General features: G+C 44.8%; 2 protein-coding genes and 1 long non-coding RNA gene across 11 annotated transcripts; 2 read left to right on the top strand and 1 right to left on the bottom strand.

Moving 5' to 3' along the window:
* Positions 1–21,815: 21,815 nt before the first annotated feature.
* On the top strand, positions 21,816–58,417 carry LOC117365078 (transducin-like enhancer protein 1). 5 transcript variants are annotated; one of them, XM_033954997.1, is made up of 21 exons: positions 21,816–21,960; positions 26,384–26,532; positions 27,480–27,622; positions 32,572–32,635; positions 32,832–32,876; positions 40,675–40,737; positions 41,212–41,286; positions 43,593–43,788; positions 45,064–45,080; positions 46,312–46,416; positions 46,696–46,740; positions 47,038–47,202; positions 48,725–48,854; positions 54,727–54,911; positions 54,985–55,064; positions 55,692–55,941; positions 56,233–56,480; positions 56,671–56,818; positions 57,006–57,156; positions 57,351–57,427; positions 58,093–58,417. In XM_033954997.1, exons 2-21 carry the CDS (start codon positions 26,509–26,511, stop codon positions 58,198–58,200), a joined length of 2,319 nt encoding a protein of 772 aa, XP_033810888.1. In that variant the 5' UTR covers positions 21,816–21,960; positions 26,384–26,508; the 3' UTR covers positions 58,201–58,417. The 5 variants fall into 5 exon arrangements, with proteins under 5 accessions (XP_033810888.1, XP_033810891.1, XP_033810886.1 ...); XM_033955000.1 differs by lacking the exon at positions 21,816–21,960 and adding an exon at positions 22,428–22,622 and having other exon boundaries at positions 41,212–41,253; XM_033954995.1 differs by lacking the exon at positions 21,816–21,960 and adding an exon at positions 22,430–22,622.
* Positions 58,418–58,468: 51 nt separating this feature from the next.
* Positions 58,469–136,876, bottom strand: TLE2 (TLE family member 2, transcriptional corepressor). 5 transcript variants are annotated; one of them, XM_033955002.1, is made up of 20 exons: positions 136,361–136,876; positions 135,918–136,015; positions 131,239–131,302; positions 125,329–125,373; positions 121,720–121,782; positions 121,221–121,295; positions 119,544–119,694; positions 108,431–108,447; positions 99,220–99,315; positions 98,349–98,393; positions 90,151–90,291; positions 84,097–84,238; positions 68,050–68,210; positions 67,577–67,644; positions 66,814–67,063; positions 64,802–65,049; positions 60,978–61,125; positions 60,671–60,821; positions 60,400–60,476; positions 58,469–60,196 (listed from the first exon to the last, which is right to left on the bottom strand). In XM_033955002.1, the coding sequence occupies exons 1-20, from the start codon at positions 136,382–136,384 to the stop codon at positions 60,089–60,091; spliced, it is 2,172 nt and encodes a 723-aa protein (XP_033810893.1). In that variant the 5' UTR covers positions 136,385–136,876; the 3' UTR covers positions 58,469–60,088. The 5 variants fall into 5 exon arrangements, with proteins under 5 accessions (XP_033810893.1, XP_033810894.1, XP_033810892.1 ...); XM_033955001.1 differs by having other exon boundaries at positions 58,472–60,196; positions 119,544–119,697; positions 136,361–136,875; XM_033955003.1 differs by lacking the exon at positions 125,329–125,373 and having other exon boundaries at positions 58,470–60,196; positions 119,544–119,697.
* On the top strand, positions 89,923–98,435 carry LOC117365081. Its single transcript, XR_004540347.1, has 2 exons — positions 89,923–90,047; positions 98,325–98,435. It is a non-coding gene; the product is annotated as an uncharacterized LOC117365081 (long non-coding RNA).
* Positions 136,877–143,316: the final 6,440 nt, after the last annotated feature.

Here is a 143,316-nt window from a genome sequence, read left to right as displayed (position 1 = left end):
CATTAGGGCTAGCCTGAAAACCCAATTGGCCTGGTGTTCCTCCAGGACAGGGTTGGGAACCACTGCTCTAGAATATCACCAAAATCTGACCTTCTCTGAGCACACTACCAAAGCCCTTACCCACACCCTCATCACCTTGCGCTTGGATTGCTGTAACTCGCTACTCTCAGGCCTACCGCTTAGCCATCTCGCTTCCCTCCAATCCATGCAGAATTCGGCTGCATGACTCATATTCCGTGAGAGCCACTATACTCACGTTAGCCCGCTCCTAAAGTCACTTCATTGGCTTCCAATCCATTTCCAAACACAATTCAAACTCCTCTTGCTGGCCTACAAATGCACTCACTCAGCTGCCCCTCACTATCTCTCTTCACTTTTCTCCCCCTATGTTCCCCCTGCAAGCTCTGCTCAGCTGGTAAGTCCCTCCTATCTGTGCCTGTCTCTTCCTCTGCCAACTCCATACTCCTTCCCTTCTGTCTAACTATACTGTATGCTTGGTACAAGCTGCCCGAATCCCTATGGCAGGCTCCGTCTCTGGCAGTCTTCAAGGTCCAGTTAAAAGCCCACCTCTTCGAGAGTGCTTTCAACTCCTAACTTCTCTCATCTCACCCATCCCCAACCCTATATCATGTTTCAAGTTTTATTAGTGCTTGATAAATCGCTTATTGAATATCTAAGCGATGTACAATTCAAATAAAATAGAAAGACAAATACAATGACTTTAAATAAAAACATACTGGGTTAACATACATGAATCGTGAGGATTGGGGGGGAAAGTTACAATATGTTTGTAGAAGAAAAAATACATTAAAGGGAAAATAACTCAAGGAAGGAGAAATAAAAAAAATTGTAGGATGTCAAGCCTAGGGACAAAAAATTCTAAGTCTGGGGGTCATATATTAAAAGCATCCTTGAAAAAATAAGTTTTTAAAGCTCTTTTAAAAGAAAAGAGCTTTATGTCATGTCTGTCTGTCCAAGTTAGATTGTAAGCTCTTCCGAGCAGGGACCGTCTATTAAATGTCAAAATATACAGCACTGCAAATGCCTTTCAATGCTATATAAGTGATAGTGATAGTAGTAGTAGTAGTTATATACTCTCTATGTGTGGTTGTAAACATTTACAATTTGTTATCCACTTAAGACAGTGGCATAGTAAGGGGGGGTGCAAGTGGGGCGGTCTGCCCCGGGCACGGTTTTCCTCAGGGCGCTGGCACCCCTCCTCCTCTCTGCCCCCCTTCCCACTCCTCCCCCTTCTGCGCGCATGTGCTGCTGCCCCTTCCCCGTACCTTTTTAACTTTGCTGCGAGCAGCAATGAACTTGCTGCCCGCATCGGCTTCGGCGCTTTCTCTGGCATCACTTTCAGGAGGGAGTGACGTCAGAAAGAGCGCCAAAGCCACTGTGGGCAACAAGTTTGTTTGCTGCTTACGCCTAAGTTAAAAAGGTACAGGGAAGGGGCGCACAGCAAGGGGAGACGAGGAAGAGGGCAGGAGAGGGGCGCCACCGCCCCGGTCACCCTCACTACGCCTCTGCACTTACAATCAATTGATCAGATTAGTGTGAACTACAAATCATAAGAACAGAATAGAATCTCATACATAATGAAGGCAATGTGGTAACAGCAGTTAGCATAGCTGGGTTTATAAAAGATTTGCTCAAGTTTCTGGAGGAAAAGTCCATAGTCTACTATTGAGACAGACATGGGGGAAGCCACTGCTTGTCCTAGGATCGGTAGCATGGAATGTTGCTACTTTTTTGGGTTTCTGCCAGGTACTTGTGACCTGGATTGTCCACTGTTGGAAACAGGATACCGGGCTAGATGATCAATTGGTCTGCCTTGAATGGCTATTCTTATGTTTAATTTCCATTGAATTTTTGGTCTTGCAGTTTCCTGCTCAGTCAAAACTGGGACTCGGATCTTATACCATGAGTCGTCATTTGTAAATAGGGATTTTTGTCTCTCTTATTTTTATAGCTTTCTCTAGCCTAGTCATAGCAGTGAAGGTCCTTCGCTGAGAATCAATGACAGTAACTCGATATAGAATCCAGCCACTAGGGTCAGCCATTTCCAAAGGCAGATGGGTTATTTGAAAACTGTCTATTTTTCCCATACTGATGATGCTTGAGCTTGTATGTTGTCACCTGTTATTTGCTTTGACAGCAACTGCTTCCTTAGGCAACTGCCTAACTTGCCTAATGTTTGGGTCAGCTCTGGTTGGTTTTGTATGCTGTATTTTGATGTACTGGTATATGATTTGCTATGTTGCATACAGGAGCGGACTGACAGTGATCTGAGCCCCCAGGCAATAAAGATCATGGGCCCTCTACCTACTTATCAAAAGTGATTAAATTAGATCTGGATTAGAAAGAAGCCTGGTGTCATTATCATTATGGCATTTTAATCTGGTCTATATTGACCGCCCCATAGGGGGTAACTTGGCTTTTTATTCCCATTATGACATCTGAAATCTTTAGATGTCGGAGAGCTGAGGGGCTAAATATTATAGCTCTGTTTCTATAGGAGGATGGAAGGATAATTTTCAGACTGCAATAGGCAGTCCAGAGTGAACCCAGAAATTCAATGCTGGGGTCATATCCAGCAATTGACATTTAATTTTTAGTCACATAATTTTTAGTGACATTATTTTTAGTCACATTATTATTTATTTTATGTGTTTAAATTGATACACCGCCCAGATACCTAGGCAGTTCATAAGGCACTATACACAATAAAATAAACATATAAAACACATAAAAACATATAAAAACCCTCAAGTCCTGCTTCAAATTTTATGTCATAGCAGCCAAAGATAGACCTGATTTTTAGTCAAGTCTATCTGGCCTCTAGACTTAGCCAATCAGCCAATGAATATTGGCGCTTACCAGCTATGTCACGTGACATAGCTGGTGACTGGGCTAGATGCTAGCCAGGTTATTCAGCGGAAGACATAAAAACATACCGGTAGATTTTACAGCATGTGTACTTGTGAGTGCAGGGAAAATGGAAGGAGCAGGGTGAGGCGGGCCAGTCTGCAGCAAAGTGTGAATATAAGAACAGCCTTACTGGGTCAGACCAATGGTCCATCAAGCCCAGTAGTCCATTCTCATGGTGGCCAATCCAGGCCCCTAGTATCTGGCCAAAACCCAAGCAGTAGCAACTTTCCATGCTACCGATCCAGGGTAAGCAGTGGCTTCCCCCATGTCTTTCTCAATAACAGACTTTCTTAAAACCAGCTACGCTATCCACTCTTACCACAACCTCTGGCAATGCATTCCAGAGCTTAACTATTTTCTGAGTGGAAAAATATTTCCTCCTATTGGTTTTAAAAGTATTTCCCTGTAACTTAGATTGTCCCCTATTCTTTGTAATTTTTGACAGAGTGAAAAATCGATCCACTTGTACCCATTCTACCCCACTCAGAATTTTGTAGACTTCAATCATATCTCCCCTCAGCCATCTCTTTTCCAAGCTGAATAACCCTAACCTTTTTAGACTTTCCTCATACTAGAGGAGTTCCATCCCCTTTATCACCTTGGTCACTCTTCTTTGAACCTTTTCTAGTGCTGCTATATCTTTCTTGAGATAAGGAGACCAGAATTGAACGCAATACTCCAGGTGAGGTCGCACCATGGAGCGATACAGGGACAATATAACATTCTTAGTCTTGTTAACCATCCCTTTTTTAATAATTCCTGTTTACTTTTTTAGCCGCTGCCACACATTGGGCAGAAGGTTTCACCGTACTGTCTACAATGACACCCAGATCCTTTTCTTGGGCGCTAACCCCCAAGGTGGACCCTAGCGTCCGGTAACTGTGATTTGCATTATTCCTCCCAATGTACATCACTTTGAATTTGTCCACATTAAATTTCATCTGCCACTTGGATGCCCAGTCTTCCAATTTCCTAAGGTCTACCTGCAATTTTTCACAATCTGCATGTGTTTTAATAACTTTGAACATTTAGTGTCATCTGCAAATTTAATCACCTCACTCGTCATTCCAATGTCCAGATCATTTATAAATAAGTTAAATAGCACTGGTTCCAATACAGATCCCTGTGGCACTCCACTGTTTACTCACCTCCATTGAGAAAAAATGACCATTTAACCCTACCCTCTGTTTTCTATCTGATAACCGATTCCTAATCCACAAATGAACTTTGCCACCTATCCCATGACCCTTTAATTTTCTTAGGAGCCTCTTATGAGCAACTTTATCAAAAGCTTTCTGAAAATCTAGATACACTACATCAACTGGCTCACCCTTATCTACATGTTTATTCACCCCTTCAAAGAAGTCAAGCAAATTGGAGAGCCAAGATTTCCCTTAGCTGAACTCATGCTGACTCTGTCTCATTAAATCATGTTCCATAATTTTATTTTTTATAATTGTTTCCACCATTTTGCCTAGCACTAAAGTCAGGCTTACCAGTCTGTAATTTCCCGGATTTCCCCTGGAAACCTTTTTAAAAATCGGCGTAACATTGGCTATCTCCTACTGAATATTAACAATTAGCCAGTTTGCCGGTATTTAGCCAGCCAGGAGCAGTTCCTGACTAACTAAATAGTGCTGAATATAGCGCAGAATGTCTTTTCAGGTTCTTTTGCAACATCCTGTAGTGCGGAGCAAATATGCCTTTGAGTATATGCAATTAGCCCATTATTTATCTTTATTGAACAGAGGTTTCTTCTCTATGGGGATGTCAGCTAATAGGATGTCTGTTTCACAACTACACAAGGCCTTATGGGGTATCTTGCTTTCCAAAACACACATGGTATTGGCCACTAAATAGAATGAGGACATTGGTACGAGCTGATTCCTGCTGACATTAGGAAATATCAAAAATCATTCCCAGGGTGGTTATAGGGGTGATTTGGTGAGAATACACCTTTCAAATAATTACTAGAGCTTATTACTCTGGGTGTGTTGCATCAGTAACCTGCTCAAAGTATAGTAATGCTGAGGGCAGTCTCTCTTATGCTTATGTCCACAGGTTCAGCAGTTTTAGTGTAGATAGGGTTAGCATATGGCTCCAGAAAAAGGAGGACGGATTGAGACATCTGGGCTTTACTTCCATTGCTTTCAATGGAAGTAAAACCCAGATGGCTCAATCTGTCCTCCTTTTTCTGGAACCATATGTTAACCCTAATGGTGTAGGGTCCTGCAGTATTTGAATAGACTTCTGAGCAGCTCAATTCCACTTTCTCCCCTTGGTATTTTATTTGTGAAAACATCTAGTAGTGGTATCTTTGATTTGGGGAAATGTTTATGAGTGTGGTAGGGCATGAATATTTAATGTAATATTGGTTCCAAGACAAGCCATCAAGCTATTGCTATTGGAGAAATAAGTATCATTAGAAATATGTATCATTCACTGATAATATTAGAAGCCAGAGATGCTGCAGCAACGTTGAATCGGAAGAGGAAATTCTTTGCCATTAGGGATTCATATCTTTAGAATCCTTCACATCAAACACGAAGCATGGTGTTGAACAACTTAGCCCATTAACAATCAGTTTTTGAACATTACTCATGGGGGGGGGTCAGTCTGGTTGGTTATTGGTAGGGGGTCATGAGAACACAGACCACCTACTAATTTTGTTTAGAGCGGTGAGGAAGGGGGAGTTCCTAAGAAAGCAGATGTCTAAGTCTGCTGTTGTATTTGATTGATGTATGAGTGGGTTTTTTTTTAATTTTTCAAATATATTTGTACCACAAACTAGATTGGGGGTGGGCAACCTTAGTCCCCAAGAGCTACAACCCAGTCAGATTTTCAGGATTTCCATAATAAATATGCATTATATCTATTTGCATAAAATGAAAGCAATGCATGCAAATAGATCTCATGCATATTCATTGGGGAAATCCTAAAAACTTGACAGGGTTGCAGCCCTCGAGGACTAAGGTTGCCTACCTCTGAACTAGGTAGATGCTAGGGGACACTGGGCCTCTGACTGTTGTTGACCCTCAGGCATTGCACTATTATTCCAATGGTCAGCCCGCCCTGGGTGCATATTTTGCAGTGTGTTGTATTGCTGGACACAGTGGCATGAGGTGGGATAAGGAATAGAGGGTTGTGATAAGAAGTGAATTGTGAGATTTGTGTTAGAAGCTGTAAAAGTTCTGGAGAAAAGGACACTGGAATTTGTTTTCCCTCCTTCCCCTTTATTCGCAGTGATAGAAGGGATGGGTGATTATTTTTCTTCTGGTTTCTTGCTGTGAGGCACAGACAACCCCATATGTCCTCGCTCTTGCAGTTTTGCCTATGTTTCTTTTCCTGCATGTAGGACAGGTCCACACTTACTATTACCATGGATGCACACACACACCCTCCCAAGGATATTATTCATCCCCCAGGCAACCTTTTACTGTACTGCAGCACATGGGTAGTGATGGTAGTGGCTACACCTGGAGTGATGGAGCAGGAAAAAGGACTTTAAAAGCAACAAAGAACCTTTAGTTACCTTTAGCAGAGCACTTGGGCTGGTCACCCCAAAGGAGCTGCAATGTGTCTTTCTAAAATGTGGTATTCATCTCTTTTCCAGAAGCCTTTCACACACTTTCAGAGCACTGATAGTGGTGATTGAATGCCTTGGGCGTATTCAGAAAAAAATGACAGAAGCCTCTCCAGTCCAGTGATTCCAAGTAGATTTTGGGCCAGGTGTGCTCATAGTCAGCCAGCTTGGTTGATGGCTAAGATCCCCTCAATCCTGGGGGCTGTAATCACTGCCTCCACAGCCCTTGCTGGCTCAAAGAGCTGGTGTCCACAGTCAAACCCGGATCTCTAGCTTACAGTGGTATTGCTAAGGTGTCAGCCTTTTCCCAAGTGTTTGACTACAGCCTCTGTCCAGTGATGCTCTCATTATCCACATCATTCTGCTATCTGATGATCACCTGCATGGAATGAGCAGGGAGCAGCTGTGGAGGAGGAGTTGGCAACCAGCCAAAAATTTGCAGCTTTTCATTTTTAATTTTCTTACAAACGCCACAAGGAGGACTGGCCTACTGACACAGTGGAGGACCATAGTCCAACTTCCAGGCCAACCAATGCTGGGGATGCTGCAGAGACTGCGTTCATAACTGTTGGAAGAATCTGAGACATCACTTAATGCTGACCCCTAGTGGCTGGATTCCAGAATTAGACACAGTCATTGACTCTCAGCCATCACTGCCTTGACTGGGCTAGAGAACACTATAAACAGAGGAGGAAAAAAAAATCTCTGTTTACAAATGACGACTCATGGTATTAGAGTCGAGTCCCAGTTCTGACTGAGCAGAAAACTGCCAGACCAAAAATACAATTTAAAATTTAAAAAAATGTCTAAAACACATTTTGGCTGTCAGGGTGGGCACACTTCCCTGACACACATTTCAGCTATTATTTGCCATGAGATCAGTCCAGTGCCCAGCATTTGTCCTGAATATATATGCTTATAAACTGAGCTATGCAGAAAACAGCTGTTGTAGTGGCCCAGCAATATCCTTAATAACCAGACTTGTAGGCAGACAGTACCTGCCTTCTGTGGATGTGAAGAACCATCCCACTGAATTACAGTAAAAGCTGGAAAAGCATTCCTTGGCCCTTAGCCAGTGCTTCACATCTGGAAAATGAGATTCCCGCTGTGCTGTTTTCCAGTAAAACAGCAGCTTTCCCCTTGCCGTCAGATGGCAGTGTGAGAGCACTTTTGTCTTGCTGCTTGGCAGGAGAGACCTAATTTCACTATACCACAAGTGGGTTCCTGTGTTCAGTGCACCTGCCTGCACTGTAATGGCTGGTATCACCAAGTGTGCCTGGGTTGGGTGTTCATCTCTGCCTGGTTCAGATGAGCACATTGCAGAAAGAAAGTGCAGCACCCCAGCAGCACAGTAAATCAGGGATCTCAAAGTCCCTCCATGAGGGCCGCAATCCAGTCGGGTTTTCAGGATTTCCCCAATGAACATTGCCAGATGTTGCACAATCACCAAGGCTGATTCCTCACTCATCTTTGATACCTTTCAAAAGACCAACAAGAGTACTTTTGACCTAACAGGCCCCTCTCCTGCAAACAGGTCATAACAGAGCATGACCTGACATTTAAAAGTCTCAAAGATCAATCTTACCACAAGCCCTCCATGCACATATACTACACATGAACTCTTACCCTACCGAAACCAGCCACAAGAACTTCCTCAAAGCAGTGCCCTGTCTTATGAGCAAGGACTGTCTCTTCTATGTTTTGATATACAGCGCTTCATGTCTAGTGGCGCTATAGTAGAATAATCCCACAGGAGTGCCAGCAAAGAGCTCTGTCTGCCTGAATTACTCCCTTTAAGGGCTGCTGTGAATCTCTCTTCAGTACTATAGAGATACAGCACATAGGAACTTCAGTTGTTAACTGACACAGGGCGCAATGACCCTGGAATCAGCAGCAGCTCAAATTATCCTAAATTAAGAGCATAATCTCCGATTTTACACCCAGCTTCCATTTAAAGGAATAACCTCAAAACAAAGATAAATCAAAATAAAGGAAGCGATGAGAGAAAGATATCCATAGCAATGTCCACTATGGTGCCTGCAGCTGTCCTCCCCTACTCATCGCCTCATCTAGGACCATCAGAAAAGGCTGATCCAGTCTGGGTTTTATCCCATTCAATGCCTGACATTGTAGCTTTGGTTTCCCTAGGGAAAAATAGGAACTGCTAGTCAATACATTAAATAGAGGAGACCTAGGGCTTTATCAGCTTGTGCAGGTTAACCCAGGTGAGGTGGTAGTGATCTTAAGGAGGAAGGAGGGAGGATAACGGAAAGTGAACCTGGATTTTTTGCACCACAGTACAACTGCTGAAGTCACAAGGTCTCCCAGTATACCACTGAATAACTGATCTTGCTTGCTGGTATTCACTGAGGTCCAAGGCAGAAAAAGTGGGTCCCACTGGTGCAAGGCACCATGAAGCTCTGTCTAAGTGCTACCACTTACTCAAATTTGCCAAGGAGCCCTTTATTATGCTGCCTCACTTCTCACCCCAAACTGAACCCTGACTGAAGCACAACTATAACCCACAGAGAAATCTTGTGTAAGTTTTGTTGCATTTGTATACTTCTTTAGTTATTAAGCCATTTTAAGCTGATTGCCTTCATTACTGCCCACAACCATGTTGGTAAGAGTCAACAGTGACATCCCACCCGCTGGTTCCTATTGGCTGATGACATGATTGTGACATAGTTAATGTGGTCCACCATGGACCAATCAGACCAAATGGTGTGTAAAGCCACTGGTGATTTTCTGCATATCTCCATGGCTGCAGGACAGTGAGTTTAAAGATTTTCAGAAAAAGCAGTACCATGTTTAAGTGATACATGACAATTCAGTGTTATAGAAGCCCTCTATCATACTTGTCCTGGTAAAAGTCCAGAGGTAACTATACCAAGGAGTCTAGAGAAAATAGTTCCCTTATAATATGATGTACGGCCCTGGTGTATATTAAAAGGAGAGGTCACCCATGAAATACTACTGTGCAAATCTCTCATATCAGGTGGGGGCCTCTACGCCCAAACTCAGGGAACAAGGCTGATCCTTGCCAGTAGAGGTTCCTGTCAAACTCTACACTTAGGCCTAGCCAGTCAGTACAACAAGCCAACTCCTCCCTGGGCAGCTCCAAACTCTTCCCTCCTCGGTCTAAGGGACAAGATAAAGCTGATATTTTCTTGGTTTTATCCCTCAGTCTGTTTGATTATTCTTTAATAACATGGGGAAGAGGAATAGCATAGGCACATGAAGGACAGAAAGAAGAGGGTCAGACTCCCAAAGCTAACTCCTCCCCCCCCCCCACCCTATGCACACAAACACTCTATAATGCATCATGAGACAGAACCACTGGAATCAAAATCAAGCCGAAGTTATATCTGAGAGAATATGCTCACCCAGGCACTATCCCATGCATGGGACTTTCCTCCTCCACTTCCCCTCCCTTTCCATCTGGAGTGAGAGTTAAAGCTGGTCACTAATAACCCTACATGGTTAATCCTTGATTCCTCCAGGTTCTCTAAACTTTTTAAGAGCCTCCCCACCCCCTTTCTGGATCACTCTACCATCCCAGAGGAGTCCAAGAGGTGACCATCAACCATCACTGCACTCTCACAATGCCAATGGCATTCCAGGATAAGCTTCTGTCTTGAATTCACCATATTTTCCTATCCCATTGGCTCAGGTTTTTCCCACCTGGTGTGACAAGAAACAATTTTCAAACAACCCACAATATGAACCAATTTTTGCACAACACAGAATAATCCACTTATCACTTTTGCACTTCCCTGGGAAGATGATTGGGGATCGCATTGGATGGGCTACTAGGAATGGAGTACAAGGCTTCCCTCTATCAAATTGTGTCACATTCATAGTTGACTCCCTTCCTCATGCTTCTACATACCTGTAGAGAATGGCACAGTGACAGAATTCATCACCGTTCCTGTCCCCATGGATAACCATGGGAAACCATCCCCATGTCATTTTTTAAGGAGAGAGAGTAGAATCGGAGTATGAATGGGCACAACCACTGTCCCTCAAGTCTTGTATTGGTGTAGAAGGACTGAGGTTGAGATAGACACTAAAAAACGACACAGGATGGTTTCCCACGATTATGGGACGGGAATAGTGATGAATTCTGTCACCATGTCATTCTCTACATACCTGCCCCATCCAATCAATGAGCACAGGGTTCCAAACCATCCCCACTCACTGCCATTCAAAGTGTCTTCTCTTTCCCCAGACTCCAGGCGTTTTAGTTTATTTATATATTTGGTATTACTACCTTTAGTCAAAGACAAAATGTTCCCTATCACTAAAAAAAACAAACAGAAAATTAAATAAAAATAGAAGAGACCAAAAAGTTCTCCAATTACGACAATAAATCAAATTAAGAATAAATTATGTACAAAAAATATCAAATTTTTTTTTTCTGCAGACAGTTTAAGCAAATTCTAATCCCAAATCAATTTCTCCATGATCATATTCCCAAGTATTTTCCACATGCCATTTGAACAGGAAAACCAGATGTTTTTCTGCATTCTAATTTACTCTTTTTGTTTATAAACCATCAACAATGCAGGTAAATTTCAATAAAAGCACTGATAATTAAAATCCAGATAAACAATCAACATTATCAACATATAATCCATTCTTGTCTCAAGACAACCTCTGATTAAGAATTCCTTAAAAATATCAATCATATATGTGTGCATAAATACAGAAACAAAAGCACTTACTCGTGAAATATATCAAATCAATATAAAAAAACATAGAATTGGAAAAGATACATTATGGGCCAATGGGGGACTTTAAAGTACAACATCTCCCTATTTTCAAAATTGCAAAGGAAATATTCAACTGCAGCTTGTCATATGTACTCGGCCAACCTTCCCTCTTTGTCTTATCTTGGTTGGGCAGGAGGTGATAACTTCCAGCACTGCACAATAATTCACCTGGTTGTGAGCAGACCAGTTTCAGCAGCCACTACCCTTCTGATGAGTAGTAATTTTCTCCAAAAGAAAATGATATCAGAACATCCCCACCTCTGCTCTCTAAAGTTCTCTAGTTGATGATGCTGTATGGCGCAAAGATTGGTGACCCCCTTCATTCTCCTCCCCTGCACTGAGGATACCCCTTCCACTCCAGCTGGAATGGGGAAAAAGGAAGCATATTTACCCCTCCCCCTTTTTTATGAAGCTGCATTAGGCTTTTTTTATTGTTGGCCATGGCAGTATTAGCTCCGACGCTCACAGGAATTCTATCACCATGGTAGGCGATAAAAAAAGGCAAACGTGGCTTCGTAAAAGGGAGCCTAAAAGTTACCAGATCAAAATCTGGCAGAAAATCATCACCATCTCTAATATAGTTCACATTTCAATTTTAGTTTAATATACTGTAAATAAAATAAATTATCTAAGTGGTTTACAATTCAAAAAATTATGACACTTGAAATTGGGACGATGGAAATGAAAGTGTAAATGGAATTACACAGGGAAGTCAATATCAATCTATGCAGAAAAAAATAAGGGGAGGGACCCAATAGGTAGGGGAAATGTGATGAAGGGTCCACATAAAAACAGCCATACTGGGTCAGACCAATGGTCCACGTGTAGCCAATGGTGTAGCGAGGGTGAGAGACGTCCCGTCCCCTCTCCTGTTTCTCTTTTAACTTCCCTGGTACAAGTAGCATCACCAACTTGCTGCCCACGTTGGCTCTCCCTCTGACATCACTTCGTAGGCGGGGAAGACAGAGGTGACATCAGAGGGAGAGCCGAAGCTGGCGCGAGCAGCAGGATGGAGTTGCTGCTCATGCTGGGGAAGTTAAAAGAGGTACAGGGTAGGGAAGGGGTACACGAGTTCAGTAGGGGGTCATGGAAAGGAGGAGGGGTGCTGGAGCCCAGTATCCTGTTTTCACGATGGTGAATCCAAGTCACAAGTACCTGGCTAAAACCCAAATAGTAGCAATATTCCATGCTACCTATCCAGGGTAAGCACTGGCTTCCCCATGTCTCAATAGCAGATTATGGATTTTTATTCCAGGAACTTGGCCAAACCTTTTTTAAATTAGGGCAATGTGGAAAATTAGGGAAGTCTCTTCTTTTCAAAATTGCTGAGCTCTAGAATAATTTTCCTGTCCAGTTGCATGATCTGAGCTCTCTCCAATTATTCTGAAAACATCTGAAAACTTGTTTTTTTTCAAAATTGTGATCTTCGCTGCCCTCTATATTATCTCTATCCCTATTGTATTCTTTTTAATTTTCTGTAAACCGTGTTGAGCTCTATCTTTATAGAGAAGATGCAGTATATAAGCCTACGGTTTAGTTTAATTTAAACCCATCTATGTTAACCCCTGTTAACTATTCTCGGAGGGAAAATATATTTCCTCCTATTGGTTTTAAAAGTACTTCCCTAAAAGTTTATTGAGTGTCCCCTACTCTTTGTAATTTTTGACAGAGAAAAAAATCAATTCACTTGTACCCGTTCTATGCCATTCCAGATTTTGTAGACGTCAATCATTTCTTCCCCTCAGCTGTCTCTTTTCCAAACTGAAAAGCCGTAAAAAAATTTTGCATTTCCTAATAAGAGAAGAGTTTCATTCCCTTTATCATCTTAGTGAAAAGGGGAACTATTGCTGTAATAGAATAGCGAAGGGGTGAATGGGGCTAATATATGAGTTCAGGAATAAACACTTTAGAGAAAAAAGTGAACATTAAGGACAATCTTAAGAATTAATGATAACAAAACATAATAAAAATCTCAGTTCAGAGCAGTTAACAAAAGATAAAATTACTGTTTATTCACAATCAGTTATTCAAAATATTTGCTAAACAGATGTTTTCAGGCTTTTCCTAAAAGCCTGGTAAGAAATGGAAGTTGATATAATTTTTTTATCCCATATGCCTGGTATGGTAAGTCCTACCAAAAAATCATTTATACATACATCCTTTAACAGATGGAAAAATCAAAAAATCATAGATCATGCAAATTCAAAGTGATCGAGAAAGTAGCTTAAAACATGTACAACCAAACTTGAAAATCACTCTTGCCTCTTTGGACAACCAATGCAGCTTATAATACTGTGACACATGATCGGATATTTTCAGTCCAAAGATCAGGCGGACAGCCAGCATGTTTTGAATAAGCTGCGACCTTTTAGTGTTTTTCTTGCAAACTGATAAGATAGAGAATATTACAGATCTGTTCATAAATGAAGAGGGATATTATTCCAAATGATAGGAGAAATGACTGAAAAGGAAGTTCTAGCAGAGAGTGGGCGTATTTGCAGGTAGGTGCTGTTGGGAGGAACATAGAGTATGGGTCAGAGAAGAGGAGAAGACTGAAGAGGAGGACTTGGAAGTCAAGATAATGATCTTGAAAGTGATCCAGTAGAATCATATGCAGTGGTGTAGCCACAGGTAAGCCTGGGTGGGCCTAGGGCCACCCAGTAGAGGCACATCTAATGTAGCTGGTGGAGATCCCCAAGCCCCACCAGCTATAAACTCCCAAAATCTCTCCTGTCGCATGCCTTCTAGTAAGCTGTTCTTCATCGGGAGTGAGCAGTGTGACTTGATTCATGCAGGTCCCACACCATTCCTTCTGATGCAACTTCCTGTTCTCCTAGGACAAGCAGGATGAGTCAGCCACATATGGGTGTTGTCCCAACACCTCCCAATTTGCGGATAAGCTCTCCAATAGCTCAGAGAGATTTTTTTTTTTTTTCTCTGAGCACGTGCAGTGCCCGGGCCCCACTGGGCATGCCCGAGCCCTACCCATTTCTCCCTGCTTCCCCCTAATCCCCAGTCTTTAGTTTCCGCCCGTTCCCATCGGTCGGATTTTTCTACAGCTCTCCATTACAATTTTTCTACTCATCAACTTGAAGATGCCTGAATCATCTAAAGAAACAACTGGGATGCAGGAGGAGGATGAACACACTGGATCCTCATGAATTGTGCGCCCACTGATTGGATCCGGCGCTCGAGGTTTCCGTGTGGCTTGCATTGTGCGCACATGTCTCACCACGTGCACGCAAGCTAAGGAAGAGGGCACTGAGAGACTTCATGAAGAGAAGTGAGGCCCGAGAATCTTCCTCCAGCAGTCATCCTCATCGGAGCGTAGCAGCGGGGGATCCACAGACGAATCCGGTGAGGAGCCTCCAGGACATCCTGGCTCAGTCAACCCCCCCGACTGCAACTTGCCCGGTCGAGAAATTTCTCCCGGAAGACCTGCATGCTGTCGCTAGCCGCCAGCCCCTGCAGGAAGCCGATAGGAGTCTCACCAGACCGAGAGATCTCTCCAGGAGTTCCTGCATGTTGCTGCTTACAGCCAGCCTCCGCAGGGCATGAAGAGAAGTGAGGCCCGAGAATCTTCCTCCAGCAGCCATCCTCATCAGAATGCAACAGCGGGGGATCCACATGCTACAGTGGCAAGGAGCCTCCAGGATGCCCTGGCTCAGCTAATCCCCCCGCCTGCACTTGGCCCGGTAGAGAAATATCTCCCGGAGTCCCTGCATGTTGCCGCTTAGAACCAGCCTCTGCAGGGCAGCCGATAGGAGTCTCGCCAGACCGAGAGATCTCTCCAGGAATCCCTGCATGTTGCCACGCACAGCCATCCTCTGCAGGGCAGCCGATAGGAGTCTTGCATGCTGCTGCGTAAATCCACAGCCTCTGCAAGCAAAAGATCGGGGCTTTCACCCTCCAGACGGCATGCTGCCTCTTTCAGCCAGCCTCTGCAGGGAGCCGATTGGGGTTCAAAGGTAAGTCCTATCTGCTTGTTTTTGGGAAAACTTCTGATAATCTGTTGCAGCCCCGAGGGCTCTGCCCCACCCTCCTCCCAATCTGAATTTAAGGAGAAAGAATCTCCCATGCTTCTTTCCCTTGGAGGGGACCTGCAGACCTCTCCCCCTAGTAGGAGACATGCTGCCCCAGAGTTCAGCTTATAAAGGACATGCTGGGAAAAAAAAAAAAAAACAACTCGATGTTTCTTTCCCTCTTGGGGTCCTGCAGAGTCTACAATTCACACCTTTCCCACCCTGCCCCCCTCCCCCTCTCAGGTTGGGAACGAGGAGTCTGCCTTTCTCAGCAGGGTGCTGATATCTTCAGAGATGCGGCATGTCAGACCATGCCTCTCCAAGGGTGGGGGTTTGAAACTCCTCAGTCTAAAAAGCTGTTTGCTCTTCATAAAACCTAGGCAGAGTGCTTTTCCAGCTAGCATGAGGGACTCTGTACTATTCATGATTTCTATAGCACTGAAAGGCATATGCAGCGCTGTACAGTTTAATATACAATAGGCAGTACAGCAGCAGAAGCCCACTCAAGAGGCATTATCACTCCTCTTTCTCTGCCTCCAGGCACAGTGGGAAACGCAGCCAGGTGCACTGGCACAGATGAAGGGGTGCATCCTGCCCCTTCTCTGCAGGCTCTCCCCCCCTCTCAAGAAGGACAGAGAAGGGCGGTGGGGTACATGGAGCCACCCAACCAGTCAAGTGGAGCAGCACATGAACCTGCGAACCACCAGGGGTGGGACCAGCAGCCACAGTTAATCCTCCTGCTGACCCACTCCTCTCTCAGCGGACTACACTCCCCACTATGTCCCCCTTTAGAGGGAGCCATGCACAACAACATGGTGCGGTTCAGCGGCATGCCATGCACCCAAGCAACGGAGGAACAAGCTACACACCAGCCTCCAGCCACGCCCCGAGTCACCACCCACAAAAATAAATAAATATTTACTAAAAAAAAGAAAATAAAAAAATAAAAAAACCCACAAACGAGGACCCACCCCAAGTCCCTCCAGAAACTCACAGCCTTTCTCAAGATCCACGTGGGTGGACAACAAGTAACCAAGACAGAGTACTACAAGGCCTGAACTACCAGTACCAGTACTTCACGCAGGCAGTGGCGATTCCAGTCCACAAGAACCTCCTGGACTGCAGAGACAAGATTTGGCTGACTCCCTCCTCAGGGCAACCAACATCAAGGAGACTGGGATTGAAGTACCAGATCTTTCCAGCCCAGGGATTCGACAACCCACAGCAGCCATACATGGACAGTGCGGTAGCTTAAGAGAAACAGGGCAGCACGACCCTCCCCCTCCAACCCCCGTCAGGGAAGGACCTGAAAAACCCTGGTTTCCACGGGGAAAAAGACCTTCGAGGGCGCAATGCTGAGCGCACGAATTGCTGCGCTCCAGTTCCAGATGCGGCTTTATCAGGAGGCCAGTGAGAGGAAATAAATAAATAAAATAAAATAGAGACTCCAGCTCACAACTGAGCCAGTCCACACTGGCAGCAGTCTGTGCCCCAGCGCTCGCAACAGTAACATAACTGCTACGCAAACAAACACCGCCCGAGGGGCAGGGGCATCCAAGGGCAGCCCTCTCCCCAAGACAAAAACAGAACCTTGACCACCCTGCGGCCCAACAGGATCAGATTGTCTGCGAAGGCTTGGCCCAGGATCACCATCGACCAGTGGGCCCTCAGCATCATCAAGCAGGGATTCCGAATTCGTCTCCACTCCCGCCCCCCCCCCCCCCCCCGAGTGGGCGGGGCACCCTCCATCTGACGACCCAACTTTCCTGCAGCAAGGAGAGGACCTGCTTCGGCAGAATCAATAGAGGCGGTGACGAACAGAGGAGATCACCAAGGGGTTTCTACTCCAGGAACCCCCGCGTCACCATGGACAAGGACAACGCTCGTCCCTGGATCTCGGTAAGCTCAACAGATGCATACACAAGGTCCAGATGCACTCTCTGGGTACAGTCTTGGCCCTGTTACAGCCCGAGTATTGGCTAGTATCCCATTCACCCAGCCCACAGGAGGCATCGTCGCTCCTAAAGCCAAGACAGCGCCTCCAGTACAAGGTCCTGCCCCTTGGACTCTCAACGGCTCCAAGAGCGTTCACAAAGTGCGTGGCAGTGGCACATCCTCGCCTTCAAGGGGTGCGCGTCCTATCTTATCTCGACAGCTGGCAGCCCCGTCAACCACCATAACCCTCCTCCAAGAACTGGGGTTCCTCATCAACTACATGAAATCCCACCTGATACCCACCCAGGGGATATCGTTCATCTGGGCAGTCATCGACACCACGCAGACCAAGGCCATCCTACGGGACTACCAGATCGACGCCATGACATCCCTGGCCCAGTGCATCCCTGGCAGCAGCTCATCATCAGCACGCTCCGGTCTTTGTTGTGCAGCACACCAGACTACTCATGTGATCCCTGAAAGGGCACCTCAGACGTCACTGGGACCAGTGTACGCAACCTCTGACCACCCACCCACTGGAGCTCAGGGCCTTAGGGAATGCCCTCGAAACCTTCAAACAGGCAGGGCAGTCCTCACCCAAACAGAAAACCAGGTGGCCTCGCACTATATCAGCAAACAGGGAGGGACAGGGTCAACCTCGCTATGCAAGGAAGCTTGACACATGTGGGAGTTCTCCAACTCCATTCAATGCACCATCCAGGCAACTTACCTCCTGTGGGGGCAGAACGACCTGGCAGAAAGATTCAGCCACCAGCTGGATCCTGATGAGTGGTGTCTCAACCTAGCGGCGATGAAGAAGATCTTCAGCACCTGGGGCACACCGAGCATCGACCTGTTTGCAATCGAACCGAACTCAAAATACTCGACCTTCTGCGCAAAGAGATCAACCCATCGCCGTCTCAGCCCCGACGGTCTGTCTGTGAGTTGGAACACCCTAAGTCCTGCAGAAGATTCTTCAGGACAGAGCAACAGTGATCATGATTGCCCTGTTCGGGCTGCTGCAACCATGGTTCCCGTTCCGGCAAGGGATAGCGATTCACCCACCTCTTCCCGCTCCCGATCAGTGCAGTTCTCATTACCCCCTCCACCACGACCTGTGTTCCTTAGCCCTGACCGCATGGATGATGAGAGGATGAACCTACCACAAGACGTGGAGCACACTCTTATGGCAGCCAGAAGACCTTCAACAGAAAACGCTATGGGTTGAAAGGGAGAAGGTTCCGCTACCAGTGCACAGACACGCAGCGAGACCCCTACAACTGCCCCATACCGGACATCCTGCAGTACATACTGAGCTTATCTCAGGGGGACCTAAAACCCACTTCCATCAAGGTCCACCTAAGTGCAATCACGGCATACCACGCTGGCCTAGACAGCAAACCAGTGTCGAGGCATCCAGTAATCACAAAATTTCATGAAGGGACTGTCCAATCTGCACCCATTGGTCAAACCACCACCGCCCGGATGGGACCTCAACTTGGTGCCGCATCATCTCACCTCGACCCCTTCAAACCTTTGGGGGAGGCAGATCCCTTATTCCTGGCTGGGAAAACCCTGACCATCGTGTCTACCGACACACTCCCTCATGAGAACAGGGTGGTACCCAGAACCCACCCCCGATTCTTGCCGAAGGCGGCTTCAGCGTGCCTCCCGGCACTCTACATCTCCCCACAGGGAGGCACACTGCCACCTCAGCAACACCTCCTGGACTGTGTGCGGGCCCTGACTATGCAGCAGATTAGACAAGCCTCAATTGTTCGTCTCCTACGACCAAAACAGACCAGGACTTCCGGCCACCAAACGCAGGCGCGCGCGCTGCATATAAGAGTGCATCCCCTTCACCTATAGAAAAGCGCAGCATCAACCGCAGGTGGGAGCCAACGCCCACCAGCGCAGAACCATAGCCAACACAACGGCACATCTGCACCATGCACCAATAGGGGACATCTGCGATGCAGCCACTTGGTCCTCCATGCACACCTTCACCAAGCACAGGTTCCCTCCCGGGAGGGACAGCAACCACTAGCACAGCCTTGACAAACACTGATCAAGTAGGGTGTTATAAATATCGACAAACACTGTTCAAGTAGGGTGTTATAGATATTGATTAAGTAGGTCTTCCAGAACTCCTTCCTAGACTGAATGTGGAATAAGCAAGTATGAATTCTCACATGCAAGTACGATTTGTCACTGTTGACCAGTTGGTTTCTCACTGTTCATTGATTGTCATTGACCAGTTTTCGCTGTTCTGTGAGTTAAGTAGGTCTTCCAGCAATCCTGTCTAGTCTGAAGGTGGAATAGGCAAGTATGAATTCTCATATGCAAGTACGAATTGTCACTATTGACCAGTTATGAATTGTCACCGTTGACCAGTTGGTTTTCTCACTGTTCATTGATTGTCATTGACCAGTTTTCGCTGTTCTGTGAGTTAAGTAGATCTTCCAGCACTCCTGTCTAGTCTGAATGTGGAATAGGCAAGTATGAATTCTCATATGCAAGTACGAATTGTCACTGTTGACCAGTTACGAATTGTCACTGTTGACCAGTTGGTTTTCTCACTGTTCATTGATTGTCATTGACCAGTTTCGCTGTTCTGTGAGTTAAGTAGGTCTTCCAGCACTCCTGTCTAGACTGAATGTGGAATAGGCAAGTATGAATTCTCACATGCAAGTACGAGTTGTCACTTTTGACCAGTTGGTTTCTCACTGTTCATTGATTGTCATTGACCAGTTCACTGTTCTGTGAGTATTATTGCTCAGTTAACACAGCACTTTATCTAAAACCTTGTTTCCACAACTTTACCTGCTTTGCCTGATTACCCTGCCTGGCTCGGCCTCCACAGCCAGGCGAGGGATGCACAAAGCGCTAAGGCGCAGGTCCAGTCGGTACATCCCTCGGCTAGGGAGTCACCCATATGTGGCTGACTCATCCTGCTTGTCCTAGGAGAAAGTGTAGTTACTTACCTGTAACGTAGGTTCTCCGTGGACAGCAGGATAGTCAGCCACACAACCCACCCGCCTCCCCATACGGCCGACCCGGCCACAGCTAGGAACATCCTGGGGATTAGGGGGAAGCAGGGGAAAATGGGTAGGGCTCGGGCATGCCCAGTGGGGCCCGGGCACTGCACGTGCTCAGAGAAAAAAAAAAAAAAATCTCTCTGAGCTATTGGAGAGCTTATTCGCAAATTGGGAGGTGTTGGGACAACACCCATATGTGGCTGACTATCCTGCTGTCCACGGAGAACCTACATTACAGGTAAGTAACTACACTTTTCCACATAGGTGGAGTATGTCAGAGAGAAGACTGTGGGGCTGGGGCAAGCAGAGTGTATCAAGTCACGCTGTTTGCTGCCAGCAATGATTGATTCTCTAAAAGGTACACAGTGGTAGGCTTGAGACACTGTGCGGGAAAGGGGTGGCCTGAGACACTGGAGTGCCAGGGGCAGAAGCTGGATTACCCAGGCGGAAGAATGAGAGATCTGCCCACCCAACTTGGGTCCAGGCTCACCCAAAACTGGGTGTCTGGCTACGCCCCTGAGTATGAATTGTATACTTTCCCTAAACTGCCATCAGGTCATAGGAGTGGACAAAAATGTCATCTCCCATGTGCACGAGGAGTAAGAACCACAGTCTGATGGAGACTGGATAAGGCTGCATTTGACATCACTTCTTACCACAGCTGAGGCCAGAATTCAAGCATTTATTCAGCTGTCCAGGACTATGGCTGGAAATGGTTCTAGTCCTAGTGCAAAGCTGCTTCCTTATTGCTGGACCCTGCACATTCTCTTCCCTTGGAAAGTTATTGCCTTTTATCCTGGAGGGAAATGGATAGGAAATGCCCCAGCAGTGACCTTTACCCTGGGTAAAAAAAACAGTTCTGTGGAGTCTTTTCTTAGAACTTTTAATTTTGATGAGCTATAAGCAAGTTTGATATGTCTGATCTTACTTTCTCTTTGCTCTGCTGATGGAGTGAATGCCAAAGTATCTTAATCCAAGATGCTGGTATACCCGAGTGTGGGGTCTGAGGCTGCTACTGAATGCCCCTTGATTGAACCAGGCAAACGCATGGGAAATTCAGACTGAACAGCAGGAAACTGGCAGGGGGCAAGGCACGAAGAAACCCCATAGGCACCTGAGCAAACAGGAGGCACAGTTTCCTGGAGAAGCAGTCCTTCAATGTGTCTAAACTGGGGGAGGGAGGATTAAAAAGAAATGAAAAGAGCAACCCCCCCCCCCCCCCTTTCATTAGAAGTGTTGCCATGTTTGCAGAGGGCCGCCAAGAGCCTGTGTTCATTAAAAAGCATTGACAGGCTGATTACTGCTGCTGAGCCCGAGCTCCTCCAGCCCTCATTACCGGCTCAGCAACCCCTCTCCTTTCAGCAGCACCAAATTGCTTTTGCAATAAATAGCTCGTCCACGCCTGATTGGTCGCCTGCCCTGGCACCCATCCCACCGGAATACTAATCAGAGGGAGGGCAGGGGCATCTCCACTGGGCTCTGGGCCAGAGCTGCTGCACTGTTTGTCAGCAGGCAAAGCGCCTGGAGTGGCCTTGGGGGGCGTCGCAGTCAACCCTTCTCAAGGAACTTCAGCTGGAGATCGTGGGGGGGGGGAGGACCCAGGACCCAAAGCTAAGCTCCTCACTTCCAACCGTTTGAGACCAATTATTTAATATTTTTAGCTTCTTTTCATAGAGGTGAATACCACAGTATTTGGACACCCTTCAAGAGTTTGGAAATAAAAGATCCACACCTGGTATCCTTGTCTAAAATAAAGTTTAGAGTTATTTGAAAATATGCCTGTTTGAATGCAGCAATGATTATACCTGTGCATAACCGTATTGCATAATCAAAAGCGATCCTCCAGATATTTATTTCCCCACCCCCCAAAAAATAAGTGGATGCGAACGTTTCTATCAGCAGTAGCCCTTCACTTGGAGGGAGCTACAAACGCGGGCCTGCCTACAAGCCTTTACAGGGGTTTTTGTGGTTTTTTTTTTTTGGCTATTTTCCTGCTCAAACCTCCCCGGAAAATTCTTGCAGCGATGAACAAGATCCAACGAGCTCCGCTCTTTCAAGGGTTAACACAAACCCCCTACCGTGACTGACAGCTTGGACGCTCGCTCAAGCCGAGTTGTCCAATGACAGCGTTCGGCTGTTGGCCCACGTGGGGCGAGCTGCTGGTGCTACGCGTGGATTGGCGGACTGGCCCAGGCACTGCTAGCACGAGCCAGGACCCACGTGGAGCTGGCGCGCGTTCATTGATCTCTTTGCCCGCGCGGCGGTGGCGGTGGGGCTCTGGCGGTAACGGCGAGCTGGAGCCCAAGAAGCGCGTGCACCGGCGCCCGGGGCGCGCTCGGTGAGTCCCTGGCCGCTTCCTGCCCGGTAGAGCGGCGTCCGGAGCGGGTTGGCCGCCCGAGGGAGCCATTGTTTGCATGGGGTGGGGGAGGGGACCGTGGGAAATAGGGTGGGGGTAAGGCAGGGGGAGGGGTCGTGTTATAAGGAGGTAAGGCCTGGGGAGAGAAAGGTTCAAGGCACGCGAGAGGCCACTGTTATAGGGAGGGCGAAGGGTATGGCACGGAGGAGGGCCGTGTTTGTTATAGGGAGAGAGGGGAGGGTAAAGGCCTTGGGGAGGCCCGTGCTATAGAGATATAGGGAGAGAGAGGGGCAAGGCCTGGGGGGGAGGAAGATGGTATAACAGGGGCGAGGCAGGAAAAAAAAATGTATGTTATGGGAGAGGTGCCATGCTATACTATGCCATGCCATGGGGGAGGACTGTTTATAGGGAAGAAGGGGGGCTGGGGTAAAGCATAGGTTGGAGAAGACTGTTATAGGAAAGGAGGGAGAGGGGCTAAGGCTTAGGGGAGGGAGTGGGGACTATTTGTATTGAGAGGACCTGTGGAATAAGGGAAAGCTGTGTTAATGGGGTAGCCAGCATGAATGTCATGGGAGGAGAGCTGTTTTGTTGGGTTTCATGAATGGGGAAATTAATGTTTGGAAAGTAGGGTTTACTGAAAAGCTAGTTTTGGTCTGTATTACAAGTATTATTCATATATGTTTTATGGAAATGATTAAGAGTGGTGTTTGGACTGTAGATTAGTGGGCAGTAGATTTATTTTTTTTAATTAAAATACATCTCTGCAGTGTAATGTTGAAAATAGGGCAGGGTCTGTGTAAAAGTGACATGTTAGTGAGAAGTGAGTCAGTACTGAGGAAGGGTAAAAAAAACAAAACAGATGGGGAATGGGATTATTAATAGGGACTGGATAAAATGTGGACTTCACAGACCTCGTGGATCTTAACCGCACACCCTTAAAAATCTGCTCATCTTTGGGGGTGTACAGGGTCTGTGAGGTCCACAGGAATTAAAACCAAGATTTCTGCAGATCCCATGTCATGGCTGCTTTCTTTTTAAGACTGTGTGCTTTATCTCCGCAGGATCCGTGGGGCCTCCAGATAGAAGGCATTTGGGACACTGAGGTGCAGAAAAGCTGAGCACAACAAAAGGGAGAACTAGGGTGAGACTCCCATATTCAGTACCAGCAATCCCAACCACCAACAGAAAAGAAGCCAGCAAAGACAGACGTTAGAAAGTGGATTTTGCGGACCCCACAGAATTAAAAGCGGCTGTGGCATGGTGTCCGCAGGGATCGTTTTTAACTTCTGCCGACTTCACGGATCCTGCTCACCCCATGTATTCTCATCTTACCCCGCTCCAGCGGGATCCGCGAGGTCTGCAGAAGTTAAAAAATGAGGATCCCTGTGGACTCTACGCCATGGCTGCTTTTTAAGGCCATGTGCTTTTAGTTCTGTGTGGTCTGCGAGATCCTCTTTTTAACTTCTACCTTGGCTGGCTTCTTTTCTGTTGGTGTTGGGATTGTTGGTCCTGAATACTGGAGTCTCGCCCTAGTTCTGCCTTTTGTTGTGCCCAACTTTTCTTCACCCCATTATCCCAAACACCTTCCACCTGGAGCCCCCATGGATCCCGTGGAGCTAAACGCACAAACTTAAAAAGAAAGTGGCTGTGACATGGCATCCGTAAAGATCCTCTATTTAACTCCTGCGGACCTCACGGATTCCACTAACCCCCGAGATGAGCCGGTTTTTAAAGGCATGTGGTTAAGATCTGCGAGGCCCACATTTTTCCCGGTCCCTTATTAATATAGTCTAAGCTGGTAGAGCCTGCACATAGATGCGGTGGAGTAAAGTAGTTAAAATGTATTAAGATTACAGTATTCCTTTTTATTGGTACCTCGGTTTTTTGTTGTTGCTTTATTGTATTTAGTAGTTTTTTTTTATTTCTCTTCTGATCTTGACTAGGCTAGAGACTGAATTTTGGTTCAGACATGAGTTGGGATGGCAACTCGGTGGGCTTTTTGGTTTGTTTGTTTTCAAATCAATTTCTAGACTGCATAACAGTTAAGTTCTATGAGGTTAACAAAAGATTAAATGATAAAGCTAAACAACCTAAAAGTTAATGGTTAATTGCCCCAAAATCTAGAAAACATTTAAATTAGTTTGTAGTTGTTTCCTGAAATGTAAATAAGAAACAGAAACACAGGACAATACTGTAGTAACTGTTTGAAATCCTTATCCCAAGTGGCTGCTTGATAAGAGAGAATTTGCTCATGATATTTTTTAAATTTGTAGCCTGAAGTGGGTGGAAATGTGCAAAGAGCATGAGTTTTATGAGAAAACCTTTGTGTCAAAATATAGAAGGAGTTTGCCAGATATTGTGGGACTTGATCTAAAGATACTCTATAGCAGGGGTCTCAAAGTCCCTCCTTGAGGGCCACAATCCAGTGGGGTTTTCAGGAATTCCCCAATGAATATGCATGAGATCTATGTGCATGCACTGCTTTCAATGCATATTCATTGGGGAAATCCTGAAAACCCGACTGGATTGCGGCCCTCAAGGAGGGACTTTGAGATCCCTGCTCTAAAGATACAGCCCAATTTGAAGATGATACATGCCTCCGCTGGCAACTAGTGCAAATCCCGGTAGAAAGGGGTAATGTCAAATTTCTTTAGACCCAAAATGAGACTGACCACAGCATTTTGTATAATTCTTAATCTGGAAAGATTTTTTCTTTAAAGGTAGACAATATTGCAGTAATCTAGCTCAGTGATTCCCAACCCTGTCCTGGAGGAACACCAGGCCAATCGGGTTTTCAGGCTAGCCCTAATGAATATGCATGAGAGAGATTTGCATATGATGGAAGTGATAGGCATGCAAATTTGCTTCATGCATATTCATTAGGGCTAGCCTGAAAACCCAATTGGCCTGGTGTTCCTCCAGGACAGGGTTGGGAACCACTGATCTAGCTGACTTAGGACCAATGATTGGACTAACATTTTAAATGCTGGAAGATCAAAAAATGGTTTTTGCTTTGCTTTAAAGGGGGAGAATCCATGTTGAGGAAAAGGCCCCTAGGGATATTATGATGATAGTGGGATCATCTTGTTGATGTGCAGCATAGTTGTAAGAGGATTTGTGTAAAATGTGCTGGGAATAGGGTTGATGAAATAACTATATTAAAAATAGTATTAGTTGCTATCCTTATGAACAAATGATGGAAAAGTTGATGATTGGGTTTATGTAATTGCCCAGTTGAGTTTTTTTTTTTTTTTTTGTCTTGTGTGTGTGTGGTGGTGGTGGTGGGGGGGATTGTGAGCCAGTCAAAATACTGGCTAAGGGTAGGAATGGAAAGTTTCCAGGTCACCTAAAAATCATTGTTTGATGCCTGTTTTCAGTCCAATTGAACCTCTGCAGTAGTGGGACTGGAGGCTCCTTCCTGCGTGCCCATGCAGGAGAGTACAAAAAAGTATTTCAAAATCCCAAACTAGAAAAGCAAGAAAATAAATGGAGCCATGTTTGTGATGAGTTGGCACTAACCAATCTGGTCCTAGAGCAGCAGAACCTAACTAGTGATGGGGCAGCTTAGAGATGTTTTATGCAATCATGCTCCCAGTGTAGTCTTTGGTAGAATAAGTGGATCGGACATAATCTCACTCTTCTTCCTTATTAATGGCATAGTGAAGGACACGTCTTCTGGGAGGGTGACAGGAGGTATTTGTCTCATGGGCTAGCATTTCTCACAAAACTGCTGTTTCACTTAGGGACATCTCTTGTGCTGTTAATTCTGGCGAGTTTCACCAAACTCTGGATCCTGAGAGATTACCTGTGGTCGGACAATAACCAGAGACAGGAAGACTGGTTCTGAAGACTCAGTTTGGCTCTAAACATGTTCCCTCAGAGCCGCCCCCCTGTGAGTAGCAGTACGCTTCTTTGGGTGTGTAATAACACATGGTGATAATGTACAGCAATTTCTCCAACTTCCCTTAGATTTTTCTCTTCCCATTGTGAATACACTTCTCCCTCCAGATTCGCAGGGGATAGGGGCAAAACCGTACCGCAAATGGTGAAATACCACAAATATCTTCTGGTCCGGCTCTGACCCACCCCCACTTCCCTCTTGCCTTCCCCCCGTCATCCCGGCCTTACCTGGTGGTCTAGCGGGCTTTCGGGGCAGGAGCGATCTTCCTACGCTCCTGCCCCGTGCAGATCGCCAATAGGAAATAGCTACTGTGAGTTCCCGTAGTCTCTCGAGACTACGACGGAACTCCCCACAGCCATTTCCTATTGGCGATCTACACGGGGCAGGAGTGTAGGAAGATCGCTCCTGCCCCGAAAGCCTGCTAGACCACCAGGTAAAGCCAGGACGCCGGGGAGAAGGCTAAACTGTGGTTGTTTTTTCTTTTTTCCCCCTCCCCAAAAATTTGCGAATATGTGAAATCGCGATTGCTGAAACCGTGAATGGGGAGGGAAGTTTACATCCTTTTGTAATTTTTTTTGTTAAGTTGTTGAAAGTTCTTGCATGACTGCCAGTGCCACCGATTGGGATCAGAGTAAATGGAGAATGTTATGCTGATCAGTAGGACATTCTAGTGCCAACACCACAATACACACACAAGATTCAGCTGCATGCTAGTGCCCTACCAGCTGTGGCATGCACAGCCTAAGCCTGAGTTGTCTCACTACTTCTGACCCATAATTTTTTGCCTCACTCTGATCTCCCCACCCAATGTAACTATTCTACATGTCTCTGCACTGGACTCCTTTGTAGCTCCGGTATTTATTCCCCATACCTTTGGGACAGATTGATCATAGCAGAATAACTGTGACAACATTCTTTCTAAACTTCTTTCTCTACAGACTCACCTCCAGGCTCCTGCTGTTGCTTCTGCCGTAGCAGCTAGTGCTGTGTCTGCTACGCCCCAGTCCTTAAAACTCACATACCCCGAGACTCTGGACCGTATCAAAGAGGAGTTCCAGTTTCTTCAGAACCAGTATCACAGGTAAGCACTGTTGCTCAATATACTCATGCATGTGCTTTCTCTCTTGTCTTTACACTCTACTACATGAAACACAGGGCAGTGAGACTCTTTTGGTACCCCTCTAAACTAAGGCATTTATAGAGCTTCTCTTGTGGTTAAGTGGAGGGAACATTTTTTGGGGATGTTAAACCTAGATTGGTTATATGGGTAAGGGACAAGAGACTGTTCTTCCTGCATAGAAGAGGAGGAAAAGCAATGGCTGATTTAATATCTTTAAGAGAAAATGGGGAGTGGATGGCCCATTTCTCCATTTTGTTTATGGCAATTTTTGCCCTCCTTATATGTAATGTTGAAGTTGAAGAGGGCGGGGGGAAGAGCCATCACTTCAAGCTCTGCTCTATTTGGTGATATTGTGCTGGAAAGAGAATATAGATGGGACAAGAAAGGGAGGTGATGTTTTCTATGTTGTAAGAAAAATTGTGATATTCATGATTACATATGAAATCAAGCTATATTAGGAATTTCATGACTGTTGTGTTTTTCTTTTGGTCAACAATAAAAACAGTTTAAACTTAACTTTTCAGAATACTTGGATTTTGCGGGATTATGCCCCAATTATGCTAAATCTGAGGCCTTGCCATCCTTGGAGGAGTTGAAACAACTTTGGGGAGCTTCTTTTTCTCTGCAATGGGCAACAACTTTTTTTTGCTATTTGGGAATTCTTCTTCTAATTCGGATGGTGGTCTTCCCACAGTGGCTCCAAACGCTATCATTGTGATACTGGAAAAAAGATTTCTGGAGTTTATTTTTAGTACAGTCAAACGAGCATTGACTTGCACACCGAGCTCTCGGATATGGTGGCCCAGGGGTGGGTGCCCGACAACGCGTGCACCACGTGCAAGCACGTACGATGTTCGTGCTTGTATGTGACACGCGCGTTGTTGGGGCGGCAACCGGCTTGGCTTGGGAGCTGAGAGATCGTTCGCATGCTTCTACAGGATGGCAGCCAGTTTGAATCGGGAGCCGGGAGGGACGACTGAGGCATCGGCAGAAGCTGAAGGGCAGCCGCATGGGGACCCCAAGGGAAGGAAGCCACCCCGCTGAAGGGGCTGCGGCACCCACAGGCAGGTACCCACCCCTGGGCCACCATAGCAAACTTTGGTTGTGTAATGAATCTTCTGAGTTTTCATTATGGACCGGCACCTAGCATCGCCTAGTTATGTCGTAGCCCAGAAATGGGTATGTTTAGGGTGGTACCGGGCTTCTGTGTCACTAGGCAATCCACTAGCCGTGATTCAGGAAGGAACCTGGCCTACACTTCCAGCACCTAGAATTCTTGGGAGCTGCGATTCTGGAAACAGTGCCTGTCAGTTATTGACGCAAGACAGGCGCTGCTTACAGAATCTGAGCCTTATTGTCAAAATTTTGTTGGGCTGGGCACAAGCCTAAGCTTTGTTACACTTCTTTGGTTGGAAATTGGAGATAAGGAGGGTTGGGCATTCCTCACTTTGGCCTGTATAATTTGGCCTGTTTGTTGAGGCACTTGAAGGACTGGGTGATGAAAGAGCAACAATTTGCTGCGGTATAATTGGAGTCTGGTTTCTGTGCCCCCTATTGTGTGCAATTTATGCTACATATGTCTAATTGAGCCCTCCCTTTTGGCCTTCAGCATAGTGTCCTGTTCAAATCTTTGAGATATGCATGGAGGGCCTTAGTGACTCATTTGGTAGGTGACCCTTCAGAAATTGACCTGCTAACTTTAAGGGAGAACCCTACTTTTGAGCCAAGTCTTGACAACCCTATTTTTATGGATTGGGAAAAGAAAGGTCTTTTCCTGGTGGAACACCTACTGAAAGAGGATGGTGAGCTGATTTTATTTTGAGAATTTACAAGACCATTTTGGATGACGAGGGAAGAACACTTGTTTGTTGCCAACTCCAGCATTATGTATGGTCATTATCAAGGGAGAAACTTCATAAACATATAGGATAGCGGCGGAGCCGCCTTCTTAAATGTTGTGGATTTAGGTACGTCTGTATCAGCTTTGCATAAGGCATTGCACAGATATGAGAGAAGTAAGGATCTACAATCTTTAAAAGCAAGTTGGGAGGGCCAAAAAATTTGAGTCTCTGTTTATATTAGATTCAGCGCCCACCAGCTTCCCTCCCAGACGTTGCAGGCCTCACCCGAGTCTGCTGTAAGCCCTGGTGGTCCAGAGATGAGCCAGGACAGAAGGGATCTCTCCTGCCTCTTGCCTGGCCAACTCTAAAACATCCCACCTTCCTCCCATCTCCCAGACCATTAGAAAGCTTACCTTGAAAGCCCTGGTGGTCCAGCAGTGAACCGGGGCAGGAGCAATCTTCTGCGCTCTTGCCCCCATGCGAGCCTCTATTTAAAATGGCTGCAGCAAATTATCTTGAGTTGCTATGGGAGCCATTTTAGATAGTGGCTCGCACGGGGCAGGAGTGTAGGAAGATTGCTCCTGCCCTAGTTTACTGCTGAACCACTAGGGCTTTCAAGGAAGGCTTTCTAGAGATCTGGGAAAGAGAAGGGAGGTGGGATGTTTTAGAGTCAGCTGGGACAGGAGGTGGGAGGGTTCCCTTCTGTCCCAGTTCACCACTAGACCACTAGGACTTACAGCAGGCTCGGAGAAAGGCCTGCAAGGCATCAGGGAGGGAGGGAGGGAGTAGAATCAGGGTGCAGAGCCTGGCAGAGTGGGGGAGGGGAGGATGGGGGGCTGGGTGCAGAACCTAGCAGGGCATTTGAATACAAGCTTTCGGTTTATATCCAAGTTAGTATTTTTTCCCCCCTTTTTAGGAGAAAAAAAGGTTACCTCAGATTATATTCGAGTATATGCGGTAAATCGTTTGTTGTGCAGCACTGTAGTTGAAACACTGATACAGTTGGTGTTAGACGTGCCTGGATCGTTTCATGGGTTGCACAAGGGAAGAATCCTGATGTGTCGTAAGATGCGTCTCTTAGCATGAAAGTGTGTATTAAAATGTTGGACTACTAAAATAGCGGTGGCATGGAATGCAGAAACTGTGGGAGATCCAGTTATTGGTGGAGAGGCTTTATGCTTACTGTTGAAGAACTATTACCAAATCCTCAGATTTACAGGAACTACAATATAAGTTTTTGCTACAGTTATATGTGGCTCAGCGTGTGTTTCGGGCAGGAGTAGCATTGACAGCACATTGTCCTAAGTGCCATGATGAACCAGCTACCTTATATCACATATTTTGGACTTGTGTGCCTATCCAGCACTTCTGGACTAATGTGGTGGCTTACCTTTCGAGACTTTTGCATAAGTGATTACCTTGTCAAGCCGATTTTCTTTTCTTTTCTAACTTTCTCTCACTAGACATGAGAAATGCCACTAACTGCTTATTTGAGCAGTTGTTCCTTTTGGCACACAAGTGCATTTTACGCAATTGGAGTGACAGAGTGGAAGAATGATGTTTATGTCTTGTTACACATGGAACGTCTAGATGTCAAGAGGGCATCACTGGCTGCAGGGTGGCACTTTATACAGATTTGGTCACCAGTTTGGGACAATTTTCCTCCTAGAACCAGTAGCTACTTGCTGAATATGTAATTGTGTGTGTTGAGGGGGTGGAGCAAGTGGGGGGGACTGTATTGAGTATTGTATTGGCTCTTGATTGGGGCCACCTTGAAGAACAAACATGTGGCCCACTTTATTCTGTGTTTCTTTGATGTGTTGAAATACAATTATAATTTTTTGGGGGGAAAAAATGTTGGACTACTTCAGACCCTCTATCGTATTGGCAATGGAGAAATCAAGTCCATACCTTAGTCACCTGGGAGGCATGTGCAGTAGAGGGTTACCAAAAAAGGAGGAAACACTTCCTGCTTGTCTGGGAAGCTTAATTCGCTAAGCCCAAGGTATCGTAGCTTACATTTGAATACTGTGTGACCATGGTTTGCTGAACATTATTGGTTTTCTGTGTTTGCCGTAGTTTGGGAGGGGAGGTGGGAATCATTGAGATTTTCTTTTAGGAAACTGCTGAAAACTGAGTTGTTTGATAAATTTGTAAATTGGTAAATTGTATACTGATATTTTAAAATGTTTATCTTAATCTGATTTTAATGTATTTTTAAGTCAATTGTATTTTATTCACTGATTTCACAGCTCTTCTATATGTGAACTGCTTAGAACTATGTGGTGTGGTGGTATACAAAAATAAAATAATTATTATTATTATTTTGGGGGGGGAGCACAAGAGTCCAGCTCCCCTAAAGTGGTATAGATGCTTAGGCAGAGAACTTGAGCCCAAAGCTATATATGGGTACTTTTGGGGGGAAGGGGGGGAATAGGTGAATAGTGGAGGAATTTAGTGATGTTGGAAGGGGGGAGGAGAAGTAAACACTTTGAAAAGTTGTGATGATATCTTTTCTATTAGAGATGCTACTATTCTGTTTTTGTATATGCATTATATCATTGTATATAGCTTTGTATTACATTAGTCACTGATTAAAAATTGATTTCAAGTGAAAAACTGTTTAGCCTTAAGAGAAAATTGAGGTAGAAGGCTGATGGAACTGTGGTGGTTTTTATAAGTGAGGGGTATAGAATAATGGGTCTCTACCTGTGGATGGGATGAAGAGGAGGAGGGGGATGATAGAAAAGTAAGTATCTTTAGGATTTGGGGAAGGTGTCCTGACCAGTGCTCCCTCTAAGGATTGGCTGGGTGTGTGCAAATTTATTTTTTTCATGTGAGATACAAGTTCTAAAAACCAACAATTATCCAGTTTTGCAAATATTTTTTGTGAGCAATCATGTAAAATCTGTGAGCAATGATCCTTGAATGTATGAGTGATTGCTCATGTGCTCAGCTTACTACTACTACTATTATTAGAGGGAACATCGGTCCTGACTCTTTTCTTGCCTGGTGTCTTTGTGCAGACATCCCATAAATAAGTTGTTCTCACAATTAATTTTTTTATAGTTTGAAGTTAGAATGTGAAAAGTTGGCAACAGAAAAGACTGAGATCCAGAGACACTACGTTATGGTGAGTAGTAACCACCACCCTGCACTCCTCTCTAAGAAAAAGTGGAATCCCTCACCATTGCAGCATTTTCAGCCTCAATTGCTCTTGGGTGAGGGTAGCTGGCTGCTCCCAGAGTGATACAGTCTTTGCAAAGCAAGTGATGCTCCTTTCTCTCTTTTCCCCAAGGCCTATAACACTTCTGCTTTCTTTTCTACAGTATTATGAAATGTCCTACGGGCTCAATATTGAAATGCACAAACAGGTGAGTGCTTGCATTTATGGTAGACTTGGGAATGGGGGGTGGTATCCAAGTGAGAGAGTCGAGTCTAAAGACAAAAGTAGAGATTTCAGACATACCAGGGTACTTTGAGGGGGTGTATCCAGTGGCTTTCTTCTATCTTTGATTGCACCAGATGTTTTGTTTATTGTTGCAATTTTTCAATAAACATTTGCAAACAGCAAATCAACAAAAGAAACAATACAAACTAAAAAGAAAACAAAAGTACTTTTAAAGGTAACAAATTCATCAGCTCTATAAAGCCCACTACGAAGAAGGGGCTCTGACAAAGAAAGTTATTAGTCTCGTAGTTACAAACACAAGAAAAGTGTGATGCATACTACTCAGGTCTAATACAAGCGAGTGGGCCATAAAGAAAAGAACAATTAGGTTAGGAATGGATCTTAGAAATGTTACATCCTCTGGCTTCTCAAACTTCAGCAGATCTCTAAGATACATATGCCACAGGTATTTAGATGCCAATAATCTTGGGAAATTTTTAGTGTTTTTTATTTCTGGTTACATTCTCTAATGTCTTTATCTCTAAGTGTAAAGCCAGGTTATCCTTTATAAAAGTAATCCCAATTTTGAGTCATAATCAACTGTATACTCAAATTCCCAACTTGCCTTCCAGCAACTTCAACCTATCTACATGCTCACTGAACTTATTTAAAGTTTGTTTTCTGAATTCTAAGATCCCAACAAACAGTCATAAATAGTGACTTCAGTTCTAATGATCTCTTCCCAAATGTCTTCCAGAGCTGCTTTTTCTTTCTTTCTTTGAGCAGCTCTTGTTCACACAGGCCAGACACTACCTTGGGAAGGGGAAATGAAAATGCGTGAAAAAATAGCGTTGGTCATAAATCTATCCCCTTGCCTGCCTACTCACCTCTGAAGCATCTTGTGCGTGAACAATTCCATTGCTAAAATCAATACTGATAGGCAGTTCATTCTCAGAGGTCCATATTCAGGATCTTTCTCTAACATAAGAACATAAGATTCACCGCTGTTGAGTCAGACCAGTGGTCCATCGTACCCAGCAGTCCGCTCACGCAGCGGCCCTTTGGTCAAAGACCAGTGCCCTATTTGAGTCTAGCCTTACCTGTGTATGTTCTGTTCCAGCAGGAACTTATCCGACCTTTTCTTGAATCCCTGGAGGGTGTTTTCCCCTATAACAGCCTCTGGAAAAGTGTTCCAGATTTCTACCACTCTCTGGGTGAAGAAGAATTTCCTTACGTTTGTACGGAATCTATTCCCTTTTTTACTTTAGCGAGTGCCCTCTCGTTCTCTTCACCTTGGAGAGGGTGAACAATCTCTTTCTCTACTAAGTCAATTCCGTTCAATATTTTGAATGTTTCGATCATGTCCCCTCTCAGGTTCCTCTTTTCAAAAAAGAAAAGGTCCAGTTTCTCTAGCTTGTCATTGTACAGCAACTCCTCCAGTCCCTTAACCATTTTGTCGCTCTTCTCTGGACAATTTCAAGTAGTACTATGTCCTTTTTCATGTACGGCGACCAGTGTTGGGTACAGTATTCCAAGTGGGGGTGTACCATGGCCCGGTACAATGGCATGATAACCTTTTCAAATCATTCCTAGCATTCTGTATGTCCTTTATGCTGCCGCCGCACATTGCGCGGACAGTTTCATTGACTTGTCTACAGGTACTCCCAAGTCTCTTTCCTGGGGGCACTCCAAGTATAGCATCCTGTATTCGTGCATATGATTTTTGTTACCGACAAGCATCACCTTGCACTTATCCACGTTGAACCTCATTTGCCATTTCGTGGCCCATTCCTCGAGTGTGTTTGTCTCATTGTAGGTCTTTGCAATCCTTCTGTGTCCTCACTACTCTGAATAACTTTTGTATCGTCTGCAAATTTAATCACCTCACTCGTGCCAATTTCTCGGTCGTTTATAAATATGTTGAAGAGCACTCGTGATGCTTTTCCAGTCCGAGTATTGTCCATTTACCCCCACTCTGTTTCCTATCCGCCACCCAGTTTTTAATCCATGTGAGTATATTGCCCTCGATTCCATGGCTCGAAATTTTTTGAAGTAGACGTTCATGCGGGACCTTTTCGAACGCCTTCTGAAAATCTAGAAATACTATGTCGGCCGGGTCACCCTTGTCTATCTGCCTATTTACTCCCTCAAAGAAGTACAGTAAGTTTGTCAAGCAAGATCTTCCTTTGCTGAAGCCTTGCTGGCTGGTCCTCATCAGTTTGTGTCCGTCAAGGTGATCGATGATGCGGTCCTTCATCAGCGCCTCTACCATCTTTTCTGGTACTGAAGTCAGACTCACTGGTTTGTAGTTTCCCAGATCTCCCCTCAAACCTTTCTTGAAGATCGGCGTAACATTCGCCACTTTCCAGTCTTCCGGAATCATTCCTAATTTGATTGACAGATTGGCTATTAGTTGAAGTAGTTCAGCTATAACCCCTTTCAGTTCCTTGATTACCCTCGGGTGGATGCCGTCCAGTCCCGGGGATTTATCGTTTTTATGCCTATCAATCTGTCTGCAAACCTCTTCTAGACTGACCGTCAACCCTGTCAGTTTCCCGTCTTCATTTCCTGTGTATAACCTGTTGGCTTCTGGTATATTAGATATATCCTCTTCGGTAAATACAGATGCAAAAAATGTGTTCAGTTGGTCGGCAATGGCTTTGTCCTCCTTTAGTACTTCCTTTATTCGATGGTCATCTAACGGCCCTACTGCTTCCTTCGGGGTCATTTCCCCTTAATATATTGAAAGAATGGCTTAAAATTTTTTGCCTCCTTGGCTATTTTTCCTCAGTCTCTTTTGACCCCTCTTACCGCCTTATGGCACTTGCTTTGATGATGTTTGTGCTTTTTCCAGTTTTTGTCCTTTTCTATTCTTTAAACGAAGTCTTCTTGTCTCTGATCGCTTCCTTCACTGCTACAGTGAGCCATGCTGGTTTCTTGTTCTTTTTCCTCTGGAATCCTTGTTGATACGCGGTATATATAGATTTTGCACCTCGGTGGCTGTGTCCTTAAAAAGGGACCATGCTTGCTCTAGCGTATTTATACTGTTTATCTTCTTCCTAATCTTCTTCACCATGACTCATCCCTTCGTAGTTCCCTTTTCAGAAGTTCAGTGAAGTGGCAGTGGTTCTGGATCAATTTTTTTTTTGTTCCTGTGTCTAGGTTGAGGCTCATCCAAACTAAGCTGATCCTTAAACTATTATTAGCAACATAGATTTAGAAAGCCACTGTTTATCTCTGGGTATGACCTATAACGAATGGATCTACTCCTTAGAATTTTGCTAGATACCTGTGACTTGGACTTGCCTTTGCCAGAGTCAGGATGTTGGGCTTGATGGACCTTGGATCTGACCCAGTATGGTGCATCTTAAGTGCTTAAATTCATATCGTGATCCTCTCATATTAAGCTTGGTTTGAATGTAACACCTAACAATGCTAGAAATATTTATTATTTACTTACATTTCTTATATACTGCTTCTATTCGAAGCTGTTTTACATTCAAGTACTTTTAAGTATTTTTCTGTCTGCCCTGGTAGGCTCACAATCTAACTATGGTACCTGGGGCAATGGCGAATTACGTGACTCGCCCAGGGTCACAAGGAGCAGCGCAGGGATTGAACTCACAACCTAATCTAATCTAGAATTTGTGGATCGCTCTATGCCTGTAAAGGATCAAGGCAATTTACAATGTCAAGAACCTGTGCATACATGAGGAGCTACAAAGAACAAGTTATAAAAAAGATGGTGAACATTCCAGTGTACTCAGTGGGTATACAAGTGAAGGGTATGGCAGACTACTGTACATATGATTACATTAACAGGGCACATTACAGCCTGCTAATTAGAATTAACAAGAAAAAAGAATACATGCTTCATATTTCCTCAGAGAGTCGAGAGAGTTGATGCTGATCAGTCATGTGTGCTTATCATATAGAAAAGTTTTTGGCTTCCTTCTGAATTTTAGATAGCAAGTTTTCTTTCTAGTGACTAGAGGCAGGGTGTTCCATGTATTGATGGCAACAGGGAATTGAATCAAGTACAAGTGCATCTTTCTTTTGGTGAAGGGAGGATCATCTGCGATCTGTTGGTGATTCGGGTTGACGTGAAGTAGTGTTTGGAGAATGACTGAATAAGTTCCTCTGATAAGTGATCATTGTTGATGTGGAATAAGATGCAAGATGATTTGAAGGAGATTGTAGAGGCCATGGATAGCCAGTGGAGTCTCTGAGCCTGAAGATTAGTCTAACTGCTGTATTTTAGATGAACTGAAGTCTGAAAAGCTGCTCAGCGCCTATTCTCGTATATAGGGAGTTGCAGTGGTCTAGCTGAGCAAGAATGAGCATTTGGACCAGTATTGCAAAGTGGCATTCATAAAAGAAGGGTCTGATCAACTGCAGTCTTAATGCTAATGATGGTTTTATTCCAAAGATGGGAGATTTGAGGGGCATAAGAAAGAGTAATGTCCAAGATTACACTAAGGACTTTGGATGAGCTTTGTACGCTGAGTGTGGTTCCAGATGGTAGGCTAACAGAATTTGGAATTATTTAATGCGGGATATGGAACTATGTTAGGTTGGTTTTGGTAGTGGTCAGCTTGAGCTGCTTGTTGTTTGACCAGGCGAGATTTTGTTTATTCCTCCTGAGATTGATTCTGCAATGTTCGTGTCGACAGGATCAATATGCAGTAATAAAAAGATGTCATCTGCATAGGTTAGGAGTTGCTCTCCGTTTGTGAATTTGATTTCGTCAAATGAGCTCATAAATAAGTTGAATAAGATTGGAGATAGAGGGGAGCCCTGCGGCACACCACAGAAGGATCTCCAGCTTTACGAGAAGGTGCTATCCTTTCATACAATGTATTCTCTTTTGCTTATGAATGAGTTAAACCATTTAAGCACTGAGTTTTAACAGAAGGAGGTTATGGTCCACTGAATCAGGGTGCTGAGGCAGGAGTTCTAACCACTAGTCCACTTCTCCTCACTTACCTGTGTGTCACAACTCTGTTATAAGCTCAGTGGAACAGGGACTGTCTTACTCTGTATATCTGTACAGCACTGCTAGAGAAATATTAAATAGCAATGTTGGGGTTTATCTTTAGTGCATAGTTGGAATATCTTCCTATTAGTATTGCTGGAACTGGGCCTGGTGAGATTGATCCAGGAATATATTCTGAGGCTTTATAGGATGGTTCTGAGCAAGGAACTATCAGGGTGATATTCAAAAGCACTTATACATTCATCAGCACCCGCTGCCAACTGCATAAGTAGATTTTTAAAGATTTTCCCTCCTATGTACCATACAGATTCTGAATGGTCAAGATTTTTTAAAAGGGTTGGATTTGGGGCACATGAGTCAGCAGTGAAATCTCAGGTATAACTTTATATGACTAGCGCTCTATTGATTATTAGCCCCGAGTGTTTGGCTGTGTCCACCCCTGTTTTTTTATCCTTTGTTTCCCCTTTGCCTCTCATGTCTCTGGAGGATAAGTGCAGGTACCTGTATTTTATGTTGGAAGGGAGGTCATTTTTCTCTTTAAGTGAGAGGGATTCAGTGTATGTGGAAGCCAGAAGTGCAACATATGATTTTGTTGCTTATTGAAATGAGCAAATCAGTCTGAGGAAATGGGGGCTTGAAGTGTTTAATTAGGGGATAAGGGGGATTGTCACACCTGCTTCAGATTTCTTTGCTTCAACAGCATATGGTGGGGTTTATGTTTAAAATGAATCTTTGCTCCTCTGCATTCTGCTTTCCAAAACAGAAAAAAGCCCCCGAGAGCACCTTGATCATTTTTCATGCTGTGAGCGCGGTAAAGTGCCAGTAAATTGCGCATTAAGGAGTGCCAGTGAATGGGAGGCTATGCTCCCTGAGGAGATACAACCGACAGTGCATTAGGAAGGAGAATGCATCAGAGTTGCCCCAGGAGACATCTAGAACTGCTCAGAACGCAGCCAGGGAGGAGGAGGGGTTTTGGGGCACTCTGCCAGAGAGTAAAGGGAAGCTGCTTGGATGATGATGGCACTAGTGAATGGGTGTAATGGGAGAGTACAGTTTGCACACAGGATCAATCTTGCACAACTGACATTCCTGCTGTGGAAGTAGGTGGCTGAGGCTGCCCCCTCTTGTAGTTCCAATGAAAAGGAAACTTGCTGAAGGCTTTCAGAGATCCTCAAACTCCCAACCATGCCATAGTTGCCCTTTAGAGAACAGGATATTGGTGCTTCTAATGGTGCACATATGCTGGGAAATGGCGCTTTCTCCCTCTTCCCTGACCACAGAGTGTCACTGCAATCTTTAGGCTAGTTGGGAAAGGAGAAAGGGTCAAAAATACAGAAAAGCAGCTCCTCCCTAGTTGTGAGGAGCCGAAAGAGTGGTTCTGATTTGATCTGCAAGCTAAAAGCAGGAGCAAGTTATCTGATTTCTCTCCACCTCACCCCAATAGTGCTTCCAGCTCATTGCTTCAACCAGGCTTTATTATGCTGTATCACTCATTTATATTCCACCAGAATCTAAGCAGATCACATAATGACATGACATGTAGTTCTGCTATGTGTTTATTATATACTGCAGCTACAACTCCCCAGTAGTTAGTGATCGGGTTACTGAGCTGTAGATTCCAGAATGAGGGCTTTTACAGTACAAGATGTCAGTGGCCCTTGTAATGTCACTTTCAGAGGGGCACAGCCTCGTCCTGCTACTGTGGAGAGCCCAAACATTCTGCCATATTTTAACTAACATATTTTTTAACTGGTACACATTTACTGTCACTATTTTGTGCGCACACGAGACATAAACCTCAATTTGTGAATAGTGCAGAGCACTGGAGACATGCCCTGTTTTATAGATTAACATCTGCTGCTTCTCTTCTGCAATACTGATGCTGGACACTAGGATTGGAATGGGGGCTTCCCATCTATTGCACTGAATGGGTTAGGGCAGGGGAGGGAAGGCAGTGCTGGACTTGTGTACTTAGTTATATTCTGCTGCCTGCAGGAGTGAGGTGCTGAAAGAGGCCTTGATGGTGCTCTGATTAGGGAGTTCAATATTAAATGGCAATAATCTTCAAATCCAGATGTTCATAAAACTCTCTCAATAAGTACTGGATTTGTAAAGTGTTAATATATCTTTCTAATATATCTTTTTGAATTAGAAAGATATATTAACACTTTACAAATCCAGTACTTATTGAGAGAGTCTGATTAGGGAGTTGGCATCTTGATTGGTGGAAGAGGGATGAGTTTTTCCTCCCCTTTACTGCCTTTGGGCTCCAATTGTTGGCAATACTCAGCTCTTAAGACTCTGGAGAGCTTTCTGAGGAGCCTTTGACAGCTTCAGTGGTGGGGAGGCTCCAGGGGGAGGTAGATTAGGCAAGAAAGGAACATCCGATCAGATCAGACGCTTGTTGACTGAATTTTAAAATGAAATATCTATCTTGTTTGTTGTGGCTGTTGGTGGATGAGGTTTTGTTTTTTTTCAAGCTGATCTCCTAAATATTTCAACACTTGGAATGTTGTGTGCTTCCATCGCCTGTCCCCCCTTTCCAAAACAGTGTCTCAGAAAATGTCCTTGATGGTAAGGAGCTAAATTTGCTGAGAAAGGCATAATGTTCTATTCTAGCTTGTCCAAAATATTTAATCTCTGTGGTCATTCAGTTCAGTCACTCGTTAGATAACAGGCCTCTGTTAAGCATTGGGGTGTGACTCATGTCTTTGGGGTGTTTTAGCTGGTGCACAGAATATGGTTGTCTGCTTGTTAGACCTTTTTTTTTTTTCCCTCATTATAGACAGAAATCGCCAAACGTCTGAATGTGATTTGTGCTCAGCTGGTTCCATTTCTGTCCCAGGAGGTGAGTGGGAAGCAAATGCTTTGATGGGGTTCTATTCATTCCTTGTTCATTCCTGGTCCATCCTATCTGTTAAGTGTTGAGGAGAGTCTGTATTTTCTTGTGGTCTGGAATGGAACGTTTAGCTGAAGGGGTCTTAGCACCACATCATCTCACTGTCTATTATTGCTGGCAGAAGAATTCACCAAGGCAAAATCTGGTGTTCAGTGGCATGCCGTCCCCCATCCTCTAGTGTTTTTGCTCACTTTGCAGGAAGGCATACAGGAGACAGCATGCTACTCACACATTCTTCAGCTTCATGCATACCTGCACTTGTGCTTTTATCATTTGTTGTGCACACAAATGCTAGCACTCATTTGTGCATTGTGTTCAATTGGCTATAGTCAGTCTGAGAGCAGCAACTGGATGGCAGTATAAAATGCCACATAGCAGGTATACATGCTCCAATCACTGACTCAAGTATTTTACTGTTTGCAGCATCAGCAGCAGGTAGTCCAAGCTGTGGAACGTGCCAAACAGGTGACCATGGGGGAACTGAATACTGCTATTGGGGTATGTACGTTCTCTTTCCAATCTCATCATTTCTAAAAGCTGTTCAGTGCTTGCATTTTCCATTTTGTTTCAATGCCCTTCTTCTGTTTACCAGAAGTAATGGTTCTTATTCTTAACTGTTCCACTTTTGCTATCCCTTGCAACAACACAGGTTCTGTGTAGATAGATTGATGCTGATAATTTTATAAGCTATTCTTCTGCATGGGATTCATCTTGGGGAAATGTTCACTAAACAACCTCCATTGGCAGGGCAAGTACAAGAGTATCTTGACACACTAGACAACCTCCTCTTTCCAAGTAGCCTCTCCCCTTCCATTTATTGAGCCTGCTGCTAGTGCCATCCTCCCTTCACAAGGGCTGGAAGAAATACAGGGAAGGCCTTGAACATAGGCCTACACTAAGGTGTTGCCATTTCCTGATTTCCAACACAAGCTTGATGCAGCCTGTGGGCTTGTGCTGAGTGGAGCATTAAAATGTTGCATTTTACCACACTGCCGACCCCTAAATTCTGTTGCCCTATGTGGATATTTTGTTTTTCTAGTAGCAGGGACATTCCTGCTTATAGCTACTTTGTATCCATATAAAAGCCCTGCAGGTAGTTAAAGGTATATAGTACCTTCAGATCATGCATCTGCTATTTCTTTGGCTGAAGTAATTTAATTTTATAATTTATATTCCGCATATCCTACAATTCTATGCGGACTACAAATTATTCAGCATTTTCCCACTCTGTCTAATGTACCTGGGGAATTTGGGGATTAAGTGACTTGCCCAGGGTCACAAGGAGCAGTGCGGGATTTGAACCCATAACCTTAGGGTGCCGAGGCTGTAGCTCTAACCACTGCACCACACACTCCCACTGGAAGGCGGAGAAAACTACACAGGTAAACTTTGCAAATTCAGTTCTATGGGGTTAGCTCTACAAGTGAGTGCCTCCTTTTAGATGCCCTGATGCCTTGTGGTATAAACCTATTCTGTAGCAGTTTCTGGATGCCCAGATTCTGTTATGGAATACTAGGATAATGTGGTATTAGTACCCGTTACACTTAACATGCACAGCCATAAATCTGGCATAACTGTGAGGACCTAAATGAGATAAATGTGCATTTAAATGGCAGCTTTGCCCATTAGAATGCTCCCCTTGCATTTATGCACCATGCCACATAATGTGTCCCCTTACAGAATGACACTTAGTCACTTTGCTCCGCTTAATGCACAAGTATACAGTATAGTTACACACAAAAATGCTGGTATTGTGTATTTATGGCATGTAAGTGGCACACAAATGCAGGCTCAGTTATAGAATTGCCCTTCACATGCCTAGTTGACTGCCAACCTAATCTTTTTCTGAAAGAACCTTTCTCTTTTTAATATGAGAAAAAATTAAGAAAACAGTGTTTGTTTTATTAGAACTTGTTATACTGCTTTAGCATATGACGGATCTAAGCGGTTTACAATACAAATATTTTATGAAAGGAACTCCATTAAAGATAGGAAAGTAAAGAGATAGGATACAGTATCCTAAGTGCTTTTAGCTGCATGTGGGACACAGATTGGAAAAAGGATGGCTCAAGGAAGATATGATAAAGGTCTACAAAATACTGAGTGGAGTTGAACAGGTAGAGAATCACTTGTTTACTCTTTTTTTCCAAAAATACCAGGACTAGGGGGGTCTTGCAATGAAGCTACTAAGTAGTAGATTTAAAACAAATCGGAGAAAATATTTTTCACTCAATGTATAATTAAACTGGAACCCATTGTGATAAAAAGAAATTAGCATAGCAGGATTTAAAAAAAAAAAAAGCTTGTCATTATTAAGATAGACTTGAGAGAAAATATAGGATAAGCAGCATAAAATCTGTTTTACTCTTTTTGGGATCTTGCCAGGTATTTGTGATCTGAATTGGTCATCGTTGGAAATAGCATATTGGGCCTGATAGACTTTCGGTCTGTCCCAGTATAACAACTCTTATTTTCTTACATACTTCATCTTTTTTCTTTTTCTTTTTTTTTGTGGGGCGGGGCTATTAAGGTAACTGGAGTTACTCATCTAGATTCTTGTTAAAATTGCCCTTTATACACCATGTTCCTGTGCAGATAAGCTTTAATCATTTTGGGGAGGGGTGGTATGGGACTTCTTGCCCTCCTCCTGGGGACTGTAGGGAAGTGTAACAATGTGTCTCTCTCCACCTAGTATTATTAGTACTAGTTCATGGAGGTAGCTGTTTAAGAAATATTCCTGGATTATCATCTTTTAAACGTGTGCTTTTCTTTCATTTTCTTTCTCCCTCCCTCCCATACTACAGCATCAGCTGCAGGCTCAGCACCTCTCTCACCATGCTCCTGCAATCCCCCTGACCCCTCACCCCTCGGGCATGCAGCCTCCTTCTCTGGCTGGGATAAGTGGTGCTTCAGGACTGCTAGCACTGACTGGAGCACTGGGGATTCAGTCACAGCTGGCTGCCAAGGAGGATCGAGGGCTTCCTGACACTGATCACAGAGGTGGGGAGGGCAGAGGGGGACACAGAAGTTTACAGTAAATTATGATGTAGATCTCCAGATATATTACATGATGATTATAAATGCCCTGCAAAGGAATGGATTGGGAATAGGGACTGATTTTTCAAAGTAAAAAGGGTCCATAGGTTTTTATAAAGTATATAATACAAAGCAAGGTCAATGGGAACGATGTGGTGCCACCCCTCACAGATTTTTAGACTTGCTATATATTTGGGCTATACTTTTTACAGCCTTGTCATGGCCTAAATATTGCAAACCTGATCCACTATATAATACAAGAGAAGAGAGAGATTGGTACCTGCCTGATCCTTGTGACTCGGACAAGCTTATCTTGTGACCCAGAATAGCTTATCTTTTACTCTTATGGGGTAAGGGTTGGAGAAGACAAGGACCAGAAGAGGGGGGTGTATAACTTTTTTTTTTTTTTAATGATCTCAGCAGTGGCAGGGCAGTGGTTAGAAAATTGCTCACCATCTAGATCATGGGTGTCAAAGTCCCTCCTCGAGGGCTGCAATCCAGTTGGGTTTTCAGGATTTCCCCAATGAATATGCATGAGATCTATTTGCATGCACTGCTTTCATTGTATGCTAATAGATCTCATGCATATTCATTGGGGAAATCCTGAAAACCCTACTGGATTGCGGCCCTCGAGGAGGGACTTTGACACCCCTGATCTAGATAAACAAAGACTTGAGATGTAAAATGCAGACTTTAAGGCTGAAACTTTAACTAGGGATGTACAGACTTTGTTTCCTGTTAGCAGTTTTGTGTAGTGGGAGAGTTGTGTTCATATGTACTAAATAAAGAAGGGGGGCAGCATGAACTTTGCTGGTATTAATGCTGATAGATCTGGAGGGATCTATATATGTAGCACTGCAGGAACCTATAGGAAAGAGGGGTACTAGGAGGCAGTAATGGTTTTAATGTTTGTAGGATAGTGGGTACTGGTACAAGGGGATGGGGGGAGGGAAGCCTATAGGGCAGGGGAAAGAGGTGTGCTAGTAATAATACTGTGGGATGCAGAATCGTTCTGGCAGGTAGTGGATGGATAATGGCGGATAGATGAGGCTTCAGAAATGCTGATAATGGTAGATGGATGATGAGAGTTAGTACTGGGAGCTCCTTGCAGCCTGTGTTCTGCTTTTATTGTAGTTTATGGGGGGAGGGGAGGATCTTGGGGGAATGCTCTGATATTAAACCCAGCCTTGTCTGTCTGTCTTCCCGACCTGCTGCTGCTTTGTGTTTCCATGGTGACAGAACGAGATCCTGGACCCGTGAGTACCCCCTTCTGTCTTATTGTTTCCTTTGCAGCTGCATGCTGGGAGTTGGTTTGTGCCAGAGAATCAGCAGGAGGGTGGCGGCTTTCTGTATGTTAGTTTGTAGAGGCCTTCCATTCTGAGCTGGATAGTGAGGTCACCCCCATCCCCTGTGCTTTCCCTGAACGTATATTACTTCTGGCTGCCTGCCAGCAGCCAAGGTCACAGGATCAATCTGTATAGGATCCGCTCTTGAGTATTGAGGGAGGTACATTCCTGCAGGAGCTGAGCTCCTAATGTGTTCTCCCAGGACAGGTTGCAGAAAACTGCCTTGAAACTTTTAGAATGAATTCTGCAATTTTTTTATAGGGAGGATAGCTTATTTTCTGCATGTCTGTGGGGTCCTGCTGCTTCCGTTAGGGGTTACCTGTGATTATGATTTAGAATTCTTTTGTTTTATATATATATATATATATATATATATATATATATATATATATACACACATACATACAGTAGAACCTTGGTTTGTGAGCATAACAGTAACTCCTCTCATCTTAGGTATATATATATATATATATATACACACACATACATACATACAGTAGAACCTTGGTTTGTGAGCATAACAGTAACTCCTCTCATCTTAGGTATATATATATATATATATATATATACACACACATACATACATACAGTAGAACCTTGGTTTGTGAGCATAATTAAATACATACATACACAGTAACTCCTCTCATCTTAGGTTCTATATCCCCCAATCCTATATGTCTGAGTTAGATTGTAAGCTCTTCCGAATAGGGACCAATATATTAAATGTCAAAATGTACAGCGCTGTGTATGCCTTTTAAGCACTATAAAAGTGATAAATAGTAGTAGTAGCAGCAGCAGTTCCCAGGTCAACTGGAAAGCTCAAAGCAGCAGCAAGAGCAGCTCCAAATATATTGATTTAAGATGACACTGGCTTACCTGGTGATGGTAGATACTCTGGACAGCCATCTGTTCTACAGAATATAAAATGCAACCTTCTGAATCATTTCCTATGATACTTGGCACCTCTTACTAGTGGTGCAGCAGTGCATGTGGTTGGAGGATCATTATTGCCTTAGTGCTGGTCCTTTAATTTTGGTAGGGTTCATTTTGTGCTAGCTGTATTTACTCCCTTTTATGGTTTCTTTTTTGTCAGGGAAAAGAATTACTTTCTCAGCACCTCTTTCCCCATCTCCCTCTTTAGAGTTCCCTGTCACTCCCCCATGGTGAGCGAGCTCGAGCCATTGCAGAGTATCTGAGTAATGCCAAGAAGCGGAAGACAGATGAGAAGGATTTTGTGCCAGATTACGTGAGTACTGGGTCTCGGATCATCAGGCTGGGAAAGAGGTACTCCTAAATGCTTGGTAATTGGTAGCAACGTGGTAAAGAGTTTTAAAAAAAATGGAGGCAGATAGGTCAAGAGGTTTGCTTAACCTCTAAGCATTACCTTTAAGGAGACATTGAGTTATATCTCTCCTGAGGATGCTTGACTTAATTGACTGGGAACTGGAGTTGGCATTAATGTGTCAAAAATGTTCTTAGATTAAATTTTCTTTTCTCTGATTCTGTGTCTCTCTCTTCCTTTCAGGGTAGCGATGCAGACAAAAGTGAAGATAATTTAATAGTTGATGAGGTGAGGAGGTTGCAGTTCTGGTAAATAATGCCTCTAAGCTCAAGATGTCTTCTCACAAGCTCCAAATATGTTATGTCAATTTGAAGGACACAACTTTTGATAATGCTATGTCGCATGGCTTGCTATGTTTCAAAAGTGTTAATGTACTAAACATGAAGGCGCTGTAATCACCTTTTTTTTTTTTAGTGCCATAGTCAGTAATAAGGATGCTAAGAGATGTGCAATAGGCCTTTTGGAAGGGATTTCTTTTATTAGTGTAAGATATGTAATGCTTACAGCAGTCCCTTCACCTTCTAGGATCCTGCATCCCCTCGCAGTGTGCACTCTTATTCTTCACGGGAGAATGGTGTGGAGAAAGCACAGCTACCACGCAAGGAGCCACCAGCTGCCAGCCCTACCTCCATGGCCTCCTCGAGTAGCGTCTCTCCAGCTAGGAACAAGGAGCTAACCCCGGTACTCACTGTACGAGCCTCGAGCCCTGCAGGTGCCACTGCCTGTTTTTACAGGCTGCGTGGTTTTGTTTTGTGTTCCCCCAATGATGGGAGCTACACATTTCAGGGAGTGTATCATCCCCTTTCCTGGGGACACAGTGAAAGGCATGCAGCCCCTTCTTGTCTAGCAAGCAAATGGGTTTACCATTATTTTCCATACATATTTTTCTACTATTATGAACACTTAAACCAGGAATCATGTAGAGAATTACTATATCTGGCCCCTGGAGGAAGTGGAGGGTCCTCTTTGCTGTATCATGTAGGGATGGGGGGGGGCTTGCTGTCCTGAATACTTATTCGGATCAGGCTTCTTGTTTGAAGAATAGACTATTGTGCTGCAGTTTTGAGAGTGCAAAATCTAACCTTTCAGGGAGAGACAGAGGTGAGATCCATTTATTTATACACACACACACACAGGTTTGCGAGCATAATTCGTTCCAGAAGCATGCTCATAAACCAAAGTGCTCGTATATCAAAGCAACTTTCCCCATAGCAGTTAGTAGAAATGCGGGCGATTCGTTCCACATCCCTAAAAGATACCCCTCGAGGCCACTGGCGTGCTTCTACCCCACCCCTGGGAACCAACATCGCCCACCCTACCACCCAAACCCTTAACGTAATTGGGCACTGGCATGAGCACCAACCCACAGGAAGTGCCAGTGCCCTCTGCTGGGCCTTGAGCATTTGCGCATGCTCAAGGCCTTTTGGCTTTCACTCTCTCCGAGATTCTAATGAGATTCTTGGAGAAACCCTAGAATCTCATTAGAATCTTGGAGAGAGCGGGAGCCAGAAGGCCTTGAGCATGTGCAAATGGATATATATATATATATATATATATATATATATCAGATGAGAAGCTTAAACCTAGTCTAACTGCCTCCATCTACCTGCAAAAACCCAAGGGAATGGTACAGTTTAGGGGGTGAAGAACTTCTGTGTATAAAAGAAGAGTGAGACTTGGATGCATAGGGAGAGGAATGGCCAGTAGGAAAAAGGAGGTAATGATGCCCTTGTATAAAACTGGTGAGACTTCATTTAGAATATTGTGTAAAAGTCTGGATACCACACCTTCAAAAAGATATAAACAGGATGGAGTCAGTCCAGACGACTACTAAAATGGTCAGTGGTCTTCATCATAAAGTATATAGGGACAGACGTCAAGATTCCAAAATATACACATATATGCAGTACTTTGGAGGGAAGGCTGGAGAGAGGCGAGTCTTTCAGTTGTAAGGAAACTATAGGATGAAGGTGAAAGGGGGTAACCTCAGAAAACGCTTTTTCACAGAATTGGTGGTGAATACGTGGAACATCTTCTTGGTGGAGGTGTTGGAGACAAAAAACTATTTGAGTTCAAAAAAGCTTGGGACAAGTACATTAGATCTCTAAGAGAGAGAAAGGGATAATAGATGGCATGGATAGGCCATATGATCTTTATTTGCTTTAATTTTTCTCTGTTATTATCCACTGATGTTTTTTTTCATTGCAAACAGGTAGAGAAGGCAGGAACCCCTGGTTTAAAGTCAAGCACCCCAACTTCACAGGGTGACAGAAGCACACCAGGTCCTAGCAGTAGCCAGCAGTACCGATCTGGACCGGGGAAGGCAGGAGTTGATCCTTTGGGTAAGAACAAACCTGTGTGTGCAATATGAGAGCTGTGACAACGGGGCCACAGCCATAATGAGAGAGGACAATTTATATGTTGTACTAAAAGTGTCACTACATAACAGCTTTTATCCCAGGACAAGCAGGCAGCCTATTCTCACATATGGGTGATGTCATCAATGGAGCCCGGATGCGGAAGCCTCGCAAGCAGATTTGCTTGAAGAAACTAGAAGTTTTGAGACGACCGCACCACGCATGCGCGAGTGCCTTCCCGCCCAGTGTAGGGCGCATCTCCTCAGTTTTCCGCGGAGCTGAGAAGTCCGTCTTTGACTCTCTGCGTTTAACTTTGTTACTTTGTGCCTTCTCTGAACCGCGGTTTGTATTTTTTTCTTCACAAATCGCTGTTCTTACTTTATTTCTTTTATATCTAGTTTGTTGTTTTTTTAAAATTTTTCATTCTTGCATCCGTCTGCCGGGGCAGGCCACACGACCGCAGCCCAAGGACTTCGATCTTCCGGCAGCTATTTTTCCTCCTATGTCTTGGCCTGCCACAGGCTTCAAGAAGTGTAGCCAGTGCCAGCGTACGATTTCCCTTACGAACCCACACCGTTGGTGCCTCGAGTGCCTTGGGCCGGAACATCAACCGAAGTCGTGCGAGCACTGTGCTACTCTTCAACCTCGAGCCCTTAAACGTCGTCGTGTTTTGGTGGTCAAGCTCTTCGGGATGGATTCTTCCTCCGATCTCTCGACTTCGAAGGCGACCTCGACCTCACCTTCGACTGAGCCTCCTTCTGCTTCGACTGCTTCCACCTCGAGCCTCATCAAACCTTCTTCGTTTGCAGCGGCTCTCTCGTCGACGACTCCTGCTGTGTCTTCCCCTGTATCCTCAGGTCAGGTAACTCAGCAGAAAGTTCCAGCAGTGGTTCTTAAGGTGCCTAAGACTTCCAAGTCAAAGCACATTCCCACTGCCTCTGTGGAACTTCCAGCCAAGGCAGGTGGGCCAGTTTCAAATGCGGTGCCTCCTTGCCGGCTGCTTTCCAGACCATGTTGGAGAAGCAATTCATGCAGTTCCTTACTAATATGGGACCGAAGCTTCTCCCTCTTATCCAGCCTGGGCATTTTGCAGACTCCCGCGAGGTCGAGCCACTTCCTTTGCCTCAGTCTGAGCTTCAGTACTCTTTGCAGGGAGTCTGCAAGTGTCTGGTCTGGCATCCAAGCACGTCATGCAAGGAGCAGATACTTTGCCAGTGCCTCGACAGGAATCCTCACACTCTATCCAAGGAGCAGAGTCTTTGGGAGTGTATCAATGTTCCTCCATCAAGCCTCTGGAGCTTCGCTCTACAGCCTCCAGTCCTATCCATTCATTGGTAGCATCGGCTGCTTCTGTCTCCGAGGCGAAGTCTCCTCGATCATCGAGATCTGCTTCCAAGCACCATTCTCACAGATCGAGATATTCCTCAAGGCATACTTCCAGGCACAGTTCTTCTTCTAAAGAACGACCTTCTTCAACCAAGCCTCGACCTACTCCTACTTCTACTAGACCGCCTACTCCTCGATCGAGGTCTCCACTTCCAAACCTCGAGGATGTTGCTGTTTCGATTGTTTCGTCCAAGTCTCCATATTCATTTGATACTTTTCTTCCGACCGAAGCTTCAACCTCGACCCAGGCTGCTTCAACAACCTCGAGTCCCTCTCAAGGCAAAGCATTGGCCGATCAGCTATTTTTTTCATCCTTTCATCGTCAGATTGCTGTTGACCTGGATCTTCCATTAGATGCTGGTTCCAAATACTCTAAGGAGTATCTCAAAGTTATGCATCTTCCTCAACCTCCGGCAGAGTCACTTAAGCTTCCTCTTCACAAGCTCTTGTCTCAGACTTTTGCCAGATGCCTGGAGACTCCTTTTACAATTCCAGCAGTTCCAGGCAAATTGGACTCTAGGTATAAAACTCTACATCGCAAAGGGTTCGACAACTCAGTTATCTCACCAGTCCTTGCTTCTGGAGTCATCCTTAAAGAGGTCCCATCCTTCCAAGGTTTATACCACCGTACCTCCTAGAAGGGAAGGGAAAACTATGGACAAATTCGGACGTCGCATCTATCAAAATGCTATGATGTCCTCTAAAATCCTCAATTATAATTTTCATTTTGTTATTTATTTTGAATTCTTCATTAAACTTTTGCCAAAATTTTTGAGTTATTTAGACACTCAAACATTTTGAATTCCAAAAAGTCATCGCTTCTCTATCTCAACTCAGACTACATCTCCTTCAATCATCCTATGATGCCTTTGAGTTATCTACTAGGGCGGCTGCTTGTTCTGTAGCAATGCACTGCCTTGCCTAGCTTCGTACTATTGACATGAATTCTAATCTTCAGGACCGTTTGGCTAATGTTCCTTGTGAAGGCAATAACCTCTTTGATAAATCCATCGAGGCAGTCACCAAGAATCTGTCTGACCATGAAAAATCCTTTGCTTCTATAGTCAGACCTAAGCCAAAGCCAGCTCCTGCTAAACGTCCTACACCTATGTATCAGAGGCGTTTTGCTCCCAGGACGGCTCCTTACAATCGCCCTCCTTTTAAGAAACAGCAGCCTCAGAAGCAACAAAAATCTTAGCCTTCTGCTGCAGCCTTTTTGATTGTTTACAACAGAGCATAACCTCCACCGTTCTTCCTCTGTCTTCCCTTCTCCCTATAGGAGGTCGTCTCCATCATTTTTTACCACCGATGGATAACGATGGATACTCTCTTCATTTCACTCAGGTTCTACCAGAGCTTCCTCCAAGAGAGTATCCTTCCAATCCATCCCAGACCGCCCTTCTTCTTTAGGAAGCTCAAGATCTACTTCATCTCCATGCCATCGAACCAGTTCCTTTGGACCAGCAGAACAGGGGGTTTTACTCCAGTTACTTCCTTGTTCCGAAGAAGACTGGTGATCTCCGGCCCATTCTGGATCTCAGGGCAGGTCATCCCTTAATCCACTTCTCAAGCAGAATGACTGGTTATGCTCTCTGGATCTCATGGAGGCCTACACTCATATTCCCATCCATCCGGCCTCCCGTCAATACCTCAGATTTCGGGTGGGGAATCTGCATTATCAATACAGAGTGCTGCCCTTCGGCCTGGCTTCATCTCCCAGAGTGTTCACCAAGTGCCTAGTAGTGGTAGTAGCAGCTCTACGGAACCATGGTCTTCAGGTATTTCCTTACCTCCAGGACTGGCTCATCAAAGATTCAACTTATCAGGGGGTTATTGTAAGGACCCAACGGACTACTTGGTTCCTACAAAGTTTGGGGTTCGAAATCAACTTTCCCAAATCCCAACTTCAGCCCTCACAGAATCTACAATTCCTCGGAGCTGTTCTGGATACTGTCCAACTCAGTGCATTCCTTCCACAACAACGTCTGGAAGCTCTTCTTCAACTCTGCCACACAGTGTCTTCCTGCTCTTCCATCTCAGCTAGACACATGATGGTACTCCTAGGTCACATGGCCTCCACAGTACATGTGACTCCTTTTGCCAGACTTCACCTCAGAATTTCTTAGTGGACCCTGGCATCTCAATGGACGCAAGTTCTGGAATGGACAAATCTTTTCCTCTATGCATTCCCTCCATTCCCTCTCATTCTCAAGACTGGTCAAGTTGAAGAACGATCATGCCACCTTGATTATGATTGCTCCTCGGTAGCCAAGACAACCTTGGTACTCCCTTCTACTTCAACTCAGCAGCAGGGAGCCATACCTTCTACCAGTTTTTCCTTCTCTGCTTACACAGAGTCAAGGGTCTCTTCTTCATCCCAAACTGCAGTCCCTACATCTGACCGCTTGGTACCTCTCAACATGACTCCTCTTCAGTTTTCTCAATCTGTAAGAGACGTTTTAGAGGCTTCTAGGAAACCTACCACTAGACAATGCTATCTCCAAAAATGGACTAGATTTTCTACGTGGTGTTTTTCTCACGACAAGGAGCCTCAACATTCCTCCTTATCTACTGTTTTGGATTATCTTTTGCACTTATCCACTTCTGGCCTCAAGTCTACATCCATTCGAGTCCATCTCAGTGCAATTGCAGCTTTCCATCAGCCTGTTGAAGGAAAACCACTCTCTGCTCATCCGGTGGTTTCCAGATTCATGAAAGGACTTTTCAATGTCAAACCTCCTCCTGTGGTTTGGGACCTCAATGTTGTTCTTGCTCAATTGATGAAGCCTCCATTTGAACCAATGTCTACGGCTCATCTCAAGTATCTCACTTGGAAAGTGGTGTTTCTCATTGCTCTCACTTCTGCTAGAAGAGTCGGTGAACTGCAAGCTTTAGTTGCTGATCCACCTTTCACTGTCTTCCATCATGACAAGGTGGTCCTCCATACTCCTCCTAAATTCCTACCTAAAGTGGTTTCAGAATTTCATCTAAACCAATCCATTGTTCTTCCTAAGCCTCATTCTCATCCTGGAGAATCAGCTCTTCATACTCTGGACTGTAAACGTGCTTTGGCCTTCTATTTGGAATGCACCAAACCACACAGAACTGCTCCTCAACTTTTTTGTCTCCTTCGATCCAAACAAGTTGGGACATCCTATCTCTAAGCATACCATTTCCAACTGGATGGCGGCTTGTATCTCATTCTGCTATGCCCAGGCTGGATTACACCTACAGAGTAGAGTCACAGCTCATAAAGTCAGAGCCATGGCAGCTTCAGTAGCTTTCCTCAGATCTACACCTATTGAGGAAATTTGTAAGGCTGCTACTTGGTCCTCGGTTCATACTTTCACTTCTCACTATGGTCTGGATGTTTTCTCCAGATGGGATGGACAGTTTGGCCAAACAGTATTACAAAATTTATTCTCTTAAATTGCCAGCACTCCCGCCATCCCATTCTGGTTAGCTTGGAGGTCACCCATATGTGAGAATAGGCTGCCTGCTTGTCCTGGGATAAAGCACAGTTACTTACCGTAACAGGTATTATCAAGGGACAGCTGGCAGCTATTCTCACAACCCACCCACCTCCCCTGGTTGGCTTCTCTGCTAGCTATCTGAACTGAGGAGATGCGCCCTAAGCTGGGCGGGAAGGCACTCGCGCATGCGCGGTGCAGTCGTCTCGAAATTTCTAGTTTCTTCAAGCAAGTCTGCTTGCTAGGCTTCCGCATTCGGGCTCCGTTGATGACGTCGCCCATATGTGAGAATAGCTGCCTGCTGTCTCTGGATAACACCTGTTGCAGTAAGTAACTGTGCTATCAGGGTGATATAGAAACATAGAATATGATGGCAGAAAAGGGCCTTCAGCCCAACAAATCTGCCCACTCAAATAACCCTCCCTCCTAAGTTCTTCTTTGAAGTGAACCCACATGTTGATCCCATTTGTTCTTAAAGTCAGTCACGTTATTGGCCTTAACTACCTGAAGTGGAAGATCATTCCAACGGTCAACTACCCTTTCGGTGAAGAAGTACTTCCTAGTGTCACCATGAAATCTCCTGCCCCTGGTTTTTAGCGGATGCCTTCTTGTCGCCGTAGGTCCTGTAAGAAAAAATATGTCTTCTTCCACCTCAATACGGCCAGTAACGTATTTGAACGTCTCTATCATGTCACCCCTCTCTCTGCTTTCCTCGAGAAAGTATAGCTGCAACTTACCTAGACATTCTTTATATGGGACATCCTTGATTCCTGAGACCATCCTGGTGGCCAACCGTTGAACTGATTCTATTCTCAGCACATCCTTCTGATAATGTGGCCTCCAAAATTGCACACAGTATTCCAGATGTGGTCTCACCATCGATCTGTACAGCAGCATTACCACTTCGGGCTTACGGTGTTGTAGATTTGATGCTTGTGATGTGACTGATTTTCCTGGCCCTGTTAACTATTGTGTTTTATCTCCTTCTCGTATGTGGACAGCACTTGGATTCAGGAATCCTCTGGCAGTACACAGCTCCTATGCTGCTGCCTTCACCATGGCACATCCCTCTGTGAATGGGGAGCTGACGGGCTCAGCCACATACCCAGGACTGCATCTGGTGCCCCAGCCAATAAATGGAGCAGCAATGGCAGTGACTGCAGGCTCTTATGGGCGTTCTGGGCTGGTAAGTATTTGGGGAGGTTCTCTGGGCCGGGCATCAGAGAGATAAGTTTGATGGACTCACATTTTTGTTTTAGGTGGGCTATGATCCTCATTCAAACATGCGTGTCCCAGGCCTGGGGGCTAGTATTGCAGTAGCTGCAGCATCTGGAAAACCGTAAGTAGCAATGATATTTGCAATGGGCAACAGAGACTGAAGGGAATACCTTATTGTATGGCACTTTATCTCTTGGTTATGCTTTTGTAAACTATTTTTACATTCCCATAGATCACTCTGTCAAAAATTACAAAGTCTAGGGGGACACTCTAAGTTAAAGGAAAATATTTTTTAAACCAACGGGAGGAATTTTTTTTTTCATTAAGAGAATAGTTAAGCTCTGGAACGCATTGCCAGAGTTTGTGGTAAGAGCGGATAACATAGCTGGTTTTAAGAAAGGTTTGGATAATTTCCTGGAGGAAAAGTCCATAGTCTGTTATTGAGAAAGGCACTGGGGAAGCCACTACTTGCCCTGGATCGGTAGCATGGAATGATGCTATACCTTGGATTTTTGGCCAGGTACTAGGGACCTCGATTGGCCAGTGTGAGAACGGGCTATTGGGCTTGATGGACCATTGGTCTGACCCAGTAAAGCTATTCTTATGTTCTTTCCTATTGCATACTTTGTACTCAAAGACATTAAAAGCAAAGGGGTAAAACCACTACAGTATTTCTCCTTCACTGGCTTATGCTGTCCATTTTTCTCCAACCCCATTCAGTATCTGTCTTCATGTTGTCTCTACCTAGGGCCTACTCCTTCCATGTCAGTGCTGATGGGCAAATGCAACCGGTCCCCTTTCCACCCGATGCACTCATTGGCTCAGGAATTCCACGTCATGCCCGCCAATTGCACACGCTCAGTCATGGAGAGGTGGTGTGTGCAGTCACCATCAGCAACTCCACACGACATGTGTACACGGGTGGGAAGGGCTGTGTGAAGGTGTGGGATGTGGCACAGCCAGGCACCAAGACACCTGTGGCACAACTGGACTGCTTGGTAAGGGAGTAATTTGGAAGTAGTTGGAAGAATTGGTTTCTCAGTGAGACCTCAGTATGGCTTTTCTCAGTGTGGGAAAAAGACTTGGATAAACCAGCAACATCTCTCTGAATGAATCATAGGAGGTTTTTTTTCAGGCTTGGATACTGCAGCATTCACCTAGCATTATATAAAGCTGTTCTGTGCATCCATCCCTTTGTGAGAGTAGAAATTAGAGGGCAGGTGTGTCCCAGCTGCCTATGACTTATTTTTTAATGGATCACATACTTGTTTCTTTTGCTGCTTCCACAGAATAGAGATAACTACATCCGGTCCTGTAAGCTCCTTCCAGATGGGCGCAGCCTTATTGTGGGTGGGGAAGCCAGTACATTGTCAGTGTGGGACCTGGCAGCAGTTACTCCCCGGATAAAGGCAGAGCTAACCTCCTCTGCCCCTGCCTGCTATGCTTTGGCCATAAGCCCCGATGCCAAGGTGTGCTTCTCTTGCTGCAGTGATGGAAACATTGTGGTGTGGGACCTGCAAAACCAGACCCTGGTTAGGTAAGCTCACAAGGCAGGAGACAAGCACATTTCTGGTACTGTGCTAGGAAATGAGGTGTCTTGTGTCCCTTAAATCCTTGTAAGTCTGGATATTATCGTCCCAGAAAACTTGGTTCTTTAGCCAGTTCCTCTCTCCCCCAGGTTTCCCTCCTTGGTATGACTAAACGAAGTCTTGTTACTTTCTGTACAGACAGTTCCAAGGACACACAGATGGAGCCAGCTGCATTGATATTTCCAGTGATGGGACCAAGCTCTGGACAGGAGGACTGGATAACACTGTACGATGCTGGGACCTGAGGGAAGGGCGCCAATTGCAGCAACATGATTTCAGCTCCCAGGTAAGGGGTGGGCAGTGGGACAAGAGGTATTGAGATAGCCTGGGGGGAGGGAACAATATGAGGTTTGATGCTGAGACAGGATTATATGGGTGCTGGGATTAGTGTTTTTGGTGGGGGAGCACTTGCTAATAACAGAGTCTAGGTGATGTGAGCAGTAGGGTGCTCAGATATCTCTTTCTTGTCTCAGATCTTCTCACTAGGGTACTGCCCTACAGGAGAGTGGCTAGCTGTTGGGATGGAGAGTAGCAACGTGGAGGTGTTACACGTTTCCAAACCTGACAAGTACCAGCTGCACCTGCATGAGAGTTGTGTCCTCTCCCTCCAGTTTGCCTCCTGTGGTAGGAATCGCTTTCATGTAATTGCACGTGTGTGTGCATGCTGGCCTTGCCCTTAAATCTTCAGAGTCTGGATTGTGGAGACCTGTTGCTAGTGTATATGGTAAACAGGATGGTTCATCAGACTCTGGGTGTGGCATGTAAATATTTTCATTTATGCTGCATGAACTTCTTCTAACCTTGTATTTTTCCTGCAGGTAAATGGTTTGTGAGTACTGGAAAAGACAATCTGCTGAATGCCTGGAGGACCCCCTATGGAGCCAGTATATTCCAGGTTAGGACTACAATAAGGTAGAAATATTCCCAGTAAGGGTGCCTGTGGAGTGGATTAGAGAGTGAGTCCAAGCAAGTGCTTCTATGGAGATAGTCCCCCTTCCATAGAAAAGAGCTTCTTATGGATCAGATCTATATAGTATATTCAAGTCTTACTACCTGTCCCTCCCTCACCTTTCTCGCCACCTTCTTTTAAGTTTCCGTATCTATCTGCACTGGTATTCGAAAGCTGTTTATCTACTTAGTTCTCATATTACCATACCATAATTGTATTTGACTCTGATCTTATGATCCTGTATTTGTACTTGTATCGTGACCTTTCAAGTATGGTCTTCTACCTAATTCATGTTAACTGCTTTGAACTTCATGGTGTATTGTGGTATACAAACAAAATTTTATGTTATGTTGTTACCCCAGAGTACTTCCTTCAGATTGTCACTGTTTGAGGAGTTCAATATACTATCAGCTGTTTTTAACTTATGTGTCCTTTTAATATGCTGAGTCTAGCTAAAAATAGCCCTAATTACACCTGGCACAAAGGGAAGCTCAGCCTCTTAATATACCCCAAGATAGTCTTGTAAAAACACTTCCCTTCCTGCCTATTTGTTTAGAGAATTCAAGTTTTGCTTCGGTAACTCCTCACATGCCTTTCTGTTTCCCTCCCAGTCAAAAGAATCCTCCTCGGTTCTGAGCTGTGACGTCTCGACTGATGATCAGTTCATTGTGACTGGCTCAGGTGACAAGAAGGCAACTGTGTATGAAGTGATGTACTGAGCGAGGAGTAATGGGACCACGATTCAGATTCCCAAAGAGCTTGGAGTCTCAGCCTGTCAGTGGGCAGGAGCTGAGCTGGGGCCTCCATTTTTAACCAGAACTGTTTTTTCTTTAACTTTATTTTTAAAGAATCTGTGATGTTTTATGCTTGTACTTTGCAGACCTGGGTATTTTGTTTTTGAATTTTTATTTAATGATAATAAAACAGTAAAACTAATACATAGAATAGAATGGCCATATATGAACTCAGAATTATCACGACACTGTTTCTAGAGATGATATTCTCAGGCCCAGCTATAAAACAGGCAACTGCCTAGAGTACCAGAGATAAAATGTGCCAAGTACTTGGACCAAGAAGAAGCTTTCTCCCATCTACTTTAAGGCTGTCTACTTGTGTCACTTTTAAAGAAGAACTATCAAGTTACTCTGGCCCCAACCTCATCCCCTGCTTTCCAGTCTCCAAGGCACATCCCTGTCTTCTCCCTCCTTGCCTTCCTGTGGCAATCGCACTCTCTTAAATCCATCCCTGCAAATACCATTGTTTTGTACATGCTTTAAAAAGGTTCAGCTCAACCTAAGGAGTTTCCTTCATAGCTGCTGTCCTCAAACGTTGTTTTCTACTACATGCCCAACAGCACAAAAATGCTTATATCTGTGAGGACCTATGCTTGTGATGAATAGGGGGAACAGCTGGGTCTTAATAGCTGCCCTACTTTATGTGACCTGAGATACTAACAATGCCTGAAGTAGAAGTAGTGTAAGGGTTAGAGGGGCCCTTCCATGTGTGTGAACTCTTATTGGGCATGGTTCAGATTAAAAATTCTTATTACTGTCTGCAGTGCACCCATTATAGTTTACATAATGGATAAGAAATGGGGAGGAGTGCTGCAAAAATAATGTCTTATATTATCCATATGGCAGAGGCTCTAGGAAGCAGGTGTGGGTTTGAATCATGGCCGTGGTTGCTTAAAAAAAATTGCAGTTCGGTTTGGATTTTGGCTATGAGCCCAGGTTCTGCAGAAGAATGGATTTCTGTGGATTAAGATTGCATGTGTTAGAGAGTGAAGAGCACAGAACTGGCAGCTGAGAGATAATGGTTTTCCCTGAGATGTGATGGAAGCTATCTTGAGGGCCTTTTAAGGAGAAGCACCTGTCTGAAGACTAGATCATTCCTGAATACATTCAGTCCTCATGATTCACATCTGAAACAGTCCCCTTAATCATGATGGAGAATTAGGATTTGCACCATTTGCAAACACCTTGTGCTTGACCTAAGACAGCTTGATAAGATCCTAGGTCTCAGGACCATCTCCCAGTGCTTGTTTGGAACTTAAAATTAAGCCCATTGTTAATTCATGGGGTTTATTTTAGCTGTGGCTACCCCATTCTAAGCTGGCAATGTCTGTATTGTAATGGAAGCAGCTCATGATTTGGAAAGCTTGAACTACCTCCATTGTGTGTTGTGGGGAGCTAGGTCTGTACTAGGTACACTTAGAATAGAAAGCTTATGGGATGCTAGAACACAGTTGAAAGTTTATTGATAAGAAAGTTGATCATTTCTGCAAAATAGTCAGCTCATCTCAGGAACAGTGCTGAAATCCTCCTTACCTTCCTAGATGGTAAGATGCTGTTGCCCTCCAGGGTAAATGCACAGAATGATGGCAAAGGTCCATGCTGATGTTATAAGAATGACCAGGAGGAGAATCAAAGCTGGCATGGGCCTCTACTTCACAATCCTGAACACTCATGCTGAGGGAAAGGGCTTGTGAGCACCCTCTTTAGAGGCTGAAGAGGAGGAAAAAAAGGAGTGCTTCATTAACCCCTGGTTTCTGAGAAAGCACTTGGCTGTTAATCTCTTCTAGGTGATGATCTTAAGCCTTTGTGTTCCTCAATATACAATCTCATAAACGGTGCCTTTCTTATCCCCAGAACCAGTAACAATAAATTTTCCATCCAGGGAGATGTCGCAGCTCAGTACAGATGAAGACTCTTTGGACTGAAAACAATAAAAGAAGAAGCAATGAGAGACCCAAAACTCATTTGCAGGAAGGCTAAAGAAGGAATGTATAAGCTCTAGAGGAGCTCTTGGGTGGAATATATTGGGAGCATTGCTATTCATAGGGGCTTATTACCTGAAATATATTGGCTGCTTAGGTACTTCACCAAAACCCTTTATGCTGAACCAAAAGTGTTACTTACCTGGAATATACTGGCTCCATAGGGGGTTCGCCAGGCATTCAGCAGATTGTCTTTTCCAGTGCTCACAAACCATTTACCTGCAAAAAAGAAAACAAGGTCAGAAGAAAATCATGCAACATGAGAGAACATGTCATGTACAAATATCACAGGTCACAGTTTGAGGAAGCCTGTTTTAATAAAATTCATTCCATAATTCAGATTCTGATTTGAGGGCAAGGCTAGCAAGTGCACACGTATGCAATCACATGAAAGATGTGAAAGTGCTTCCTACCACAGGAGGCAAACTGGAGGGAGAGAACACAACTCTCATGCAGGTGCAGTTGGTACTTGTCAGGTTTGGAAACGTGTAACACCTCCACGTTGCTACTCTCCATCCCAACAGCCAGCCACTCTCCTGTAGGGCAGTACCCTAGGGAGAAGATCTGAGACAAGAGAGACATATCAGAACACCCTATTGCTAACCTTCCCTAGACTGTTCTTAGTAAGTGCTCCAACACTAATCCCAACACCCCTATAGCCTGTCTCAGCAATTCTCGCTACAGACTGTCTTTCAATACCTCCTCTCTCACAGCCCTTACCTGGGAACTGAAATCATGCTGCTGCAGTTGGCGCCCCTCCCTCAGGTCCCAGCACCGCACAGTGTTGTCCAGTCCTCCTGTCCAGAGCTTGGTCCCATCGCTAGAAATATCAATGCAACTGGCTCCATCCGTATGTCCTTGGAACTGTCTGTACAGAAAGTAACGAGATTTCTTTTATTCATGCCAAGGAGGGGAAAAGTGGTTAAACCAAGTTGCTGGGGAGATATCCAGACTGTACAGAATGGAAGGGACAAAAGACACACCCTGCTTCCAACACAGTGCCAGGAAAGTATAATTACTTACCTGTAACAGGGGTTCTTTGTAGATATCAGGAGAATGTAGCTCAAAGAACTTTAGTCTGTATTGGAGCATTGTACTTAAATCTGATACATAAGAGGATAGTGAGCAGGAACAGTGTGGCTGTATTCCCCTGTTGTCTATGGAGAACCCCCCATTACAGGTAAATAACTGTGCTTTCTCTATTGAGAAATTGGCAAAGTGCAAGTATACTTGCTGGTGATTCCAGAGTTGAGGCTCACTCCAAAGGGTAATGTACACTTGATAGCCCAAGGTGGAATGAATGCTTAAGGACGAGGAAGTAGTTCAAACAACCCTTTTCCCCTGTGGCAAAATGGCACAACTACTACAGAAGAGCTTCCAGTTCCCCAGTCAGAACAGGAATGTGGTTTGGAATTTTGGATGCCCTCATCAGCCCTGTTATTGTGGAGATGCTGATGTTTATCCTGTAGTACTGGTTGAAGATTTTCAAAACCCATCTGTCTGTGGTAAGGGAATGCTATTATTCCCTGAATAACTGAAGTCTGCCTCATGGCTGAAGGTAGTCAAAAGGAGAAATTGAGTTTGAAGGCAGTCACTGTCTGGGCAGACTGCAGATTTTTTTTTTTTCCTGTGATCTTTGCCGTTGGAGGTATGTCATGGCTGACAGGCATTGGGGAGGTGTTCTAGCATACGGAAAAAATTGCTGTGGATATGGTTTTCTGTAGAAGGCATATGGGCTCCACCCCACTGCCTGTGCTATGGTCCTGGCTGCTCCATGGATGTGGAAGAATTATATTTTAATTTGGTAAAATAGCATCTTTTGATTTTGTCTCTAATAGTTTCTTCCACATACATAGAGCATTAGCCAAGTGACCGTGCAAGTTTTCACAAAGTCCTAATGCATGTACCACACTGATCTTCAAGCTGCAATTGCTATTGCTGCCATTTGAAAAGCTGATCATAGGCATCAAATGTGACCCTAATTAGGTAAAAATACAGAGAGGAGACACTGGGGAAGATGGTCTTGGGAGGACTCAGTTGGGGTTTTGGAACCTCGGTAGTCTGTTGTAACAGTGCATGATGGTAATAGAGCATCTCTAACTGTTAAGCTAGAATCTTCAAGGTTAGATCTGGTACACCTTGCATCCTATAATGTCTTGGATTTTTTGATCCTTGCCTGAGGATGCACTGCTGTTTGATTTAGCTGTCTTGGACTTCTTGAGAGCCACTTCAGAAATACCGACTTGTGAACCCATTCTGTTTGCTCATGTCTTGGTGCAGTGACTTAATATTATTCTAGGTGTTCAGAAACTGTCTTAATGGACAATGGTATTTTCTACAAGTGTCAAAGATTCTTTGGGCACTCTCACTACTTTCAGGATGATGGAAATTGCCTATATGCATAATATTTTACAAAATTCCAGAAGGAAGCTCTTTTTTGGCATAATGCAAGAACTACGGTGAGCATTAGCAGTAAATTTGAGACAGAGGTCATAGAATTGAGGTGCCTAGGATTGAGGTGCGTTCCTGTCACAGTATGTTAAAAATAAACCATTTAGGCCCTAAAACAGGAACAACCAACCACCAGATAATATCTCATATTCAAACTTTTTCTCAAAATTGTCAAGATTAGACAAAGGAGACTTATCCAGGTGTGTTTGGAAATTCTTTTTAATAAGGCCTATGGCAACCTGAAAAATGAAAAATATTACTGTATACTTCTGCATTTCTTGACACTTAAAGGTCTTTTCTCTCTACTATGTGATTCACCGAGTAATCAGCATTGATAACACTTATATCATCAATGCCAGTCTAGTGTTTTTCTCTATCCCCAGTATATCTGGTTTCCTGACATTCAACTTTTTATGTAGTAGAATGGGGATGTCCTAAGTAAGCATAATTTGCTGTGATTCTCTTAGAGTTATGATCCCAGTGCTTTTCTGTTACAGCTATGATGTAATGTTTACAAAGTTTCCAATGGATGTAATGTGCCACCCTGTTGTGCCTTTCTGTATAGAGATTCTGCCATCAAAATTTCACAGCCACTTACAAGATGTGTCCAGGGAGATCTTGGGCAAAGCTGGTGGCTGAGCAGGTGCATGGTAACTGCAAACAGAATTTCTTTGTTTAGGGTTTCTGAGCCTAGTAGCCAGGTCTGGAGATGATGTAACTGGTATGCCAGAAGAGGAAAAGTGTGGTTGTAGAAGAGATGGTTCAAGGAATGTAGAGTCCACAATACACCAAGAAGAAGAAAATGACCCACTGAAAGTAAATAAGCAAACTAAACGAGTGGGAAGCCAACCAAGACACATACAGAAGTGAAAATGCTCTTTATTATGACTTTTCATAAAATGGACTCGACACACGCTGTGTTTCAGCCACTGCCTTCAGCAGGAGTCCAATTCAAGTCATACAATGTGTCAGATCGTAAATACAGATAGAGAGCTTTATGACAGAATCACCAGTCCCATGTAATCCCAAACTGCTGAGGTTTACAGGGCATGAACCAATCTGGGTTGCTTGTCTTTCTCAGCTGCATTCCTGTCATAAACCCAGCAAGGTTTGACTTCTGTTCCTTCCAGCTCCTGCCTTGCTCTTCTTTAGGGAATGTGGCCTATGCTGCAAAGGTCTGGGAAGACCATTTGATGGGAGGCAGTTCTCGGGCTAAGGATATCCTATACACCTGCTGTGGCTAGAAAGAACAAAGCTCTTTTTTAGAAACTTCTGGAGGAGGAGAAGTGCAAAATTTTGATTCACCATGGCCTGCAAGGTGGAGGCATAGTGTGGACATGGTTTTGTGAGAGGACTTCGAACTGTTAGTCATCTGTTTAGAATGATGGAAACCTTCCAGAGAATCTAAGTGTTGCTTACCAGAGCACAGGAACTTAAAGAGTTTAGACCTGCTGCTTTGCCGACTTCATTTTTGCCAGACATAGGAACTGTGTTGTCTTTCTCATCATTCCATTTTTTGAGTTGCATCCTGGAGTCTATGGCTCCATGATTTTTCATTGCAGTTCTGTGGAATTTTGCACCTTGCTTTGAATGGCCATCTCCCTGAGGGGCGGAGATGAATGGGGAGAAGGAATTAGAATGGAGAAACAGTCCATGCTCAAGTCAAGTACGACACCTGGTCAGCTGGACATCTTTGTCATTTCCTTCACTGCCTCCACCAAGGCGCACTGTCCAAGTCCATTAGGGGAAGCTTATTGTGCATTTGGAGTTGCTCTGTCCCCATGGGTCCCTCAGTCCCAGAGAGGTGTTTGACACTGCTGTATTTTGTCTTTTTTTCCCCCCTTTCTTCTTTCTTATGGATTTTTGTTAGGAACAGAGAAGAGAAATGTAATATCATTCAAGCTGGTGGAAAGAAAAAACTGAACAGACAGAAGATCAGTATGGAAATAGCCATGCATATTCAGGGAGCTATTAAAAGAAAAGTTATTTGAGCTAGAGGAAAGCACCGCATACAAGATCCAGCCAGAAGATGTCACCAGCAACTGTACCTGCATCTCAGAGAGAGTGTCCATTTCCCTGTCTTGTGAGCTTACCTAACCAGGGTCTGGTTTTGCAGGTCCCACACCACAATGTTTCCATCACTGCAGCAAGAGAAGCACACCTTGGCATCGGGGCTTATGGCCAAAGCATAGCAGGCAGGAGCAGAGGAGGTTAGCTCTGCCTTTATCCGGGGAGTAACTGCTGCCAGGTCCCACACTGACAATGTACTGGCTTCCCCACCCACAATGAGGCTGCGCCCATCTGGAAGAAGCTTACAGGACCGGATGTAGTTATCTCTGTTCTGTGGAAGCAGCAAAAGAAATAACAAAAATAATAAGTAGTAGGTGAGACATACAAAATTAGTCATAAGTGATTGGGACACACCTGTACCTCCCCCAGTCCTGCTGTTTCACAGGGGTACACAGAATAGCTTTGTTTTCCTATGCTAGGTGAATTCTGCACCATGATTTCTATCATTTTATGGTTTAACAGTTTTTACAATAAAACACAAAATACAATCCTACTAACCAAACCCCCCTCCAGCCCCCCTTCCTAACCCCTCTATCGAACTTCGTACTAGAGCTGAAAGCAAAAACCAAATTCCCCCCCCCGAGGACTTAGACTCTTATAGTCCTGAGGGGTAGCCTGAGAAAAAATGAAGAAATATGAGGTTAGGAAAAAATGGAGCAGCAGTTCCCCTGCACACCCACCATCCTGCACTCTCCAACCAGTCATGGCCATGGAGTTATTCCAAGAAGTTTAAAATGCCGCTACAGGTAGTGACTATATAAGTGTCCCAGATTTGGAGAAATTGTCTTTTACACTTAGAAGTACATTTAGCCTCCCTACGTTCAAGCAATAACAACACATGTAAACGATTCCTCCAACTCCAAAATGAGGTGCAGCATCGTTTACCCAAACTGAAAGAATTACCTTTTCCCCCCAAGACCTCAAGCTTACGTAGAAACTGGCATTGTCCCCATGAAGGAAGGCAAAAAGCTTCACATTAATCATGAGGCCCGCCAGGGATAGTGGAATAATTTGGTGAAGAAGACACGCCACGTATGCTACAATCACTTTCCAGAAGGAATTAACCCTCGGACAAGACAAGAAGGTGTGAAAAAAGGAATGAACTTGCTGGGAGCATTTCTGATATGTTGGTGTAATGGACAGATCAGAGTGGTACAGCTGGCTCTGTGGAAAATAGGCTCAATAAAAGACCCTATATTGACACTTGAAGTTCTGCCTGACCGATATCTCTGGAATGCATTTAATCAGCCACCAATCCAGGGATTCAGCTGGGAGGCCCAGGTCTTGGCACCAATGAGAACGCAATGCATCCTGATCTACAGTTCTGAAAAGACGCTGAAAATCTTTATGAAGTCCCAAAACTGTAAAACCATCTGCCAGGTAGGGTTCTTGAAGTTTAACATCAATGGGAAAAGAGAAATCCAAAGAGCCCACATAGTGCTGCAACTGCTTATAAGCTAAAAAAAAAATCTCCCACATTTAAAGCACAGGTAGACTGAAGATTGGGCCAGGTCCTCATTGTACCGTTGTTTTGCATAACCTGAGCCAGCAATTTAAGATCATGAGAGGCCAAATGCCAGAAACATATTGTCAGTCCCCGGTGTGAATTGCAAATTACCAGCCATGGGTAAATATTTAGTGGGTCTGATTCCCTCCCCAGAAAGCCAAGCATAATGGTCCAAATTTTCCATAATGAACAAAGGATCAAGCTTCCCTTGTAACCTGCAGGGATCATTGCTATAGGTGCCTGAATCAATGACAAAATATTCCAGGGGGCAAAGAAGGCCTCTTCTAAGACTTTCAATTGCTATCATTTTAATGGAGTTCTTTTTTCACTTTACTTTGGCCTGTTTGACAGATAAAGCAGTATAGTTTAGCAAGTTTTAAAAACTAAACTCTAAAAAGAACTCCAAGTTTTCCAAGTTTATTAGGTTGATTCATACAGGCAAGATATATTCTGCTGTACCAAGAGTAGCCAAATTGAGTTCTCACTAAGAAGCCCTTTACTACAACTGCTTCCAGACTGCTCCCTTACCAGACAGTCCAGCTGTGCCACAGGTGTCTTGCTGCCTGGCTGTGCCACATCCCACACCTTCACACAGCCCTTCCCACCCGTATACACATGTCGTGTGGAGTTGCTGATGGTGACGGCACACACCACCTCTCCATGACTAAGCGTGTGTAGCTGGCGGGCATGATGTGGAATTCCTGAACCAGTGAGGGAATCGGGTGGAAAGGGGACTGGCTGCATTTGCCCATCAGCGCTGACATGGAAGGAGTAGGCCCTAGGTATAAAGAAAACAGAAAAAGAGACACTGAATAGTAGAGCTTAGTAGTGGTATAGCTGGGCTGACTGTATGGTCTTTAAGAGTTGTCATTTTCTGTTTTTATTAATATATGGGAAGCTGGAAGAAAAGCACAGCACAAGCCATAGCTGGGGGAGGGAGAAGAAATGCAGCCCATCTATAGTTTGTGCTGTGCATGCAATACATAGAGCGGTGGGAGCATAAGAGCTCAGTCAGGAGACAAAACACAGAATTTAGTTTATAGTGTATCAAAAATGCATAATATCTTTAAAAAACAGAAGTAGCTGAATGAGACTATTCAATGATATAACTCTAGTGATCAATAATGTTCATTCACTCACATACTCCTCCCTCCCCCAATCCTCATCTCATAAAACAGACCTGGCACCACCTAATAGCTGATATACAGCTGTGTTTCATGGAAGATCAGTACTGGCAGTGCCCCAGAAACTCCTTCCCTTCCTGAGAGCCTGTATTTTTTTTCATACTTACGGTTTCCCTGTGGGAGCTGAGGTCACACCAGATGAGGGTCTCAGATGCGGATGAGGTTCAAATGCCATCTGGAAAACAAAAGAACTTGTTTAAGGGGTTACAGAAGAGGTATCAGGGTTCAGCAAATTGGAGTTGTCCCCCTAGATATCTAACCTCCCTCTGTCTTGCCACCCCATTAGTATTCTCTCCCTCCCTTCTCTCTACCACTCTATTCTTTCCCTCTCTACCGCTCTCAGGCCACCCCTCTCAGGCATCCCTTATTCTTTCCATCCACCCATTGTTGCTCTGACTCTAGGATATCAAATTATTCACTATCAGATTATTATTTTTTATATTTTTTTTGTTCTGCTTAAAAGTCAACTTCTCCCTGGGTTTGGGATGTTGCACAGGTGTTTATGCTTCTAGAATGATAAATAATAGTCAGATGCCATTTCTAGGCACTGTGTATGGAGTAGCAGATGTTTGGGACTCACCAAGGGCGATCTGCTGTACATCACTGCCCCAGTGACTTGAGGAGAAAGGTGCAGACTCAGATATGTGCTGGGGACAGAGAGTTCACCATTGAGGACAGCATGAGACAGCATCCCAAAGGCAGGCGGGTAAGTGTTGGATACACTGAGAGGACTCCTGAGACCTTCAACAGAGACAGGAAGAAATGAATTATAGGCACCCCTCTCCAGCTATCAGGTGACTGCTGTAGTTTATCCCTCTATCACCAATGACTTCCAGTACCAAACCAGGTCTTCCTCCTGAATAGACTTCTATTGTGGATATGCAATTACTTTCACACATCTCTATCCTACTGGACTCTTTCTGAAACATCAAACATTAAAGAAAAGCAAACATTTTCCACATAATCCTGGGGAAAATGGTGGCTATATCAGCAAAATCTGTTGTATCTTGCCATCTGGGAAGAAATGTGACCTGACCAGGGACACTAAAGACCAGCACCAGCACCTGGAAACTCTCCTTGTTGCAGGTTTCCGGGTCTCGCTGCATCTTGTCAGGTAGAAACCGATGTTTCAGCCATCATGCTTTTGCTCTCTTCAGGTAAAGAGAAATTAACTGATTTTCCCACCAAAATTCAAATTGGTGACCAACAGATTGCCTTGTCCCCAATCAGATCGGTGGACCCACTGCAGACCTCACAGTATTCCCTGAAGAAAGCCATCTGACAAGACACAGCGAGACCCGGATACCTGCAACAAGCATGATGCCAGCTGCGGAAACCCTGAGAGAACTGGAAACTGTCCTTATTACACTCTCTGTGCACTGTAATTTTATTTTACCAATATTATTGCTATCTTGTAAATTATCTTCTTTCTTTTCTTCACTTCAATTGCTCAGGGTCCGATATTCAGCTTGCTGTGATCAGCAGTTTTTAAGCCGCTAACAGCTATAGGCTGAATTAAGAATAGATATTCAATACCAGGGCATGTCTAGGCTCCAGCACTGAATATCTGGGTAAGTGTGGTCACTAGGTTAACTAGGCACTGGCTAATATTCAGACCAGTGCCTGGTTAGCTTGGTGAATAAGGCTGGGACAGCCTTTTTGCTGTCCTAGCTTTATGTGCTTACTTAACTGGTTAGCTGAGTGAATGTTACTGCCAACCAGTTAAGTACTGGCTCCATCCAAGCTCTGTCCCCCAGTCCACCCAACACTAACCAGATAGTTCTCCGGAGACAAGCAGGGGATATGCAAGCATGTTTGAAGGTGAAGTCCTTTGACAGGAGTACTGGTGCTCTCCCCTAGCTAATGGTAAGCTTTGAGCTTACTGGGCATGTGCAAGAGGATCTTACTCCTAGAGCCCCTCCATCTGCTCTGTCAGTTTTTTCTTCGGCCGCTCCTGAAAGGTCGCAGCTCTCCCCTCTTCTCACTTAGAAAAAAAATAAATGCCATTTGAGAATAGCCAAAAACAGCTTTTATCCTAGTTAGATAGAACCTTTGTTTAATTCTTCACTCGAAAAAAAAAGAGAGGAAAGAAAAAAATGAGTAAGTACCAACGAAGAACAGTTAAGTACCTTTTTTTCTCCTCTCCGGCAGCAATTTAGATGAGGGCTTTAGGACCACGAAGACTCCGTCTTTTTTCCTCAGTTACCGGGATGAACGGCGCTTCTTCCTCAGCTCCTCTTCGTGCCAGAACCTCAAAGAAAACCGCCAGACAAGAAAATTTCCTGCTTGCTCCTTACCCCCAGGGCCCTGTCTCAGTACTGCAAGAGGAGGGAAGCAATTTGCCACCGAAGCTGCTACTGAAGAAAAAGTCGGCAGACTCAGCAGGCCATAAAAAGAAGCTCCCGACGCTGGACAAATGCAGCACCCCTTCTCCACCAGCAGCAACCTTGACACAGAGCTCTATGACAGACTTGGAAGTGGCTATTGTGAGTTTTGAGGCTCCAGTGAGGGCTCCCATGGGCTCTGTCTCAGCTTCATGGTCCTCTCCTGGCCTCAACAACTTTCTTCTCTACATCCATGTACCTTAAAAAAATGTTAAGGGTCAGTCCAAGGCTAAGTGAGCAGCCTCTCCACCACCTCCTGGTCAGGACCCAGTCCTTCCTAAATGATCCTCACCCCCAGGTATTCAGTCAGACCCTCCTAACAATGCTTTAGGTTCCATTCGGCAGTTTCAGATTTTTTCCTACTTCTTCAGAAGTTTATGCATGATAGTGCAGCTTTACTCCAACTTTCTACTCCTGCTCCTATGTCTCTCAGTACCTCAGCAATGCCCTGAATGTGAGGGCCTGAACCCTCCACAGGAAATTCCTTTGCCCTCTTCATTGGAAGTTCCACAGGGGTTAAATTGGGGTCCCCGCTCTCCTATCTGTTCTTCTCCAGTGCAGGATACTATCTCTCTTCAGGAGTGGGCAGATCAGGAGGATGCTCCCATTTCCAGTACAAACCAACCAGCTCAGCAACTGGCTCCAACTGAGGAATATTCCTATCCAAAATTTTTGCAGAAAGTATCTCTTGAGTCTTAATCAGGCTGCAACTCCCACAGGTACTTAGGATTTCCAATCTCTCCTTCAATCCTGTCAAACTCCATTGAAAGAGCTCATAGCACTCCCAGTACATCAGCTATTGCAGGATTTATATATAGCTTTTTAATTGGCAAAAGCCCTTATCAGTATCTACAGCCTCTAAACGCTTAGAATTAAAGTACAAGGTCAGAAAGCACCTGGTCATGACTTACAATAACTCCTGCACCATTCAATGGTCTCGGAGTCTGCTATCAAGAAAGCAAAGACGATAAAGTCTCCCTCTGTTGCTCTGCCAGGGAAAGATTATCACCTAATTGATTCTATAAGATGCAAGGTCTATCAACGTTCTATGCTGTCCTCCAAGATTATAGCTCATCAGCTACAAATTCAACATTTTCTGTTCTGTAGTAGCTTGATACTGCTACTCCAAAGATGCTTCAGAACCTCCATGTGGCATTGCAAGAATCTACTTACCATTTAATAAAGACAAATTATGATGCCTATGATACAATGAAACAAGCAAAAAGTGGAACCAAGTCCTAGACAAGCAGGAGTAAAAATCAATGTTTATTGGTGTATCATAAAATACAATTCATTATCAAAAAAACATACTTTGCAATTCTGGCCAATGCCAACAGTTCACCAAACAAAAATAGTGCTATATAAAAAAATCAGCAAAACCTGTATATCAAAGCAGCAGACCCTACACGGACCATGTTTTGGCAAAGAAGTTGCCTTCCTCAGAGGTCCTTAATAGGGTGGACTAGAAATAAAGTCCACCTAATCCATCATAGAAAGCACCTTTAGGTGGGAACTATTACACATGCTCAGAAGTCTTTCTAAGGGCTAATCTGAACTATTTGACAAGGACCGCTCAGCGCTGTCGGCTGTGACGTCACCCATATGTGTGGCTGCTGTATCCTCTTCTTGTCCACGAGAACACCAGTTACAGCTGCACAATATTCACTTTTACAGTATTTTTAAGGTCCCTGACAATGGCAGCAATTCATATAAGCCACCACAGCTGCAATAAAGACAAATTATGATGCCTATGATATGATGTCTAGAACGGCAGCAGTGGCAATAACTGCTAGATGCTCAGCATGACTTAGAGTATCAGATCTCAGAGAGGACCTCCAAGACAGACTACTAGTGGATGCTCCTTGTTTGGGTGAAAGACTTTTTGGTGAGAAGTGCAAGCAACAGTTTCCTAGCTTAAAGAACATGCTTCAATCACACTCAGCACACTTTTCTGGTCAACCCCAACAGTCTCGTAGGCCTTCCTCTACTTCTTCTTATCATAGAGCATTTCATCAACAATTTTTTCAACAGTATTATCCTCTTAAATCTAATCCTAGTTTTTGACCATTTGCCAGTGGGAGGGCGGCTAAGCCATTTATTTTCATCTTGGCAGGAAATCATGACAGCCCAATGGGTCTTCAGTATAGTCTCGCAAGGATATTTCCTTAGCTTCTTGACCCATGTCCTTCCATCCCAGCCACCAATGCCTTCAAAAGGTCCCTCATCAACATATTCCATAGCTTGCATTGGAATTATCCCTTCTTTTTACAAAACAATGCCATCGAGGAAGTTCCGTATAACCAAGCAAACAGTAAGTTTTACTCCAACTTCTTTCTAATTCAGAAGAAGACACAAGGTCTCCAGCCGATTCTCGACCTCAGATCTCTCAATGCTTGCCTCAAGAAGGAAAAGTTTCAGATGATTTCTCTTCCAATAATTCTACCGTTACTATCTCACAATGATTGGTTAGCCGCCCTAGACCTCAAAGATGCGTATACACACATTCCGATCCATCCACTGGCATTTCCTTCATTTCAAGTTTCTCAACAGGCATTTCCAATACAAAGTTCTTCCTTTCGGCATGTCATTGTCCCCATGAGTTTTCACAAAGTGCCTAGCGGTAGTCATTTCCCACCTACGCAGACAGCATCATATGGTGTTCCCCTACCCAGATGAATGGCTTCTGATAGCACATTCCAAGGAACATTTATTACTAACCATCCAGGTCACTGTTCAAATATTACAGACTCTGGGGTTCATCATCAACTTCCAAAAGTCCACGCTAATCCAATGTGTTCCCTCACATTCATAGGAGAACGCTTAGATACAATCTCTGGAAGAGCCTATCTTCCTCAAGACAGACATCAGAAGTCTAGTGGATCAGGTAAGGCAGTCTTCTGCTCTGCCAACTCACACTATTCTATGACTGTTAGGTCACATGGCAGCATCTATTGCCCTCATCCCCAATGCGAGACTCTACATGCAACCCCTTCAATGGCATCTCAAGCTACACTGGAATCAGCACTCTCATTCACTCGCACGGATGATTCCAACGCATCCAAAAGTTTGTGCTTCTCTCCTCTGGTGGATTTACTCCAGCACGCTCTGTTCCACAACTCCGTCTCCTCGGCTTACTATAACAACAGATGCTTCAAAGTAAGGTTGGGGTGCATACCTAGATCGTCTACATATTCAAAGTCAGTGGTCTCAAGAAGAGAAAGCCTTTCATATCAACCACTTGGAACTTCAAGTAGTTTACTATGCTCTTCAAGCTTTCTGGCCTTGGCTGAGCAACATGCGCGTCCTCATACAGACGGACAATCAAGTAACAATGTTCCATGTAAACAAACAAGAGGGTTCAGGTTCCCTCCTACTTTGCAGAGAGACTTACCATATATGGAACTACGCTCTATCCCGTCACGTACACCTCCAAGCGATTTATATTCCAGAAGAACACAATATCCTTGCAGATTCCCTCAGCAGGAAACTCGATCCTCACGAATGGGCTCGCAATTCTGTGATCCTACAACAAATATTCCAACAATGGGGAACCCCTCGAGTGGATCTTTTTGCTTCTCAAGACAATGCCCAATGCAGTCAATTTTGTTCGTTTCGTCCAGCTCCTCAAGCTATGGCAAGAGATGCTTTCTCCATTCACTGGGGGAACAATCTGCTGTATGCTTTCCCCCCATATCTTCTAATTTCCAGAGTACTTCAAAAAATTCTCAGAGACAAAGCGCATGTCATTTTCATAACGCCTCTTTAGCCCAGGCTGATCTGGTATCCACTCTTACTGGATCTTCTCGATGTTCCTCCAATCCCACTGGAAGTCCATCCTTCCTTCCTATCTCAGCAGAATGGCCACCCCAATCTGTGCAGTCTCAGCCTGTTGGCTTGGAAATTGAACGCTCACTCCTAACTCGACTTCCTCTCTTTCAGTCTATGAAGACTCTCCTTGCAGCACATCGTCCTTCTACTCGAAAATCTTACCAATCAAAATAGAAATGGTTTACCATTTGGGCATGTACTCAGGAGCAAGCTCCTCTCCATTGCCCTCTGAAATACATTTCACTTAGCAGATTCAGGATTAAAGTCAAACTCTGTAAGGTTTCATTTAGCAGCAATCTCAGCTTATCATTTTTTGGTGGATAATATATCAATTTCTCAACATCCTTTAGTTTCTCATTTCATGAGAGGTCTCTCTAATCTTAGACCTCCTCTGCGAGAACTGCCCCCATCATGGGATCTCAATATAGTCTTGGATCAATTGATGAATGCTCCATTTGAACCACTGGGATCTGCTTCTTTCTATTCCTTACATGGAAAACAGCCTTTCTCACAACATTGACATCGGCCAGGAGAGTTGGTGAACTCCAAGCTCTTTGTCATTTATTATCCTTATCTCCACTTTTTCCCTAACAGAGTGCAGTTAATAACTCATCCCAAATTTCTTCCCAAAGTTGTTACAGACTTTCATTTGAATTAAATTATAACTTTACCCTTGTTTTTTCCACCTCCACACTCCTCTCCAGCAGAACAACTCCTGCATGCCTTGAACTGCAGAAGAGCATTACTTTTTTACCTCAAAGCAACTTCTCAGTTACAGAAATCCAATCAACTTTTCGTTTCTTTCAATTCTGCTTCTCAAGGACAGCCAGTGACAAAAAGAACTATATCCTCCTGGATTGCTAACTGCATCAAGTTCTGTTATGCACAAGCTCATGCTTAATCTCCTGGTCCTATTGAAGCACATAGACTAAGAGCTAAAGCTTCCACCATAGCAAACTTAAAATCAATCTCTATTCATGATATACCTATATGCAAGTTGGTCTTCCATACATAGTTTTACAAAGCATTATTGTTTAGACCAAGGATTATCACAAGATGTTCGCTTTGATCAATCAGTTTTATGTAATTTATTTGCATTATAAGGACTAACCTCAACCCATTCAATAACTTCAGCTTGGAACTCACCTTCAAGTGTGCCTGCATATCCCCTGCTTGTTTCCGGAGAAAGCAAAGTTGCTTACCTGTAACAGGTGTTCTCCGTAGATAGCAGGAGAATGCAGCCACACTTGCCTGCCCGCTGTCCCCTCAACTACTACATTCTTTATTACTAGGGACAAAACTGAGAGGGCAGAGGGAGGGGCTGTAGGAGTAGGGTCCCCTTGCACAGGCCCATTAAGCTCAAAGCTTACCATTAACTAGGGGAGAGCATGGCATTCAGGCTGAGTCAAAGGACTTCACCTTCAAGTGTGGCTGCATTCCCCTGATGTCTACAGAGAACACCTGTTACAGGTAAGCAACATTGCTTTCTCCCTGGACAGCTGATTCATTCAGCTCCACAGTTGGTGTCATCACCCTGATGGCGCCCAATCCCGGCCAGTTCCAAGCGCAGAAAGCTCTAGAAGAGCTTTCCATGCATGCCCCAGCCTTCCCACCTACTGTATATACACCTGTGCTCAGTTTTACAGTTTCTGCGATGCAGTTCACTTCTTGGTCAATTTGTTTTCAGTCAGCTTCTGTCATTCCTTTGTTAAAATTTTTCAATTTTGCTTATTTAATTTTTGACATGGCTGACAAAAATAATCCAGGCTTTAAAAGCACTAAATGTGCCCAGAAAATGTCCCTCACCAACCCACATTTAGAATGTATTTGCTGTCTAGGTCTGGACCATAACGTTAAATCCTGTTTAACTGTTCCAAGTTAAATTTAAAAAACTTTAAAAATTAGAGACCTCTAACTTCGGGACCTTTTCAAGCTTCCTACTGCATCGGAGACTAACCTTTCTCCTGTTAAACCTCCACAGCAGAAACTTCCTTCACCAAAGAAAAAGCTAGCAAAGTCCAAGCACTTGGACATTTCTCTTCCCCGGCACCCTACTGCAATACAGCCTAGGGCAGAGGAGAGACAGACAGCCTCACTCATGCTGCTGTTGGCGTCGAAGTCCAAAGTGATGGCATCATTGACATCAAAGAGACATCATCAACAATTGACTCCAGCATTGCCCTCAATGCCTAGATCATTGGCACCGACGTTTGAAGCCAAAGTGCCTCCTCTACATATTAAATTGCTGACTCGTGCAAATTCATCACCGGCACAAAAAAGACACAGATTACATTCTCCTGCACATACTTTCAATTATGCAATACCTTCTTCACATCGGGCCTCTGATCACAGAATGCCTTCTTCTGAGCACCAAACCTTGCCTGATCAGTCTCAGCTCCTATGATAAGGCTTTCTCTCCAAAAATAGGACTTTCTCCTCATCAGGATCTACCTTCTCAGAGGGATAATCACTCCACTATGAATGCTGAAATACTTCTGTTACTATGTCAGCTATTACAGAAACAACCAGATCCACTTCAGCCAACTCAGCAGACTGTTCAACCTCAAAAGGTATTACCATTAATGCCGCCTCATTTAGAGAAACAGCGTTCTTGGTCACTTTCCACAACTTCATCTATGGAAGTGGCTATCCACTTGTGTTATGGGTCTTCTCCCAGACAGTCTAGATTGCATTCTCCTTCTCATACGAGGGATTCTCCTGGTCTCCAGTCTCATCCCTCCCCACCAGAAACTGTAATAACATCTCAACCTGAAGATCTCTCTTACTCCACTTTTTATCAAAAATGGCCCAAACACTGTAGTTGACAACAACAGCGAAACCAGACCCACAAGCACAAAATCTCAAGGTCTTAAAATATCTTCCACTACCTAAAGAGATTATAGCCTTACCCATACATGAGGTTCTTGTAGAAAATCATAAACTAATATGGAATACCCCATACACATCTTGTCTAGCTAAACGTAGCCTAGAGCACAAATAAGGTGAAAGATCTTATGGGTTTTGGTAAGCCTCAGCTTTCTCATCACTCCATTGTGGTACGATTGGCTATGTAAAAAGCTAAAAGCTCTCGTGACTTTTCAAATGCTCCACTGTACAAGGACATAAGAACCATGGATACCATGGGTGGCTGCATGTTTCAAAACACCATGCTCTCTGGGAAAATTGCTATTCACCAATTCTATTATATTGAATATCTTTACTCGATTATGGATGATCTAAAATCTGAAATACAAAATCATATCCCTACTGCACAACCAAGTTTTCAAAAGATCCTGGATGACTTAGAAGAATGTGCCAAAAATATGATCAGGGCTGCAAATGATTCTCATGACACAACCATTAGAGGACCAGCTATAGCCTTATGCACAAGAAGGTTGGCATGGCTCAAATCATCAGCTTCAGTTGGCATGGCTCAATTCTTCTCTGTAAGTCACTTTGAGCCTGCATAGGTATGCGCAACACACAAATAGAAGATTCGATTCGATTAGATGTGCATGGAAAAGTAGCTGATGCCTCGTGTATGGGGGAGTCTTTATTTGGTGACAAGGTGAAGGTGATTATAGATGGGATTAAAGATGATTGTACCAATTTAGATACTTTGGAGGATGAGGGCATGGATCAATCCCGACAGAACTACAAGAAGTCTTCATTTTATTCCTCTAAAAGCCTTATCTACAGAAGCAGACTTATTCTAATTACCAGTCCAGTCGACCATTTCAACCTCAGAAGTCTTCAAGGCCTCAAAAGAATCAAATTCAAAATTGTGCACAGAATTTCACATACAGATGTGTTAGACTTAAATTAGTCACCAAAGTAATGAGCTTAAATAAAAAGCTCTAAAGAAACTACACACAAGTTCCTCAGAATGCCACACAGTTTAACGTATGGTAGCTGTCCTCATAGGAACCTTATAGTGTGTGATCATTTCCGGCTCATTAAACATGGATTTAGCATTTCGCTAAGACATAGAACTGCTCTGCGTTCTCCTTCCCCGACCCTGATGAAATAATGAAATGCGTCGGTGGGGATTGAGCCAGACCCAGTTTCTAAAAAAGCTAAGTAATTGCTACTATGCTACTATCGTTACCATGCTATAAAATATTAAGCACAAGCACCTTATAATTTATTGAGAAAAATATATAAAGTAAAAAAATCACACACTATAAGGTTCCTATGAGGACAGCTACCATACGTTAAACTGTGTGGCATTCTGAGGAACTTGTGTGTAGTTTCTTTAGAGCTTTTTATTTAAGCTCATTACTTTGGTGGCTAATTTAACTCAAAAGAATCAGACATCTAAGAAGCTGCAGTAGGACAGACGTTCTTAGCAGCCTTCCCAATCTATTGTTCCAAAATCCCAGCCCTGTTTTTGATGTACCCAACTGCATACCAATGGTATTGGGGGGGAGGGGTGTCTTCATTACTTTTACAACGCCTGAGAAACTATTACATCAGATTGATGGATGGTTCAGATAGTTCAACTGGGATATCGCATAAATTTCATTTTTCCTCTTCCCCTTTTTTACCAAAGCCATGAAAATCTTATCACATCGCACCTTCCTCAGCTTCACCAGGAGATTCAGAGGCTCCTCCTAAACAATGCTATCGAAGAAGTTCCTTTTCAACAACAGGGTAAGGGCTTCTACTCAAGATACTTCCTAATTCCAAAGAAAACAGGAGGTTTCTGACCAATCTTGGATCTCAGGAGGCTCAAACTCTTCATGAAGAGAGAAAAATTTTGCATGTTCTCAATAGCATCTATAGCACCACTCATAGAGCCAGATGCATGGCTTTCCTCTTTAGACCTGCAAGACGCCTACATGCATATCCCAATTCATCTGTCTCACCATTAATAGCTCCGATTTCTCTACAATGGAAGACATTTCCAGTTCAAGGTTCTTCCATTCAGACTATCTTTAGCACCCCAGGTCTTTACAAAGTGTGTCATAACCATTGTCTCCTTCCTATGTACTCAAGGAGTATCGATATTTCCTTAACTAGACAATTAGCTGATTTCAGCTACAACCTAAGAGAAAAACTGCCAAGATATGAACATAAGAACATAAGAAGTTGCCCCCGCTGAGTCAGACCAGAGGTCCATCCTGCCCAGCGGTCCGCTCCCGCGGCGGCCCATCAGGCCTTGTGCCTGAACAGTGGTCCCTGATTAATTTTGTAACTTACCTCTAATCCCATCCCTATAATCTATCTCTACTCTTATCTGTACCCCTCAATCCCTTTGTCTTCCAAGTACCTATCCAAAGCTTCTTTGAACCCCTGTAGCGTGCTCCTGTTTATCACATCCTCTGGTAGCGCGTTCCATGTATCCACCACCCTCTGTGTGAAAAAGAACTTCCTGGCGTTTGTTCTAAACCTCTCCCCTTTCAATTTTTCTGAGTGCCCCCTTGTACTTATTGATCAGCATCAGATTGCTTCATCAGGTGGGCTACCTTAACACACATTACAACATGCACCCTCATGGTAATTCTGGGTCATATGGTGTTCACAGTGCATGTTACTCCTCACACCAGATTACATATGAGGAACCTACAGTGGTTCTTCAAAGATCACTGGAAGCAACACACACAGTCCATATCAACTCATCTATGACTGACATCTTCTCTATGGCGCAATCTCCAGTGGTGGACTTCCACAACCAAGTTAACAAAGGGACTACCATTTCAACTTGCTCCTCATACCATACTTCTCACAATTGATGCCTCCATGCAGGGCTGGGGAGCCCATCTGGGGATGTTAGCAAAGCAGGTTCTTTGGCCTATCCAATATCAGCATCATAGCATCAACTATCTGGAACTCCATGCGATATTCCTGGCAATCAAACATTTGGTATGGATAGTTGTGTTTGAAAGTCCTATTTTATTGTGATTCATAACCATCAAGTTCTATTTTATTGTGATTCATAACCATTGAGGCCTTTTCCATTGATTTTGCATTAGTGTTCCAGACAGTATAACACCAGATGCCTTTCAAATTCCATGTAAGAAACATAGCTCCATATTGTCCAAGACAAGCATGATTTTCTGCTCTCCGCAACAGAATACAGCAACAATCTTTTCTTTTATCCAAGGTTCCAGACTTTATAACATAGGACCAGAGTACTCAGCTTCATCCGAATCTACAGTCAACCTTGCGGCTTGGCTTCTTCTTCCAATATAAATACTTCTCCATTATTTACTCCTGAGTAGAGAATGACACAGGGACAAATTTTTCCCCGTCCCCGCAGGAACCCATTTTCCTGTCCCCTACTGGAGAGTTCTTTCCCTGTCTCTGCCCCATTTCTGCAAGCTCGATCCTCATCTACACAAGCCTAAAATACTTAAAAATCATATGTGTTTGAGGCTTGTGTAGTTAAGGCAGAGCTTGCAGGAATGGGGCAAGGACAGGGACAGTGACAAAACTTGCGGGGATGGGGAAATTGAGTTCCTGTGGGGACAAGGAAATATTTGTCCCCATCTCATTTGCTACTACTGAGGTCCTACACATTCTACAATCTTCTCATTCAGAATCTACTAAGAAGGCATATTCCTATAAATGGAATCATTTTTTCCAATGGTGTAGAGTTCGGAAAATTTCTCCTATATCCTTGACACTTTCACAGGTACTCCAATTTATCCCAGGAGTAACTGTACTATTTGGCATATCTTTCCTCTGCTAGTCTCACTTTTAACTCTGTAAAGACGCATTTAACTGCTATTTTGGTGTATCATGATTACATCGATAATCTTTTCCTCTCTCAACATCCTGTTATCAAAAGTTTTTCAAAGGATTTATGAAACTCATTCCTCCCATTAAATGACCATCTCCTGCTTGGGACTTGAATCTAATTTTGAATTCTCGTACTGAACCACCCTGTGAGCCCCTGCAGATGGCACAGTTAAAAATTTTAACTTGGAAAATTTTATTTCTACTTATTATAACTTCAGCTAGGAGAACTGGAGAAATACAAGCATTGGTTTATTATTCTCCTTATATACAAATACTCCATGATAAGGTACTGTTGAGAACTCATCCTCATTTCCTGCTGAAGGTTGTATCTCCATTCCATCTGAATCAAACAATAATTCTTCCAACATTTTTTCCACCACCTCATGCCATGCCTGAGGAGCAACGATTACATTCTTTAGATTGTACAGGAGCCTTTACGATTTATCTGAATCGGACATCCTTTCCAGACAGACCTTCTCAGCTCTTTCTTTCTTACCAGTTAACATCAAAACCTAAACCATTATAAAAAAAAATAACTTTCATCTTGGATAGCTTCTGTTATTCATTTTTGCTATACCAATGCTACTCAGGAGCAGTTCACTAACATTCCTCATATTCCTGTTCACTATGGCTACCACAAAGACTCATCTCTTCAAATCATCTCCACAAGAGATATGTATAGCAGCAACTTAGGCATCTCTACACACGTTTGCAAAGCATTACTGCATAGACTCTGCTTCATATTCGGATTCTGCCTTTTGTCAAGCAGTGTTGCAATCTGCTTGACCTCCTCCAACAAAGGTAACACTTCTTTTAATTCTCATTCTAACTTACTTGTGTTACCTTTGTAGCTAGAGAGTCACCGACTGTGAGGCTGAATGAATCAGCTGTCCAGGGAGAAATAGAAGTTGCTTACCTGTAACGGTAGTTCTCCTTGGACAGTTGATCATTCAGCCATACAATCCCTCCCTCCCTGTTGACGCCAGCTCTTTAACAAACTGAGTGCTTTTCACGCTCAACTGGCTGGGATAGGGTGCCGTCAGGATAACAACTGTGTGGTTGAATGATCAGCTGTCCAAGGAGAACTACCATTACAGGTAAGCAACTTATATTGCCATAGTGTCACAGGCAATATTCATCAGCATTACCTGTTTAGGTGCTGCTGAACATTGGTGGCTTTAGTATAGCCACAGGGGGCCCAGGCCCATCCAGCAGTCGGGCACCTTTGTTACAGCTGATGGGGATACCCAATTCCTGTCAACTGAAGACATATATGAAGATTTCCTGAACTCCCTTCAGTACCCTTCAGTTGTCACCAGCTTTAGTGAACTGACCAAAGTGTACTGGAGGGAGTTCAGGAAGTCTTCACAGATGTCTTTGATAGAGGCAGACTGAATTTTGGTTTCAGATTCAGCACCAAAATGCCCAAAATCTTGGTCTGGTTTTGAAACCAAAATGCCTCCCCACTACCACCACTGCAGCCCCTTCACTCTCCCCACAGGCCCTAATTTTAAATGCCCTGGTGGTCTAGTGGCACTTCCCCCTCCTTTGGGCAACCCAGGCTTACCTTTTAAATTTCCTGGTGGTCTATTGGCCTCTTCAGGACAAGAGCAATCCCCAGTCACTATTTCCTGTGCTGGTTCCTCAGCCGAAATGGCTACTGAGACTTCCCAAGGCAGCCTCATGAGACTGCCATGAGAGGTCCCAGCAGCCATTTCGTGATTGCTCCTACTTATTCTGGATCCAATCTCCAGTCTCTCCTGTTTATGCTGGTTTCAATCCCAAAATGGCCACCGGGACCTCCCGTAGCAATCTTGGCAGCCATTTTGGCTGAGGAATCAAGGGGGGAAATAGCGACTGGGAATCATTTTTGCTTGGAAGAAACCACTAGACCACCAGGAGATTTAAAAGGTAGACCAGAGAGGCCTGGGGGAGGGGAATGCTTCTAGACCAGTGGTTCCCAACCCTGTCCTGGAGGACCACCAGACCAGTCGGGTTTTAGGTATAGTCTTAATGAATATGCATGGGGCAGATTCGCATGTCTGTCACCTCCATTATATGCAAATCTCTCTCATGCATATTCATTAGGGCTATCCCAAAAACCCGACTGGCATGATGGTCCTCCAAGACAGGGTTGAGAATCACTGCTCTAGACCACCAAAATAGTATTAACTTGCAGCTAATTGTAAGATATTGAAATCAGTTCATACTTTCAAACACAAACCAGTATCATTTTTTCTTTTTATCTTATTCTAAGGTCTTCAGAAGTGCCAGTCTTAGCCAAGTGTTTTCAATGGCTAAAAATATTTGTGTGGCATTGACCTCCTCATTACATCCATTAATTTTATTTATATTTTTAACAATTTTTCATTTATTAATTTCCCAAAAGTGCTCTGCTGTATTTCATTAAATAACTTTAATAAAAAAATAAAAACGTATCTTTTTGTTTTGTTGTTCATATCGGGAAGGGACCTGTCATTTCAACATGTTTCGCCTGAAGGCTGTTTCAAGAAAAGTCCCCCCTACTATATTTTCTCTGCACCATCCCGATCTGATAACTGCTTGTAAACCAAACTGCTTGGTTTATAAGCAGTTATCAGATTGGGATGGTGCAGAGAAAATATAGTAGGGGGGCACTTTTCTTGAAACAGCCTTCAGGCGAAACATGTCAAAATGACAGGTCCCTTCCCGATATGAACAACAAAACAAAAAGATACATTTTTAGTTTTTTATTAAAGTTATTTAATGAAATAGAGCACTGAGCACTTTTGATAAATGAAAAATTGTTAAAAATATAAATAAAATTAATGGGTCTAATGAGAAGGCCAATGCCACACAAATATTTTTAGCCATTGAAAACACTTGGCTAAGACTGGCACTTCTCTAGACCATCAAAGCATTTTAAAGTAGGCCAGGGAGGGGCTTTGGGTGGTGATAGGTGCTCTGGTAGTGGTGATAGTGGTGGCTGGCCCAAGAGGACTCACTCTCTGCTGTTGGGAGTTGAGGGAGAGAAGAGAGTATCCAGTTTTAGTTTTGGTTAAAACCGAATGGTAAATTTCAGCTGCTGATTCAGTTTTGGTCAGCCTCTAGTCTTTGGCTGGTGGAGCTTGGGGATCCTTGCCGGTTCAGGAACTTGAGTTAGGGTGGGCTACAGTGAGGGCATCGTGCTATCCATTATGGCGGTAGGACCACCCAAAATATGAGATCTGGCTATGCCACTGATTGATGGATGGCCAGTGGAGTTTAACTGGACAGTTGCCTTTTGAATATAAGGCCCCAAATATATTATTTTGGCAACAAAGTCACCTGAATCCAGTGGTTCTCAAGCCAGTCTGGTTTTCAAGATATCCACACTGAGATGCATTTCCATACAGTGCCTGTATTCTATGCAAATCTATGATGCATATTCATTGTGGCTATCCTGTAAACCTGACTGTCTGAGTGTGTCTTGAGGCTTGGGTTAAAAAACATTGCCTGAACCTGACATCATTCCTCCAGCTCTCTTTTTCTCTCCTCCTTTGACTGCTTTGCTGCCATAACTGGGAACATTCTGGTAATTTCTATTGAACTAAGTATTTTATTTCTTTTTACAAAAAAAATGTATTTAAAAGACTAAACCATTTCTAAGTAATGGACAGCTACAGAAATTGTAGGGAAAACCACAGACTCACTTATGGCATCACTGGTAGGGGGTTTGGCAGGTATCTGGCGGAGACGAGAGGTGGAGCTTGGCCCGGGACCAGGAGTTGATGAATCTCTGTGAGAGGATGAGCTGCTAGACTTGGAGTTGGGAGTGAGAGCTGCAGGATTGTTCTATGAAGAAAAACCACAGGTAAAACCAATATCAGAGAGGAATTGAGGCTATGGGCCACGCTATTATTAATGCCTCTTGCACAAACAGGTGGTGCTGAATGACATGGGGACAAATTTGTCCCTGTCCTTGCGGGAACTCAATTTCCCCATCCCATCTCCGCGAGTTCTGTCCCCGTCCCTGCCCCATCAGGACTCGCAGGGATGGAACGGGGAAATTGAGTTTCCACGAGGACAGGGACAAATTTGTCCCCTTGTCATTCTCTATGCTCCTCACTTCTTAACATGCAAAGATCTAATTTCTCACACATGGGAGTTTTCTGGAACCATCTTAGCCTGAAAACCTCTAATAAATATTATTGTATGTCCATAAAGGTTCCATGCTCACTACACAGTCCAGATACTAGAACCTGCAGGATGTTTCTGCTTCCCAGAATGAAAACTCCAGAAAGAAGCTACTGTTTCTCTGTATCTGTCTCTTACTACTCCACCTCTTCCTTTCTCACACTCTCTTCTTGCTGATTGCACAAACCAGAACAACCATTTAATCAATAAATTCTTTCCAAAGCTTTTCACACTGATGTTTTAATCTCAGAATCAGATTTAGTTCTGTGATCGATGCCTTGTTCTGAACCCTGGGGACTTTCTCTGCCTGAACAGCAGGACCTCAGAATAACACTCAGGTCACAGGGTCAGCATGATGCATTCTCTGCTGCTAGCTCCTGAGGGAAATCTATAAGCTGGGACATTACCAGACAACAAGAGAGTGTTAAAATACAGAACTACTTAACATGTTTTAGTAAATCTGATGGGCAGTGTGCATTGCATAATAAGGTGTGAATAAAAATTAGAACCACACATAACAATGGACATTTGAGATACCCTAATTAGCACTAGTATAATAACAATTTACACCTTATGCTCCACAATACTGCATTCTGGAAACTGTAGTCATTACTTCCCATTGTTGAATGCAAGCATGCTGTTTCTTGTACTGATCTGTGCTAGCTAAGGCAATACAAAGCCAGTGGTTGCACCCAAAGTATACAGGGGCCAATGCAGAAAGCCGAACAGTATAGTCACTGAACACACGGCTTTTAGCATGAGCTTTCTGCTAAAATTTGGCTGCAGGATGAAGTATTCAATGAACATGCAAATTACTGCTGCATTAAAATCATGGCAAATGTCATCCTGCCTGTCAGTATGTGCGAGGTGATTGGCTCATGCACTGACAGGAAGGATGACATTTTAAAAAAGCAAAAGTATGGCAAGTTAATGATATTTCTAGCATGTTAACAATCCACTTACAAAGCCTAACCAATCAACCACAGTAAGGCATGGTCAATGAATATAGTGCCAGCATAGTCAACCACACAAGGGTTAGCCATACCAACTTGTCATTCAAAACTAACACCAGTGCTAAAACAGGGTCAGAGTGTACCAAATGCCCTTATGGTTTCAATTCAGATTATATTTAAATGCAGTCATTAGTTCCCAAAACCAATGCTCATAAAAAAGTTGTCCACGAGGTTAGAAGGAATGGTTGAGAGAAGAGGTATCTAGTGGTACCCCTTCTCTCCCTCCAACCCAACCCATGCACAGGATGGACTTCCCCCCCAAAATAAAAGCCTGGTGGTCTAATGGAACCCCCCTAAGGATCAGCCCATCCTTTTCACCCCAAAACAAAATAAGCCCTGATTATTCAGTAGCGTTCCCGACTCCTCAAAGTAGTTTGGTGGTCCAGTGGGATCCTCTCCGCCCCAAGGCTCGGCCAAGCCTGACCTGGATCCGCCACCAAGTCTCAAAATAGCTTGGTGGTCCAGTGTGACCTCCACTCCCCCCCCGGGCCAGGCCATACCAAGCCCAGCCTGGACCCCCCAAATCACAAGGTATCCTTGGTAGTCTAGCGGAGGTCCACCCCTATACCGTATTTTCACGCAAATAACGCGCACCCGTATAAAACGCGCACACGGGTATAGCGCGCAGAAATCACGATGATATGTACAAAAACTTTGGTATACCTTGCTCACGGGTATACCGCGCATGCTGCCCGACGCTCCTTTCGCCCGCCCTGACTTTCCGACTCTCCGTTCACCCCCCCTGACTTCCGTGCACTGTCCCCCCTTGAAGGTCTGTCCCCATCCTGAAAGCCTGATGCCCCCCCCCGACGTCCGATACATCCCTCCCCCCGAAGGACCGCCGACTCCCCAACAATATCGGGCCAGGAGGGAGCCCAAATCCTCCTGGCCACGGCGACCCCCTAACCCCACCCCGCACTACATTACGGGCAGGAGGGATCCCAGGCCCTCCTGCCCTCGACGCAAACCCCCCTCCCTCCAACGACTGCCCCCCCCCAAGAACCTCCGACCGCCCCCCCCAGCCGACCCGCGACCCCCCTGGCGACCCCCACGACCCCCCACCCCCCTTCCCCGTACCTTTGGTAGTTGGGCCAGAAGGGAGCCCAAACCCTCCTGGCCACGGCGACCCCCTAACCCCACCCCGCACTACATTACGGGCAGGAGGGATCCCAGGCCCTCCTGCCCTCGACGCAAACCCCCCTCCCCCCCAACGACCGCCCCCCCCAAGAACCTCCGACCGCTCCCCCAGCCGACCCGCGACCCCCCTGGCGACCCCCACGACCCCCCCACCCCCCCTTCCCCGTACCTTTGGTAGTTGGCCGGACAGACGGGAGCCAAACCCGCCTGTCCGGCAGGCAGCCAACGAAGGAATGAGGCCGGATTGGCCCATCCATCCTAAAGCTCCGCCTACTGGTGGGGCCTAAGGCGCGTGGGCCAATCAGAATAGGCCCTGGAGCCTTAGGTCCCACCTGGGGGCGCAGCCTGAGGCACATGGTCGGGTTGGGCCCATGTGCCTCAGGCCGCGCCCCTAGGTGGGACCTAAGGCTCCAGGGCCTATTCTGATTGGCCCACGCGCCTTAGGCCCCACCAGTAGGCGGAGCTTTAGGATGGATGGGCCAATCCGGCCTCATTCCTTCGTTGGCTGCCTGCCGGACAGGCGGGTTTGGCTCCCGTCTGTCCGGCCAACTACCAAAGGTACGGGGAAGGGGGGTGGGGGGGGTCGTGGGGGTCGCCAGGGGGATCGCGGGTCGGCTGGGGGGCGGTCGGAGGTTCTTGGGGGGGGGCGGTCGTTGGGGGGGAGGGGGGTTTGCGTCGAGGGCAGGAGGGCCTGGGATCCCTCCTGCCCGTAATGTAGTGCGGGGTGGGGTTAGGGGGTCGCCGTGCCCAGGAGGGTTTGGGCTCCCTTCTGGCCCGATATTGTCGGGAAGTCGGCGGTCCTTCGGGGTGGGGGTGCGAGTGGTCCTGCCGGGGGGGGGGGGATGTATCGGACGTCGGGGAGTCGGCCGGGCAAGAGGGCTTGGGCTCCCTCTTGCTCCGATCGTGGATGCGGGTGCGGGTGGGAGCGCGTGCGAGCGGTCGTTCGGGGTGGGGGTGCGAGTGGTCCTGCCGGGGGGGGGGATGTATCGGACGTCGGGGAATCGGCCGGGCAAGAGGGCTTGGGCTCCCTCTTGCTCCGATCGTGGATGCGGGTGCGGGTGGGAGCGCGTGCGAGCGGTCGTTCGGGGTGGGGGTGCGAGTGGTCCTGCCGGGGGGGGGGGATGTATCGGACGTCGGGGAGTCGGCCGGGCAAGAGGGCTTGGGCTCCCTCTTGCTCCGATCGTGGGTGCGGGTGGGAGCGCGTGCGAGCGGTCGTTCGGGGTGGGGGTGCGAGCGGTCCTGCTGGGGGGGGTGAATCGGGCGTCGGGCGGGGTGGGAACTATGTTTTAAAACTTTTGTATACCGCGCTCACGCATATAACGCGCGAGGGGTATGCGCGGTAGGTAAAAACGCGTATAACGCGCGCGTTATATGCGTGAAAATACGGTACTCCTGTATCTCTCATATGTAGAAAGTAAGAGTGATGCCTACTTGCTCCTGTGCCTTGAAAATGGCAGCATCTCGCTCAGTGCAATGCCTCCTGGGATGCCCTAGGTGGGACCTCTCTACCATATAAGGGAAAACTCTTGACACTTGGTTGGAGAGTCAGGGCCAGGCCAGGTGGGGATCCCATTGGACCACCAGGCAATTTTGAGACTCGGGGACCCATTAGACCACCAGGGCATATTTGAAGTTTTTGGGGAGAAGGGGTTCAGGCCAATGCTCAGGGAGAGGGTCCAATAGACCACCATGTTTGCAGGAGTAAAAAGGTATCGAGTTGGGTTGGGGGTTGTTGTGGCATGCCTTCTTTTTTTAAAAAAAAAGATACAAAAAGAGAGGCAAAAATGTCAATAAGGACTCTATGAGTGGGTCTATCAGCCAATCACTTCTAGCAAACCAAACCACACTAATAATAAATGTCAATTTAGAGATAGGGACGCTCTCAGTGTGAGGTTATTTTAACTGTCAACTTTCATGTCGGTGCCTAAGCCAATCAGCACTCAGGCACTAACAGGAAATTTAGCGCAAATTACTGTTGCAACTTTAACATGGCATTAATTTGCATGCTCATTAAACTGAGCATGTTGCAGCAACATTCCTGTGCTAGGTTCCTGGTACATTGTCATTCTACTGCAAACCTTTGAGCATCAGCCCTCTAGTTCATTGGGAAGTGTTACCTTTTTGCTTTCTTCTTTCCTTTGATTCATGGTTGGTGGATATGTAAAGATTATTATACTCTAAGGGGAAATTTTCTATGCCCACATTAGTAAAGACTTTCTCTGTGTGGAGTGTGCCAGATTTTTTAAAGTAAGCATGAAAATTACCCCTTTAAACCTTTAAACCTGCTACTGGTGTGCATAGTTTTTCTGAGAAAAGCTTATATAGAGACTTACAAGATCATGAAGGGCATAGAGAAAGTGGAGAGGGACAGATTCTTAAAACTTTCGAATACTACAAGACCGAGAGGGCATTCGGAAAAGTTAAGAGGAGACAGATTCAGAACGCTTCCAGAGGGTGTGATAGGTCAGAGTACGGTATTGGGGTTCAAGAAGGGATTAGATGATTTCCTGAAGGAAAAGGAGATAGAGGGGTATAGATAGAGAATTACTAAACAGGTCCTGGACCTGATGGGCCGCCGCGTGAGCGGACTGCTGGGCGTGATGGACCTCTGGTCTGATCCAGCAGAGGCACTGTTTATGTTCAGCTATAAATGACAATATTATTATTAAGACTTAGCCAAAAGGAAAGATTTAATAATAATAATCATATTTATTAGATTTTAAATATAAATAAAAGAGTAAGAAACATTTCAAATACAGCAAGGAAGAAACAAAATTTGCAAAACTATTAAATAATCAACATTATCAATAAAAACAAATATTCCCAATTCCTTCCCTTTTACCCCATCCCAGAGCTGTGATTACAAAAGAAATTTAAAAAATCAAATCATGACATATTTTTAAAAATATGACTACAAGTATGTGGTGTTAAAGTGTCTAAATAAGGTTGCCAAGCAGTGAGAAATTGTCTCCCATGTCTATTATTCCATTCTAATAATTGCATACTTTCCATTGTCAAAATATGTAACATTCTAGAACGCCAAAGGAAAGATTTATAAACTATAAAGAGTTTTACCTCATGCAAAATTGTCATTTCTTTAATAAGACATTAACTATTTTTTCTGTGGCCCTCCATGTACCTACAAATCCAAATGTGGCCCTGCAAAGGGTTTGAGTTTGAGACCACTGGTCTAGGACTTCATCAACAAGTGTGACTCCATTCCCCTGCTGTCTAAGGAGAACCCACATTACAGGTCAGCTTCGCCTTCTAGCCATGGAGAAGAGAGAGGACAATTTTCATCTCCTAATGTTAGCCAGGTAACTGATTTGTTAGCTAGGTGAAATCTTGGAAAACTTCTTTCATATGTTCTCCCTCTAGCTGGGGTGACTTGTCCAGCCAAAATCAGACTACAGTACTTACCAGGTTTGGGACCTTTTGTCTTGAGGTTGGGGTACTGCGGCTTGAAGTCAGTAATGCAGGACTGTCTTGGGGATCTCTACACAAGGGTGCAGGCTTCCCACTGGTTATGGGGGCAGGGCTGCCAGATTCTGAAGGCAAATCCTGAAGCAGAAGAGAAAGCACTCTAAGATGAAGAGAACATAGCAGACCTTTACAGTCACACTGGTATGGGGGAATAGCTCTTGGTATTTTCCTTGCAAGGCAATGGTCGAGGTGGGGGGGGGGGGGGGCAAGAGAATCCAGTACGTGCACAGTTTCATTTTTAGAGCAGTGGCCTGAGAACCAAGGAAGACCACTTCAAATTCCACTGCTGCTCCTTGTGATCTCAGACAAATCACTTAAACTTTCATTCTATTACGTCCCTTCCAGATTCCATACACTAGGTGTTCAATCCCAACCCGCACTCTGGGAGTTGCAGAAATCCAACACTTCTCTGAGCACTTGCTCTACTCCCATAGCCTGAGAGCTAGAAAACATATCCAGTTACAATTTCTGCAAGCAATCAGTGCAGAAGTCTTTTGCAGTTGCTCTGCTTCTTTTTCTTGTTTTTTTGCTTAAAGTTTGCTTTCTCGGTGGCTTCAGTGCCTTGAGACCCCTTTCTGGTGGTCCCCTGTCAGAGAAAAGGACGCAGTCCCATGGTGCTGGACTGCTGCTTCACAGAGAAACTCTGGTGGATCTGTGGAGCCAGCCTGCTGTGTGTGCCACCCTTCCTAAACTTTGCTGGCCCGCTGACCTTGTCACGGGTTTCAAGCAAAGGCTGCCTTTCTCATCCCCGACCGCGTGGTGAAGATCCGTGGGGGCGGAGGTCATAGTCTGTGTCCAGCCAGCTGGCAGTCCGAAGATCTTCTACTCTGGTCATTTGGAGAAGTTTCTAAAGCAGAAAATCCTTTCTCTCCATTCAGCTGCTGTTAAAAATGATGACAGGCAAGGCACTGCAGAACTGTGAGAACACCTCCATTATTTCCTATAGAACAGGGGTGCCCACACTTTTTGGGCTTGCGAGCTACTTTTAAAATGACCAAGTCAAAATGATCTACCAACAATAAAATTTTAAAAAAACACAACGCACACTGTACGCATAGAATTGTTAATTATCATTCCTATTCCGGGGTTTTTTCAAAGAGGTCAAAGCAGATGACTCTATGCACTGTCACCTCAGTAACAACCATACAAAAATAGACAAATACCCACCCCCTCCCTTTTTACTAAACCACGATAGCAGTTTTTAGCACAGGGAGCTGCGTTGAATACCCAGCGCTACTCTCGACGCTCATAGGCTCCCTGTGCTAAAAACCTCTATTGCGGTTTAGTAAAAGGGGACCATATTGTAAAATATAGAGAACAGATATAAATTCAGACACATTTTGATCACTAAATTTAAAATAAAATCATTTTTCCTACCTTGTCTGGTGATTTCATGAGTCTCTGGTTGCACTTTCTTCTTCTGACTGTGCATCCAATCTTTCTTCCCTTCTTTTAGCCTGTATGCTTCCTCTCCTCCTGACCTCATTCCCCCCCCAACGTTTTCTTCTTCTCTCCCTGCCCTCTCTTTCTTTCTCTCTTCATGCCCCCTTTCTTTTTTTCTGTTTCTCTTCTTTCCTTCTGTCTCCCTGCCTGCCCTCTTTCTCCCTCCCTGCCCTCCCCCAAGCCACTGCCACTGCCGCTGCCATCGGATAACAGGCCCCCAAAGCCGCCCGCCGCCGGCCAAGCTCTCCTTGCTTCGGGCCCATCAGCATTCCTCTCCCCGACGTCAATTTTGCCGTCAGAGAGAAAGTTCCGCTGGCCAGAACTTCCTCTCCGACGGCAGAATTGACGTCGGGGAGAGAAAGGCTGATCGGCCCAAGATCGACCTATTGTGAGAAATGCTGCCGGGTCCTGCCTTTGAGGAAACAGAAAGTAGGCAGGACCTGGCAGCAAGAAGAGCTAATCACAAGCTTCACTGACCTGTCTCCCGCTTTAGCCCGTGAACGGAGCTCTAACATGTGCGTGCCGACTTCCCTTCTCTACCCCCCCCCCGGACATAACTTCCGGTTTCAGAGGGAAGAGAAGGGAAGCCGGTACAAGCACACGTTAGCCCCCGGAGCATAAATTCTCCAAGCCGTTTTTTTATTTATTTTTTTTTTATAAATGTTGAGCAGCGGAGGCAGCAGCAGAATTCAGGAGCAGGCCAGTCAGGAGGGGAAAAAAGAGAAGGGAAGAAGGGAACCCGCTCTGCGATCGACTGGGGTCGCCTGAGCGAGCGACCTGTCGATCGCGAGCGACGTGTTGGGCACCCCTGCTATAGAACTTGCCGAGACAATGATGATTTGAAAGTCATTGAACAATTTAAAAGTAATTTTTCACAGTTTCTGTTGGAAGAGTTCAAGTCCCCCATCTCCCCAGACCCCAAATTGCTATTTTTTATTTTTGCTGTTTTTGGCGGCGGCCATCTTTTTTCCAAAGTTTTATTTCTGCCTCAGTAACCCTGATTTGCTTAAAAATCATTTGGGATGGACTCCCCAGCCCCTAATTTGCTGTATGTGTGCATTGATTGCACCGGATTGGTGCCAGATCAGTGATCGTGTACTGTGTGCCGTAGTGCACTGGGGGAGAGGGCGGGAGCTTCGAACTTCACCTCCTCTGGGTACTCTATGGCTCAGGAGCCGGCCTGGGTCCGTGACTTTGGAAAAATTCTCACCCAAAGGCCTTTCTGGAGTCTGGCACAAAACACCTGCATTCCAAGTCTGCCATGGTTGCTGGATGTGACTTTGGAAAGTATTCTTCAGTCCCCGCTCGTTTGAAGCAGCCGACGGGTGCGTCAGAGCTTTCTTAGCCTGTTGTGCTGGTAATGGAGCTTCCTGTTCGGGAGCCCTCTCGTCCGACTGTGGCAGATCTCGATTGCAGTAGTTGCCATTCAGATATTATGCCTCTTCTGTTTCCTGACACTGCTTCTACATTAGATAGGGGTGGGCTGATATCCTTGTCGGGCTAGTCACTTCGGCCACCCTGAGAGTCCGGATTTTGGTGCTGATCCTTCTATCCGCAAACCCTTTAAGCAAGGTTCTGTGCACCTTTTTATTGCTGCTGTTCTGAAAGAGCTCTATTTGGATTCTCCACTTTCCGTTTCTCAGGCTTTGGTCAGAGACCATTCTCATGTGCCTTTTTCTACTCATCTCCAGCAACTTGATCTGACTGCTGCACCTCGCCGTGGGAGGCTGGCGTCCAAGTCCTCTCTCAATGGATTTTAATGGCTATTTCCGTGACTTAAATCACACATAGCAAGCAGCTGCCGGTTTCTCTTGAAGCCCACTCGACTACAAATGTTGCTGCATCGTGGGCAGGGTCTCACGCGATTCATCTTGATGAAATTTGCAGGGCGGCTACTTGGTCCCTTCTTAATATCTTTACCTGGTTTTTCCGAATGGATGTGGTAGCTCGGTTTTGTGGGCAGGCTTTTTTGTCCCTCCTTAGATGCTACCGTTGCTTTGGTATGTCACCTAGTGTATGGAATCCAGAAGGGATGTAACAGAATGGAAGATTAGGTTTTTACCTTCGATAATCTTCTTTTTATTAGTCCCTGTAGGATTCCATATGACCCGCCCTCTCTGTGTACACTCAGTGGTTGGAATAGCCTGCTTCTTTCTGCCTCAGTTGTTCTCCTTACAGGCTTGAACACTTTCCAGCAAGTTGACAGATCCTGTGGGTAGTTTCCACTTCTGTGAGTATGTTTACCTGAAGGCTGTCTCATGTGGGTACTCGTTGTACACAGCAGGTTAGTTCTTCATTGTTCCTCAATGTTTTGCTGGAATGCCTTTGTACCTGTTTAGTACTTGTTTCATGCTTTGCATAGCAGACCAATTCAGAATTTGTTTGTGTTGCTGGGGATCTTCCCCCATACTCCCTTGTCATGGATTTGTACAGGTATCTTACTTGGCTTCGGGACTTAACTGGATATGTTTTCTAGCTCTCAGGCTAAGGGGGTGGAGCAAGTGAAGGCTAAGGGGGTGGAGCAAGTGTTGGATTTCTGCAAGTCACGGATTGCGGGTTGGGATTGAACATCTAGCATATGGAATCCTACAGGGACTAACAAAAAGAAGATTATCAAAGGTAAAAACCTAATCTTCCATTGCTTCAGGTTCAAACTTAGAGGCCATTACAGAAAGCTACTGTGAGCCTAACTGCACAGATACCACGGAGGGTGCATGCACATAATTGGCTGCACAATGCAGAGAGGGGATGAGTGCTGGCAGCGGGTGTAAACTTGCATGTTAGACATGGGTGCTCACAGCATTACAACGAATGGTAATGACCACTGAGGCCATTAAGGATTTCCCATTAAGTATTTCAGTGCACGGATGGAAACAGTGGTTTTTGACATACACATAATGTAAGAAATTATTTGCCAGATCCAGACCAATACAGAAGGGTTGCATGAGAGGATTTCATGCCCTGTGTGATTTAAAATCCCTCATTTTGGGGTTTTGTCCAGCCAGAGCCATTCATTTAAAATGCAACTTTAAATCACAGATGGTGGTAAATGTAATAACGTGCATGTGTCTGAACAACAATGAAAGTGCCAGCACATATCTGTGGCTGCTGTCCTTTGCATATATTAACCTTGCAAAACTTTCATGTGAAAGAACTTCTTGCGAGGCAGAACAACAGGTGCAGACGTGTGTCGCACTTTCTTTTTCTTTAGACAAGCACACAGGAAGCTATACTTACTAGTAGCAGCGTAGAAAGGGTGAGAGGCCCTTCACACACTTCTTCCCCACCCCCTCCAGACGTGCGCAAGTCACTTCCCATCCCCTGTAACTCTGTAATGTTCCTGGCGCGAGTAGCAACCCCCACGTTGCTGCCGCGCCAGCTTCGGCTCTTCTTCTGACACCATTTTCTAGGCCAACAAAAGACAAAATATGTACCAATACACAAAATATGAGCACTAAAAACTGGTACTGTAAAAATACAATCCCCGCCAAATAAATCTGAACCAACAATGGTATGAGAGAATGCACCACCAGCTAAATCCTACAAACAAGATATGTAAGGAAATTCTAAAAAATCAAGTAAATCAATCAAACTGAAGGCACTATTCAGTACGAGCCTGTATGAACCCTTGTGTTGACCAATGGCTCCGGGCAGGTATTTATTGAAGTGACAAGCACTTTAGATTGAGATCTAAATAAATCCTGCCCCGCACATCATCATGCCGTTTGTATAATGTAATAAACAAGCTGGTGCAAATCAAGTGCAAAAACGCTACCAAAGAGGTACCAGAAGGGTAAAATGTAAAATATGAAGGGATAATAGAAAGAGCCCTTACGAGAGAACACTTATAAAATATATCAATCCTAATTAGCAGTGAACTGAAAACCGGGGTTAAAAATCAAACCACAAAGTCCCCCGGAAGTCCAAAAACTCCACAAAACAACCAATGTGAAAATCAAAATGGAAAGTGAAAAAAATATAAAAAATGTGAAAAATAAAATACACTGCGTCCCCCGATAGAAGACAGAAAGTGTAAAAGTGTCCACAATCAAATATAGGAAGTCCGTGAGAAAACAAAGGGACTAAAACTGAAAAATCAAACAGAAAAAATCACTGGCACGTCAGCTGGAGCGACCCTAAAGTTCAATCAAGGGACTAATTTGTAACTCACTCAGAAAAAGGGCAGAAAAACTACCCCCTACACATCAAAAAATGAAATGAGTACTTAGCTCAAACAGCTGAGGTAGTCAGTCAATGGCGGATACCTAATTCGTACTGAATGTCCAGGAAGGTTCAGCTGCAGTAGTTAGTCCACACTAAATTTCCACTTTGCATGCTGTGTCTTCGACTGCAGTCACTAATCCGCTCTCTTGTTCACTCTTTCCACTCAGCGTTTTTGCACTTGATTTGCACCAGCTTGTTTATTACATTATACAAACAGCAAGATGATGTACGGGGCAGGATTTATTTAGATCTCAATCTAAAGTGCTTGTCACTTCAATAAATACCTGCCCGGAGCCATTGGTCAACACAAGGGTTCATACAGGCTCGTACTGAATAGTGCCTTCAGTTTGATTGATTTACTTGATTTTTTTGAATTTCCTTACATATCTTGTTTGTAGGATTTAGCTGGTGGTGCATTCTCTCATACCATTGTTGGTTCAGATTTATTTGGCAGGGATTGTATTTTTACGCTACCATTTTCTAGGCACAGGTCCAGGAAGTGACATCAGAGGAAGAGCCGAAGCTGGTGCAACAGAACTTTGGGGGTTCCTGCTTGCGTCAAAAACATTACAGAAGTACAGGGAAGGGAAGCAGCACGCATGCGCAGCACTTGGGGGGGGGGTCGGTGAAGGAGCAGGGGGGGCAGAGAGGAGGACGGGTGCTTGCACCCTTACCAAGATGACACCTAGGGCGGACCACCCCCATTACTACACCACTGCTTACTAGTGAACCTTTGTGTACAGTGTTTACCAGGCTGCCCCAAATTACCCCCAAATTCTATAAAGTCTGCCTAGCTGATGGAGGCATCTAACTTAATTGATTAATAGGCCAAATTGGCATTTAGCACCTCATAATTGACATTAATTGAAGTTAATGAAATGTTAGGCGCACAACTTGGTAGACACCTAGTTCACCGACCTAAAGTGCACATGGTTAGGGATGGACCATGGGCGTGTTTTCAGGTTAGGTGCCTGCTTTTTACTTAGGCACAACTGAGGTGCTCGCATTTGGGCCAAGAAAACCCTGGCACAAATAGGATGCACCTAAAAGTTAGTACGCGCCCAACGCCACTTAGGCTGTGCTAAGCGTGATTCTATACCAGTGTTTCACAAACTTTGCCAAACAGCAGCACACTAAACATGGTGGCCGTGGCTCAAGGCATCCGGGAGGGCGTGGGTGTTGATGCAATGATGTCACACGCATGCACAATGTCATCACACTGAGGTCCATGTGTGTGTGAAGGCCCTTAAGATGGGGCCCTGAGCCACCAGTGGGGGGTGCTGGAAGGGAAAACATGTGAAGAGAAGGAGAGGCACTGGCGCTGGCTGACTGCCTATAAGATGTGCCTCTCACTGCAAGAGGCACGTCCTATAGGCAGTTAGCCGTCGCTTCTCCTCCTCCTTGGTGTCTCGCGGCACACAGTTTGCAATATAGTAAACCCCTGTGAATTTGCGGTTCGCAAATTGCGGACTCAGTAATTCACGGTATTTTCTGACCCCTTCTTCCTGGTACTAAAGTCATGGTTACACCAATCAAGAGCTGCTTTGACATGCTATCTGGCGTATCAAAGCAGCTCCTGATTGGTGTAACCATGACTTTAGTACCAGGAAGAGGCGGTCGGAAAATGTGCCCGGCTTCGTAAGTATGATTTAAGCACCCGCCGGCACCCCAGCTGCCCACTCCTGCCTTCGATCAGCTGAAAAACCTTATTTGCGGTTTTCCAAAATTCGCAGGTGTTCCTGGAATGGAACCCCCGTGAATTTCGGGGGCGTACTGTACACTGTTCTATACAGTTCACCTATCTCTTATAGAATCACGCATAGCACCACACTAGTCAGCGCTGATTTTTTTAGGTGACATATATAGAATTTGGGCCTTAAAAGTGGCCGCTGATCATGTGTCAACCATGTGATGGTGACGTTTAAAAGATCGTGCCTCCGGCAAAGATAGGCGCCAGAAAAGTAGGTCAGGGTTTTCAAGGTCTACATTTCCAGCACCTACCTTTGGCGTGAATCACACCTCCGGAGGTGCCTACTGGCACCTAACGTGACTTCCAGCGTTAGCCATGCCTACAGTGGAGTTAGGCACCTCTGGAGGCGCAATTCTAGCACCGTTTGTTTAGGTGTCATTGGCGCCTTGAAATTGTAATTATTGTTTGAAACAGCGCTGTTTATAGAATTTCCCCCTTAGTGCATAAGTTCTGTGTGCATAAAATTTACATGCAATTAGTTTTCCACATGGTGTGTTTTTAAGCTTATGGTAGAAGCCGTGCATTCAGTCATCTGCGCATGGCTCTACTTCTTGGCTTTCTGCATTGACCTCTTAGATTGTAAACCCTCTGGGGACATGAAAATATTGACTAAGCTTGAATGTAATTAATCTTAAGCTCCAACTGAAAAAAGCAAGAGCTAAATCTAAAATCTCTTCTCTCTCTCCCTTTTCAGGTATATCAACTGCACGTTACTGACCTCATCCACTATCAGGTTATAGTCACTCTTGTCTCCATCACTGTCCTGGGGAGAAAAATAAACATTCATTGGATTGGTCTGAATGGATCACGTGACTACTGTCCACATTTTCATTTGCTGGATCCAGTGCCTCTTACTGAATAATTGTGTCACTGCACCCTGGAGTAAAGCAGCACTGTCATAACAAGCATATAGATGGTGAGACAAGCACAAAACATTTCCCTGGTATAGCCAATGGTGGTGTAAGAGGGGGGGGACCTCCCTAGGCGCCATCTTGGTGGGGGTGCCGGCACCTCTCCTCCTCTCTGCCCCCCGCTCCGCAGCACATGTGCCTTCAATTCCCCCCCCCCCCCCCCACTCCCCACCATACCTCTAGCTCTTCGGGACGCAAGCAGCAGTTTAACCTGCTCCACGTGCTAGCCTCGGTGCTCCCCTCTGACAACACTTACCAGTCCCACGTCTAGGAAGTGACATCAGAAGGAGAGCCTACGCTGGTGCGGGCAGCAAGTTAGAGATGCTGCTCACACCGGGGAAGCTAAACATGTACAAGGGAAGGGGAGCACGTGCGGCAGGAGGGGGCAGGGGCGGAGAAGAGGGGGGGGCACCTCCCACCCCTATTACGCCACTGGATATAGCTTCACTTATTATCAGATACATGCAGATTTTACAAATGCAGCTACTAAACCTTAAAATACAGCATTGATATTTGTTAACTCTAGAAAAGCAAAATGGTGGATAATTCCCCCCCCCACTCCCCCCCCTCCCGGTGGAGCCAGACAGCAGAAGACCTGAACAGAGTGATGTGCCATCTCCCCACTTATAACCGATACCAGCTGCTGCAGGCAACCTTTCTAGTAGCAGTGCTACTCACAGACTGTGCTGGTAGCTCCTTCTCTTCCCATTTCAACCCCACTGTGCTGGTGCTCTCCTCTCCACAAGGGCTCTCACAAGGACATGGGGACTTGCTCTGCAGAGAAAGGCAGACACACCAAAGATGAGGGCAGGCAAAACCACTAGAAAAGGTCCATGCCCAGTGAGCAATACAGTAATCTCTCTTTATGGCAAATTGTTGTATAGTCAACCTCAGCAACTGCCAGTTGATGCCACTTCCTGCACTAGGTATAATGCATCTCAGCCGTTGCCCTCCTGTGCTATCGCTTCAGATTTAGAGAGAAAAGATTTTGTTTACAGCACAGGTTTTGCAACTGTATCCATGATGAAAATCTCACATATCAGCTGAGAAATTATCTCCTGTACTTGACCCGGGTTCATTCATTCACCCTCTGCACCTGCTTGTGTGAGAACTTCAGGCCTCACAGAACACTCTCAGAGGGCCCTCTGTTATTTAAGGCCATACCTAAGATGGTGATCCCCTTCCTGGGTTATTGCCTCCACTGCTTCCTCATCATCTCCTCAGATCAAACAGTGAGAGGCCAATACAGTAAAGGTTTGCCCACAGGTTAGTTTGACTTAAGCACACAATTTTGTGAGCGCTCCATTGAGTTTTATACATAAGATAACTATGTGTACAGTACATTTAAATCTCATAGTAACAAGGATGTTATCTATTCAGCACAGATGCAGAGAAGTGTGCAGGAGAATGAGTAATGCTTTAGCACAAGGTCTGAGAAGGAATAAAAGGTTAACTCATGGGATTTTATGCCTTTCATTTCATGTTATCATCTGATATACTGCCTTTAAACAGTATATTAAAGCAGTTTACATAGGAAATAAACATAAAACATTAAAATCAGAGCACAAATCAGCTACACTCCACTTAACCAACACACATAAAATATATAAAACAATATACAATGGCAAATCTAGCAAAAATAAAACACAAAGAAAAGGACCAGCCACTTTTACTGGTTTCGATGAAGAGAAGATGAGGGGGGAAGTGTGCTGAAATAAAGAAACGCTGGACTGTTTCCAATTTATTTATTTAATTATAATTGAAGATTACATTTCTAGAAAATGCTGTACATGGTGAACATCATTAATAAAGCATTATTTGAAAATAGAGTTAAAACCTGTGAACCCTCCCAGATCAGCCCTCGTGACTTGAGTCTCAAAAACGATATACACGTGCTTTGTCCTATGAGCGTCGGAGCAGTTACTGCCGCTGCCGGCACTAAAACCCGCACTACGCATTAGTAAGAGTGGGTATGTTTGCCATACTATATCATAACACTAGAGAGTACCTAAGAGCAGAGTATAACCAAGCACGCAAATGGCTGGAATATAATTAATCACAAATGGAACTGAGACTTAACTCCAAACTAAAAGTACATCAAAAATCATATCAGCTCACAAATTTAGTTGGTCAAAACAGATAGATATATCATAGTGCATTTGTTACTCAGATCATAGGATGTCTTTTAACATAGGCCCTCTTTTACAAAGGCATGCTAAGGGGCTTATAATCGAAAGAGAAAAACGTCCAAAAACCGGCCTAATTCAGCACTTGGACGATCATCAGTCAAAAACGTTCAAATGCCGATAATAAAACCAGGTTTTGGACATATTTAAAAATGACCTAGGCCTTCACAGTGCCACTGAATGACCATAGCTAAATGGGGCATTTCAGGAGGAGTGTTGAGGGCAGGATTTGAGCAGGACGTGGGCAGGCTTAGACTTAGTCGTACTGCATGTATAACCGAAAGTTATACAGCACAGCATAAACAGAACTTGGACATTGTGACTTAGATCATTTAAAACATGGTCTAAGTCACAAAAACCCACCTAAAGTCACCAGATAAGCACTGCAAACACAAACTACAAACCCCCACACACTACCCCAACCCCATAAAAATCATAATCACACCTTTAAAATTCAGCCTCCAGACCATCATCACATGGCAGCCTGGCAAAGGAAAGCCTAGTCGACCTGCTCAGAGGTGGCTTCAGTCATCTTGGGGGTGGGTTAGGTACCCATGGAAAGAAGAATCCATTCCCATAAGCCACTGTAATCTCTGCATTGCTAGTTAAACATGTGCACTCCCTAAAAACCCCCCAAACCCTTTTGTACTGTCCTAAAAGTGGCTTCTGCAGCCATAAGGGCTATTGGGGTGGAAGATAGGTGGGTCTAGGGGATTTTGGAGGTGGTTTTGGGGCCTCACCATTATCTATAAGGGAACTGTAGTGAGATGAAAACATGGCAACCTTTTTGTGAAGTTCACAGCAGTGCCCTGTAAGGTACCCCACTATTTAGGTGCCATGTTTGGTTGTCCAGTCCATCACTTTGTAGACCCCTCCCACGTCCAAAAGGTCTTTCCAGGCGTTTTTGCCTTGGACGAAAAGTTGAATGAAAATGTGGTATAAAGGACGATTTAGAAGCTTGGACGATCAGATCAGCAGGACGTATAGTTAGACGATTTTCGAAATGGAAAATAATTTGGACGTATTTTTTGAAAATGTGTCCTACGCTGTTTTTTATTTTGTACGACTTGTGACTTGGACGAAAACGAACTTAGACGTTCCTTTCGATTATGCCCTTCCACGCGTTTTAGCACGGATTTAGCGAGTGCTAAATCAGCGTGTGCGCTAACTGCCAACACATCCATAGGATAACATGCATGCGTTAGCGTTTAGTGCGTGTTTAGCACGTGCTAATTTAGCGTGTGCTATAAAGCTTAGCGCACCTTTGTAAAAGAGGGGGATAATGTTATTCCAAATCCACAACCTGGGATCACAGCTCTAATTACGTATACCTCTTGTTATCCCTAATCTCAAAAAATTCACACTACCACGCTAACATAAATTCCAAATTTCTTTTTGTGTTCCTTGTTTCCTCTTGTGTTCCTTGTTACAAAAAGTACATGAAAATCATAAAGTATTTCCACAATTAGCAACACTTATCTTGAGTGAATTAAACCAAGTCCAGCCCTTAAAAATATGCCTGAACACAAAGTATGCACCAGCCGGTACAAGGAGGAAAATTTAGGAAGAAAGATAAAAGAAGTCAGGCATCAGTTCCGCAACACTTTTGATAATGAAGTTTCACCAAGATGCATGCTGACAGAAAAAGGATATATATATTTAAAAGTGATAGATCAGCTTAGGGTTAGGAGAGATATGTAGGTGACTGATTTCACATAGCACCAATGATGAGGATTCATAGAAAACACCACAATGTAATATCAATATACAATGCAATATCAATATGTGCCGTTATCTGTGGACAGAAAAAATGATTGTTAGGCACAATGAGACCTGATTCCGTTGAATTCTGGAATCTGGGCGTCAGCAAAAAGCTGACTTCAGGGTATCAGTAAAAAACTGACTTCTGGTTATTAGTAACAAACTGACTTCAGGGTATCAATAATAAACTGACTTCGGGTATCAGTAACAAACTGACTTCACTTCATCACATCAACACATCAACATAACAATGACCAGAAAAACCTGCCTCCCTCCCTCTACTGTCGCACCTTCAATGAACCCGCCTCTACAATAAAGAAATCAGGCCCCACCACTGACCCCATAGTTCCTTCAATGAACCATCCTCTGGAAGGGAAACCCCAAGGTTAAATGAGTTTGGTTAAGAATACAGAGTAAATACAGTTAGATTAAATATATAGGTGCATGAATACAATAAAACACAGATATTAAAATGCAAACGCAAGCACAAGAAATAAGCTAATTACAGACGGAGAGGCAAAAGCCTACAACCCCTGTACTTACAACCGGAGAGTGGTCTAAGGCTGCTATCCCGTTTATCAAGCGTCGGAGTGTCACCACTGAAAAGCCGGCTATTACGGCCTCCACTGATAGACCACTCAACTCTCTTTATGCTGGTTCAAATAACATCAATTTAATAATCAAACAGCAATAGCTTACAGGGATAAATCACACAGCATACAGAGTGATAAAACATACACCAGGCTGGCCAGACTGATGGAGAACTTCCGAAGAGTTCTGAAACTACAGTCCAGGGAGCTTCCTTTTATATGATTCTGACAGCTCTGGCTCACCTAGGTGCATGTTACATTTCACATTTTCATTGGTTAAACATATTTATTATCTCATTTATTAATCTATTGATTGGTTAGCATAATGAGTGATACTGTGTGTGTCACGCCCTTCCTTATCTAATTCTGTCCTATTTCTCAATAAATGTCCTGTTAATATACCAAGATTCTCTTTCAAGTACCTGGACCTAATGGCTTTTCAGTCCTGTGGTTAGCTCTCTTGCATTCTCACATCTCTTACTTCTTGCGCAGCATCCGTCAGTGTCTTGGTGAGTTTCTCATATCAGCATCCTTTCTCTTGTGAAACTTCTACCAGTTGGACCTGCTAATATAGGGCCAAGATCCCTTTTTTCACTGGAATTGGGTTATCGGTTGGACCTGCTAATATAGGGCCAAGATCCCTTTTTCAATGGAATTGTTTTTCTCTCCAGCTGTGCCCTCTGTTTGACCTTACTCTCAAGAAAGCAGAAATGTCTTTCAGAGCTGACAGTTTTTTAGTCAGAGTATCCATTTTGCTCTTTCGGCAACCATTTTAGGTTTTAGCTGTTTTGGCCTGTTTCTGCTATACTGGGGCAGGGGTCTTCACCTGGGCATTTCTACACAGGACTTCTCCACCCTTCCTCAGTGGGCTTCAATTTCCTGACGCTCACCAATGCTCACTATAGTCCTAGCGTTTCAATCTACACGATCTTCTTCAAAGGGACCATCTGTCATTGTTGCCACACCTGTGCAGTCTGGAATGGTCATTCACAATTCATGAGTCCATTATCTGGCTATTTTCTTCGGCTGTACTGTCCAAGCTTTGTGAATGACCAATAGTTATTAATTATCGCTGCATCTAGTGAGAGGTCCTTTAGCGAGCAATTTACAGAAGCTTCATTATTTTTTTATAGTGGACGGCATGGAGCCTTCATCAAAAATCTTGTTCATTGTAAAGTTATCCAGTGTTGTACAACAGAAGAGAATAGTAACAACAAAAGTGATAATATGAAGAACAGTCTCTCTTTTGTTGTACGAGATTGAATAATTTTACAATACACATATTTGAACAAAAAAAAATCTTGTTCATTATTCCACCACTTCTTCTTTTTTAAAAAAAAAATCTTTATTGATTTTTAATCTAAAACAGTGTCATACAAATGAACAAACAGTAGATATTACATACATTACTCTAATATCTGTACAGGTAACATATATATTATTCCATATATAACTTCTATAGATGTGGTTCTTAGACTTTTTATTAGGGTAGGGAGGCAGCTATCTAGAGGGCAGTAGGAGTTGCTTACTCTGCTCACCAAGTTCGAGATTTGATCAAGATTAAGGGCTCCTTTTACAAAGGTGCGCTAGCGTTTTTAGCACACACACAAGATTAGCGCGCGCTAGCTGAAAAATTACTGCCTGCTAAAAAGGAGGCAGTAGCGGCAAGCACGCGCTAAAACCGCTAGCGCACTTTTGTAAAAGGAGCCCTTAGTTTTTTGACTGTTAGAATCAGTGCATTATAGTATCTCAATAGGGTACAGCATTTGTTTGAATCTTTTCTACTTTTTCTACCAGGCCTCCTGCCATCATTTGAGCTAGAATGGAGTATGCATGGGATTTATTAAAAATAGTGCTGCTGAAAAAACTACAGTCTTTACAAAAGGTTTCAAGCCTCTGAAAAGCTTTCTGCACTGCAAGTGTGGAGTTGTTGGCCGGGTCATTTGTTCCCAGATGGATAACAACATCGATGTTAGAATACTTAGTTTCTTCCACCAGCATCACTTTGCCATCATTGTCCAGATAATGATTCTATCCCAACTGGATTACTGCAACTCTGCCTACCTGGGAATCAATACCACCCTCACCCACAAAATACAACTTATTCAAAACACTGCAGTAAGACTCATCTTGGGTCTGAAAAAATATGACTCCATCTCAACCCACCACAAGCAACTCCACTGGCTACCCATCACAGCCCATATAAAATTCAAAATAGCCAGCATCATGCATCGCATCATCTACGGCAACTCAGCAGTCCCACTCATCAAACTTTTAACTGACACATGGTCCAGCTCATGCAGAATTCTCAACATGATCCAGCTCAACCTCCCCTCGACAAAAAGTCTCAAATACAGAAGAATCTTCCAATCCATGTTCACCTTCCTCAGAGTCAAAATTTGGAACGATCATAAGAACGGAAACCAACCATATCCTATTCCAAAAGAAACTGAAAACTTCACTCTTTGACAGTTAACTCTTCTAAGATCATCTTAAGCACCTGACTTTATTTAATTCACCTAAGCTTTATGTCTCCCTCCGCTCCTCCACCCTAACCCTTTCCAATTCCTTTCCTCAAGTCACCTAGAGCCTGTTTAAGTATGCGCGACATACAAATACTAGATTAGGTTAGATTATAGTCAGTATTTGCCTGGAACTCCAGGTAGCTGAGGATCCTGGAAGGCATTCACTATTTTGGTCTCTTCGCCCTGTGTTCCAAAGTTAATGCCTCTGATGATGGATTCCCCCAGCAGCAATAGTTTTCTGTTTTGGCTTTTTTGTGCTTAGGGTGTGCTTTCTCTCTTGAGTTACCTTCACTGGTTCCAGTCCCACCTCAATTCTGTTTTCTTGAGTATCGCAATGCATTGATGGAGCAAAGGAATTCTGAAGAGATAATATTTGTGAAGGTGGATGTTTCTGTGTTACATGATGCAGTCTTCCTGAGCCTACTGTGACCCATTTATTCCTGGGTTGTTTTATTCTTTGAGGCAGAGGTGGTGAGTTGGTATGATTTTGTGGAGCATGGAAGCTGCTTTTATTGTATTCAATTCCTGTTTAAGTTTGCAGAGCTCCTCTTTAATACTAGCAAGTTGAAAACAGATGGAGCCAGTCTTAAGCCTCCAAATGGTGTGTCCTGGAATTAAACCACCACAGTGATTGCATTGAATAAAAGTCATCTTGATTGGTTGGAAAGTGAATTGATTTGAGTAGACTTGATTATTTGGTTCTCTATATATGAGCAGTGATCCCTGGGAGTAGGACTATATGGTTTATACCATATAATTGTTAACTAATTCTCTCCACCTACATTGTATAAATCGCTCTGAACTGTTTTTCGATTTGCTGTAACCTCGATGTAACTTCGCTATAACTAAGCTGTAACTTCGCTGTAAATGTACAGTCTCTTATCCTGTAAACCGCTCTGAACTGTTTTGTGGTATTGCGGTATAGAAAAAATAAAGTTATTATTATTAAAGTTATTATTATAAGTCTTACCCTTTTTCCTATGAGAAGGAAGAGGAAATATGGCTTAGTAGAGAACAGAGAATTTTTTTTTAAAGCAAGAAGCAGTTAGGGAGAAGAAGAGAATTTAGGCAGGTATAATGCTATAATCAGTGTTAAGAGCAGAATATGAAATTCTGAGTAACTTAGCTTTCAGAAGTTTCCAAGGCAGTCTTTTTCCCTCAGCACTGTCCCAGGAAATGTGGGAACCTTAGCAAATCCAGGCCCTCCCTTCTAACACCTAATCAGGCACAATGGCCTGACTAACTGTATTGAGGTTTAGAAAACAGGCTTTACCAAAGTCACTTGGTGTGCTTCTTGACCTAGCACTTAATATGAAAAATAATATTTTACACATCCTGAAGAAAATCTTCTACAAACTGAGGATTGTGAGGCCGCTGAAAAGAGTAATATTGACTGCAAATTTCAGACTGGTGGTCCATAATATCATAATACCATACTTTGACTATTATAATGTGTTACTGATGGGTGTTCCAAAAAAAAAATATCTGAAAGCATTGCAATCTGCCCAAACACTGTTGCAAGGGATATTAGTGGAACGTTGAAATATGAGCACATAACACCAGTACTCAAAGCCCTTCACTGATTGTCAATTGAACAGCGGAATCTGTTATAAATCCCTCTTATTTGTCTTCAAGGCTCTGACTGGTAGGATGTCTCCTGTCCTGGCATCGACGCTACATATCCATCAACCTGCACAGGCACTAGGCCATCAAGCTCTAACCTTCTTGATATTCCCTCTCGTCTCAAAATTCACCTTGAGGAATGTAGAAATTACATTTTTTTATAACGGTGGAACATGCTTCCAGAGCAAATTCGATTGATAACTGACCTCCAAACATTCAGTCTCACTAATCGCACTCTTGTTTAAAGGTGCACGCCCCTCATGATGATCTGGCGCAGGGGTTAAAGCTATAGCCTCAGCACCCTGGGGTTGTGTGTTCAAACCCACGCTGCTCCTTGTGACTCTGGGCAAGTCACTTAATCCCCTCATTGCCCCTGGTACATTAGATATATTGTGAGCCCACCGGGACAGACAGGGAAAAATGCTTGAGTACCTGAACAAACTCATGTAAACCGTTCTGAGCTCTCCTGGGAGAACGGTATAGAAAACTGAATAAATAAAACTGTACCATACTGCAGAGGTGTGGTTGTATAATAATCAGTCTCACTAGAACAAGCATGCTGATTTTAAGGGGAGAGTGTGGTGCAGTGGTTACAGCTACAGCCTTGTCCGCTCGTGAACTCAGTCTGCCAAGTTACTGATGACATAATCAGTAATGCCTGCCGCGTTACTGATGACATCATCAGTAATGCGGCAGACTGAATTCATGAGTGGACACGGCCGAAGCAGCCTGTTTAGCGTGCTGCCGGCCTGACGCTACTTAGGGAGGTAAGGCTTGCGGTGGTGTTCCGATGGGAGGGAAGAAAGGATGGGGATTCAGATGGGCGGCAGGTGTGGGTGCTCGGGGGAGGGAGGGGTGCTCGGGGGTCCTCACTCAAACATTTTGTTGCACAAGTGATGGGAGGGAAGGGAAACTGCCGGCAAATCCTAGGACTAGGGCTTATTTTAAAGGTGGGGCTTATTTTCAGGGAAACACGGTACATACATACGTACATACATCTCTCTAGGAGGTAAACCCCTTTATGCACAGGGGTGAGGAGCTAATTACAAAGCAGAAGACAGACAGGGTGTTATACTGATAGACTGCAGTCAGCCTCATGACCCAAAGACCTTTCCTCTCCTTCCAAAGTACACTGACACTGGGGGGTAGGGATTTCCCCGGAATTTTACAGCTAGATAAGGAAAGACAGAAGTGAGAAACTTACTCTGCAGGGTGTGAGCACTGGCATCCATCCCCCATAGCATCAGGAAGCATCAAAGGAAAGCAGAGAGACAGTTAGTCACAGCTGACATGCAGACACCCACCAGTCAGCACTACCCAGACCTGGCAGTTCTGGAAAAATAAAATAAAATCTTTCATTCTACCTAAGAAAGCTAAGATCTTTATAAAAATGAAGTGCAGCCCAGACCTGTAAACATTCATGTCCTTAAACAGTTTCAGCAAATGTTCTTGCAAAATAAATTTTAAAAAACATGCCGAGACTATTGCAGTCTGTACAAAACCACAGTGCTCAACGGCCAAGCTGATAAGCTGTATTGTAGAAAAGCATCAGTGTCATATCTCTCTTATTTGAACATTCTAATGTGTGTCTATTAGGTGTTTCATAAGCATTATGCTGACATTGTATCTCTGATATTTGAATTTCAGTGCTGTTAAATAAGTATATTTTTGAAGCTGTTTCATGGTAGTCCTATTATTAAGTTCCAATTTGCTGATTTTGAGCTTACCTCATTCATTGTATTTACTGTATGTTCATATTTGGTCATTTCAAATATTGTTATGCTGTTAACAAAATTGTAAGCTTTATGTTGAGCTGTACTTGCCGTACACCACCTTGGATAAAACTCTTCATAATGGCAGTTAATAAATTGCAATAAATAAAGCTGAGATAGTCCCCATTTTAAAAGCCACAACCTTTCACTCCAGAAACTAGCCAGTAGGTTGAAAACATCTTAGAAAATACATTTTCATGTGGTACACATATAGCCCTGGGAAAATTGTATGCACTGAAGTGAGGAGTTAAGGGGATGCATCTATTTCCCGGAACTGCAAGCTGAGAGTCTTCAAATTATCAGTGCTGTATGGTATTAGAAGGGCAGACTAGCATTTGGAGCGGACAGTGTGGCAGTCGGAGCAAAACATTAGGTGATAATTGGTAACAACTAGAGGGTATGAACTTGTGACCTAGGGAGCAGTGGTATAGTTAGTGGTTAGCACCCAGGACAATGGCGCCTGGCATTGCCACACCATGCACCCCCTCTGCTCTTTCCCACCACACCATGCGCCCCCTTCCCCTTACTGCTTGAGTGCCTCTTTCACCCCCCACCCCACCACCCATATAGGGTTACCATATTTGATGAGGCGTCCCGTGACCAGAAAGTGACATCAGAAGGGAGCCAAGGCCAGCACAAACAGCAGGTGGAAGATGCTGCTCATGTTGGTGAACATTTCAAGAGATGTGCAGGAGGGCACCCTGGGCAATCCACCACCCCCCTACTATGCCACTGCTAGGGAGTTTGAAAAAAGCTCAAGCACCTGTGTCTCCATGGGAACCACAGACTGCGTGTAGACAGGCAGGCACCTCTGGAAACGGCCAGGGACTCAGGACATGGGTTTCAGCAAGTTCCAGAAGCCTGAAAAAACCCATAGAGAAACCAAGCAAGTCTTGGACTTCCTGGAAGGTAATCTCAGTTTTGTGACCTCACTCCACAGGAGATTTAAGGACTGGATCGGGGAGGGGGAGAATAAGGGGGGGGAATTTGTCTTTTGGTTAGAACCCACCAACTGACTAGTGTAAGATCTGATTGAGAGGTTTGGCTTCTGTTAGTCAGAGCCTACCATCTGATCATTGTAAGTGAATTTTGGAAATTATAAATCATATCTTGGAGTGAAGGAAACCATCTGTTCATAGCTGGACTGTGTTCTGCAAGCAACTGTTCACTGTTCAAGAGTGTGACTCTTCCTTATTTTAAAAAGTAAAGTTGGAGTTTTGGATTTATCTACATTGTGGTCTGCATTATTCTGAGGAAAGAGTGAAAGTGCAGTTACTTACCTATAACTTAGGTTCTCCGTGGACAGCAGGATAAGTCAGCCACAATTGGGTAATGTCCCTGACAGCTCCCATTGGTTGGGTAAGCACTCCAATAGCTCAGAGAGGTGTTTTTTTTTCTCTTTGAGCTTGTGAGTTGCTGGGACCCCTCTGGGCGTGCCCAGGCAGGACCCCTTACTTCCTTCCTTTCCCCTCCATCCTCAGGTTGTTCCCAGCTAGGACCAGATTGGCCCTTAAGGGAAGAGGGAGGGTAGTGTGGCTGACGAATTCTGCTGTCCACAGAGAACCAACATTACAGGTAAGTAACTGCACTTTCTTCTAGGACAAGCAGGATGAGTCAGCCAGAAATGAGCAACTTCCTAGCCGAAGAATGCGTACCCAAATTTTTTATGCTCTTTTGTCTTGATGCATTCCTCGCATAGCTGTGGTAGGGCTGAAGAGTATTTATCAGTGCTAGGCAATTACTGATAATAAAATCTCATATGTCTAAGGGTTTATTATATTCTCTTAGTACTGCCATAAATGGTCCCAGGAAATCAACTTTTAGCTTTGCTATACACTTATAGGCAATGACCACAATGTCCTGAAAGCAATTGTCTTTATTATGTGGTTATCCTAAAAGAAAACAAACAGGAAAGGCATGGCTTAGTTACTTGCATGCATAGGTAATCATAGGTGAACACCATAACACTGAACAATGTATACAGATCATAATACTGAGAGATTATGCAAAGAAACTAGGTTACTAAGAGCCAAGAACACAGCTAGTAAGATACCACTGAAGTACCACCAAGCCACGTGAACTTCCCAAAGCATGGAGAATGGCCGTGAATCTGTCTATCTAATCCAGCACTATAGGATATGTTGCTCACCATTTATAAGTAGAGGCTTTCACCATGTGATGCTTCCTTCTACTGACAGGGAGCCAGCCTTCTCCGTTTGGGGTTGTTAGACTGAATACGACCCTCTGCTGGTGTCTGTCCTGGTCAGGATGCACGTCAGCTCACATACAGTTGTCAGTCCTTGATGACCAGAGATGCAGTCACTCTCTAGCAGGGTGCAATCTCAAACTGGTTCTCTCACTAGTACAGGGAGATGCCAGGAAACGGATCCCAATAACTTGATTCAGGGCAGCCTGAGTATACACATGAGTCTCATATAGAGACTTTTGTCCCAGCTGTCTTAAACTCTTCACACCCACGCCTATCTTCTCTCCTGCACAAACTTGAAGTTACATGCTCCACACCTCATGACCAACTAACTGAGACTGGTCATGTCCTTCCTTCTTCTTGTCTTCCTACCCCTGCCAAAAGAGTATCTTTGACCAATAAAGTCCTTGTTACCAGGCAGATTTTTTTTCACATACCAAAGTATCCTGTCTTATCTGTCCAAGGTCCGGTGTCATCATAAATTGTCCTAGACATAAGATTCCCAGGCTCGGACTGTTATAGGTCCATGCTGGATACTTATCTCACATTCCAAGAGGGGCCCCGCTTGACTAACAGGCAAGCATCATGAAATTCCAAGATGTTGGCAGAAGTGAAAATGCTTCAGCATACTAGGCCAAAAGCTTTAAAATGGTGATACAGGCATAGCCCTACAGGGTGAGCCAGTTAGAGTTAAAGGAGGACATGGTCAAGATGCAGGTAACCATTCTCAGATTTATTGAGGCTGCTCAGGTCAGGCAGTGTAACAACTAGCTTGGCTGAAAGGGGCTGTACATGGTGTTTACTCCACCTTCCCTTATTGACTGTCATAATGTCTATAAAACTATTTTTGGGGGTGGGGCTTTGTTGATGTCCAGGGCTTCACCCCTTTACAGAAGTCAGTCTTGTCTCTACATTGTCCCCCCCCCCCCCACCCCACTGACTCTCTGGTTGGGTCCACCCCTGGTTGACCCGAGCATTGCTTATGTATTAGGGCAGTTTGTAGCACTGTCTGTCCATATGTGTTGTGGGTCAGTGAGACTCTGTCTAGGCAGTAATGTTTGGCGAAGGTGTGGGTTAAGGCTCACATGGCCGCATTGCATTGCATTGGTGTATGATGGATGTAGGCCAAGGTGGTAGCTAGGGTCCTGAGATGATTTGCTTGGGTTCCTGGGGGGCGCTCGAGTTGTGCTCTGCTATAGGCAAAGGACATGCATTGGGTTATTCAGTGTGAGAGCATGTGCTTGGTGACTGGGAGTCCTGGTCTGTTGGAGTCATAAGAGACAAACAGCTATGAGGCCTGCCTGACATGTTGACCAGGTAGGTGCATATGCCCTGCATGCAATCTAGGATGTGCCACTGGTGGGGTTACATGTTCTCCCGCAGTTTGGTGTAGAGCGTGGGGAGGATGATTACTTGTTTCATGTGAAAGGCTGAGACCAACTTAGGCAGGAATCTGGGGTGGGTCCTAAGCACAGCCCAGTCCTCGAAGAGTAGTGTATAAGGAGGATGGTGGACCAGGGCTTGGATCTCAATGATGCAGCTGGTGGAGGCAATAGCAGTAAGAAATAGTGTTTTCCATGTGAGGAACCTGGTATCTGCCTCCTCTAGTGGTTCAAGGAGGGTAGGGTGAGTTGCTGTAGTACTAGGTTGAGGTCCCATGTGGGCAGTGGTGGCCTGACCAGTGGGCTATAGATTGGGTAGGTTTTTCATGAATCGTGGAATCATTTCCATTTCAGTGCGTAGGCTTTTCTAGTTGCTGGTCTTCTGGCTGCAATTAGAGCCTGATCAATGTTATGGCTGAGGTTTAGCCTTTAATATCCAAGCAGTCAGCGCTAGTGTTTTCAGGTTGTTATGAAGGCTGCATCCTCCATCCTGGGATATCAGGTCTGGACTGATGGGCAGGCAGGATGGTGGGTGGGTGGGTCATTAGGTGGTGCAGGAACGGGAACCATGGCTGTTGAGGCCAGAAGGGGGTGATCAGGATCACGTTAGCTCCATCCTGGAGTATCTTCTACAGAGTTTTGGGGATAAGTGGGGTTGATGGGTAAATGTAGAGAAACCTTTGATTCCTTGTGAGGGTGGTGTTGGTGCTGAGACAGTGTGGAGAAGGCTGCTTGGAGCAGAAGGAGGGGCATATCGAGTTCTGTTCGGTGGCGAAGAGATCTATTACTTCTGACCCCCACTTCCGGAATACTTCCTTCACTATCAAAGGGTTAAGGGACCATTCGTGGGCGGTCTAACTGATGGTTCAGGCTGTCGGCCAGGCTGTTCTGTTGCCCTGGCAGATAGATTTATTTATTTATTCGATTTTCTAGCTCATCCTCCCAAAAGAGCCCAGAACGGATTACAAGTTTACATACACAGTAGAAGGCTAGCAACAAAGTTATACGTTCATGTTCAAGCAGACATACAAAACATCAGGTTAAGAATGATATGCAGCAATAGTAAGATGATTCCTATGACTACATGGAAGACTGGATACATGTTTTGGGGACAGAGGACAGTAGGTATTGTAGCAATAAAATACATTCAATGCATAGCATAAGAGAAAAGACATTTGTTTTGGGCACTAAGTATAGTAATAGCACAATTTTGAGAGACTCTTGATGTAGGTACATGAAGTAGGGAGACACTCTCTCCATGGCCTGGATTCTGGAGTCCATGGCCCTGGTTCTGCTTGAGGATGTTGGTTTGTTTCTGGGAGCCCTTGTCCCTTGGGTATCACTTGTTTGTATAGGGGCTGGTATATTGCTGTGAATGAGGCTGGTTGAGCTGTTGTCACTGTGGAGCTGTTGAATACCGCCTGGAGGTGAAGGTGAGCTTGTGGGGGTAGCTCCTGTGGTGCTGTCTGGAGTGTATTGTCCATTCCAGGCCATTGGTGGTGAGGGTTTGGAGGGTGGTGCAGTTTTCTTTGATGTTGTCAACTGTTTCCTTGACTTTGTCTCTGAAGAGGTGCAAGGAGTGTCTGCTAGAGGCTCATGGAGTGCTGTGGCCCGGAGCCTGCAAAGTATGAGGTGGCTGTCTCCCCTGAGCAAGCTGCGGTCTCAAATGCGTTGAATGCAGACCTGATTAGGTGTCTGCTGCATTCTTCCAGATTATGGAGGAGTGGGAGATGGATTCTTGGACTGACTTGGTGGTAAATGGGAGACCTTGTTTAACCATGTTCAGTATGGCCTCTTGATATAGCAGCATCTAGAACTGGTGGGTGGCAATGTGCAAGTTCAGCATGAGGCTTTGGAAAGCTCTTTTTCCAATAGAGTCTAGGTTTTTTTTGGTCCTTTCCTGGTGGCACAGTGGAAGTGGTGCAGGGTGTTCTATGTCCCTTGAGTCCCCAGGTGATGACAATGGACTTGTGGGGAAGCTGGGTCTTATTGAAGCCTGGTGCTGAGTGCACTTGATACTTGAGTTCCAGTCTCTTTGATGTTGGAAGTCTGGAGAAGGGGGGTTTGCCATATCTTGTCCCTGCAATCCAAAAGAGTCTTGTGCACCAGGATTGTTATAGAGTGTTTGAGGTTGTCAAGACATTGCAGTAGCCCCTGTTAGTCGTTGCAGACTCTGGTGCTCCCCCTGTGCCGATACTGAGTAGGGTGGCCAGCTTCTGGATGAATTTGGGGTAGGCTAGGTCCTCCGGCATTGGCATGTGGGGGTGTTTGGCGTTGCCTTCTGGGGGGGGGGGGTTGTGTGTGGTCCTGGAAGGTGGGTGAAAAGAGGTCTGAGTTGTAGTCACTGAGGAACCTGTTGTTGGACTCGTCTCCTGGGTCTGGATCAACTTGCCCTTCAGTTGAGGGCCCCCTTTGTGGTTTGATCCAAAAGGAGTGAATTGGGACTGAATCCTTTACTGTGGGTGGTTGAGGCATCCTTTAGCTGAGGGCGCCCTGTGTGATTTGATCTGCAGAGGTGGCAGTGGCGTACCAAGGGGGGGTGGGAGGGGAAGTCCACCCCGGGTGCAGCCTTAAGGGGGTGCACAGCCGGACAGGTCCAGAAAATTTCTGGGCTGCAACAGCACTCAGCGGCATCGGCTCTGTGATGGCACTCAGCGGCATCGGCGCCCCCCTTCCCCCGCGACAGCACTCAAGTTCGGCCTCCTTCTCCCGGCATCAGCAGAACTTCAGATCGGCAACAGGTGCTCAGTCAAAAGCTTCCCCTGACTCAGCTTCCTGTTTTCGCCCAGGCAGTTCAGTCAGGGGAAGCTTTTGACTGAGCACCTGTTGCCAATCTGAAGTTCTGCTGATGCGGGGAGAAGGAGGACGAACTTGAGTGCTGTAGCGGGGTAGGGGGGGCGCTGATGCCGCTGAGTGCCGTCGCGAAGGGGAGGGCGCCGATGCCGCTCAGTGCCATCGCAGGGGGCAAAATCGGAAAGGTGCCAAAATCGGAAAGGTGAGGGAGAAAGATGGGCCTGTGGTGGATGGAGAGATTGAGAGAAGGGGACAGATGATGGAAGTGGGGAAAAGAGAGAGAAGGGGCAGATGATGGAAGTAGGGGGAAAGCGAGAAAATGGGTAGATGATGGAAGTGGGGAGCAGGGGCAGATGATGGAAGTGGGGGGAGAGAAGAGGGCAGATGATGGAAGTGGGGAGAGAGAAGAGGGCAGATGATGGAAGTGGGGAGAGAGAAGAGGGAAGATGATGGAAGTGGGGGAAACAGAGAGAAGGGGCAGATGATGGAAGTGGGGAGAAAGGGCAGATGATGGAAGTGGGGAGAGAGAAGAGGGCAGATGATGGAAGTGGGGGGGAGAGAGAGAAGGGGCAGATGATGGAAGTGGAGAGAAGGGGGGAGAGAAGAGGGCAGATGATGGAAGTGGGGGGAAAGAGAGAGAAAGGGCAGATGATGGAAATGGGGAAAACGGGCAGATGATGGAAGGAGGGGGGAAAGAGAGAGAAGGAGAAGATAATGGAAGTGGAGAAAAGGGGGAGAGAGAAGAGGGCAGATGATGGAAGTGGGGGGGAAGAGAGATAAGGGGCAGATGATGGAAGTGGGGAGAAGGGGCAGATGATGGAAGTGGGGAGAGAGAAGAGGGCAGATGATGGAAGTGGGGGAAAGAGAGAGAAGGGGCAGATGATGGAAGTAGAGAGAAGGGGGAGAGAGAAGAGGGCAGATGATGGAAGTGGGGGAAAGAGAGAGAAGGGGCAGATGATGGAAGTAGAGAGAAGGGGGAGAGAGAAGAGGGCAGATGATGGAAGTGGGGGAAAAGAGAGAGAAGGGGCAGATGATGGAAGTGGAGAGAAGGGGGGAGAGAAGAGGGCAGATGATGGAAGTGGTGAGAAGGGAGAGAGAGAAGAGGGCAGATGATGGAAGGAGGGGATAAATAAAAGGAGGGCACATGATGGGGAAAAGGATTGAGTTAGGGAAATACTGGAGGGGGTGAGGGAAAGAGGTGATGAGCTATAGGTAGACAGTAAAAAAGGAAATTGATGAGAGGGTAGTAAGAACGTAATCTAGATGGATGCAGAAAATAAATTGAAAAGGAAAATGAGGGAAGAAAGGGATTGCAGAAGAGAGGTGTAGGAGAGGAGAGAGATGCCAGGCCAATTGGGGTGAAAGGAGAGATGGAAGGGGGAGGCATACAGTTTCTGGAAGGGGCATAGAAGGAGAGAAGATGCCATATAGGGGCAGAGAGATGGCAGACAGTGGATGGAAGGAAGAGAGTAACAAGAAGATGAGGAAAGCAGAAACCAGAGAAGACAAAGGTAGAACAAAAATTTTCTATTTATTTATTGCTTTAGGAGACATGTGTCACTGTTTCTGTGGTGTTGCATTGTATGCAGAGTCCAGCTTCTTGCTGGTTCAATTTAATCTTTGTTTATGTATTTCTATTTTATCCCCCCTTTTACAAAACTGTGGAGCGTTTTTTAGCGCCAGCCATGGTGGTAGCAGCTCTGATGCTCAGAATTCTATGAGCATCAGAGCTGTTACCACCATGGCTAAAATCCACACTACAGTTTTGTAAAAAGGGGAGGGGTTAGTTTGTGATGACATATTCCATACTAGGCGAAGGTATTTTCTGTGTTCTGTGTGTTCGAAAGACATGGTTTTCTGTTAGGATTGACGGTGTAGGATTGATCTGTACTAGTCTGGCTTAAACTAGCCTTCCCCTCTCCACGCGGCATCCACTATTCAGGCAAACTGGGAAAATCCCTTCTCTTCAAAATCACAGGTCTTTGGAACGACCTCACCACCCCGCTGCGGAACCTGAGCTCCCTTCAGTTATTCCGCAAACAACTGAAAACCTGGCTTTTCAGCAAATTGTAGCTCTATCTTCCCCCCTTTCTCTCCCCCCTTCTACACATAAGTTCATGTAATCCTTTTTCTTCTTCTCTACCCACTATTTTAAGTTCTTGTAAACCGTGTCGAGCTCCATTCTCATGGAGATGATGCGGTATATAAACTTAAGGTTTAGATTAGATTGTTTAGTTTTACAATGGGTGTATTGATGTTGTACTGCTCACTACATATGTAAGATGCTGCCTTTTCCTAGGTACTCATGAGTGATGTGTGGCTTGTTACTAAAAATCATGTTTTTCGTACAGATGGGGGGGGTGCCAAAATATGATAGGCCCCGGGTGTCACATATGCTAGGTACGCCACTGAGGGGTGGGATGAAGCTGAATCCATTGCTGTGTGAGGAGCTGTGTCAGGATGCAAAGTAGTTCTTCTCCCTGCTGGAACATGTTGGTATGAGGTGGCCCACTTGGGTGGGAGAGTGCAAATGTCCTTGTGGCGTGTACCCTTTGGTCACTGGTCCCTCTCTTGAAAGGGCAGTGAGCCCAAGGACAAGGTGGAGGGTGAGACATTGTGCTTGCATAGGAATGCTGGAGGGATGTTGGACTCCCCCCAGCCAACCTCTGCCATCTGCCAACATCTGCCATCTGTCTCCATGGCCATGCTTATGGTAGAGCAGTGGCTTTTGTTGCGGCACTGTGCCTTGATCCTGTGCTTGGGGGATCTGGTGTGCCTCTGGAAATGTCCTTCTTGACTGCTGGCTGTGGCTGTGCCCAGGCTGCTCCTCGTTGCTTGTGTCTGTGAGCCTTGTGGGATTGGGAAGGCTCCAGCGGTTGTAGGGAATCCCTCCCTCCATGGATGGGCTGTGTCATTTGTGACATCAACGCTGATGTCAGCACCAACATGGGCCGGCCCCTCCCCTGTTGCTAGGGAGATGGGGATTAGCTGCGCTGCAATTGGCCCCACCACAATGGTTGACCTCTGAGGCTTGCGATGAGAGGGCCAAAGGTGATACGGCTTCCCCGGAGAGTGTGGGGGTGAACCCAAGGCCTGGAGGTGCTGCTGAAGGGTTTTCCAGAGGAGGCATCCCTGCAGGCAAAAGCTGCTGTGCCGACTGAATTCCCCCTGACAAGGGAGATTCAAGCTGATGGGTCGAGAGCGCAGAGGGGATTTCCTTTGCCACGGGGATGGGCTGGCTCTCTCGATGTTGGTTCTTTTCTGGGGTTTGCTCCATAGATGCTGCCAATGTAGGCCTTTGGTTTGTCTGCCAGGTGCCGGATGTTTCCTGGGCCTCTCTCCTCAGGAAGTCCCGCAACACTTGGCATCAGAGCTTGCGTGTGTACAGAGACATGCGGGCACAGTGCAAGCATGGCTGGTCCTTGTACATTGTAACCATGCCGCAGTCGCCAATTTATGAGGATCCAGCATGCTCATCCTTTTCTTGCATCCTGGGCATTTCTTTGAAGGTTCTGGTTTCCTTGACGATTCTGGCATCATCGTGTCGACATCCAAGCATGCGCAGAGGCCCTCCAGACATGGCCCCGAGCTTAGGGAAGGAAACCGGGGGTTCGTATGGGGGCAGTGCTGAGGGCAGAGATGGAGGCGACATGAGGTGGGGCTAGGGGGGGTGGAATGGGGCGAGCTAGGAAATCTGGCAACATTATTCTAGACAAAGCTACACACATATTTGGTGCTCTCTGCTGTGTCCGACACACAAAGGCAGACTTCTGATTCCTGTGCATACACACCCAACTGCCATTGTGAGGTTCTTGTGATCGTGCTGTTATTGGTGTCAAAGCACATGCTAGCACAAATTTAGTAAAAATGTGTGAGACTTAGTGTTGGCACACTCAGCTGATCAGTCTTCAGTGCTTACAAAGAACAGAGCAAGCCCTAGCATGGAAGCTTGACACTTTTTTCACTAAATTCCTGGGAATTTGAATAAATATATTTTGGGATACAGAGATTTAATTTGTTTCAAACCTATAAAATTATCTGCTCCCATAAGTTGGGAAAATGATTTATTCTTAAAATAGTATCTTCCCAGCTGTCGCAGCCTCCAGGCTCACCTCTACCATCGTTGGCTAGTATCCTCCCTGTTGTCCTAGCAATAAGTCTTACCTCGCTCCTCCTCTGTGCTCTCAGACTGATTCCCCAGAGTTCCTGTTATTGCCAGTAAACCAGAGGTGGCTGTCCCAGTGGCAGGCTGCATGCCTGTAGAGTGAAGAGTCACTGGGACAGCAGTGGGATGGTGAGAGAGGTGCTGGAGTTGCTGCTGGTGGAAGAAAGATAAATAGGAGTTATCAAAGGAGTTGCAGTCCTTCCCTATTCTGATGAAAGGCCAGGTGTTCTTGGCCCTTGCTACAAACATGCACTGGAATGCTATCTGACCCCAAGTAGCCACCTGTCAATGACTGATTTGGTTCTTAACATCTGTAAAAAGATCAAACAACTCATATCCCCATCCCTGCTCTATGCTACTTCAAGTCCCTTATTGGGGAGGTGATGTTACCCAGTCTCTGGAAACTTTAGGCCCTGCCTAACATTTCTGTGCATTGTGGGGGTTATAGTCCTGCAGTCAACATAGCACATCAGAAAGCCAGGCCTGCCCTCTAGTCTCTGTCCATGGAATGAACACATAAAGGCTATGATATTCAAATATCCCTGCATTGTACACATCTCCAGGAGCAGGGTAATTCTATACCCTGGTACATTTAGCTAAAATACAGGGGACTGGGATGGGACATTGTTGGAGAGGGTGTGGGATGGAAGGGACCTAAATTCATATGTGGTGGCTCTGTGAAGTGCTCAGGGGGGTTTTGGGATAATGTCATGTGTACGCAGATAGCGGGGAGACATTTAGAGTCATTTGGATGAGGGCGAGGTGGCTTTTGGCAAACTCTTTTTCACCGCTGCCAAAGTGGTCGTGGCAGTCGCCTGGCGGTCGCCAAGAGCTCCTACTCGGTATCTGGTGGTGCAGAAACTAGACAATTGGTATACCATGTACAAGAAGCTAACTGCTTTGAAGAAGCGTTGAATGGGGAGCTTTGTACATCTCTGGCATCGATATTCTACTTGGAAACCTTTGTATCCTATGTGAGGAGGGGTGGGGGAGGAGGGTTTGGGGGATTTGTAGCTTGTATGGTTGTAGTTGTTCTATGGTTGTATTTTTTCATCTTCCTTAATAAAAGATATTAGTTAAAAAAATAAGATTTTACCCAGGTATCTTAAGTAAAATGAGAACTGAAGACTGAACACCCCCCTCCCCTCTCCAAAGTATTCATACTATTCAACAACACAGGCACTTGTATCTGTGTCACAAAATGGTGGGATTAGGGCCAGGGAAATCAGAGCTGGCACACAATGGAGTTAGCTGATGACATGAAGTGCACTTATTTATGATGTGTCTGCTGGACTTGGTCATTTTTAAACATGAAACCCATTTAGAAAGGCCCTTTTTAAAAGAAGCTAAGCACCTGTCTAGACACCTTGGATTAACATTTCTTAAATTTATGGTTCTTGCTTTTTGTTAAACGTTTGCCACAGGTTTCAACTACACTGCTGAAATACCCCCTTTGCTACACCCATGGATTCTTTTCTGTGTAACTCACTTTCTAGCAACCACAAATCCCCTTTAGCAGGTACAGCTGATCTTGGATAGGTTAACTCTTACTGCAAAAAGTGGTGTTACCAGGTCACACAGAGCAGAGCCAAAGCTACTGAAACACAGGAGAAGGAACAGTAATTTTTGTCAGGGGAAATAGAGGAAGGGGCTTCCTAGTGTGTGTTTCTGCTCACCCCGATGGCAGTGTTCAGCTCCCCCATTGTCACCTGCTTGGCACGTTCCACTGCCTGGACTACTTGATGCTGGTGCTGGAAGGTACAAGATACAGGAGGGTGAGTACAATGATCGTGTTTAACAACCATTGCAATTTGGTCCCACACGTCACTCTTTTGGCACAGAACCCCTTACCAAGAATGCATCACTCTCTGTGGTGTCATCTCAGAATACTCAACTTCCATCCCAAAGGGCTAAAAATCTATATGGCCTATCTCCAGTAAAGGCTTTGTCCCAGGTCTTAATGGCCCTTACCTCACCTACCATGAGCAACCCTAGCAGGGATGCTGGAAAATGCTTCAGAAATTAACTCTCCCATTTTCACATTGGGTTTATCTCATTATTTCCACTGGGGCTCTTGAGGCCATGAGAATGGCTGCAATGAGCTTCTCCGGTCAGCTAGAACTCTACAGATTTTCTCCCCCATCTGCCCTACATCAAAGTAGCTGCACTCCTTACCTCTTGCGTCAGGAGGGGTATGATCTGAGCACAGATGGCACTTAACCTTTTCGCAATCTCAGCCTGCAAGAGAAAGGGGATGTCTGCTAATCTGCTCTCGTAGAGATCTTCATGGGTCAGATTCAGAGCAGCACAAAGGCAATAAGCATTCCCACTGAAGCACCCATTTCTTGCTCCATCACAGAGGATCCACAATGTAAGTCTCCGCAAAACAGTAAAGTTCAGGGAGAGATCACTCAGAAAAGAAGGGATTTCCCACATGTGCTACAGCACGCTTCCATGCCTGGGTCCACGGCTGAACATGTGTGCATATATGAAATAAGGAGGAAAGTAGAAGCTTTAAGGAGTATAAAAATAGCTGTCAAGGGGGCCAACCTGCTAGGCGAGAGATTTAGAGTCTGCCCCCATCATGCCAAGCTCCACCCATTGCTCTGCCTGGCCCCACCCATTGCTCCACCTCTGGCACAGTCGATTGGCAGCCAGAGGCAAAAGGAGTGGCCCGCCCTATCCAGCAGCAGAAAAACACTTCATAAAATGTAATTTCCTGCTGCCGTGGGATTAGCGGCAGCAGGTGACATTTTATGAAGTGTTTTCTGCTGCCCCTGGACAGGGAGGGCCACTCAGCAGAAAATTGCCGCTGACCCACAGGAGTGTGGGAGATGACCTGCAAAAGCAGGCGACTTTGCAGGTCGCTACAAGCTCAAGGCAGAAGTGGCTCGTCCAGCCTGACTCTAATGACCTTTCACCCTTTCTTTTCCCTCCCAAGAAGCCTTTCTTGCTCCATAAATCAATGGCTGTGGGGCTTTTTCAAAAAAGATAGACATCCAAAAGAGCACTTGGACGTCTTACTAGTTAAAATGTCCAAAGTGGGCATTCTCAAAACAGACTTTCTAAAAGTATTTCTAGTTGGTTTGTCTCCAGTGCATCCAAATCTTAAGGGGGAATGTTAGAGACATGTTTTGCTCGGGCTTAGTACTTGGACCCTCATCAGATATAATCAAACATTTAACAAAAGGTCCTGAGCTTTTTATGATGTTTGTAGCTAGACCTGTTTTTAAAAGTCTAAGGGCTAGATTCACTAAGCCAACCAATCGTGTATTAATCGGTTTGCGACCCCTTTGCAACCCGATTTCCCTCCGATCCAATTCACTAACCCATGCGCAGATCATCGACAGGCAAAGAGATGGTCTGCATATGTGTCGGGATCACTCAGTAGCGATCCGTGCGGTCGGTGGGGGGCGTTCCTCTGATCATCCCCATTTAAATATTAGCCTGTAGTGAATTTGTTGGCCTGCCACGGATTGGACACGGATCGGTCACGATCGGGCAGGTTAGTGCATCTAGCCCTAAATGCTAAAAAGGTGCCCAAACTGACCAGTTGACAACTGGAGGGATTAAGGCATGACTCCCCCTTACTCACCCAGTGGTCACTGACCCCCTCCAACCACCCAAAGATGTAAAAAAACAAAACCCTCCAATACATTCTAACCTGTATTACAAGGGGGTGCTGAAAAGTTCTCAGCCCAAGCAGCTTCAGATGTTAACAAAGATATTTGAGCCCAGAGAACAGAGGGGCTAAGTACTGCAATGAATTTCACATTAAAAGTTCTAGATACAGATGTCACCATATCTTGTTTATATTGAATGGTGAGCCCTCAAAAATCTACTGTGCCTACATTAAGATGACACCCACAGGCATATGAGTTATTGTTGTGGTGTACAGGTGGGTACAGTAAGTTTTGGTGGGTTTTGGAGAGATCACCATACAATATAAGCAAGATATGGTGACATCTGTGCTTAGGACTTTTAATGTGAAATTCACTACAGTACTTCCTAGAAGAGCCCCTCTGCTATGTTCAGCTGTCTGAACAGTTTACTAAAAATGCAGGCTGCTTAGAGGAAAACTTTTGTGCGTTTTTCATGTGGACATATTTATATTCAAGAATGGCCAAAAAAGATAGACGTACTAAGATCCAAAACATCTACATAGGCCATTAAAAAAAAAGAAAGATAGATGTCTTGCTGTTTTGAAAATGGACATTATCTCTACTGAATTTCTGGATATCTTTCCCAAAACATCCAAACTCTGATTTAGATGTCTTATCGAAAATGCCCCTCCACATTCCTAGCCCCACTAGGATTTGGATTCCACCCAATCCAGCATCCTCCACCCCTGGGAGAACACAACTTAGGAGGAAAAGGAGTTACCAACTACAGCAGGGCAAGGTGTGTCTGCCTTTCACTAACAACTTTCTCCATGGACAAGTAGGATAAGTCAGTCACATATGGGGTGACATCAACTGACAGCATCATGGACTTTGTGTGGCTAATTTATCTTGCTGTCCACGGAGAACCTCCATTACTGGTAAGTAACCTTGCTTTATCCACTGGCTAAATACTTTGAAGTGCACAATTCCAGTCCACCAGAATCATAAATGGATCTGATTTTACAAGTCAGCAGCCCGTGGAAATGTAGCTGGGTCTCAGCCCAAAAATGTGCAATATTCCAATCAATATTGTGGCTGTCTGTAAATTCAGGCCTGTTTGCAGTCCATCCAGGGAGATGAGAGTTGTACATTAAATTATTCAGTTTTTGCCCCAGGATAACCCCAGGGAGAACAATGTTTCTTGCTGTAATATTTCGTATGTGGCTCCCTTCAAGTGATGAGAACACATAATTTGCTCAGATTATTTTTTTTAAAAGTGGTCAGGTTTCAAATTCACTACTTGGGTACATTATAGAGAAACCACCTAGTCTAAGGGATGACAGACTTTATCCCTGTGCTCATTCCCTGAACTCTTCAGTCCTGGAAGTCACTGAATTATATCCTTGTACCTAGTACTCCTAGCAAGCAGGTACAGTAGACTCTCTGTTAACCGGAACTCAAGCAACCAGAACTCTTAAACAACCAGCAAAAAAAAAAAAAATCAAAGAAATACTGTAATACTTTAAATAAAAATGAAAATAAAATCAATTTCTGGTGGAAATTTAAGTGTAAACATGGCATGCCACACCTGAGTACGCCCATGCTTTGCCAACCACATGTCCGGTAGTTTGTCTGGAACTGTTTATGGTATGGCATAGTATGAGGTAAAGTATTAGGTTTATTTTTAATAGTAACTCTCAAGCATTATCAGCTTCTATCAATCCCCATGGATGCCAGTTAACTGAAAGTGTACTGTACTGGGAGGCCTGTGACTAATTCCCGGTGTGAGCTTGGCCCTTGGTTCTATGGCTGTGTGTTTTGGAAGACTGTAAACATTTCACACTCAGCCAAGTCTCAGGAGCACAGACTGTGTCTGGCACCAGATTCTCCATTGAGAGCAAGGGCGGGCTCTGCTGCAGGACCTCTCCCAGGCAGACCCGGACAATTAACCCCGTCACTACCAGTCTCCATTTTCTTTCTTTCCTGAGTTGTCAGAGCTGGTCCCTATAACCTGGAGCCTGCATGAGGTACAATTATCTTGAGGGCAGAGCAGGGACACTATTTCTACTGTTCATGTCGTGCTGAAGCCACCTGAAAAGTGTAAACTAGAGTTTAGCAAAAGCCTTCTGGAACAATCTGTGCTGCCACTGAAGCAGGAGTGGTGTTCTCTGCCATCACTCACCTGCTTGTGCATTTCAATGCTGAGTCCATATGACATCTCGTAGTACTGCAGGAGCAAAGCAGAAGACAGCAGTCAGGGCCTCAGAGCAGTCTCCACTACTGCCACACTAAGGGGGGTCTCATGGTCCCCCTCACCAAGGGACAGAATGCCCTCCATACCAACACACATCTGTTCTGACAAGCTCCTCTGAAACCATATCTTGCAATTCCTAAAGGAACATTTGTGATGTGTAAAATGTGCCCTGAACAGTTTCAGCACAACTGTTAATACAAAACTAATGCTCTCTGCAGCCAGAGCTTTCAGCAGAGCAACCTGATAGAAAAGGGAAGAGCCCTGACTTCTCTAAGTGGCCAGGAGCCATGTACTCCCTCTAGTCTCATGGATTTATTTGGGAATGTACAGATTATCAGAAATAGATCTGAATTCATGCTTTTGAACGCTGACATTTACATATCACCCTAATCATTATAGAACAATGCTTCCCTAATGCTGATCCACTATGACCCCATTTTAACACACACACAAAAAAAATCACGTGACCCCAGGTGATGAAAACAAAATATCTAAGCTTCCTTCCCCTTCTGTCCCTCATTTACGTCTTCCTTCCTCTATATTTCAAAGCATTAAGACAGTAGCAGCAGTCAGCACAGGGCTCTGTGTGTCAGAGTGAGTATACTCGCAGACTCCAGTACTCTGAATGGGTTTCCTCTTCCAGTCTAACAGGAAGCCCACACAGGAAGAGGAGGCAGGCCTGTCTTTTTTATTATTATTAACTTTTAATCACAAAGAAATATGCATTCAAGAAATAATCCAAATACACACACAGTAGATAACAAAAACTTTATAGCATACTAGCCTAATTCAACTTCATATACAAACAGCGAGCAAGGAGCAAGCCTTTCATAGACCCCATACTGATATTAAGAGGGCCAAAGGAGAAGAAGCCCTCTTTGTGTCCCCATCCACTTATGATGTAACCCCCTTTGAGACCCCAACCCATAGATTGGGAACCATTCTCGTAGTCTGATTTCCTGACCTATAGAGCTTACTATGTAAGGCAGTGATTCTATATCCACTAAAAGAAACCTTAGTAGATCAGACCCCCATGAGGGTACCTATAGGGATATTTGTGAAGTGAAGTGGAGCAATAGTCTAATGGTCAGCGCAATGGTCTAAGAACCAAATTTAATTCCTACTGCAGCTTCTTGTGATCCTGGACAAGTCACTTAACCCTCTATTGCTCTATTGACAAAAAAAATTTATCTTAGATTATGAAACCAATAGGAACAGAAAAAAAGTAACCTGTATATAATATGTAAACCACTTTGATTGTAACCACAAAAAAAGGTGAAATATCAAATCCCATTCCCTTTCCTCCTTACCTTTAGCAAATAGAGATAAAGTGACCTTCCCAAGGTCAGAAAAAACAACACTAGGATAAATAGAATGTGATACCAGGTCTGCTAGTTCTCTGTCTGTCTCTCTAACCTTTAGCCAGCCCTTTCATCATAATTTTGGACTGACTGCCTTATCTAAACCTTTTCCATTCACCCTGCTGTGTTGGACATCTGTCCACTAACAGCCTTGCACAGGCAGACACCAAATGACTTCAGGTTTCTTGTTTCTTTCTATTTACAAATACATTTATATATATATATATATATATATATACAATGCAAACACATGCACAGACAATGCAAAGCACTATTAGGGGAGATGTTTGTGTTGGCAAAGTGTTCCATGCTCCTGTCCTACAACTTGCCAATTATTTATTGAACCTACAACCAGTGAGATCCTTAAAAAAAAAAAAAAAAATCCAAATTTAAGTCAATGCTGTATTCAAAGGCCCAAAGACAGAGACCAGGACACTTATCTGCTAAGAGGGATATGCATTTAACTACCTCCCCCTCCTATTGTGTTCTCCCTTTTATGGATTCTTTACTTTTAAATTGTAATTCTCTCAACTCTCCCAACTGTTCTTGTTAGTCATGTGTTGTTAAGTGGATATTTGTCAATCTCGTCTCCCTATTTTTAATAAATTTTGTAAAACGCTTAGAAATCTTGATTTGCGTTTAATAAAAAAATTTAATAACCTTAAAACTTGCAATGGTAGTACACAAGGTGGAATAGACATAAAGATATTACCCCAAGCAGGGCCAGTTTAACTTATAAACCAGGTGAGGCCTTTGCGCGGAGCACTGGTGATAAAGGGCGCCAAAATCCTTGTCTGGCATCGCGGGAGAGATACCGGATTGGGATTAAGGATTCTGGCAACCTTTATCACCAGCTTGGGGGAGGGAGGAGGCTTCAGATAGCGGGGGGAGGGTTCTGATGCATAAGTTGGCTCAGGGCACCACAATCCCTTGAGCTGGCCCTGACCCCGAGGAGTCCATCTAACATATAGGGCTAGATTCACTAAGGACATCGATCATGTCCCGACCACTTTGCGACCCCGACCTGATTCACTAACCTTCTGGCTGATCTTGCCCGCACCCGATCCGATCCGCGCATGCAAATGAGGGAAATGGCATGCAAATGTAGGAAGGCAGCGATTCACTAAACAATTTAAGGAACACCAACTGGGCTGGCCGATCCAAAAAGAAGCAACTGCTGAGGACCAGTTGCTCACGTCTTTGCCCCGAAAGGAATCAGCGCCCTGTCTCTCCTGCTCTTGCCGCCCCAACTCTCCTGCTCTCTGCCGCCCTTCCCCGCAGTGCGAGCCCGTGGTTTTAACCCATGGGTTTAAAGCGGGGCTACACTGCGGGGAAGGACGGCAGAGCAGGAGAGTTGGGGCGGCACAGGCTCGCGAAAAGGAGAAGAAGCAATTATCAGCACAAAAAGTCTGCTATATGCCAAGCTGTATATTATAATATGTTGCCGATAGGAAAAGAACATTTCTTACTAGTGAGATTAAACGTATTGGCCTAGAAAGTACAAACAAGTCACTGCAGTAAAAGTTCAGCTGCTTCTTTTCTGCTAAGGTGATTTCCCCAAGCCTCACATTTACAGCTCGTTCTTGCGCGGAGAGAATGCGCAGACCATCTACACGCAAAGAAGATGGTCTATGCATGCGTCGGGATCGCTCTTCAGCAATCTGTGTGGTTGGTTTGGGGCGTGCCTCCAATTGCAATAATTTGCACGAGGACATGTCGTGAATCAGCCCCCCCCCCCCCAGCCGCAGATCGGATCAGATCAGATCCGATCCATGGGCTTAGTGAATCTAGCCCATAGTACCCAGAGCTTGTAGATTACCATCCTTATCCAAGACAAACCTATCACCTGTGCAAACTCTGAAACCTTAGGGGTAGATATTCAAAATGATTTAACCAGGCAGGAGAGGCTCTTCCCTTGGCCGGCTCTGCCTCTGATATTCAGTAGCATTTAACTGGACTCTGCTGCCAAACATCTCTGTGACTACCTTGGCACTATCCAGTTAGTGCTGGGGTGGTCTGGGAGCAGAGCAAGAACTTACCTAGATAATAGCAATTTTCAGTCTGTTAATCAGATAAACACCTGGATAAAGTTAGGATAGCATAAAGGCTGTCCTAACTTTATTCACTTATGGCCTGATACTATATATATAGTGCCTAAAAAAATTGGAGGCAAGCATAACGGTGCTCAGCATGATTCTATTAGAGAGCCTGAACTATTTAGAATCACGCTTAGAAGCTGTATGCAGCCTAACAATTCAGCGCTCCCATTTATGCCAAGAAAAACCAAGCCTAAATACCTAGGCCTAAGTTGTGAATAGATCGGGCATATTCGATAACAGTGCATGTAACTTTTAGAACACCCATGCTCCTCCCCTGGCCATGCCCCCTTTTGAGATTCATACACTAGAACTGACGTGCACCACTTTAAAGAATGTGCCTAACAAGTTGTGCACATTAATTTCTAATTAGTGCCAATTAGAGAGAAATTCTATAAATGGTGCCTTAACTTAGGCGCTGGTAGACATCCTACCGGCGCCTAAGTTAAGAGGGAAATGCCATTTCAAACGGTACTTAAATAAAATTTCAAAACACCATCTGGTGCCTAAAGAAATGGCACCAGAGTTGCGCCTCTGGAGGTGCCTACTGTCGCCTAACACCATTGTAGGCGTGGCTAATGCCGGAATGACGTTAGGCGCAATTTGCATTAAAGATAGGTGCAGAAATGTAGGCCTTGAAAACTCTGACCTAAATTTCCGGCGCCTACCTTTGCTGGAGGCGCGATTCTCTAAATGGAGGATTGACACGTGAACGTCAGCCGCTTTTAAGATGGCCACCAACAATGGCACCGCTTAGGGAATCTGGGTCTTGGTGTCCATTATGAGGTGTTAATTGCCAATTATCTGCGCCAAACGGTCTTGTTGAACAATTAAGTTGTGCGTGCAAATTGGCTTTCTGCACTGATTTACGCACAGTTTATGATGCTATATACAGAATTTGAGCTTTAGGGCCCAATATTTGAAAAGGGGTGGCCCAGGGCAGAACTGATTAGCTAATCAGTCAGCAGCAATGTAGCTAACCAAGCAGCAGGCTGAATATCATCATAAACGGTGACCCGTCAAATGCATGCAGGACACTGATGCGTAGACAATTCCGTCCTGACATTTGTGCGGACTAATGCGCGTGCCACCCTATGCCTTCCCGTTACAACTCGTGTGCGTTCTGTGGGGGGGAGAACCCCCACCTCTACACTCGCGCTCTCGTTCAGGGGATGTGTGGGGGGGGAACCCTCCACTACACTTACAATTTGCGCGTGCTCTGAGGGTGTGTGTGTGGGGAATCCCCCCACTACACTCGTGCTCTCGTTCAGGGGGTGTGGTGGGAAACACCCCCCCACTACACTTACAAATCCCGCTCTCACCATCTTACAACAGGCTCCGGGGGGAGGGGGGGATGGACAATTCTGCCTCGACAATTCCCCTCCATTCATGCGCGCACTTGTCGCTGCGCGCATTTGACGGAACGGAATTGTCAGCATGCCAATGTCTTGTGCGCTATTGACAGTGTGCCGCCTAAACAGCTAAGCCATCCTGCTTCCAAAGCCCCCTCCCATAAAAGGCAAAAACCAGAAGGATGCTTGAGTGCATAGAGAAAGGAATGGCTAGCAGGATAAAGGACAGTGATAGTCATTGCATACATCTCCAATAAGACTTAATGAGTATTGTGTACAATTCTAGAGACAGCACCTTTAAAAAGAAAATACACAGATCTCTGTTCAGAGGGCAACTACTACAACAATCAGCGGCCTTTGTAATAAATCATAAGAGGACAGACTTAAAGATCTCAATATGCGTTCTTTGAAAGAAAGGTGGGAGGGGGAGGTATGATAGAGGCAAATATCTCTGTGGCATAAATGCCACAGTCTGTCTGTCTGTCTCTCAGTTGAAAGGAAGCTCTGGAATGAGGGGGCACATGTAAAAGGTGAAAGGGGACAGACTCGGGAGTGACCTAAGTTCTCCATGGAAAGGATGGTGAATTTAGAGAATGGCCTCCTGGTGGAGGTAGTGGAGATAAAAACTGTATCTGAATTCAAGAAAGTTTGGGACAAGTATATAGGATCTCTAATGGAGGGTAGATTGCATAGATGAGCAGACTGAATAGGTCACTTAGTCTTTATCTACTTTCAGTTTTCGCTATGTTTAAGAGGTGCTGACAGGGAATATTGAGGTCTAATTCAGCCCACAGATGTCAGTGTTTTAAAACATGCTGACCACCGCTAGCTGGATATTGATGGGTTAGTTTTCCGGGCACTGGTCTGAATACTGAACAGCACTCAGATAACTACTGGGGGCATATTCAATGCCGGTGCCCACCATGCACTGAATATCAGGGGGTTAGTGGCTGTTCCAAGTACTTTACAATATGGGGGTGAGGAAGCTGTAGCTACAGACAATCTCTCTTGAAGCATCACTTTCCTTACCATAACATAATGCCTCTGGATTTCAGTCTTCTCACTTGCCAGCTTCTCGCACTCCAACTTCAAGCTATAAGGAGAAGGTTTGTTTACACAATCCAGATTCAGAGTGACTCCTCAGACTTCCCATAAATACCAGGGTTCTTCAAAGGTTTCTGCACTTTCATATTTTCACAGGAAATGGTTGGGGCGGGAGAAGTGGTAAGAAGGTGTGTGGTAGAATGTCATGTGACTAGTCAGTCAGGCAAGCCGGCTCTCCTTGCAGGAAGTGATGTCATTTGCTTTTGTGATATTTAATAAATAGTGTTTAAAATAATAAAAGTGCACAAACTTTTTGAAGATCCCTCGTACCAAGCTAATGCCCACCCTGAGACTCATCCTCTAAACCAGCTTAAGACCCAGAGACTAACCTCATCACTGCCTATCCAGATCTATCCTCCCCATCCAAGGAAACAGAAGTTGTGAGGGCACATCAGGCCTACCCAGTCTCCCTAGTTAAAATCCAGCTGTAATACCACAGACCCTGACTGATATCTTTCTGTCTCCTCAGTTCCTCTATGTTTAACTATACTGAACTAAATTCCATTTCTGTTTCACTGGGAGGCCATTTCATGAATCCATCCTCCTCCTTCCTATTGTTACACTTAAGTTACCCTTCCTGGAGCCTCAGACCCTCACTTCTCCTTCTTGACTTATCTTTCTCTGAAAGAGGTTTCATTCTCGTACTGACATATCTTTAAGGTGCCTGGAAGTCTCTATCATGCCCCTACCTCCTCTGTTTCTCCTCTCCTCTAGGGTACACATATTCAGGCTCCTTCTTTTAATGTTATGTTAATCAGATTTTCTATTCCTCCTTTACCTATTCAGCTCAAGGTCTGATTAAATTACAAGAGGTTGGGTCAGTTACCCAGGAAGTTACAATGGACAGTTTGACACGGACATTCAATAGAGTTGCTATTACAGGCAGATCAGTACAGTTATTAATAGAGTTAGGTCATAGTTACAAACACAGAGTTACAAGTTTAAGTAGGTCATCTTTGGTTCATCATTATGTCCCAGGAGTTGCGTTGGACAGTTTAGAAATGGGCTTTTACAATTACCATTTCAGTTACTTCCGGGTTGGCTTCCTGTATTTGTACAGAAATGCTTTTAAAAGTTTTTTGAACCTGAGATAGCGGTCACAAGATCATAGTGTAAGTGGTAGTTAGTTCCAGCGTTTTGCTAATTGATATTGGATGGATAAGGTGATTTGCCAGGTAAACTTGGGAATTTTAAGTGGAAAAGATTTTTGGTGGAATATCTGTTGGAGGCACCCTGGAGCAGGGGCATTCCCTCTCGGGAACTTAAAGGCAGGGATGCCTAATTTAAACCTGATCCTTGCAGTTATGGGCAGCCAATATAGTTTCATATAGTAGGGCTGTAGGTGTTCCGTTTTCCATAGTCCATAAATGAGTCTTACTGCTGCATTTTTAACTGAGTTGTAGACTCAATAGCAATGTTTTAGAGCAAAGAACTAGTATTACATTATAGTAGGCTGTCAAGATAGGATTAGCGATTTCACTAAAATTCAAACAGCCTCCGTTTCAACATATTTTCTGATGGATCTTAGCTTTCTCTACACAAGGAAAGATAGTTTTATTATTGGTTGTACTGGCTTTTCATGGATAGATGGTTATCAATTTCTACTCCTAAGATTTGGAATTTTAGTTCTAATGGAAAATCTGTGTCATCTACTCTACTGTAATTTTAATGCAGACCCCCACACCATTTTGGTAGTCTCTCTCAGACTACATCTAACTTTCTATAATTATCTTTGTAGATGTCCAGTGTCTACAACTAGACACTGGGGCAGTAGCCCAATAGTTAGTGCTAGAGCCATAGCCAGCACCTCCAATTTAGGGGGAGCTCAGAGGTGGATGGTGGGGGACAGTACATTCCATCTTTCTCTCTCCCTTGTAGCACACCAAAAATAATAACTTTTCTGGCAGACATGCTGAAGCCCCACCAAATCTCATCCTCATGCTGCTGCAGTAAAGAAGTTATCGGTGTTCTGTCAATACCAGGACTCCCAGAGCATGCTCAGTTCTTATGCCAGTATCTCACAAACTGTGTATCAAGGCACAGTGGTGTGCCACAAGAGATTCCAGAATTTTACTTTATTTTTAAAAATTTCCTTCATAAGTATACTAGATGACATGTACGTCACATACACAAGAGTCTGTCAATGTTATGAGCATCTGTGTGTGAAAGAATACAACCACCCAGACAAGCATCATTCTTTGACGCGATTGGTTCTTGGAAACTACCAGCAAGTAATTTGATTTTTATTTTTATATGCAGTAATTAACCTACCTTGAGCAACATAGCAATTGAGGCTTTGTTACCAGTTGAATTTTCTTATCTTTGTGAACTTGGATTTTCAGCTCTGACAGAAATTAAATTGAGAAAAACAGAGAACGACTGTAGATGGTGGATGATGAAATGCGTGTTTGCTTGTCAACTATTGAGCTGCATTTTGAGTTAATTTGCACTCAAAAACAAGCACATCCATCGCATTGATTAGCAATTCTATCTACTTTAGTTTCACCATTGTTACAATTACCCATACATAGCTTAAAGAATTTTAAATACAGAACTCTTAAATTTAAATTTTTGTTGATTTTGCAATTTTATAATTTCAATTATAACATGCCACGAAAAACATTTGCTCCATTTAGGGCCTCTTCTACTAAACCGCGCTAGAAGTTTTAGCACTGGGAGCCACACTGAATGACCCGTGCTGCTCCCGACGCTCATAAGAACTCTATGAGCGTCAGGAGCAGCGCGGGCTATTTAGCGCTGCTCCCTGCACTAAAACCGCTAGCGCGGTTTAGAAGAAGAGGGGGTTAGTGTGCCAGGGCTAAAAAAAGTTTGAGAGACACTATCTTATGCAAACTGAGCACGTGTGAGGAGTTATGTTGTCGGCAGCTGGCAGTATGCTGCCAACTTCTGTGCTGCAGCAGTGTGAGGAAGGGAGTAACTTGGCAATGAATTTCTTTGGCTGGCAGGGTTTCGGCATTCCTATCAGCCATTTGATGACAGCTCCACATTTAGAACAGAGAGAAGGCATGAGCCCAAAGTGAGGGGCGGGGGGGCAAAGCCCCCTACTGTGACTATGCTACTGGTTAGCTCAGTGGGCTGAGAACCTGGGCAACTGGGTTTGATTCCCACTGCAGCTCCTTCTGACACTGGGCAAGTCACTTAACCCTCCATTGCCCCAGCTACAAAAAACATAGATTATGAGCCCACTAATGACAGAGAAAGAACCTGTATGAAAAATATAAACTGCTTTGGTTGTACCACAGAATGGCTGTAAATCAAAAATCTATACACAAATACTCCAGGGGAGCTTCACTGATGACTCATACCAGAGACATTAAATCACATCTGCTATAAATCCCCATTAACCATCAAGCCAGTCCCTTACGAGACCAGTTCTCATCACCTACCAGGGACTTCACTTCTCATGAGCCTTTCTTAAAGCATCTCATAAAACTCAAATGAGGAGTCATTCAGCAGGGATTCAAGCGAGTTGAATAGACTCTTCATTACCTCACACCGTCTTCTCAAACATCGAGGCGTCCAGTGACTGTAATATCTCAGCCCTCAGTGTCAGAGCGCAACACTTCCCAGTGTAGTGAAGTGAACAGATTGGACTCCAGCCCATTCACAGCACACCCAGTGCTTCAATATCACAATCTCTCTGATAGACACTGCAAAATGTGCAGCTCCATAAGTACTTATGATGATCCACCTCTGTTATTCCATGATACCCATATTTCAGTCTGCTCATCTGTTTATGTTTACTAAAATCTTTCTATATCGCCTATAAAGCCAAAAAGCATCAAAGCCACCCCACTGCCTCCTCACCCCAAGTCCTCAATCTCTGTGCCTGTCATCCTGCTGCCTCCTCACCCCAAAAGCCTTGGTCTGTACACCTGTCACCCTATTGCCTCCGTATCCCAAAACCTTGGCTTATGCACCTGCTACCCCATAGCCTCCTCATACCCAGACCTCCAGTCTCTGCAACTGTCACCCTACTGCCTCTTCACCCCAAACCTTGGTCTGTACACCTATCACCCCATAGATTCCTCACTTTCAGCACCTGTCAACCTACAGCACTGTCAACCCATAACCTTGGGCTGTACACCTTACACATTTGTGCCTCCTCACCTCAAAACCTTGGCTTTTGCAGCACACCCCACAGCCCCCTCACCCCCAAACCTCAGTCTCTGCACCTGTCGCCCTAGAGCTGCCTCAACCCCAAACCTTAGATTTTTGTGTTGTTGTTTTTTGTTTTTATTTTTTTTGCTTGTCATCTACAGCCTCCTCACCCTCAGACCTGTCTCCGGACCTGTCACCCTACAGCCTCCTCACTCCAAAAATTTGGGCTATCACCCTATGGTCTCCTTACCCCCAGACTTCAGTATCTGCACCTGTAACCCTACAGTCTTCTTGCCCCAAAACCTTGATCTGTGCACCTGTCTCACTGCTGCCCTCCCTCCACATCTTCTGGCGTCTTGAGTTCTCTGGTCCTTCTCTCTGTCTTGTCTTGTGCACACTCTGCTCTCGCCACTCTGTCCCTTTCTTTTTGCTCCGTTTCCACATTGGGGAGCTCCCCTGGCTCCCACTCTATTACTTCCTACCTGTGATACTGGGCTTGCAGGAACTGGAATTCTTCCTTAATTCGGTCACACATTTCCAAAATTGAAAATTTGAAGGGCTGCCCAGATTGGAGAGGAGCCTATAGCAGTAAAAAAAAATAAATAAATAAAAGAAGAAAAAGCAAATTAGCCTTCTGAGTCCTCTCACACAACTTTACAGGAACCTGCCTATCCTCTCCCTTCCTTCCTTCCCTCTCCCCTATATTCCCCCCTACCCCTTCCTGGAGGTCTCTCTCAAACTGTCTATTTTTCTTTTTGCTGACCCCATCTCTCTTTTAATCTCACCCATGTCGCACTATTCCCTCCCACATCACCCCCACTCTCCTGCCTGTGTCTGATTGACCCCCTCCCCTGAACTGACTCCTCTGCTTATCTCTGCTCTCTCCCCCCCCCCCCTTCAGACGGCCAAATTTTCTGACACTTACCAGATGTCTTCCTTGAGGGTACATCCCAAGACACTCTCCCCAGGAAAGACTTAAAAAAACAAAAACCTCAAAGCTTCACAAACAGCTCTTATCACCGACCGACCGGTTGCAAAATCTGTGCCAGTTCTCAGAAGGAAATTATACATTAAAAAAGCTTTCTGGAGGGAAGCCTGTGGCCAGAGTTGTAAGCTGTCTCTCCTTTCCTCTTCTGTTTTCTTTGGGTATGTTTATCACAGGCAGTATTATTGTATCCAAAATAATCTCTTGGAAATTGGGGGGGTGACTCCCCTCTCCTGACTGCCAGTAATCTGTTTGAAAAGTGGAAGAAACTGGACGAGCAGAAGGTCAGAGGAGAAGCTGGTCACAATTCAGCAGCCCCTGGCTGCAGAGAGAAGTGGCTTCTGGCAGGAGACAGCTAAGAAGGCTGCACAGCAAACTCTTAAGGTGGCTCCACAACATTTTCTCTGCTAGCATGCCAGGCAATGTCAGCTGAGGCACCAATGCATTACCTCCACAACCACACCAGTCACTACCAGCAAGGGAGGGGGGGCTACAGAGCATCCTTTCAGTGACCACACTAAGCAGTGTCAGCAGGTAGGGGGGGGAGGGGTCTCCACCACACCCCCTGCACAATGGTCCCTGGCAGTAGCAGCAGGATCTCAGCAGGAACTATTTCAGACCTGTGGTCCTATTTTCAGGTAATCCCGCTAAGTTTTACTCTCAACTAAAAGAATTAATTTAGCCAGACAATGGAAATATTTACTTGTCTTTGATGCTCAATTATCATATTCCAAAAAATATTATTTTGCCTGTGTTACACTTTGAACTGAAAAGCATTTGTTGATGTTATTTATTCATTGTGTACTTTCCCCAAATACATTCTGAGCCTCTTGATGTTTGAGTCTCTGCCGATGTACTCACCTGCAGGGACCCAGCAGCCTTGGACCTTGACTGAGGAAAGAGAATCCCATCACTAGATGAGACCTCATGGCACCATTAAGATCCCTCTTGCCAAGCTCACCACCCTATTATCCCTGGCCAGCAGTTTAACCCTACCCTCTAACTGTAACCCCTACCCTGGCATTCTGTTTGTCTGTCTTGATTGTTTAGGTTGTAAGCTCATTTGAGCAGGGAATATCTCCTTTGTGACTCTGTACAGCGTATGTCTGGTAACACTCTAAATTAATAGTAGTAAGCAAGCTACTAAATTGTCCCACCCCACCTCAATCTGCACAAGTAATCAAGATGCAGGAGTGGGCGAGTCAATGTATAAAAAGCAGCATTTACCTGTAAAAACAACCTGGGGGATGGGGGACAGGCTGAATCAATGAATCAAATTCCTTTAGATATATGGAAATTTAAACAACAAAGAAAACTGGTCTGCATAAAAATCTGAAGTTCTGGAAGCCAACCAGGCTGTTCTGGGCAGAATCTGTATAGCACTCATGGATTCATCATCTTGTTGACGTCCAGGACCACTCCAAAAAACTGCAGTATCCTGGTCCTTGCAGGGAGGTCCACCAAATTCCACTCAAAATGCTTCGTTAATGTGCTGCTGAGTGACATCTGTGATGGGAGTTTGACCACGCTCCCTTGGGTTAAAAGTGGACGCTTGTGAAGGAGAAATTGTCCATACAACCACAAAATCTGATGCTTCATCAGATGGATCATCTTTTACATGAAGATTTATTTCTGTCTTGGTTTGGATGTGACGTTATTGCTGGGAGCTCATGACGCCATCGGACTGTTGCCCCAGCACAAATATTCCTATTGGTTGACTGATGATAATTTACCACTTGAGATGGCATGGGGAAATCCACTGCTTATTCTTAGGATAAGCAGCATAAACTCTGTTTTATTACTTGGAATCTAGCTAGGCACTTGAATTGGCCACTGTCGGAAACAGGATACTGGGCTTGATGGACCTTCCGTCTGTCCCAGGATGGCAATTCTTATGTTCTCACTGTTTATGAAATAGCTAGCCAAGAAAGTCACAGGAAGTTCACAAAAACCAGCGTCTCCTACCTGCAGAGGCTGGTACTGCAGGAGGGGGGTGAGCTTTCCCACACTCAACATTCCTGCACCATTCTCCCAGATGTGCGCCCTACAGGAACTACAACCTCTCTCCCTACTGTCTGCCACTATATGCCCCGTACGCATCCATATGTGACATTTTCTCAGTCTGTCACCAATTACTGTCCAGATGCAGTGAGTGATTACTCAATTTCGTCAGAAGAGGGGGAGGCTTGTGCTCCCGTAGAGCCACCAGAGGCCCCTCCTCCTCCTCCATAGCTTCCTTCGGTGCATCAATCAGCGACCTCCCAGAGCCACCTTAAACGAGCTTTTCAACCTCTGCTTCTGTGCAAACTCTTCATTGGCTGCTGTCCGCGGTAGGCTTTGGCCATTCAGCTATCAGAGTTCCCACATGGGTCCATGACGTCACGCCAGCTACAGTCAGAACCGCCTTACTCGGTGTTCTGGGTGCTGTAGTTCGTTTTGTCGTGCTTGAGCGGCCGGCAGGGTGGTAGATGTGAACCCTGAGCAGAATCGAACCGATCCGACAGTCTATGCATTTCAAATGGAAAGGTGCGTGCGATCAGCTACAGCACACGGGCTGGAAACTTGAGAAAACCTGGCTCCATCCCGGGCCTAAAACTACATTGCCCACAACTGGCTCAAATGTCAATCAAAGTAACGTGGGGCTGCTTCTCAGCTGCCCCAGCTTTCCTGTGTCTGTCAACCCTTTCCCCTCCCAGAAGTAGCTGAATGGTGTAATTACTGCACATTGATCTCACTGAAGCAGGCTTTGCTGTTAGCCATGAATCAGGCTTTAGCTAGAGGAGCACATCCCTTTAACATTAAACACAGCACCTTCAATCAGAAACCTGCCTGAGCAGCCACCACCCACACATGAAATGAGCAGAGCCTGAGCTTAGAGATCAAACAGCTCTGTCACCTCTCCCAGCAGCTGGAAGAAAACAGGAAACTTTATTGTCATGACGGTTTGTACATGTGTTGCCAAAGTGGTTAGATTAAAGGGGGGGGGAGGAGGAAATGCATAATATTACTAGTAACAGGAAAGCAATAAACAATTACAAGAACAATTCCAGGGTTCTGATGCTGGATGTCAACTCGTCATGTTACGTTTTGGGCCCAAAGTCCAACGCAGAAAACTATGGTAGAGCAACATGTAGATATCTGCCTCCATCGCAAGTGTAATACTGTGGCATGCAGCAAGCTAAGCACATGCAAACTTTATGGGCACAGAACTTGCATGTATATCGAGGAAGCCTGCTAAACGCATGCACACAAAGGTTTTGTGGTAAGCCTGGCTTCTTGTGCATATGTCAAAGCAAAAGCAAAAGTGGCAGCACCTATTCTGCTCATAAATATCAGCTTTGCAAAAATTTATTGCACATTACATTACAATGTGTGCTTTTTCAGTTTTGTTACCCTCCCCCCCCCCAACGTGACTGCTTCCCTCCCCCCTCCCCCCAACGTGAACTCTGCTGAACTGGTAGGGCCCTCCTATCTGTGCCCTACTTCAGACTCCTATACCTTGCTGCGCTGTATGCTACCGACTAGGCCCAGTTAAAAGCCCACCTCTTCGAGAGTGCTTTCAGCTCCTAACTCCTCTCACCTTGGGTTCTGCATCCCTAACCCTATATGTCATGTCTGTAAGCTCTTCCAAGCAAGGACCGTCTATTAAATATCAAAATGTACAGCACTGCGTACATTTCAGCACTATACAGTATAAGCAATTAGTAGTAGTTTTGTAACTTCCAACATGTACACAAGCTCTGTTACTTCCCTTCAGTTTTTTTTAACTTGCAGGCAGTTCTGGTGACAACAAAATCGAGTTCCTTTGCATCACACAGTTGTTGTTATTAAAGAGCCTGATGTAGCCATATTTCATCCTGCTAGGGGCTATAACAGGGGTTAAAAACTGAAATATAGCATAAATAATAAAAAGACATAAAAGTTTAAATTAATAAAACTTATACATAACATATATATTCCAATGGTTATTATACAATATTAAATAATTTCATAAATAAATTAATATAAAAACACACATTATCTACGCCTAGGATTTAACTCAGTATGGCTCACCCCCTTAAGGAAGGCACCAAATTGGTAAAGGGCAGGGTAATTGGGCTTTCCGGATGCTCGTCCAGAGCCCTGATTTTCTACCTGGGGTGGGAGCCTCTCAGGGCGTTGGGGCTCGGTTTGGTGATGGGGACCTCACTGCCTTCCTCCTTTCCTTCGTATGCTGCGCTCCGCACTACCTGGGACTTGCCCCTCATGTCCTCCAGCTGACACACTATTATTTGGATAATCTTCACTGTCAGCCGGGGATGGTCATTTTTTGAAGGTGGATCATATTTTCCTATCTCTTCCCTCTGCTCTTAACTCTTTACCATTTTGGTATGGGATGGCGAGAGCAGAGCAGGAGGACACCCAGATGCCTACCCTGGCCTCCAGATGGTCATTGGAGATGGGGGAGGAGATTATCCCTAGGGGTGCTTCAAGCCTGCTTTTCTAGCATAACCCGAGGAGCCTGCGATCCTCAATTGCAGGAACTTCAATTCAAATTGCTCCATCGTACTTGTATCACACGGACACAGGGGGTGCAGGCTGGTCTATGGGATTCTGAGGAATGTGTAAAATGTAAGCGTATGCCCGGGACTTTATTGCACATAAGAACATAAGCCGTGCCTCTGCTGGGTCAGACCTGAGGTCAATCATGCCCAGCAGTCCGCTCACACGGTGGCCCATCAGGTCCAGGACCTGTATAGTAGTCCTCTATCTATATCCTTCTATCCCCTTTTCCTTCAGAAAATTGTCCAATTCCTTTTTCAACTCCCTGTCCTATCACTCCCTCTGGAAGCGCGTTCCAGGTGTCAACCACCCGTTGGGTGAAGAAGAACTTCCTAGCATTGGTTCTGAATCCGTCCCCTTTTAATTTTTCAGAATACCCTCTCGTTCTTGTAGTTGTCGAAAGTTTGAAGAATCTGTCCCTCTCCACTTCCACTTTCTCTATGCCCTTCGTGAACTTATAAGTCTCTATCATTGAATGTCCGCTTTTGGGCATCTGCTGGAATGGAGTACTGGATTTCCTTGCACAGATCCTGGGGGTGTCGGTCCAGACCACTGGTGTTTTATGTATATTGCTATCCTTGCTGCAAAACGGTGAGTGCTCCGCATGTGGATGGATGCAGCACCCCCAGAGTTGGCAGGATGGAAGCGGTCTCTCCTTGAGATGGCGCATTGGGCGCTTCGTAGCAGTGAGGGCTGTGCAGGGAGCTCTCCTAAGCTTTATGGGCCCTTGTGGAAACAGGTCCTTGCTGAGTCTGCTCCCTTATGAGGGTGTTGTGCTACCTTGTTTCCAGTCGCTGAGGGGGTGGGGGGATGGGAGAGGGGGGATAGGGGTGGGGTGCTCTGCGGGTTTATTTTGTCTGGGGTATAAAATTATGGGAGTAAACTTACAGATGGTGTTTTAGTGTTTTTTGTGGTTTTTTTCTTTCTTCCCATTCCTATATTTTGATATTCTTTATGGATGGGGACTGGTTAGGGTTTTGTTGTACCCCTTGCTTGGTGGGTGCTTCTTTCTCATTTCCATTGGTTGCTTTCTTCTTGTAGCCCTCACGGATTTGATCTGGGAATTGCGTATTGTACTGTATTCTTCGTCCTTTTATCTTGTATTTGTATTCGCCTCTTGTTTGGCTGATTTTGCTGTGTTTGTTTGCTTCTTAATAAAAATGTTTCAAACCAAGCCTCCCCCCCAAAAAAAAAACCCCCCACACATTGCCCCTTTTTGAATGATCATTTATCTTTGGTGAGAGACCCCCCCTGTTTTTGGTGTTGTTTGCCACACCCCTTTTTGTTTTAGAAGACCAGTGCCTGGCCCTTCTCTTGAGGGACCTTTTGCTATTTCTCCCTCTATTGCTATGTAGCTTGAATTATTGACCTTTTGGTGTGAACTCACTTTGATATTAGAGGCATATTCTCAGCTCATGATGTACACTTTACACGTAGTTACAGGCAATTAGCACGTTTGTAATATGTATGTTTGAACACACCTACACCTGGTCTCCACATACTTATTTGTCCTGTCAATTTTGGAGGACTTAATTGATGTGTTTTATGATTTTCATTCATTTTAATCTTTATAGGGATCTTTTCAATTATTTATCAGGTGTCAGTTCTAACTCCTGACACAGCCCCAACTAGAAAAAATGTAGCCATAAAACCTTGTTGATACAAAGGAATTTTTGCTGGCTTTTACTAAACTGCGGTAGACCTTCTTACCTTGGGCCGGCAAGGTAAATGCTCCGACGCTATAGGAATTGAAAGTGTCTGAGCATTTACCTCGATGGCCCATGGTAAAAAAAAAAAAAAAAGCTCTACCATGGTTTAGTAAAAGGATCCCTTAATGCTGGATGCTTTGATATCACCGTTAAAATCCCGTGGGTCACTGTGGTACTGGTAAATGGTCCAATTTGAAAACGGAGATCAATGAAACAATTTTGTATGCAAATGAGTTTTGCAGAGGTCCTCCATAATCATATCTGATCAGTCATTGGAGAAAGCAACTAACACATGCACAGAGCCAGCAGGGGTAGCCCCATATAGCTGAGTGGCGGGGGGAAGCTCTGAAGTAGCCTCCTGCCACTCAGCTGTTTGGGGCAGGAAGAGAAAATTTATTATTTTTTTTTTAATGGGCACACGCACATCGGGGCCCAATAACACTACTGGCACCTCCAGAGACCTGTTCATTTTGGAATGTTAAAAAACGGCGCTTCATTTTATGCATCATCTGGGCATCAGAGTGCTCATTTTAATATTGATGAGCTCATTGTAATCTTTGTACATTTCAGAAGCTGCTACAAACCACAGAAAAGACTGCGATTAGCCATTTTGGGGCTCAATAGCTAAAATACTTCAATGCTAAA

The sequence above is a fragment of the Geotrypetes seraphini genome, chromosome 8, assembly GCF_902459505.1.
Source record: "Geotrypetes seraphini chromosome 8, aGeoSer1.1, whole genome shotgun sequence".
Taxonomy (NCBI): domain Eukaryota; kingdom Metazoa; phylum Chordata; class Amphibia; order Gymnophiona; family Dermophiidae; genus Geotrypetes; species Geotrypetes seraphini.
The sequence above is the reverse complement of the archived record's forward strand: the minus strand, read 5'-3'. Positions and strand labels throughout refer to the sequence as shown.

Coding starts and splice junctions, on each gene's coding strand:
- LOC117365078 (XM_033954997.1), top strand. CDS start 26,509: ATGTTCCCTCAGAGCCGCCCCCCT. Junction 32,636..32,831: donor TCCAGAGACACTACGTTATG/GTGAGTAGTAAC, acceptor TCTTTTCTACAG/TATTATGAAATGTCCTACGG. Junction 48,855..54,726: donor GGCAGGAGTTGATCCTTTGG/GTAAGAACAAAC, acceptor GTATGTGGACAG/CACTTGGATTCAGGAATCCT.
- TLE2 (XM_033955001.1), bottom strand. CDS start 136,384: ATGTACCCTCAAGGAAGACATCTG. Junction 84,239..90,150: donor GACAAAAGGTCCCAAACCTG/GTAAGTACTGTA, acceptor TTTTCTTCATAG/AACAATCCTGCAGCTCTCAC. Junction 61,126..64,801: donor CAAAACCAGACCCTGGTTAG/GTAAGCTCACAA, acceptor CTTTCTGTACAG/ACAGTTCCAAGGACATACGG.